General features: G+C 36.8%; 2 protein-coding genes and 1 long non-coding RNA gene across 5 annotated transcripts; 1 reads left to right on the top strand and 2 right to left on the bottom strand.

The window, feature by feature from the left end:
• The first annotated feature begins 11,797 nt into the window (after window positions 1-11,797).
• Window positions 11,798-14,123, top strand: LOC131146349 (pentatricopeptide repeat-containing protein At2g03880, mitochondrial). Its single transcript, XM_058095916.1, has one exon. It carries the CDS (start codon window positions 11,904-11,906, stop codon window positions 13,806-13,808), a length of 1,905 nt encoding a protein of 634 aa, XP_057951899.1. The 5' UTR covers window positions 11,798-11,903; the 3' UTR covers window positions 13,809-14,123.
• Window positions 14,124-42,236: 28,113 nt separating this feature from the next.
• Window positions 42,237-53,604, bottom strand: LOC131146374 (uncharacterized). The gene is made up of 4 exons (XR_009134358.1): window positions 53,476-53,604; window positions 53,085-53,252; window positions 49,513-49,579; window positions 42,237-42,469 (listed from the first exon to the last, which is right to left on the bottom strand). It is a non-coding gene; the product is annotated as an uncharacterized LOC131146374 (long non-coding RNA).
• Window positions 53,605-72,293: 18,689 nt separating this feature from the next.
• Window positions 72,294-124,793, bottom strand: LOC131146736 (MADS-box protein AGL42-like). Of its 3 annotated transcripts, none has more exons than XM_058096499.1 (9): window positions 124,663-124,793; window positions 123,857-124,524; window positions 123,581-123,765; window positions 73,860-73,941; window positions 73,555-73,616; window positions 73,368-73,467; window positions 73,141-73,182; window positions 72,992-73,033; window positions 72,294-72,653 (listed from the first exon to the last, which is right to left on the bottom strand). In XM_058096499.1, exons 3-9 carry the CDS (start codon window positions 123,760-123,762, stop codon window positions 72,522-72,524), a joined length of 642 nt encoding a protein of 213 aa, XP_057952482.1. In that variant the 5' UTR covers window positions 123,763-123,765; window positions 123,857-124,524; window positions 124,663-124,793; the 3' UTR covers window positions 72,294-72,521. The 3 variants fall into 3 exon arrangements, with proteins under 3 accessions (XP_057952482.1, XP_057952483.1, XP_057952481.1); XM_058096500.1 differs by having other exon boundaries at window positions 124,637-124,783; XM_058096498.1 differs by having other exon boundaries at window positions 123,857-124,787.
• Window positions 124,794-144,179: the final 19,386 nt, after the last annotated feature.

Genomic DNA, 144,179 nt, shown 5'->3' with positions numbered 1-144,179 from the left:
GAAACTAGTAAAGAGATGATTTGACTTCAATGTTTGTTAACAGAGCTCAGAATAAAGCATGGGAAAAATTTTTTGTGTAGCGACAGTTAGAGTGCGATACATCTGGTAAAGAATTCTGCATTTCATTCTAGAACCAAATACACTGGATTATGTTATCATTTTGTTAGATCTCTATTTGAGGATGGAGTGTTAACATTGGAAAAAAAAAAATCCAAGGTAGCAAGAATCCGACAGATATGTTGACAAAGGTGGTGACTACAGAGAAGCTAAAGTTGAGCTCAACTTCAGTTGGTCGTCATACTTGAAGACAGATTTGGGCACATCATTATCTATATATTGGTTAAGATAGTATCTCTGTCTCCAAGTGGGAGATTGTTAACCTAAAATGGAAACCAAAAAAAATATGGAAATAGAGAAAATGGAAACGCCTTAAAGAGGATGAGCTGCAGCTGCGTGCCAAATTCATTCCATCAAAAACATAATTATCATGTGCTAAAATAATCCATTAAATACCACGTGCTCATTATTCCATTAGAATGCAATAACTCCTTTCCTTCTATATCTATCCTATGTATCTATAAATAAAAACATTTGTTTTGTGTGAAGTGTGCAAGTGAAGTGAGTGAGCGAGGAGTTTGAGAGTGCTGAAGGTGAGAGAGAGAAAAGTGTGAGAAGGGTTGAGTTGAGTGTGTGTCTTCTCCTCTTATTTTTCTCCCAAATTATAGTATATTCGGTGTGCTCCGTGGATGTAGGTCAAATTAGACCTAACCACGTAAATCTGGTGTTCTTATTTTGTGTGCTTATTTTGCCTGTATGTGTGATTATTGTTCCTAGATCCCTAACACTTTCCTGGTCTCAAATCCCCCTATGGTTAATCGTTACCTCTTGATTTGGGCATTTTACTCTTTACACTCTTTATTAACAAAGGGATAAATAACTAATGGTCTTTTCACTGAATTACTCTTGACCTTGTGATGCTTGGATGTGATTTTGTCCCTATCAAATGCCCTCACTCTTAAGCCTCAAAAGATTTTTCAGCTTTGGGAAAATGTTTGATTGCATCAATGTTTGATTTTTCTTCCTACACTTCTAATCAATAGGAAAGCTTGGTCTCTTTAAGTATCCTCATGATGAGCCATTCTCTCCTAAGTTGTGATAATCCTTAACCCATTAAGTTGTGGGATCTTTCATTATTATTTTTGTAAGAACCCGACCTGAGAATTTTGAATTAAATAAATGAGAAAAGGGAAGGAAATTTAAAAAGAAAAAATCAGTAAGGCTCGTCGACGAGGCTCCTTTTCTTGTCGACAAAGTCCTTTCTATAACTCGGCAACAAAATTCAGAGGTTTATCGCTGAGGGGATGCCGAGAGATTTTGGGAATTCAGAAATCTCAGGCTCATCGACGAAGTCACTCTATTGTCGACAAACTCCCTTCTTATGCTCATCGACGAGGATGCCGTCTCGTCAATGAGGTTGGTCGGGTCAACCAAGTTATAAATATTTATTCATTGCTTAGTTGAGAAGAAAACTAAGATTCTCTCACTCTCTCTAGAATTCGAAAGGGACTCTCTCTATCTCTCTCTAAGATTGTGAGCCGTCTGTTACTCGAATCAACAATCTAACGTTACCACGTGGATCAGGAGGAGAATCTCTACAGCTATAGTGGATCGGAATTTCATTTCAAGGATTTTCGGGTTTTGTTCCAAAATCGAGGTAAGGGTCTAATTTCAGTTTCATTTCGGTAGATCTGTAGAGGTTGGGATTATATTGAAGTATTGTTCTTCGATTCTTAGGTTTTGGGAACTTGGTCCACTGTTTTGGAGCCGTTTTGTTCGTGTTTTGGTTTTCGAGAAGAGGAAGGGGTTTCTATTTATATTAGTTAATTTTGTAATCTGAATTAGTAAAACTGTGGTTTACGATATTACGAATGTTTTGGCTACTTATTTAGGAAAATCTATCGGGTGAAATTATGGGATTTTTAGGTTTATAGTTTTTGGGAAAATTGGGGGTTTCGGGTATCATCTCTATTTCTGTTTGAAAACTATATATTTGGTTAAACTATAATATAGAGATGACCATACCTTTGATTATTTTAAATTGAATTTTTGGAATACCTTATATGAGATTGTTTGTTTGCCCAAATAAGTGTGGAATGAGCTGATATATATATTGAATGATATGTTTTGTGGAAAAGTGTGTCGATTAACTACCGTAAGCTATGTGTAATTGAAATGAATATAGGAACGTGAGTTCCAAAATGTTCCAGGTTTTGTGAAAATTCCGAATTAGGATAAAACCAAAGGCCTAGGAGAATCGAAGCATGCGGTTAACAACCGAAGGTTGAGATATGAGGCGTGCCGGAATAATACTGTAGGCGGCGATATCCGGCTTGAGGCCGAGGGTGAGCAATACCACCTATGATTCTGATTGGTCACAGAAGGGTATGATTTTGTACTATGTTTGCACCAGTTGAACGTTGTGGGGCTTAGGCTATGCCAGGTTATTGGGGGAGCCGTGTCGTGCGGTCAGCTTAGGCCAAAGAGTGTGACAATACTAGACTATGGTGTTTTGTGAGATGTATACTAGAACTATTTTGTGAAAATACTGGAATTGTGAAATGCTTATGTTTTACTATTGAAATAACACTTATGTGCCACACACTGATATAACCAGTTTCTCCCTTACTGAGAGGTATCTCAGCCCTATCATACAAATATTTTTTAAGTCCTTCGAGTAGCCGACACTAGCATCCTAGCTTTTCAGGAGCCTGGTTGTTGGTTAGTTGTCTACGTATTTGTGTAAGTACTGTACTATGGTTGGGTTGTTGTTTTGGGTTATATGGATACTCGAGGATTATGTTTTGTATTATGGAACTAGATCCTGATGTTGTATAGACTCTCATATAGTTTTATGAATGTACTAGGTTGAATTTTTCGCTGTGTATATATTGTGTATGTGATGATGGATAGGGTATACATAATTCCTATGGGGTCAGACCCTTATATTGTGTAGTATCATGGATGTTGTATGATACAGGGACAAGTTAGGTAACTAAATAACACCCTGGGTCCCATTTCCAGGTTCAGGGCGTGACAGTTTTTATCTTAATAAAGGATGACTTCAATCTTCTAGGCCACCCATCTAAACCATTACTCCCTTATCTTGTTTTTGACCGGTGCTACCTAGTTTATTGCAAATATGTTTGGTCTTAATTTATATTTTAATGTTATATCACTCATGCATCTTAACATTTACATTTCAATGACTTCTATTTTTGTATATGTTATTTCTTAATTACCCAAAATTTTGATTGCTAGAGTTTGGCTAGCCTTATAGCCATATTATAGAACGTTTCTTTTAATTTAAAAGTATTCTATGATTACACCACACATTCTAAGGCACTCTTCAGTTTTATCCAACATGATTTAACTATATGTATTAAATCTTCATCAATTTCTCTTTTCACTTGCATAATAGATCCAAGGTATCCAAATGTGTTAGTACTATTAATTTTTTTATTATCAACTTTAATCTTCCCCCTAGCACACCTCTTTACATTATTGAAATTACATTTCATATATAATATTATCATATTTCTACTTATCCTAAACATCTTTAGATTTTAAAATGGTTCTCTAAAGTACTAATTTAGATTCCACCCTACTTCTACTTTCACCAATCAAGACAATATCATTTGCAAATAACATATACTAATGGGGTCTTATTTTACATATTCATGATAGTTCATCAATCATTAAAGCAAAAAGATAAGAGCTCAAGGTAGAACCTTAATGTAAACCTATTGTGATTGGAAATTCCTTTGACACTCCTCCTACTACTTTAACACTAGTCATTACTCTATCATATATATTCTTAATGACCCCAATATGTCTACTACAAAAACTCTCTTCTAAGCCACCAAAGAACTTCTTATCTACTTTATTATAGGCTTTTTGTAAGTCGATACAAACTATTATGCAAGTCTTTTTCTTTTTTCTACACTTTTTCATATATCCTTCTTATGCATGAATAATGCCCTACTTAGAAAATGCTTTAGGGATTCTATTTAGAAAAAGGAAGGATGTGGTGCAAGATGATTTGCCTAAAATATATGCATAACAATCATAACTGGATCCCCAAGGATCCAAGGTGCATGCATAGAGTTGGTCTTTGGAAAGGAAAAATGTCATCAAAGTTGGTTTACTAGAGATATCTTCACATTAAAGTCATGTTAGGTTCCTTGATCTCCTTCTAAATGAATACACTTCACTTGAATGACTATTCCCAAGGTTTACAACATATACTTTTCTAAAGGGATGGAAGTAGCTAAGGATCGGCTCTGGCTCTTAGTATCAAAAGATCGTGTGAGACCTACAATTGACAAGAAACTCGAAAGGAGGAAACCTTGAAGAGGTAATCAATTGTTCTATGTCTCGTACTGTTGTGTGTATAACCAACTGATTGCTAATTCCAATTTTCAGATTTTAATTAATTATAAGCAAGCCACAATAATAATCTGAACTTGTCCAAGCATCAACCACAATTACACCTAAACTTAAACCTGTTTATTTTGACGCATGTGTGCTAAGCCTGATCAAGAAAAAAATATGTTCACCAAATATATTCAGCAACACATAAACATGCCAATCACACAATCACAATCCACAAGAACACATTTACGTGGTTCAGCCCAAATATTGGCCTACATAAAGAACAACCTAAGAAACCCCTCTTTGCACCTGCGAATAACCATAGGTTTCTTCCTATTGTTCCTCCTTGATTTCCCTACAAGAAATCCTCCCAAGAAACCAAATCTAAGCTTACCTTGCCTTACCCTTGCGTGCACATCCGTTGGAGATATCCAGCGCCGAACGCCCTCCTGCTGTCTCCTTCTCTCCCGTGTTCAAACAAAGGATCTCTCTCTGCTGCAAGTGCTCTCTCTCGGGTCGCAAGTGTCTCTCACGCAGCTGGTGGAGGAAGACCTCCTTCTGCGCTCAGGTGCGGCTGCCCTCTGAAGCTGCAAACAGAATGTGAAGTCCAGAAGCCCCTCTCCTGTACTGAAGTTGCCCCCAGCGAAAATCAAACCCCTCACCCCTCAGCTATTTGTCTTTTCATTTACAATTAATGAAGGCCAATTACATCCATGCCCCTCCACTAACCAAAAAAAAAAAATACATACAGCCACTGGATCTCCCATAGAATGGACGGCTCGGGTTAATTTAAGTTTGACACTCCAACAATTCTCCACCTTGGCAAGCTTTTGATCCTTGCACCTCTTTAACATCTTCTATGGCGGTTCCTGCAAAACAAATACTAGAAACTTCCAAGGTTAACCAAGTTCGAACAATGTTCAAACTTGGATTTAGGTACTGCTTTAGTCATCATATCCGAAGGATTATCCTCCGTTGGAATTTTTCTTACTTCTATTTCTCCACTAGAAATAATATCTCTCACAAAATGCAGCCTAACATCTATATGTTTGGATCTATCATGATAAACATGATTCCTAACCAAATGAATAGTGTTTTGATTGTCATAATAAATTATAACGGATCCACTATACATTCCTAACTCTAGCATAGTCCTTTTATCCATATAGCCTCCTTAAAGCCTTCAGTCATGGCAATATATTCAGTCTCCGTGGTAGACAAGGCTACCACCAACTGCATGTGAGATTTCCAACTAATAGCACTACCTAAAAAACAAAAGACCATACCAGACAAAGATTTCCTAGTATCTAGATTTCCAGCATAGTCAGAATCTACATATCCTTTCAACCCTATTTCATAATGCATATCCTTTTTACCAAATATTAATCCTTACTATTTTGTTCCAGACAAGTATTGAAAAATTTGTTTCAAAGCATGCTAATGTGGTTTTCCAGGTTTGTTCATAAATCTACTCACTTGACTTACAGCATAATCAGGTCTAGAACATACCATAGCATACATTATACTACCAACCATACTAGCATAAGGTATTCTATTCATAAACAGTGACTCATCTTCTGTTTCAGGACATTGTTTGCTAGAAAACTTAACATGCTATGCAATAGGATTAGAAGTAGATTTAACATGACTCATTCCAAATCTTTTTAATACTTTTGAAATATAAGACTTTTGAGACAAGAAGAGAAACTTTTAATTCATTTCTCTAGTTATTTCCATACCAAGTATTCTTTTAACAGGTCCTAAGTCTTTCATTTCAAATTCAGATTTGAGCATGCACTTAACTTGATTTAACATATCCATGTCTTGACAAGCAACCAATATGTCATAAACATATAATAGCAAATATAAATGACATTTATCACATGGTTTAAAATAAACACAACCATCATAATTGCTTCTACAGAAATCATTTTGAATCATGTAAGAATCAAATCGTTTATACCATTGTCTAGGTGATTGTTTCAACCCATATAAAGATTTCTTTAATAAACATATATGATTTTTATTCATTTCCGTATCAAAGCCCTCGGGAGGTTGCATATAAATTGTTTCTTCTAAAGTACCATGCAAGAAAGCAGTTTTAACATCAAGTTGTTCCAAATGCAAGTCATGTATAGCAACAAAAGATAATAGAATTCTAATAGAACTATGCCTCACAACAGGGAAAAATATTTCATTATAGTCTACCCCTTCCCTTTGTGTAAATCCCTTAGCCACTAACCTAACTTTATACCTAGGTGGTCAACTCCAGGGATTCTCTCTTTCCTCTTAAAAATCCACTTGGATCTTATGAGTTTTTGTTTTTCCAGTCTAGGTACCATCACTCATGTCTCATTCTTGTTTAGAGACTCCATTTCTTCTTGTATTGCAAGAATCCATTTTTCAGCCTCTTTACTATCCATGGCCTCCCTAAAATTCCTCGGCTCCACTTTAATTTCTATTTCAGCAACAGAAAGAGCAAAAGCTGTCATATCAGATTCCCCATACCTTTGAGGAGGTTTGATGACCCTCCTCTCCCTATCCCGTGCTAGAATGTAAGTTTTACTTAATTCAGAGGTTTCCGTTTCTGAGTTTTGCTCCTCAAAAATTGCAGCATCTGTTTCTAAATGACTATAAGAAGTGGAGGGTTGCTCCACCTCAAGCTGTGGGTCACTGGTATCAGAGTGCCTAACACTTTCATTTGAATTTTCTAGTTTTCCCCCCATTGTAGTTTCATTAAAAACTACATCGCTGCTAATAATACATTTTTATTTTCCAGGTTCTACTACCCAGAGCTTATAGCCTTTAACCCCCTCTGGGTATCCCACAAAAATACATTTCATAGCCCTAGGCTCTAATTTATCAGTTCTAATGTGGGCATAGGCTATACACCCAAAAACTTTTAAACCTTAATAATCAGCAGGCTTACCCAACCAAATTTCTTGAGGGGTTTTATAATTTAAAGCTGTGGAAGGACACCTATTAATAAGGTATACAACAGTGGTCACTGCCTTTGCCCAAAAGGTCTTGAGCAGACCTGAAGTGGCTAACATGCATCTTACCCCTTCCAAAATAGTCTTATTCATCCTTTCAGCTAATCCATTCTGTTGGGGAGTATCCTTAACAGTCCTATGTCTAGCTATGCCCTTGGCTTTACAAAATTCAGAAAATTCATTTGACAAGTATCCTAATCCATTATCTGTTCTCAATGTTTGAACTTTTCTACCAACTTGATTTTCAACTAAGGTTTTCCATTCTTTAAACTTTCCAAAAGTATCACTTTTATGTTTTAGAATATAAACTCATACTTTCCTAGGAAAGTCATCTATAATTGACAGAAAATACCTAGAACCACCATAAGAACTAACCGTAGCAGGCCCCCATGAGTCTGAATGTATGTAATCAAGAGTCTGTTTCGTGGTGTGAGTGGACTTCTTAAAACTAACCCTAGTAGACTTACCCAAGACACACTCCTCACAGAATGACAATTCCTCAAGTTTCCTATCTCCAAGGAGCCCCTGTTTCTCCAACTCCTTTAGGCCCAGTTGGCTAACATGTCCTAGCCTCCTATGCCACAAAGAAACCTAATTTTCTACCCTGTGATTGATAGGTGAAGCTTCACCAATCACTGTCTTTCCTACCAAGGTGTACAACCCATTCTTTAGAAACCCTTTCATCACTACCAGTGAACCTCTACAAACTCTTAGGCTACCTCCTTCAAACTTAAACGTGTACCCTATCTTATCTAAGCTACCCAGAGAAATCAAGTTTCTCTTCAGCTCAGGTATGTACCTCACATCTCTTAGCACTCTCTCCATCCCATCATGCATTAGAAGTCTCATAGTCCCTATACCCTGTATTTTACATGACTTATTGTTTCCTAGGATAACATGACCTCCTTCTAAGCATGTAAAGGACTTAAACTAGTTTTTCAATGGACACATGTGGAAGGAACATCCTGAATCTAATATCCATTCTTTTCCCAAATCTTTATCAGAGACATTCAACACTTATGCACTATCATACCCATCTAAAACTACAGCTGCCTTACCCTTTGATTCAGAGGTGGTGACATTTGCACCATTTTTCCTCTCAGGGCAACCCCTCCTAAAATGTCCTTCCTTGTGAAATGCAAAACATTTTAGTACCTTACTCTTAGACTTTGACCTAGACCTCTTGTATTTTCCTTTCTTGTCCCTCTTTTCAGACCTACCTCTCACATTTAACCCTTCCCTTGACCCTGATTTAGACTCAAACTTAGTGTGCGATTCCCTAGAGTGCAAAATGGCTTGCACATCTTCTAAAGTCGGCCTCTCTCTCCCATACATCATAGTTTCTTTAATATGGTCATATGTGGAATCAAGAGAACTCAATAAAAGAATTATCTGGTCTTCTTCATCTATACTAATATCAATATTAGCAAGATCCAAAATAATTTTATTAAATTCATCCAAATGTTCATCAATCGATGTTCCAGGGGTCATTCTAAAGGTGTAGAGTCTAGTCTTCTTATGGAGTCTATTTGCTAGGAATTTTGTCATGTACAAACTCTCTAGTTTTGACCACACTCCAACTACAGTATCCTCATTGGCAACTTCCCTAAGCACTTTGTCTCCTAAAGACAAGATAATGGCACTATGTGCCTTTTGGAGGATTTCAGGCTTCACTTTATCGATGGAGGGAAAACTTGGTTTCCCCTCTTGTGAAGTGGAACCCCTTTCTTTTCTTCAAGAAGAGCCTCCTCAAGCCCCTGATGTACCAAGATGGCACGCATCTTAATCCTCCATAAACCAAAGTCATTTTTTTCGATGAATTTTTCTATTTCAAACCTAGCGGTCCCCATCACATAGTCAGGCTCTGATACCACTTGTTGTGTGTATAACCAGTTGATTGCTAAATTCAATTTTCAGAATTTAATTAATTATAAGCAAGCCACAATAATAATCTGAATTTGTCCAAGCATCAACCACCATTACACCTAAACTTAAACCTGTTTATTTTGACACGTGTGTGCTAAGCCTGATCAAGAAAAATATATGTTCACCAAATATATTCAGCAACACATAAACATGGCAATCACACAATCACAATCCACAATAACACATTTACGTGGTTCGGCCCAAAAATTTGGCCAACATAAAGAACAACCCAAGAAACCCCCTCTTCGTACCTACGAATAACCCTAGGTTTCTTCCTATTGTTCCTCCCTGATTTCCCTACAAGAAATCCTCCCAAGAAACCAAATCTGAGCTTACCTTGTCTTACCCTTGCGCGCACATCCGTTGGAGATACCCAGTGCCGACCGCCCTCCTACCGTCTCCTTCTCTCCCATGCGCAGGCGAAGGATCTCTCTCGGCTGCAGGTGCTCTCTCTCGGGTCGCAGGTGTCTCTCACGCGGCTAGTGGAGGAAGACCTCCTTCTGCGCTCGGGTGCGGCTGCCCTCTGAAGCTGCAAACAGAATGTGAAGTCCAGAAGCCCCTCTCCTGTATTGAAGTCGCCCACAGCGAAAATCAAATCCCCCGCCCCTCAGCTGTTTGTCTTTTCATTTACAATTAATGAAGACCAATTACATCCATGCCCCTCCACTAACAAAAAGAAAAAAAAAATACATACAGCCATTGGATCTCCCATAGAATGGACGGCTCAGATTAATTTAAGCTTGACACTCCAACACATACCCTATTAATGTTTGGTTGTGTTGATTCGATTTATTGGTCGTATGACCTTTACGGTGTTTTTTGATTAAAAGTGAATGTAAGTTTATAAACAAAGAAAGTCCAACTCTTAACCCAAACTTCAAACCTAATTTTCCTACAAAATGATGTGGTATTCCTTATCCACTCCCAAGATTAACTTCCTTCTTTGGCTTCCATCGCTTAGGGAAAATATTTGCTTGGTATAACCTAATAAAAAGGCTAACTTCTTACTAACGAGTGCCCATTATATATCTTAAGCATTATATATCTCAATCCCTTAAAAGAAATTTTGAGGAGCATTTTTTTATTGCTCTTCTAACTACTCTATTCTTAGAAATTTGGTTGGAACGCGATTAGAGAGTTTCTCAAGGTTCAATAATGGTTCATTGCTCAAACTTTTTCACCTCCTTGAGAATAATGTTTTTTCTTAAGCTTTTTAAAAGAAACTCTTTAAAAGTAGTTGGTGAAAATGAGCTAAGTCAAATAATTGCAATAGTTATTTTTGCCTTTTATGAAAATGGAATTGATAAGAAGAAAAGGTTACAAGATAATTAAAATGTTTGAAATAATTAAAATGATATGTTAGCTTATGAGTGTCTTTTGTTAAATTATTGATTGAAAACTAAATTTAATTTAATAATATTAATCACATAACTTTTAGAAATTAACATATATGAAACATTTTGATTTGGTATTATGGAAAAGAAGGAAAAATATATATAGACAAGAGAAGGTGTGAAAGTTAAGTGGGTAATTTTATAATATTAAAAAATTACTTAGTACATTCATAAAATATAAATTTCTTTCAATAAAAAAGTTATCTTTTTTACTTTCAAAAAGCTTTACATTCTTAATTTTTTAAAAATTAAGATTTAACTTTTTAATGTAAAAACAAATTATTTTTCAAACATACTTTACGTAATTTTTACTTTTAAAAAGGAGTAGTTGGATAAAAGAAATAGGATTGATCTCACTCTTAGGCTTAGTTTGACCTTCTTAATGACTTTTCAAAAGGAAATTTTTTAAAAGAAGTTGAGGAAAATGAACTTTTCAAATAATTGAAAAATTATATGTCAAAAAAGAGTTATTGAAACGAAAAAGTTGATGTTGAGTGTTTGGGTAAAAAGTTATAAGGTGACCGAAATGTTTAATATTACTAAAATAAGTATGTTAATTTATGTGTTTTTGTTTAGTTATTTATTAAAAACTAAATTTAATATTTATAATATAAATTTTAGAAATTAATATATATGAATAATATGATTTAAAATGGTTATTAAATTATTTATAAAAAAATATTTGAATAAAAAAATATTGTTACCATATGAGCCCTAAGTTTTTTTTATTTGAGTTATGAATAAAGAAGGAAAAAAATATGAGCAAGGGAGGGCATTAGAGGTGGGTGGATAATTTTATAATATTAAAAAGTTATTAAGGATATTTATGAAAAAAGAATTATCTTCCAATAAAAAAGTCAATTTTTGCTTTTAAAAATTTCATATATTTTTTTTAAAATTTAGAAGTTCTTCAAAAAAAATAAAAGCTAAATTTTAAAAATTAAAAAAAAAATTTACTAAAAGCGGTATATTCAATTTTTATTTAAAAAAAAAAAAAAGAAACTGACTGTTGCTTTGTTAGTCAAGACCCCTTCAAACAACCATCCTTCACAAAACTAGCTCCCAAAATTTCTCTGCGTGTCAGCTCTGATTCTCTGAACACTAGCTCCCAAATTGTACGGATTTAATCTTCGAGCAAATGCCATGATCTTCAAAGCCAATGCAAAATTTGAAACGCGTCGCGGCGTCGTCCGGCCAGCAACTGTTACGTTCGTATGCTCTGAAAGCCGTCGATTTGCCGCTGGACCGCTCCCATCTAATCGACGAATTCACCGGATCCTGCTGCCAACGAGACCTCCCCCGAGCCATGAAAACAATGCATTCCATGCAAAACCACGGTATTTGGGCCGATTCCATCACCTACTCGGAACTCATAAAATGCTGTTTAGCGCGCGGAGCCATTGACGAAGCTAAGCTCGTCCACAATCACATTTTCTCTAATGGGCACCAGCCCAAAACGTTTCTCATCAACATTCTCATCGGCATGTACGTTAAATTTAATCTCCTGGATAAGGCACGGGAACTGTTCGACCAAATGCCCGAGAGAAACGTTGTTTCTTGGACAACCATGATATCTGCTTTCTCTAACGCTCAGCTCAACGAGGAGGCTTTGAGGTTTCTGATCCTAATGCAAAGAGAAGGCGTGAGGCCTAACATGTTTACTTTTTCTTCCGTTTTGAGAGCTTGCAATGAGTTGCCGAACCTTAGGCAGCTTCACTGTAGCATAATAAAGACTGGGTTAGATTCTGATGTCTTTGTAAGGAGTGCTTTAATCGATATCTACTCGAAGTGGGGTGAATTGAAAAATGCGCTGCGTGTTTTCGATGAGATGGTGACTGGCGATTTGGTAGTTTGGAACTCCATAATTGGTGGGTTTGCTCAGAACAGTGACGGCGATGAAGCTTTAAATCTTTTCAAGAGAATGAAGAGAGCTGGGTTTCCTGCTGATCAGGCAACGCTGACAAGTGTGTTAAGAGCCTGTACCAGTGTCGCACTTTTAGAACTGGGAAGGCAAGTTCATGTTCATGTACTGAAGTTCAATAAAGATCTTATCCTTAACAATGCTCTTCTTGATATGTATTGCAAGTGCGGCAGTTTGATGGATGCAAATACTGTTTTCACACGGATGGCAGAGAGGGACGTAATCTCTTGGAGCACCATGATTGCTGGTTTGGCCCAGAATGGTTACAGTCAAGAAGCACTTGCATTGTTTGAGTCGATGAAATCATCGGGGACCAAACCAAACTACATTACAGTTCTTGGGGTTCTTTTTGCCTGCAGCCATGCTGGGCTGCTTGAAGACGGCTGGTACTATTTTCGATCAATGAATAGGCTTTTTGGTATCAATCCTGGGAGAGAGCATTACGGCTGCATGATTGACCTACTTGGAAGAGCTGGCAGGCTTAATGAAGCAGTTGATTTGATTAATGAAATGGATTGTGAACCAGATGCAGTTACATGGAGAACTTTGCTTGGTGCATGTAGGGTTCACAAGAATGTATGCTTGGCCATACATGCTGCAAAACAAATTCTTAGATTGGACCCTGGAGATGCAGGAACCTACATACTCTTATCTAACATTTATGCAAATTCACAAAAGTGGGAAGATGTTGCAGAAGTGAGGAGGACCATGAGAGACACAGGAATTAGGAAAGAACCAGGTTGTAGCTGGATTGAAGTCAATAAACAAATCCATGCTTTTATTTTAGGAGACAGGTCACACCCGCAAATAGATGAGATTGGTAAAGAAATGAACCTATTGATTCGAAGATTAATGGAAGTGGGCTATGTTCCTGATACAAATTTTGTGCTGCAAGACCTTGAAGGAGAACAGAAGGAAGACTCACTTCAATGTCATAGTGAGAAACTGGCAATTGTGTTTGGTATGATGAGCTTACCGAGGGACAAGACTGTTAGGATAAAAAAAAACATCAGAATTTGCGGAGATTGTCATGTCTTTGCAAAGCTTGTAGCAAAGATGGAGCGTCGGTATATTGTGATCAGAGATCCCATTCGCTACCATCATTTTGTGGATGGCACTTGCTCCTGTGGGGATTATTGGTAGCATAAAAAGAGTGTGTGTGTGTGCGCGCGCTCGAGCTTCAGAATATGCAAGAAATCAGAAACTAGCTGCCCATCCTTGTGTTCCACAACTTTAGGAACTCATTAGCCAAGTGACAGCAAAAGCGAAATTCTCTTCTTGGTGTGGATAACTAAAAAGAAAACTTGCAAATTACTTTGACACAGAGGATGATCGCTGCATGCATACGACTAAGGTTGGCTTTGGCTGTAGGGGACCAAATATGTAACTTATTCATAAAAAGATCAAATTGCATTTTTCCCCACTCTTTAAAAAAAATAAAAATAACATTCCTTCCTATTTGCCAAGGGTTTTGCACTTTTGCACACTCCACTACACATTGCTTTCTTGCACATTCTTCACCCTTTTTTTCTCTTGTGCATTCTTCTTTGTTCAATAAAATCTTTATCTTTCCCCCCAAAAATATATAAAAAAAATTTATCCTTTTTATATTGCAATACATCATATTAGATAAAATTAAAGGTGTCTAAAATGTTATCGGTAGTAAATATATTTTTATTTTAAAATTTTATAAGAAAGTTTTGACTAGTTCTTATAATTTTTTATTTTAATTTGCAAGTATCAAAATTTATCATTGGAATTGTACATGTCATAAAGAGAGTGTTGTTCTCTTCATGGAAAGCTCCTTCAAGTAGAATTGTGCACATAATTGAACTCTTAATGATAGAACCTGAGACCATTACATTTGGTATTAGAGTCCCTCTAGGGTATCATGTGGGTATCCTACATAGAGGTATGAGCCTAATGAGGGTGTCAGAGTTTGTATAGGACAATTCCTTATGGTCCCACACTAGACATGTATTAAGAAAATCTTAGGCTTATAAGATTAGTTCAAACTCCAATTATCTAGTGCACATTTTACAAGACAAAATCATGAAACTAGTGGATCAAAGCAGACTACACCTCATCAGAGTTGGGTTGAGACTATTATATTTGGTATCAAAGTGACGCAAAGGTACTATCATGTGAGTGGATCCTACGAAGAGTTGTGGGATACTCTGATGAGAGCACCAAAGATCAAATGAGAAAGCATGTCGCGAATATGTACTAGGTGTAGTAACCCAAACTTAGGACATAAAAGAAAAATAAATAAAATAAGAAGAAAGAAAATTTGAAAGGGCAGCATAGTAGGGACTCGTCGACGAGTGCCTTGTGCTCGTCGACGAGGAGATCCCGAGAGCAGGAAATCTCGGACTTAAGGATTCGTCGATGAACCTGTAATGCCCCAAACCCAAAACTAGGGTCCGGAGTGTTAGTTGAAATAAATCTCTGATACCGCCTCGTAACGCCCCGAACCCGCCAAATGGGGACCGAATGCCACGTTTTCCATTTACCTGAACCTGGCTCTATATCAATTACACAACGGAAGTAATAACAACTCCTCAATAAAATATACTAGAGTTTTTACATTGATATACAACTCAAAAACATAAACAAGCCCAAAAGGGAATATATTAAATCAATGTGTGACAATCATGATGTTTAAGTACTATATCTATGTATATTCATTATTTTCAAATAAACCACAATTATGAAATCATTCTCTATTCCTACTCATACACATGTAAGGTATTTTACCAATGAAAGTTCCCAAGGATAGGGGTGATTACCCGCCTATACAAGTAGCACCCCTCTTCTCTAATGCCTTAACCAACCTACGGTTATAACTGAAGCATATCAGGACACTTACCTTACTCAGTAAGCCTTCAGGTGGTTAGTTTATCTCGTACTCAAGCATTCACACAAAGGTTTATTGGCAAAAGTTCCCGAGAATAAGGAAAATTACCAGCTCATACAAGTAGTTTCTCTCTGCCCTACTATGTTATGCAGCCTAATATAGTTACATCTGATACCTATCAGGGCACTTGCCTTTCTCAGCAAGCCCTCGGGCGAAGAGTATACATCGCCCTAAATACATGTAATGCTACTATATTTAATACTGATAATACTTTACTACATTACTCTTTATGTTATTATCTCTGTGTCACTCATTACACTCACATTCATATTCTACATTTCTCATTTCTGTATTCATGTCTGCTTTCACATATTATGTTTTCATATCATTTCCGTCTGCTATTCTTATATATGTTGTTCCCATATCTGTTTTTCTCATATTATCCGTGGTTAAACTTACAATTATGCGTTTAGAACCCTTTATACCAGTGAAAAATCATAGTCATGCTTCCGCTCCATGATGGGTTGTGCGACCCGAAGGCTGAACTTAACTCTAGTTGGCCTTCTAGAGTTGAATCAACTACATTCTACAATCTGTAGGTTCGATTGGTTGTTCCCATACTGGTCTAGACTCTAGTGGGACACTACCCTTCCCAGCACAATCGATCATCCCATCTCTACACTCTATCTAAGACGTGTGGGTGCACTAGCGTTACCATGCATATCCACAACAATATTGTGCCCTTTTCTGGTCCACCGGAGTTCTCAAACCATATATTGTAATTTAACATTATCAAACACGTGCAAAATAAACCACATCACATTTATATTTTCAATACATTTCCAGTATTTCCTACATCTCATACATATATCATAGTTCAACACAGAAACTTCGTTTTACTCATGCCACACAATTTAACAACATATTTCATGATGATGATCAAGACTAGGACCCCGTGGTGGTGCTCGATTGTCGATTTAGCTGAAGATTTAAGGAGAAATTAAAGAAAGAGAGGGAGTATACCTTCCCCCAAGAGTGGTGCTTACGTCGTTCCGGATTACGTGCTTAAACTGTGTAATTAGGTGGTTTAATTCATACATTGAGACTTATATTTTTAATTAAATACCTAATTACTCTCAGTATTTTAACACAATGTCTTATTTATAATAATTGGGTTTTATTGAGCAATTTATGAATTTTTAGAATTTTTTATTACAGGAAAATTATCGGGAGCTAAAACTGGTACCTATTTGTAATTTGCTCATAATTTTCTCGTCCAAGCTCTAATTGGGATGTTTTAAAATTCTAGAGAAATACGAAAATATTATCTACAACTTCCATGTTTTGAGCTTTGAGAGAGATGGGCTCTAGAAGGGTCAAGCTGACCCTTGTTCGCCGGGAAAAAAAAAAGAAGGGAAGAAAATATATATATATTACCTTGATGTGACCTGGCCATTCAGCCGGGTCTAGATCCCCCATCCGAGGGCATAGGGTCTCTCCCCCTTCCCCTATTTATTTTTCCTTTTCTTCCTCAGCCGAGAATGGCCCCTCTTCATTATTCTCTCCTTTTTGGTTCGTTGTAAAATACCCCTATGGTTTCAAATCCCAAATTCCTAACTGGTGAAAATGTTCACAAAGTCAAGTACTTTAATCTAAAAATATCATATTTGAATTTAATTGGTTGGTTTTGAAAATAAAATCGGTTAACCTAACCCTAGGCTCCGAAATCCTAGAAAAGCCGTAATTTTACACATATAAACATTTCCAACATTTTAAATTGGTAAAATCCGTAAGATTACCTGACATAATAAAATCTCCTTACCTGTTTTCTTGAAAAATGCCCCAAAAGGCCAAAACCCTAACTTTTTGGAGTGGAGTCTGAAATGCCCAGATAAAAGATCCACTCTACTAGACTTGTAGAGAAATACTCCTAGATCTTAGTGATAACTTCCGATTGTTGAATAAGGCGACAATCGGTGAGAAAATTGAGGATAGATAGAGTATAGTTTGTAGGTTTGAGAGAGAGAAAGAGAGAAAAGATATTTATTTTCAAAATATCTTATGTTTCTTCTCCTTTAAGTCTTTGACTTGGCCGCCCTAGTCGACGAAGTGGAGCATTTGTCGATGAGCCACAGAAGGTCATTCGTCAACGACCACAAGGCTTAGTCGATGAGCTTGAAGCTAGAAATTATTCCAAACTTTCGATATCTCTTCATCATCAAGGACTTGAACTTCATCGACGATCCCTAGAAAGACACTCGCGACGAAAATTGAGATTCGTCGATGAGGCCATGTTGTCCCTGTTTATGAATTTTCCATCCCTTTCTTTTATTTATTTATTTCTTTATTTCCTAGTTTGGATTACTATAATCTCCCCTCCTTATAAAACTTTCGTCCTCGAAATTTGCTACTGGTTGCTATCACATCATCTGAACTATCAATGCTCTGACTCTAGGAAGAGTCAGCGATCACCCACATTGCAGCCTCGTCCCAAATTTATTACCTGCGCTTACTTATGGCAGAGGAATACTGTGGTTACACATAATGTCTCAAGAAAATGCAATATCCATACAAAACTCTCGTGAAGACCAAACATACTCTAAACCATAAACAAACTTACTCTAACTATGATACATACACACCACTTACTTACCGTTCCGTTTACCTACCTAGCTTTGAGCGTTTCTGAATAACTGTGGGTACTTCTGACGTATCTCTGACTCTAATTCTCATGAAGCTTCCTCTATTGCGTGATTACGCCACAGTACCTTCACTAATGGAATCCTCTTCGTACATAGCTCATGCTCCTTACAATCTAGGATTTAAACAAGTATCTTCTTGTCACGCACCGAACTCGGAAATGGGACCCAGGGGTGAAAATGTAAACCAACCAGTCCCTGTACCATACAAAACATACAAAGATACAGGACAATGGATGAGGGTCCGACCCTGTGGGCTTCCTAGGCATCCTATATATATCCAAACATAACAAAATATACGCAGCGAAAAAAGTCATACTATATACATACTGTACCATACCAGAGTCTATACAAGGACAGAATCAAGGTTCCATCAAATAATGTATAACCGGGTGCCTAACACATCTCAAAATGGCAACCCAAAAAAACACAAGTCCTAGCACTTACCCAAGCGCTACGCGCAGTACACCGGCCACTACGCTCTCGACACCAGGACGCTAGTTCCGGTTACTCGAAAAAACCTGTAAAAATGTATGTACAGTAGGGGTAAGACACTTCTCAGTAAGGAAGAATATAGGTTATATCGGTGTGTGGCATTTGAGTGTTATCATGATGCAACATACATACAGTTAAATGCAGTTCCAGTACTAATTTCACAATAATGCATACACGCACACACACATGATCAACAATCCCGGTGTCATCACACCCTTCGTCGTGAAGCCGGCCAGTGACACACGGCGTTGGCCCGTAGCCAACCCGCAAAACACGATGCCACCGGCACATGGCTAGTCCCCAACTCGCATGGCATCGTACCAGCGCTAACTGGTATATCCACACCCTTCGGCCTGATCTTCCGAAATAGACTCACGCCCTTGGATATAGAGTCGGACACTCTACCAACTTATGGTCAGCGATTTTATACTCCCTCGGATATAGAGTCAGACACTTTTAGTACTTGGAACAAATTCGGAACCACGTTCCTACTAGCATTTAAACAAATCACACACACATGCATGCTCATATAACCAAACAAACCACACCCATTTGGTAATTTAAAATCATGGTTTTCCAAACACATACAGTTTAAACAAGTCAAGGCATGACCATCCCTATAATAGAGTATAAATCAACATATACATTTGGTTTTCAACAAAACCAGGGATGCAGCCCGTCGTCCCCTTTTTCCCAAAACTTTAATCATGAAAAACTCATAGTTTTTCCCGTTAGATCCCCCAAAATGAGTAGCTAAAACACACACAAAACCATGGACCACAGTTCTACCAAGTTTGATTTCAAAAATAATCGATATAAACATAATTCCCCTTACCTTTTCCCTGATAGAAATTCCTGAACTCTAAGGCCCCTAAATAGCAAATCGAGTTCCAAAACCTACAAATCACAGTACAAAAAATACTCACAACTCCGTCCTCTACCAAACTACCAGATCAGAAAAGAAAATCAAACATTACCTCAATTTTAAGTCGAAACCCGAAAATCTCTGAAACGGGATTCCGATCCGTAGGTTTTGTAGAGAATCCTTTCACGATCCTCGTGGTAACTTCAGATTAACGATTATCGTAATGAACGGCGAAGAAATCTAGAGAGATGGAGAGTAAGGAGAGTTCTAAAGAGAGAGAGAAAAGATTTTTAGATTTCTTAGCTTGGTAGTAAAGAGAAATGATATTTATAGCCCTTTTACTCGAGCGCCTAGTCAACGAAATGGTGTCCTTCTCGACGAGGGCATATAGTCAGCTCGTCGACGAGACGATGGATTCGTCGACGAATCCTAATATCCCCGGTTTCCCAAAACCTCTAAGCTTTTCCTCGTCAACAAGCCTCTGAACTTCGTCGACGAGACTTACATAGACTTCGTCAACGAACTCTAGCTTCGTCGACGAATCCTACTAAATTCCCAATTTGCCCCTCTCTTATTTAATTAAACCCATATATCACGGTTCGGGTTCTTACAGTCTCCCCTCCTTACAAAAATTTTTTCCTCGAAATTTTCCATCTCTCATTCACAACTCATACATACAATTAAACACTCACATATACTCAACTCTAGAGAAAACTGGCGACTACTACAACGTAGCCCCATCATAACACATATATACACACCCTCACTTATGGCGGAGGAATACCGTGGTTACAACATATAAACTATCTCAAGAGTTCACAATATACACACTCCCGATGACTAACCACCTATCCCAACCCAAAGTAGGATAACATACAAGTACTCAAAACAACTTTGGATACTTCCGGTGTATTTCCGTTTCTAGTTCCCTAGAAGCTTTCTCAACCTCGTGGTTCTGCCACAATACCTTCACTAACACTAATTCTTTAGTACAAAGCTTCTGAACATTAGGGTCTAGAAGCTAAATAGGTATCTCCTCATACACTAAAGTATCCCCAATTTCCAACTCATCATAGTTGATAACATGTGAAGGATCCAACACGTATCTCCTCAACATGGACACATGAAACACATGATGGACCTTCGAGAGTGCTGGAGGTTGTGCAATTCTGTAGGCTACCGGACCCACTCGCTCAAGAACCTCGAATGGTCCGATATACCTCAGGCTCAACTTGTCCTTCCTCCCAAATCTTATCACCCCTTTCATCAGAGCGATACGCAGAAACACCTTACCCCCCACCTCGAACTCTAACTCATGGTGGCGAACATCTATGTAACTCTTCTGCCGACTCTGAGCTGATTTAATCCTCTCTCGAATCAAACCCACCTTCTCAGATGCCTGCTGCACAAGTTCAGATCCTAACACCTAACGTTCACCAACCTCATCCCAACATAAAGGAGATCGACACCTCTGACCATACAAAGCCTTGAACTATACCATCCCGATACTAGTATGGAAGCTGTTATTATAAGCGAACTCTACTAGTGGCATAAACTGTATCCAGCTACCACCAAAGTCTAACACACAGGCTCGCAACATATCTTCCAAGATCTGTATCGTCCTCTCCGATGGTTCATCCGTCTGGGGGGTGGAACGCTGTACTGAAAGTAAGCTTTGTCCCCAGTGCCTCCTACAAACTCGTCCAGAATAGAGAAGTAAACCTCGGATCTCAATCTGACACAATGGATACCAGTACACGTACATATTAGCTAGCCTACTCAAAGGATAGCCAACCTTCATCGGTATGAAATGAGCAAATTTCATCAATCTATCCACAATCACCCAAATAGCATTCTACTTATGAAGTGCTGGCGGCAATCCAGTCACAAAATCCATGGAAATATGCTCCCATTTCCACACTGAAATAGGCAAAGGCTGCAACGGCCCTACTGGCCTCTGATATTCAGTTTTCACCTGCTGACATGTCAGACACTACTCCACAAACTGAGCAATCTACCTCTTCATACCAGACCACCAGAAGGTTTCACACAAGTCACGATACATCTTCATACAACCAGGATGTACCATATATAATAAACGATGCGCTTCCTCTAGAATCGTCCTTTTGATCTCATCATTGTTCGGAACACATAGCCTAGTCCCAAACCTCAATACACCTCCTTCAGAGATTTTAAATCCGCAGCCAAACCCTGCCGCACATTTTCCACAACCTCTGCCAACTCTATATCACTAGCCTGTGTGGCTTTAATACGCTCAAACAAAGTCGGTTGGACCATCAAACTATCAAAGAAAGCCTGATGATCACCAAACACCAACTCTATACCCGAGCTATCCAAATCTCGTCTAATATAATGCTGAGTTACAACCGCAGATATAGTCGCAAGTCCCGACTTCCAACTCAACGCATCAACCACCACATTAGCTTTTCTCGGGTGATAACTGATGGTGCAATCGTAGTCCTTAATCAACTCAAGCCACCGTCTCTGTCTCATATTCAACTCCTTCTGCGTGAAGAAATACATGAGGCTCTTATGATTAGTGAAGATCTCACACTGCACACCATACAAGTATTGTCTCTAGATCTTCAGTGCATATACAACAGCAGCCAACTCTAGATCATGCATAGGATAATTCTTATCATATTCTTTCAATTTTTGAGAAGCATACGCTACTACCTTACCCTGCTGCATAAGCACACATCCCAAACCCTTTAGAGACGCGTTGCTATAAATCACAAACCCACTATCCCCCGAAGGAATGGTCAAAACTGGAGCAGTAACCAGTCGGTGCTTCAACTCCTGAAAGCACTGCTCGTAATCACTGGTCCACTCAAACTGCACTCCCTTCCTGGTTAATTAAGTCAGAGGCCCAGACAGTTTAGAGAAACCTTCCAAGAACCGACGATAGTAACCCGCCAGTCTTAGAAAACTCTGAACCTCCTGCACATTCTTCAGCCTCACCTAATTGACCACAATTTCGATCTTGCTAGGATCAACTGATATACCATCACCAGTAACCACATGGCCTAAGAATGCAATCTGACTCAACCAGAATTCACACTTCTTTAGTTTAACATACAACTTCTTCTCCCACAGAATCTGTAATACTAACCTCAGATGGTCCTCATGCTCTTTCGAACTCCTCGAGTATACCAGAATATCGTCGATGAATACCACCACAAATCGATCCAGGTACTCATGGAAAACTCTGTTCATCAGATCCATGAACACCGCCGAAACATTCGTCAACCCAAAAGGCATGACCAAAAACTCGTAGTGACCATATCTGGTTCGGCTGTCTTCGCCACATCTTCCAATATGACCCTCACCTGATGATATCCTGACTACAAGTCGATCTTCGAAAATACCTGCGTCCCCTACAACTGGTCAAAGAGATCATCTATATGAGGTAAAAGATAGCAATTCTTCATAGTTACCTTATTAATCTCACGGTAATCAATGCACGTCCGCATCGACCCCTCCTTCTTCTTCACAAACAATACTGGAGCTCCCTAGTGCAAAACACTAGGTCGAATGAAACCCCTGTCCATTAATTCCTGCAACTGCTCCTTCAACTCCCGAAGTTCTGCTGGAGCCATCTGGTACGTAGTTTTAGAGATCGGTGCCTTGCCAGGCAGCAACTCAATGGCAAACTCCACCTCACAATCTGGAGGTAAACCAGGTAAATCATCTGGAAACACATCCGGGAACTCGCTAACTACCCGAATATCCTCAAGTCTCAACTCATCCCGCGGCGATTCCTTTACACAAGCTAGGCACCCCTGAAATCCGTCCAATAGTAGCCCCCTCACCTGCAATGCTGATAGAATCTGTGGTGTCGAACACACACACGATCCCACAAATTCATACCCCTACTCCCTAGGAGGTCTAAACACTACTACCTTCCTACGACAATCGATCACAACAAAACTGAAGAACAACCAATCCATCCCCAAAATGACATCGAACCCCGACATGTCGTATACCACAAGATTCGCCAGTAGCAGTTTCCCCTGAATTACCACTGGGCAGTCTACCAACATCTTCCTACAAAAAGATACACTCCCCGATGGCATAGTCATCGATAACACCTTGCTCATGTCCTGGGTCTCAACCACACCGTCCAACAAAATTCACAGATATAAACGAATGGGTTGCACCCAAATCAAACAAAACAGAAGCCTTATTTAAAAATAATAATAAGGTACCTATCACTACATACCCTGCATGCTCAGCGTCCGCTGGAGTAAGAGAGTATACTTTGGCCAGAGCTGTATTCGTCTGAATGGTTCCCCGGGGTATCTGATTGCTCCCCCGATTCACACTAGATGCAGGCATATCTCTCTTCGGTGCATGATAGGCACGAAACATGTGACCTGGCTGGCCACAGTTGTAACAGTTACCCCAAATGACCGATACTCACTCTTGTGCCATTTGTGACATCTGGTACAACGTCCTTTAGTCTAGCTCCCCTGAGAACTCTGGCGCTCAGTATTCTGATGATAACCCGAGCCCTTGTTCCTCTTCTTCCACGATCCCTAACGAGACCCAGACTAAGAACCAAGAGGTACTGGTCTCTTCTTCCACTCCTGATCCACCTCATCCTCTTAGATACCGGTGTCAATCACTGTGGCTTTATCCACCAACACCGAGAACTCACAGATCTGCATACCCACTAATCTGCGAATATCCTTCCTCAATCCCTTTTCAAATCTCTGAGTCTTCTCACACTCACTCGAGATCAAACACAGCGTGAATCGGGACAGCTCTATGTACCGAGCAGCATACTGCTGCACCGTCATACTCCCCTAGATCAGAGCAGAAAACTTATACGCCTTCGCATCATGTACAGAAATCGAGAAGTATCTGTCAAAGAACACCTCCTTAAAATGGCTCCATGACATCTCCTCAAGACCAACTCTCTACTTATCCAACAAACTCACCTTAGTCCACCATCAACTAGCCTCCTCAGATAGCTGGAAGGGAGCATAGAGGACTCGTTGCCTATCCGTGCAATGCAGGACCTCCAAGATCCTCTCAGTCTTCTCTACCCAGTCCTCTACTATCGTTGGGTCAGTCCTCTAGAGAACGTCGGAGGATGTATGAGTGTGAACCTCTCAATGGCGCACCCCGCAGCAGTAGGAGAGCACTCACGTCTCCTCACACTCCGTACGATCTCCCGTAACACCTGCCTCGTCAACCCTTAAGGCATAGAAGGGGACTCATCACTCGCAGTCTCCTCGGAGCCACTTCCCAGGTCATTATCCTTGGGCTCCATTCTAAAACACAATAGGAATCTATTAATATCCCTACAACACATACAATTAACACAATGATCCATAACTAATCATGTTAACTACTCCCGGCTAGGTCCAGGTCTGTCTTATCACACTGACACGAAAATCATCAATGGTCTCCCCCGCTTTTACTGAAATCGTCATTCCAGGAAAAACACGAGATACCACCGATAACTCCTGGTCTAGCAACAGAACAACCCTCAACCAACTCTACCTATATCCAACATCCTATACTCAGGTATGTACTCACAGCTAAGCCTAACCAAGTCTACAAGACTTAACAACCTAATTAGCTCTAATACCAAGTTGTCACGCCCTAAACTCAAAAATGTGACCCAGGGTTGAAAATGTAAACCAACAAGTCCCTGTACCATACAAAACATCCAAAGGTACAGGACAATGGATGAGGGTCCAACCCCGTGGGGTTCCCAGGCATCCTATACACATCCAAACATAACAGAATATATGCAGCAGAAAAGGTCATACTATATACATATAGTACCATACCAGAGTCTATACAAGGATAGAAGCAAGGTTCCATCAAATAAGGTACAATCGGGTGCCCAACACATCTTAAAATGGCAACTCACAAAAACACAAGTCCTAACACTTACCCAAGCGCTACCCGCAGTTTATCGGCCACTACGCTCCCGACACCAGGACACTAGTTCTAGTTACTCGAAAGACCTATAAAAATGTACGTAAAGTAGGGGTGAGACACCTCTCAGTAAGGAAGAATACATGTTATATTGGTGTGTGACATTTGAGTGTTATCATGATGCAACATACATGTAGTTAAATGCAGTTCCAGTACTAATTTCACAATAGTGCATACACGCACGCACACACGCATGATCAACAATCTCGGTGTCGTCATATCCTTCAACTTGAAGCCGGCCCACAACATATGGCGTTGGCTCGTAGCCAACCCGTGAAACACAGCGCCACCGGCACATGGCTAGTCACGACTCCCATGGCATCGTACCGGCGCTAACTCGTGGATCCACACCCTTCAGCCTAATCTCCTGGAATAGGCTCAAGCCTCGGATATAGAGCCAGACACTCTGGGAACCTATGGCCAGTGATTTCAAATGCCCTCGGATATAGAGTCGGACACTCTCAGTACCTAGAGCAAATTCAAAACCACGCTCCTACTAGCATTTGAAAAAATCACACACACATGCATGCTCAACCAAACAAACCACACCCATTTGGTAATCAAAAATCATGGTTTTCCAAACACATACAGTTTAAACAAGTCAAGGCATGATCATCCCTATAACACAGTATAAATCAACATATACATTTGGTTTTCAACAAAAGCAGGGATGCAGCCGGTTAGCCCTTTTTTCCCAAAATTGTAATCATGAAAAACCCATAGTTTTTCCCATTAGATCCCCCCAAATGAGTAGCCAAAACACACACATGACCATGGACCACAGTTCCACCAAGTCTGATTTCAAAAATAACCGATATAAACACAATTCCCCTTACCTTTTCCCCAAATAGAAATTCCTGAACTTTAAGGCCCCTAAACAGCGAACCGAATTCCAAAACCTACAAATCACAGTACAGAAGATACTCACAACTCCATCCTTTACCAAACTATCGAATCAAAAAAGAAAACTAGCCTTACCTCGATTTTTAGCTTAAATTTGAAAATCTCCGAAATGAGATTCCAATCCATAGATTTTGCAGAGAATCCTTCCACGATCCTCGTGGTAACTTCAGATTAACAATTATCGCAACGAACGACGAAGAAATCTAAAGAGATGGAGAGTAGGGAGAGAGAGAGAGAGAGAGAGAGAGAGAGAGAGAGAGAGAGAGAGAGAGAGAGAGAGAGAAAAAAGATTTTTAAATTTCTTAGCTTGGAAGTAAAAAGAAATGATATTTATAGCCCTTTGACTCGAGCGTCCTCGTCGACGAAATGGTGTCCTTGTCAACTAGGGCATATAGTCAGCTCGTCGACAAGACGATGGACTCGTCGACGAATCCTAATATCACCGATTTCCCGAAACCTCTCAGCTTTTCCTCGTCGACAAGCCTCTGAACTTCGTCGACGAGACTTACATGGACTTAATCGATGAACTTTGGCTTCGTCAACAAATCCTGCTAAATTCTCAATTTGCCCCTTTCTTATTTAAATAAACCCATATATCACATTTCGGGTTCTTACACTTCTCATATGCTAACGTGTTTCCAAGCTCCAAAGACTCGTAACCGATCACGTGCAAAGGATTTGGAACATACCTCCTAAGCATAGATATGTGGAACACATTGTTAATCCTAGACAGTACTAGAGGTAATTCTCTCATGTACGCCACCAAACCGACTCTCTCCAAAATCTCGAAAGGTCCGACGTACCTAGGGCTCAGCTTGCCCTTCCTACCAAACCTCATTACCCCTTTCATCGGAACAATCCTAAAAAATATAACATCACCTACCTCAAAATCCAACTCTCACCAGTGTATATCTGCGTAGCTCTTTTGCCAACTCTGAGCCTTTTTAATCCATTCTCTGATGAGCTTGACCTTCTATGAGATTTGCTTGACAAACTCTGATCCCAAAATCTGTCACTCACCAACCTTATCCCAGTATAACAGTGATCAACATCTTCGACCATACAATGCCTCATACAATGCTATCTTGACACTGGCTTGATAACTGTTATTGTAGGCAAACTCAACCAACGACAGATATTTGATCCAACTGCCCCCAAAATCCAGTACACATGCCCTCAGCATATCCTTTAGAATCTGGATGGTCCTCTCTAATTGACCATCGGTATGTGGGTAAAACGCAGTACTGAATGTGAGTTGAGATCTCAATGCTTCCTATAGACTCTTCCAAAATCAAGAAGTAAACTGTGGATCCCTATCTGAAATAATAGACACCAGTACTCCATGCAATAATTGACTTTAATCGAGATGAAATAGGTTGTCTTCGACAATTTGTCAACCACAACCCAAATCGCATTCTGCCCATGAAGTGCTGATGGCAATCCCGTGACAAAATCCATAGAAATGTGCCCCCACTTCCACTTAGGAATGAGAAGTGGTTGCAACTAACCTACTGGCCTCTAGTGCTTGGCCTTCACCTACTGACATGTTAGCCACTACTCTATAAAACGGGTGACCTCTCTTTTCATGTTAAACCACTAGAAAGACTCTCGCAGATCCCTGTATATCTTCATACCTCCTGGATGTACTATATAGAGCGAACAATGTGCCTCTTCTAGAATGGCCCGGTTGATCTCGGTGTCATTCGGTATGCATATCCTGGTATGGAATCTCAATACTCCATCGTCGAAAATATTGAAATTTGGCTTTAAACCATCTTAAACCCCTTCCAGAACCTCTACCAACTCTGTGTCTTCCGTTTGAGTTGTTAAGATCCTTTCCCATAAGGTTGGTTGCACAACCAGGTTAGTAATGAAAACCTGATGATTTCCTTCAACTAACTCCATGCCTAACCTTTCCAAGTCCATACTAATCTGATGCTAAACACCCACTGCTGAGACTAACATATCCACTAACTTCTGACTCAGAGCATTAACTATCATATTACCTTTTCTTAGGTGGTAACTAATGGTACAATCGTAGTCCTTTATTAGCTCAAGCAACCTCCGCTGCCTCATATTCAACCCCTTCTGAGCGAAAAAGTACTTAAGACTTTTATGATCAGTAAAAATCTTGAACCTTACACCGTATAGGTAGTGTCTCCAAATCTTTAATGCATAGACTACCACTACCAACTCCATATCGTGGGTCGAGTAGTTCTTCTCGTACTCCTTGAGTTGACAAGACGCGTAGGCAATCACCTTTCCCAGCTACATTAAAACACACCCGAGTCTCTTTTTAGAGGCTTCACTGTAGATAACAAATCCATCATATCTTGATGGAATGGTTAACACTGGAGCAGTAACCAGGCACTGCTTCAGTTCCTAAAAACTCTGCTCACACTCATTGGTCCACTCAAACTTCATGTTCTTCCTCGTGAGTCGTGTCAACAAACTTGATAGCCTAGAAAACCCTACTACAAACCTGCGGTAATATCCTGCAAGACCTAGAAAACTCCTAAGCTCCTGCACATTCTTCGATTTTGCCCAATCCACTACCACTTCTATCTTCTTCGGGTCCACTGATACCCTTTCTCTAGACGCAACATGCCACAAAAATGCCACTTGCTCTAACTAGAACTCGCATTTATTAAACTTTGCAAACAACTTCTTCTCCCTAAGAACTTGAAGTACCAACCTCAACTGAGCTTTATGCTCCTTAGGATTCCTCAAATAGACCAGGATGTTGTCAATGAAAATGACTACGAATTGATCTAGATACTCGTGGAACACCCTGTTCATCAAGTCCATAAATGCTACAGGAGCATTGGTCAATCGGAAAGGCATAACTTGAAATTCATAGTGGCCATACCTAGTACAGAATGCAGTCTTTGGTATGTCTTCCGATTTCACCTTCGGTTGATGATACCCAAATCGCAGATCGATCTTGGAGAAGACGTGTGTGCCCTGTAACTGGTCAAATAGATCATCAATCCTAGGTAACGGGTATTTATTCTTCACTGTCAGCTTATTAATCTCTCTATAGTCGATGCACATTCTCATCAATCCATCCTTCTTCTTCACAAACAAAACCAATGCTCCCTAGGGTGAAACACTCGGTTGGATGTAGCCCTTATCAAGTAACTTTTGTAGCTGCTCCTTCAACTCCCTCAGTCCTACTGGATTCATTCCATATGGAGCTTTCGATATCGGTGTTGTCCCTGGAGTCAACTCAATAGCGAACTCCACATCGCAGTCAGGAGGCAATCTCGGTAAGTCCTCTGGGAACACATCTAAGAACTCCCTTACTACAGGAATATCCTCCAATTTAAGCTCTTCCCTTGCTATTTCTTTCACAAAAGCAAGGTAACCCTAGTGTAGAGATCCAAAAATATGAATAATGAGAAAATAAAAGAAAAAGAGGTTTTGGTCGGATGAAGACCAAAACCAGCGACGATTTTGTGGGAAGCCGGAAAATCGGCGCTGGTTTGCTTTTTACCGTTGGGCGGTTACGGGTTAAACAGTTGAAAATGGTGGGTTAAAAATCAAAACCGACAACGGTTTTGTTTGAGGCACAAAAAACCGTCAACGGTTTTACATGCAAAGGCTATTTCAAAAAGGAACTTGAGAGCAAATGTTTTAAATCATTTTAATAATCTCTCTCTCTATTTCTCTCATGGAAACCTCAGTCCTCTTTCCTTCTCTCTAGATTTCTAGCTCCAGTAAAGCCCAATTTGACAATTAGATTGTACCACGGTGCTCGTGGGAAGATTCTTTGCATCATAGTTGGAGCAAAATTTCAATTTGGTGTTATGTGGCAACATCCTAAAACTAGGGTAAGTTGAGTATTTTGGAGTTCAATGATTTATTTGGATTATTGGGAACCTAGGAAGTGTTTAATAAAAAATTATTTTGAGGTTTTGTTGAATGTTCTGGAAAATGGAAATTTCAGGCTATTGAGCTATGAATGTCACGGGCGTAGGTATTGGTTGTTTGTAAGCATCTCGGTAAACCAGGTAAAGGGAATAAATTATAGCAGTCTTTTTTATGGAAAATATGGGTTGAAAAATATGTGAAAATGGTGTATGATATTTTACTTGAAATTTATTTATGATTAAAATATTGATGAAATTTGTGTGGCATATGATTTATATTGAAATGTGTACATGGAAATGTGATTACTGAATTGATGAAATGAATTGTGAAAGTTGAAATGAGATTATTGAACATATGAATTGAGATATGAGATTTGAAATGGGGGAAAATGTTGAAAGTGAAATGTACTGAAAAATGAACTTCTTCTGAGAAATGATGAATATGTGATATATAGAAAGGTTTTATTGAGAAATGTGAATTTCATGAAATGAAATATGTATATGTATTTATGAGATGAAATGAGTTGTGAATACTAAAAATATGAACATTGCAATGTTAATACTGCAATGAGATTTGAAATGTGAATATGAGAAATGTGAATATTGCAATGTAAAATTCTGCAATACTGATATTGAAATGTGAATATATAAAATAAAAATATTTCATGGTTAATTCTACAATATGAAAATGAGAAATGTGAATACGAGGAATATGAACATGGGAAATGTGAATATGTGAAATGAAAATATTGCAATGTTAATTCTGCGATATGAAAATGTGAAGTATGATTATGGGAAATGTGAATATGTGAAATGTGAATATTGCACCGTTAATTCTGCAATATGAATATTAAATTGTGAGTAATGAAATGTGAAATTTCGAAAGGGGAATATAGACATGTGATTGATGAAATGCCAATACCACATAATGATTGCTAGTATATGGCAGTGATAACCCTGATGGATGGATGTGGAACCCCTAATGATGGGTTATGATATTGAGAGCACGGTACCATTGCTAGTGGTGTTAGTGCAACCACATAGACTCGTGAAGCATGTGGCGTGACAGTTTACTGAGTTGTATAGTAGATTTTTTATGCCCCTAAGTCCAGATCAGGGCTTTTGGCTAGCCAGTCATACTAGAGATACGAGATATGTGATGATATTTTGCCTAACCGGGTCGACCAACCGCAGTTAGGTCCAGCCTTTGGGCCGCACAACCTTGACCATGGGGGAAAGCATGACACAGTGAATATCCTCAGGGTAGCCATGAGTACAAACATAGATGTATCGGTTATGGTGACACTCATGAGCTTGATATGGAAATGAAATGAAAATGAAAATGAAATGGGAATGAAAATAAGAAAGAAAATGGGGAAATGAAATAGCATGAGTTAATAAATAACTAAAGCAAAGTAAAACACACTGCCTAAGGGCTTACTGAGTAAGGTGAGTGCTCTAATGAGTATTAGTTGTAGCTAAACCTGAGTTAATCAGGTTAGGCTACAAACGATATCAGGGTAGAGGGAAGCTGCTTGTATGGGCGGGTAAGTTTCCCTATTCTTAGAAACTTTGTCGATAAACTTGGAATACCAATAAATGATTTTGGAAATGGAAGAAAAAGCTTATGAGAGCTTATGCTGTATATCTATATGATATGATTATAGAAATGTTATATTTTCTCAGAAGATACTAACACTAATATGTTTATATGCTATGATATAATGAATCTCATATTGCCACACACTATAGATATATTATTCCGCCTTACTGAGATGTGTCTCACTCAATTATTTAAATATTTTAGGAAACCGAGATAGACTCGGTGATAGAGCTCCGAGATAGAAGGGAGCAGATACCCTATGTGGTTAGGGTGAGTATTTTAAGCTAGGGAGGTTTGATTCCCCTAGAGATTTATGTATTAGACTTGTATATATGGATGGTATAGTACTCTAGTAAGTATGTTCGTTGTGGTATGTATATGTTTATGAAATGTCTTCCGCTGTTAGGATTATGTATATGAGTATGATTGTATACTCGCTACCCACTTTCGAGTCGGGGTATGTATTATGGTATCAGTGATTGACATGACCGATATGTGGTGTATGTATTATTTGTATTTAAAAAAAAATGGTATGAAAAATCGAGGCGTCACACTTGGCATCCCTCTAAAAGTAACCTCCCCGCCTGAATGGCTAAAAGGATCCGTGGTGCATAACCCCACATACTTGAATTCCTACTCCTCGAGAGGCTTGAATACTACCTCCTTCCTACGACAATCGATACTTGCATAACTGGCTCCTAGCCAGTCCATTCCTAGAATGATATCGAAGTCATGCATATCAAACACAATTAAATTAACTGGTAGTAGACTCCCCTAAATCTCTACTATAAAATCCCGAATCACCCTACTACATATGACTACTAACCATGACGGTGTAACCACTGCTAATTCATCATCTAATAGTTGTTCCTCTAACCCACATAGTTTGACGAATCATCGAAAAATGAAGGAATGTGTCGCTTCTGAATCAAATAGTACAACAGCTTTATTTGAAAACATATAAATATTACCTATCACAACATCTCCTGCGTTCTCAGCGTCACTAGGAGTTAAGGAATACACCCTTACTTGAGTCGTTCCCCTCTGATATCCACCTCGCGATGCCTAATAGCCTCCCCGATATGGCTATTATAAGTGTTACACCCTGACCCTCTAGGTAAACCCGGAGTGCTACTATACCGACATAATATGCATATCTCTGATACCAACTGTAATGCCCCAACCCTCTAGGTGGGCCCGAAGTGCTACTATACCTACATAACATGCATATCTCTAATATCATACATATACTACCCGCCCAAATAAGGGAAATCGAGTGTTTCAAACTAAACTTCACATTCATGCACAGTGGAAAACATAAACATACATCATCTAATAAAACTTACTAGAGTTTCTAACTGTTTCCTCACATACATCCATACATAACTAAAATGATAACCTGCTATTACAAACCCCAAAAGATATCCTGAACAAAGCCCAGTACATAAACAAGAACTTACATAAACTAACAAAAACACTACGTTTCAGAATCCCTCTAGAAGTCTAGGACTGGTTTCCCATAGGACCTGAAATGAGATTTGTATATTGGGGTGAGACACTTCTCAGTAAGGTAGATCATATTATATCAGTGTGTGACTACATGAGTTTATTCCAGTAGAAATCAATTACACATTTAAATCATTCACAAAGCTATAATATAGAAGATAGATAGATAGATAGACACATACATACATATATATATATATATATATATATATATATATATATATATATCCCGCATAAGATAATTCAACTCATTACAAGCGAAAGTCCCCTGAGGTTGGGGTAGGGTACAGGCCCATACACTGTACGATCTCTTGGCTCGGTACTCAAAGCTGTAACTTTGCCCATTTTATTTTTAAATCATGTATATGCATAATGAACTCATCACAGATTTGAAACATCATAACTACACCATTTACTTCCCCCATGGCACAGGTTATGCGTTTATAATGCTTTGATCTAGACCTGGGGTCGCCAGGCTAGTCACACTACTTTCTCTAGTTCGACTTGGCCCACACCACCCTGATCCGTGATCAACTAGTGGCCCTTCTTACCAAGTCGACTAGTTCGATAGCCACACTCAAGAATAACATGTGGTTGCACTGTACCTCATGCTAGCAACGGTATCGTGCTTTCCTGGTAACAATCTTTCTCAAGCGGTTCATATATCATATATACAATTTATATCAAAAGCACAGTAACCTGTTTTCATTCAAAAAGCATTTAAGCAATTCCAGTATTTTTCAAAATTCATTCATTCATTCATTCTTCCATTCATTGGTATAAACCGGCACACACAGCTCTCAATTTAACCTTGGTACATACATATCTCAGTATTTAACTGGCATCTCATTTCTACATTTCCTGATAACAATTTGGAGCTCCAATTCCCATATCTCAAAATCATATTTCTTAGTTCAGTATATTTCCATTCAACATCTCATGCCACACTCATTTGGTTTAAAAAAAAAACATTAGTATAGCATATGGTTCATAAAATTTAGTTTAAATAGAAAACAAAGGTTTCAAGCACCTCCTACTTTAGATTTAATTCAAAGAAATGAGTTTTGAAATAATGGAGGTCATACCCCAAAACCCTAGTTTTTACCAAAACCGTAAAATCGAAAAAAATTAGCAATTCCACCAGGTGAAATTTTCCAAATAAGCAGTCATATCGTACATAGTATCATAACCTATAGTTCTACTAGTTTAGATTTCAAAAATGACTGATGTAAACAAATCTCCTTACCTTTTTACGGAAAAATGAACCCGAACAAAAATTCCTTCTTTTCATTTTATTTTCCTTTATTTCTATCTTTTATATTCATTGTCTTTTATTTTTCGGGTTCGGGTTCCTATAGTGGGGGTATCTTGCTCCCTGACGTGCCACAATCTCGTGCCAGATGCCTTGGCTTACCACACCGGTAACAAACACCTGAACCCATCATGCACTTCCTTACATGCCACTTGCCACAAGTAGGACAAGTAGAGGAAGATGTGATACCCTGAGATGTACGACCACCCGTCTCTCGCCGCTGGCCTCCGCCACCACTATATTTCTTCCTAGGACCTTACCTCGCACCTAAGTAAGAACTGGAAGGTGTCAGCCTCTTCTTAGGGTTCTGGACCATTGTATCTCCCTGCAGGCTCTCCTCTGCCATAGTGGCTTTATCCATTAGAGTAGCAAAGTCTTGTACTTGCAGTATCGCCACCTGCTTTAGGATTTCCTTCGTTAAACCCCTCTCAAATTTCCAGCTTTCCTCACCTCATATGGTACCATAAAAGAAGCAAAGCGGACAGTTCCATGAATCGGGCAGCGTACTACTGAACTGTCAGCTGCCCTTGAGCCAGGCTCATGAGCTCCTCCATTCCTCACAAAGGCTGGAAAGTACCACTCATAGAATTCCCCCCACCTCTCGTCTTCTCCAGCCAACTTAAACGTCGTGTAGAGCACTTTCTGCTCATTCGTACAACGTAGAATAGCCATTATATTCTCAATCTCCCGAATCCAATTCTCAGCACGTATCGGGTCGGTACTCCCTACGAAGGTAAGGGGTTTTAGTCGGGTGAACTGTTCAATAAAACCTCCCAACTCAATCGTGGGACGATCATGCCCCTTAAAATTCTGCATAACCTCAGCCATAAATTGCTGGGTGAAGTCCTAAAGTACCACCGTAGTGTCACTACTAGCCTCATGGCCAGCTCCCTCACTACTACTTCCTCCGGCATTAGCAATGTTATCCCTAGACTCCATCCTGAAGAAATAATCAAGAAATTTGTTTAGAATCTAGGCACCCTATATATCTGCTACAACTACATTACCATAAGACTTACTTTAATAACTTATCGTCCCTAATGACGACACACTCTACCAAATTATGACTCCCATTCTAGCTCAATTTTCGTCTCTCCACTCGGAAAAAAAAAAACCATCAATAGATTGTCGTGATTTTCTGAACCCATCGACTAATCTAGAAAAACACGGAAGTTCACCAATGAATTTTTGTCTCTAGGCTTATGAAGCCAAACTTGAAAGTCCTATCATACCCATTCCTATTCTTGTCCTATTCTGACTCCTATACTCTGGTAAAACCATCTGACTTAATCTACAGAACCTAGCAACCTAAGGCTCTGATACCACCTGTCACTACAAAAAATAAGGTTATTAGTGAAGGATCAAAACCATCCCTAATAATCACAAAACTGTCACTAATAGTATTAGTGACAAATTTATAAGTATTAGTGACAGTTTTAAATTAGTTGTTATATCTGTCGTTACTACTAACTATTAGCGATGAATTTTGAATTTTTCACTAATAATATAGTATTAGTGATGAATTATAACCGTCACTAAAACTCCAATACGGTCACTATAAATTCTATATTGGCTTGGCACAAAATCATCACTAATAGTAGGGTATCAATGACGAATTTCAAAACCGTCACTAATAGTGTTGTATTAGTGAATGATCAAAACTATCACTAATACTGGACTATTAGTGACGAATCCCGAAACAATCACTAATAGTAGAGTATTAGTGAAGGATCAAAATCGTCATTAATACTTAGCCTTTAGTGAAGGATCAAAATTCGTCACTAATAGTTGGGCTTTAGTGAAGGATCAAAACCGTGACTAATACTTGACCTTTAGTGAAAGATCAAAATTTGTGATTAATAGTATAGTATTAGTGACGGTTTTGATCTTTCACTAATATCTATAGACAATTATTAGTAATTAATATTTTTTTATTCATTAATTCTTATGAAAATCCGTAATTACATTTTTGCATAGATTGTTAAACCATAATTATTAAAAAGATTCGTAAATTATTAAAAATTCTAATTCAAAATCAAATACAAATACATTAAACAAATTCCGAATGTTTTATACATGAATCACATATGTTCATATAACAAAAAAAAAAAAGACAAAAAAAAAAATCAAAAGTTGCATTCGACTATAGTGTATGGTATCGTGTTGATGTTGTGACAATCACAAACCCTACAAATTGAGAATTATAAATAAATAAAAAAATTAGTATACGATTTTTGACCATATACGTATTATAAGTATCAATGATTTGATATAAAAATAATCGAACATTCGGACAAAGTTAAAAAAAAAATGATACTATTTTTAAATAGCTAAGTTTTATTAGTTTTGAGAAATTTTGGCAGCATTTCCCCTATAAATAGGACATTTTCCATAAATATATGTTCGAAACCTACGTGTTTACATTAAACAGTTCACAATAATCCAACCAGTAATTAATTAATTTTATGAGTGCACAAGATATTCATGTAATCAGCAATAAATAATGTAATGTGTTTATGCATCCCACAAATAATCTATATCAGACTTTAGTTCTATGAAAAATATTGAATGTGATGTTAATAATGGTTTACATGACTTCTTTAGGACTCAAAAACAACTATAATAATCAAATAATGCAAATGAGTCCTTTATTGATAGAATTTTCACTTAACATATGCAAAAGTAAACTTAGAGATGAAGTTCAAATTTCATTTAAACTTCACTCATCCTTTCAAAAATGTTTTAACATTCAGCACACTATAATCATTCTCACAAGTATTGTATATGACTTTGATTATTTTGGGAGAAATTTGACAAATTTTTGGCAGCATACCGTCTGTAAATAAAATATTTTCTAAACTTGCAAGTCACAAAAGCATGCAATTCAAAAGATTTTTGCATCATGCAGATGCTCAATGTGCTCAAGACAACCGTATGACTCAAAAATAAAGACAATGATATGCATGAAACTCTATAGGATTATGTTTTCCAAAATTATAGAAGTTTTGAAAAATTTTGGCTGCATTTCCCCTATAAATAGGACATTTTCCATAGAGATATGTTCCAAACCTAGGTGTTTACACTAAACAGTTCAGAATAATCCAACCAGTAATGACTACATCTGTAACGACCCAAAAATTCATACCATTTTTTTTTAAATACTGTAAAATCATACTGCTCTAAAAATCTACTATAACATATTGGTCCCAAAGTGGGCACCGAGGAATACCTGTTCTTAAGATAACACACCTATGCAGCGGAAAACATAAAATCACATAACCATAATTACAATACCATAATTCAGTATTTTCCCAAAACATATATATACACATCTCTCCCGTATTCTCCACTAAATCATCTAGAATCTACACAAAAGTACATCTTCCAGCATTCACTTACCCTACGGACAGAGCAGTACAAGATCCTCTCTATCTCCAAACCTGATCTACTCGTCTAGCTAGATTACCTGAAATGTGTTAAATTACTGGGATAAGACAACTCTCAATAAGACGAAATATGTTATTACCAATGTGTGACATCTGAGTTTACATGAACAATATACTTTTAATCAAATGAAACTAAGATAACATATAAAATAAAATACAATATAACTCACACCTATGTGGCTTAAAATACAACTGTTCCTGAACTTTCTATTTAATCATACTTTAAGTATCGATAGGTATATCTGATGTTTTCTGTAAATCTATATATGTATATATACATAACTGTGAAAACTTCCTTGGATGGATAACTGTAAGTCATGATTTAACCCCTCATGACAGGGTTGTGCGGCCCATGGGCAGAACTTAACACTGGTTGGCCTACCAGGATAAGTCAACTGAAACCTCTATCATCATATCAGCTGCCTCAACCTGAACTACCAGGGAACCTGCAATCTTTCCCAAGGCATGATCAACTACTCATAAATTCCACACACTATCTGAGATATGTGATTGCACTCTAAACTGAAATAGTTACGGTACCATGCTCTGAGATCGAATCTGGTCCATTAGGGTCTGATACTAAAAAATACTATTTTATATATATATCTTACTATTTTACCATGATTCTATTTCAACTGAATTAACCATAACACTGTAATAACTTATCTAAATAAACTATAATATCTAAGTAAATTGTAATATCTGAATAAACTGTAATATCTGAATGTTATGGTTCTGTAATCTGTATATCATGATATTCTGTAAATGCTGTAAAACATCTTTTTGTGTGTATACTGTAAATCATGATTTTATAAATTCTATAAAACATCTTTCTATCGATATACTATAAATCATGGTACTTTGAAAGCTGTGTAAATTATGTATTGAACTGATATTTACTTATGCCACAAAATTAAATAAATAAAACCCATGTACTATAACCTATATTTTCTGATAATAAAGATAATTTATAATCTATAGAATTCCCTTGAAAACACATAATTTCATACCTTAAAACATCCACAATTCATATCCCAAAAAACATATATTTTATTGGTAAAAATTCCTAAAATCACTAGCATAGCATATTTCCCTTACCTCACTGACTCGGAGGCCTAACTCCAACTTTATTCTTACGCCTGCAGTATGCCCAAGTCCAAAACCCTGAAATAATGTACATTTCCTTATTCAATCAACCCAAACTCAGAATAATACCTATACTTGCCTTTTCCCCAGACTCACATATCTCTTTTATCCATAGAATTCTAAACTACTAATTATTTATCAATGTTACCTGAGTTCCTGAGAAAACACCCGCTGGGGTCCTCAACCCATGCATGTGGTGTTTGGAAACCCAAACCCTAAAATCACAACACCCTAGTTTAATCAACTTAAACTTCAGTATATTTTCATCTAACACAAGATTTGGGTTCAAAAAAACCTCCTAACCATATATACCCTAAAATAACCCATTTACCTTGATTTTGGGATGGTGTCTAAACTTCTCAAACCAAAATTCTACTCCAACTAAGTTGTAAAGAATCACCCCAGGATCATCATGGTAGCTTCTGATTGTCGAAACGGGGTGAATTGGAGCCAAAATCATAGAGAGAAGGTAGAGAAACCGTAGGTAGAGAGAGAAAAAGAGAGAGGAACAGAAGAAAGGAGTTGTCGACGAACCCATGAACCTTGTCACCAAACCTGAATGTTTAGAAACCCTACTCTGAGTATCTCTTCGTCAACGAGACACATGTCCCCATCAACGAGTCAAAGAAGGCAGTTCGTCGACGAGCTCAGGGCACTCGTCGACGAAACCCTATAGATTCCCTTTTAAAATTTCTTTTTCTTTCTTTCCTCCATTCTTTTCTTTCTTTTACTCTTTTCCTTCATTAATTTCATAATTTAAATTTTCTGCGTCTCTACAGCATCTTATAAGTGGTACCAAAAAAAAAGAGTAAGCTTTGAAACACTTTGATCTATTTAAATTTATATACACACACATACAAACATACACACATACATATATACATACATACATACATACATAAAGATATTTATTTTGACTAGATTTTATGCATGCTTTTGATCTTCGTTTTCCTAATTGGGTCTTAAGTTGGGAGTCTAATGTTGTTAGATCTTCAATTAAGGAGTTGGGAAGCTCTTGTATTACTTGTAGGCTATAGTGTTTGGAAGATTTATTTGAGAGGAAGTTAAGAAAGCTTTGGAATTTAGCAAATCTTCGACAGCATGCCGTCTATAAATAAAACATTTCCCAAACCTACAAGTCACAAAAGCCCAAAATAGAAAAGCCCAAGTTGCATTACCAATAGATTAACAAGCTTTGAGGATCTCTTGTCCCCTTCGCTTTATACTTTTCTCTATTCTCATTCTTAATGTATTTCTTTCACTATCAAAATAATAATAAAAATTTAAACTAATGTTAGGATTTAATTTACACAAATCAAGCAAAGCTTGCCAAATCATTAGAACCAATAAACATGCGAATAAATTGTTTTTGTTGTGATTCATGGTTTGTTGATGACAGCTCATTAAATGGTGAAAACTATCTAGCAAGGTCGATAACCTTGAGTAACTTAGAGAGCTCAAAAAATTGCAAATGGAAAAGAGAGATGACATAGATTTTTTTTTTTTTTTTTTTGGATTCCATTATGAACAAGGGAAAGTTGGTAAGGTTCTTGCAAGTGTGGACACTATTGGTACTACTGAAAATGGAGTTTTTTATCACACCTAGGTAAAAATCTTGTAATATATTCTTAAAATGGTAATTTAGTTAGATAGACATTAATTTAATATTTTTCTTAATTTAATTCATAAACCAAGTAAGCTAATAACTTTTTTTTTTTTTTCTAGGAAACACCATCTGACTAGAAAGTAGCTGAATGAATCTTCAAATTAGTTCACTTCTCAAACATTAGGCCTACGACTTAAACTATGTGGAGTATAATCCAGACAATATGGAACTTTTTATCTTTTTTCCATATAATTGATCCCCATAAACCCTTGTACTGGTCATTAGTGAAAGTTCAACCCCTAAAATAAAATTTTAGTTAAAAGTTTATCAGTTGAAATAAAAAAACCAAAAATATCCAGCATAGATGAGTGTGAATTGATTAGGCTTAAAACCTTTAGCTGCAACACCCAAATAAAGAACATTTGGGCTTTCTCCATTACTGGGTAGGTTTTCAGAACCTAATTGATTGTGTAGGGCTCTTATTTCATAGAGAGCCTTTCCAGCTATTCTTGAGCTGAATATTTTGCAAATGGCATCTCTTGTCTAAACTTTTGGACACCAATCATCCACTTCAGTCGGTTTCCATGTTTCCTCATCTTTCTATTAAATTGGTTCAGTTTGAATTAATTGATAAAGGAACAAACACCTTTTAATGAAATTTTTAAAAGCCCAAAACACCAATCACAATAGGATGGCCAAGAAAAGCTTGGCATTTTCACCTACACTATTACACAATCTGTTGTTTAAGGTTCATAGTTTAAATTGTAGTGGTAGTAGCAACAACAATGGCATGAAAGATCAACAGCAACAGTAACATGAAGTATTCAACCCAAACCACCAACTACCCTCAGCAAGAACATCACAAAAAAATATAAAGAATCAATATTTTCATTGTGAAAATAAAAAATGATTTTTATGATTGAAAAAAGCATTCAAAAGAAAACTTTCGAGGCATACAATCAGTAACTTCCTATCAAAACTACATTTTGCCCAAATATATGAAGGGAAGCGATGCAAGAAACAAAAGCAAAATAAAACTACTTAAGGTCAATTGAATGATGATGAAATTTTGAAACATCAACATCTATAGGACATTGGACATCTTCAAATCCCTTGATGGAATATAATGGAACTATTTATGTGATGACCTGCTTAATTTCCACATATATATATATATATATATATATATATATATATTCCATAATATAATAAAACCAATATCACAAAACTCAGTAGATCATAACCCATTTGAACCCGTAGATACCAGGGACACAACAGAAACACAAACGGAAGCCTAAGCAGCAAGAAACATACAATCATAATATCATAAATACAAAATCATCCTTCACAATACCAGAGTTACTATATCTACGGTATTTAAGTATATACATCCCAAAAGCAAGACCTAGGGACATTTTCCACAAAATTCAACCGTCCCTACCAAAACTTACCCTTCAAAGAGGGCAGATCAACAGTACTAAATCAGCGGAGCTTTACCCGCTCTCCTATCACAGGCTCCTGAAATGTTTATAAAATTTTGGGGTGAGACACCTCTCAGTAAAGGAAATAAATTAATACTAGTGTGTGGCAACATAAGTATTTCTATGGTATACATATACTCATAAATATAACAAATAAAACTATATATATATATATATATATATATCATTTCTGGGAAAAACATATATAATCAAAACATGGCAGAACATAATAGTTTACATAGCATAATTCATCTCATATAAATAATAATATAAAACAATCCTGGTAGGTTAGCTGGCTAATGTCATGTACTACCCCCACATGACTAGGTTGTGTGGCCCGAAGGCGGGACCTGACAATGATTGGCTGACCACTGTCAAGTCAAGAGTACAGTCTGTAAGTTCGATGGGTATGCCAGACCTGGCCCGTACACCAAGGGGGCTCACACACTTCTTAAAAACCACATTGACCATCAAATCTCACATCACTCCGTACAACAGTGTTAACACAAATATCATGATAAATCATGAACACATAGCAACGGTACCGTGCAAATGTTAGCTTAGATCAAGCCAATCAGGTTCTGATAACATATAGCATATACTGAAATTGTGATACATGGATATTTCATACCATTAATTATCATATCAATCATATCATTTTGTATATATACATATATCATGAAAATCATCAGTCCGTACGCCGGTATTTCATATTTTACCATAGATCAGCCCGTACGCTGACAAATCATATCCATAACTTAGCCCGTACGCTAGCAAATCATACACATAGCTCGACCCGTATGCCGGCAAAGATATCCATAGCTCAACCCATAAGCCAGAAAACATATAAAAATCTCGGTTTGTACGCTGATTTTTCATAATATAAAAATCCATATCTTATTCATATTCCCAGAAAAACAGTATTTCATTATAATTTCCACTCATGCCATATGAAACAGGTTTTTCGTATATTTAACATATCATCATTTCAGCAGTATTTCCCAAATATAAAATATATATAAATATATTTATTTTCCTGAAATCAAATGTTGTAATAATATACATACTTTTCATAAAATACTAGCTTAATTTATCCCCTTACCTGATTCTTGAAAAGCCCCCTAAAACAAACAGTCCCGCGCCCGCAAGGTTCCCTGTTCAATACCCTAAAAACAACATTCCTCAAAACTAAAGTTCAGTATTTCTACGCGTATTACACTTCCTATAACTATCAAGAAACCAAATACTGAGTAGAAAGTCTTACCCTGGATTTGGGATGGTTTCCAACTCAGCTCCACCGACGATCCGCTCTGGCAGACTTGTAGAGAACTTTTCCAGGAGCGTCGTGGTGGCTTCGAATCGTCGATCCAACGGCAAACGGACCTGAAAATTGAAAGAAAATGAAGGAGAACCGAAGGGAAGGAGAGAGACTTTTGTTTGCGTGAAATCTGCCAAAAATCCACATTTAGAACTATTTATATTGCAGCCTTTGTCGACGAGCCATGTCATCTCGTCGACGAGGTCATGAAGAAAACTCATCGACGAGCCCTCTCTCTTCGTCAACGAAATTCAGAATCCCCAAACCCTCGCTCTGTATTTTCTCGTCGACGAATCTTGTCCTCGTCAATGAGCTCCTCTTATACCATTGTCGACGAATCCCCTATGTTCGTCAACGAGGAGCGAAAAATTCCTCGGGTTATTACATTCTCCCCTCCTTATAAAAATTTCGTCCTCGAAATTTACTATTCATATAACTCTTCATGCCTTAAAGGTAAAACGGTCTACTTATTTTATTACTTACCCTCACTTATGGCGGAAGAATATAGTGATTGCATTCCGAGTCCTAGGAGATTACATATACAAAAGAAAATTCTCCCAAAACTAAAAGGTCACTTACTAAACTTTTACATGTACCTACAAAGGAAATACTACCTAACTACTTACATTTTACCTTATTAGACTTCTTGGAATAAGTGCGGATACTTGTGCTTCATCTGCTCCTCAAATTCCCAAGAAGCCTCTTCAACTGTATGATTCCTCCACAAAACTTTTACCTGAGGAATTTCCTTGTTACGTAACTCCTACACTTTCCTATCCAGAATCTGTATTGGTAGCTCCTCATTCACTAGTGAATTACTGAACTCTAATTCACCATAACTGATGATATGAGAAGGATCTGGGACGCATTTTCTTAACATAGTAACATGGAATACATCGTGGATCCTGGACAACACGGGTGGCAAAGCTAGCCTGTAGGCTACCGGCCCCACTTTATCTAGAATCTTAAATGGACCGATAAACCTAGGACTAAGTTTACCCTTCTTGTTGAACCTCATAACCCCTTTTAACGAAATTATCTTCAAAAACACATGATTACCCACATCAAATTCCAGATTCCTGTGACGATTATCAACATAACTTTTCTGTCGGCTCTGAGCTGCACTGATTCTATTTCTGATAAGTCAAACTTTATCACACACTTGTTGTACTAGCCCTGGCCCCTCAACTCGCCGCTCACCCATCTCATCCCAAATAAAGGAGAACGAAATCTCCTATCATATAGAGCCTCAAATGGTGTCATGTCAATGCTGGTCTGATAACTGTTATTATACGCAAACTCTACTAATGGCATAAACTGAGTCCAACTACCCCCAAAATCTAATACGCATGCTCGGAGCATATTTTCCAATATCTGTATCGTCCTCTCAGTTTGTCCGTCCGACTGAGGATGGAATGTCGTGCTAAAAGACAACTGAGACCCTAGTGCTTCCTGCAAACTCTTCCAAAAACGTGATGTAATGTGTGGGTCTCGATCTAACACAATAGATACTGGCACCCCAGGTGAACGAACTATCTCCTGAATGTAGATCTTCACTAAACGGTTGAGGGAGTAGTTGATCTTGATAGGGAGGAAATGGGCTGTATTAGTCAATTGGTCAACAATCACCCAGATGACTGTCTTAGTCAATCGGTCAACAATCACCCATATGATATTCTGGTTGTCCAATGCCATCAGCAAACTTGACACGAAGTTCATGGATATATGATCCAACTTCCATTCTGGGATAAATAACGGCTGCAACTAACCTACTAGCCTCTAGTGCTCAACTTTTACCTACTGGCATGTCAAACATTGCGCTACATACTCGACAATCTCTCTCTTCAGACCACTCCACCAGTACGACTCTCGCAGATCCCTATACATCTTCGTACTACGGGGATGAACTATATACAAAGATCTGTGGGCTTCCTCTAAAATAGTCTCCCTGATCTCAGTATTGGCAGGAACGCATAACTTAGAATGAAACCGCAAAGCTCTGTCGCCTGCAATACTAAATTCCTCCCCCTGATCACTCTGCACTTTGTTCATCACCTCTGCTAATTCTGGGTCTTCATTCTAAGCAGCTTTTATCCTCTCCTGTAGAGTAGGTTGCACTACTAAACTAGCGATACACACCTGAGAGTCACTTCCAACTAATTCAATGTCAAGTCTCTCCAGATTCATCATGGTCGAATACTGGATCTTCATAGCCGCCAACTTTGATTCCCTGGACTTTCTACTCAACGCATTAGCTACCACGTTTGCTTTCCCTAGGTGATAACTGATGGTATAATCAAAATTCTTAATTAGCTCCAACCACCTTCTCTGCCTCATATTCAATTCCTTCTGCATGAAAAAGTACTTTAAACTCTTATGGTCGGAAAAGATCGCACACTGCTCGCCATACAAGTAATGCCTCCAAATCTTCAATACGTGTACAACTGCGGCCAATTCAAGATCATGGGTAGGGTAGTTCTTTTCATATTCTTTCAACTGCTTGGAAGCATACGCCACCACCCTGCCATGCTGCATCAATACACAGCCAAGTCCCTTCAAGGACGCATCACTGTAAATGACATACCCCTCACCCCCTCACAAGATGACCAATACCGGCGCTGTGACTAGCCTTTGCTTCAATTCCTAGAAACTCTGCTCACAGCTGTCATCCCAATCAAATCTAACATTCTTCTTAGTCAGTCGTGTCAAAGGCCCCAATAACGCTGAGAATCCCTCTACAAAACGACGGTAATACCCACCTAGCCCCAAGAAACTCCTAATCTCCTGGACATTCTTCGGTCTAGCCCAATTCACTACGGCCTCAACTTTACTAGAATCCACAAAAATATTGTCTCCAGATATAGCAAGCCTCAAGAACACAACTTTCTCAAGCCAGAATTCACATTTATTGAACTTCGCGTACAACTTCTTTTCTCGAAGCGTCTGCAAAACCTGCCTCAAGTGCGTCTCATGCAACTCATGGCTCCTCGAATAGACCAGTACATCATCAATAAAAACAACAATGAACTGATCTAAGTATTGGTGGAAGACTCTGTTCATCAAGTCCATAAATACCGTAGGAGCATTCGTCAATCCAAATGGCATATCAAGAAACTCGTAATGTCCGTACTTGATCCTAAAGGTCGTCTTCGAGACATCTTCTACTTTCACTTTCACTTGATGATAGTCGGATCTGAGGTCAATCTTCGAATACACCGATATACCCTGGAGCTGGTCAAACAAATCATCTATACGGGGTAGAGGATATTTATTCTTGATTGTTACTTTGTTAATCTCCTTATAATCTATACACATCCTCATAGACCCGTCTTTCTTCTTCACAAATAGAATTGGAGCTCCCCACGGGGATACACTGGGTTGTATAAAGCCCTTATCGAGTAAATCTTGCAAATGATCCTTTAATTCTGCCAATTCTGCTAGCACCATTTGATAAGGTACTTTGAAAATCGATGTTATGCTTGGAAGTAGATCAATAGGAAAATCTACCTCACGATTAGGTAGCAAGCCTGGTAACTCATCTAGGAAAACATTTGTAAATTCTTTTACTATAGGCATGCTAGCAAGTTTCATTTCATCCTCTGACATCTCCTTTACAATAGCCACAAACCCCTAGCAACCACTCATCAATAGTCTCCTCTCCTAAATAGCTGAAACTAGCTGGGGTGGGATCACACTCACGACCCTACGAACTTGAATTCTACTCGCCCCAGAGGTCTGAATATCATTTCTCGTGAATGGCAATCTATGCTGGCAAAATTAACTGCTAGTCAATCCATGCCGAAGATCATATTGAATCCATGCATATCTAGCATTATCAGTTCAACAAACAGAATTTAACCTTGAATATCAACTGAGCAACCCCGGAGTACCCTACTACACCTCATTGCCGACCAAGTCGGTGTAGATACCAACAATTCAGTATTCAACAACTGTGTTTCTACCCCACATAGTCTAGCACACCCCAAGGACACAAACGAGTTTGTAACTCTTGAATCAAATAATGCAATAACCTTAAAAGAAAGCATAATAATCATACCTGTCACCACGTCACCTAACGTCTCAGCCTCACTCAACGTCAGAGTAAACACCTTGGCTGGAGCCATATTCCTCTATTGGTCCCCACGTGGAGCCTGATAACCTCCACAGTATGGTCTGGGAGCTAGAACTGCATCTGGTGGGATAGGATAGTCTCGCACTATGTGCCCCAATATACCGCAGCAATAGTAAACAGCTCCACCTGCTCAACACTCTCCCCAGCGTCTTCTACCACAAGTCTGACAGATTGGAGGACCCTGTACTGCCTGAACCTTGCATCCTCCAATCTCCTGTCTCCACCCTCTACCATGGTTTCCTCTCCTCCACTGACCCAGTCTAGGACCCTGCTGGTAGCCTGAAGATGCAGATCTCTTCCTTTGTCTCTGCTCCTCTGCATCCAAACGCTCACCAACCTCCACCAAAGCTGCTCTATCGACTAGTTCAGCAAAGTCCTGAATTCGTAGCACCACCACTTGCTTAAATATACTCTGCCTCAAGCCTCTCTCAAACTGTCTCGCTTTCTTCACCTCATTAGGGATAATGCACAAGGTGAAATGAGAGTACTCGATGAAACGCGCTGCATACTGCTGGATGGATAACTGTCCCTGCTTCAGACTCAGGAACTCTTCTACTTTAGCATTTTTAACAGTAGCTGGGAAATATTTGTCAAAGAATAACTCTTTAAACGGATCCCAAGTCATGACTATTGGCCTCACAGCAGTCCACCACCTCTCAGCCTCTCCTGTTAGTCTATAGGTGGCAAAGAGGACCCTCTGCTCTTTTGTGCACTGCCACGGCCAGAACCTTCTCGATCTCCTGCATCTAGTTCTCAGGGGCTGCAGGATCGACTCCTCCTAAAAAGGCCAGAGGATTCATCTTCGTAAACTTTTCTATAGTGCACCCATGGCCTGCCGACGGACCACCCTGCTCTCTAGAGCTCCTAGCGATCTCAGCCATAACCTGCTAAGCCACGCTACGTAATACTGCTTTAGAGTTGGTCCCAGTTACACCAGATGGCCCTGCTCCATCACTGCCACTCGCATGGGCACTACTTCCTCCTAGATCCATCTTGAAAATAACAAACGCAACTTAGAAATCCCATCCTTATAAGTTACCTGCTTAACCTAGCCTCTTATCTCAACACTCACAACTTATTTCTAATCCTCAGTCCTATATTCTAGGAACATAACCTGACAATAGTTCACTATGATTTTCCTGAAATCGTCACCCCAAAAAAAGTACAGAAACCACCACAGAAGTCCTGCTTCTAGACTATAGAACTAAACCTTAAATCATTCCCTATACTCTGGTATTATTTCTGTTACTTTCTAAAGTCTATAGAACTTAGCAACCTAAGCTCTGACACCAAACTATGACGACCTGCTTAATTTCCACACACACACACACACACACACACACACACACACACATATATATATATATATATATATATCCATAATATAATAAAATCAATATCACAAAACTCAGCAAATCATAATCCACCTGGACCCGTGGGTACCACGGACACAACATAAACACAAATAGAAGCCTAAGCAGCAAAAAACATACAATCATAATATCATAAATATAAAACCATCAATCAGAATACCAGAGTTACTATATCCATTGTCTTTAAGTATATCCATCCCAAAAGCAAAACCTAGGGACATTTTCCACAAAATCCAACTGTCCCTACCAAAACTTACCCTTTAGAGAGGGCAGATCAACAGTACTAAATCAGCGGAACTTTACCCGCTCTCCTATCAGGGGCCCCTGAAATGTTTATAAAATTTTGGGATGAGACACACCTCAGTAAGAGAAATAAACTAACACTAGGAACATGAGCATTTATGTGGTATACATATAGTCATAAATATAACAAATAAAACTATATATATACATATATATATATATATATCATTTATAGGAAAAACATATATAATCAAAACATGGTAGAACATAATGGTTTTCATAACATATTCATCTCATATAAATAATAATACAAAACAATCCTGGTAGGTTAGCTGGCTAATGTCATGTACTACCCCTACATGACTGGGTTGTGTGGCCCGAAGGCGGGACCTGATAATGGCTGGTCGACCTCTGTCAAGTCAAGAGTACAGTATGTAAGTCTGATGGGTCTACCAAACCGGGTTCGTACACCAGGGGTGCTCACACACTTCTTAAAAACCACATCGATCATCCAATCTCACACCACTTCGTACAGCGGTGTTAACAGAAATATCATGATAAATCATAAACACATAGCATCGGTACTGTGCAAGTGCTAGCCTAGACCAAGTCAACCAGGTTCTGATAACATATAGCATATACTAAAACTATGATACATGGATATTTCATACCATTAATTATCATATCAATCATATCATTTAGCATATATACGTATATCACGAAAATCATCGGCCCGTATGCCGATATTTCATATTTTACCATAACTCAACTCGTACGCCAGCAAATCATATTCATAACTCTGTCCGTACGCCAGTAAACATATCCAAAGCTCGGCCTATACGCCGATAAACATATCCATAGTTCGACTCGTACGCTGGCAAACATATCCATAGCTCGGCCCATACGGCAGCAAACATATAAAAATCTCGGCCCGTACGCCAATTTTTCACAATATAAAAATCCATATCTTATTCATATTCCTAGAAAATAATATTTCATTATAATTTCCACTCATGCCACATAAAACAAGTTTTTCATATATTTAACATACCATCATTTCAGCAATATTTTCCAAATATAAAATAAATACAAATATATTTATTTTCATAAAATCAAATGCTGTAATAATATATATACTTTTCATAAAATACTAGTGTAATTTATCCCCTTACCTGATTCTTGAAAAGCCCCCTAAAACAAACAGCCCCGCACCCGTAGGGTTCCCATTCAATACCCTGAAAACAACATTCCTCAGAACTAAAGTTCTGTATTTCTACGCATATTACACTTCCTACAACTTTCAAGAAACCAAATACTGAGTAGAAAGTCTTACCCTAGATTTGGGATAGTTTCTAACTCAGTCCCACCAACGATCCGCTCCGGCAGACTTGCAAAGAACTTTCCCTGGACTTTCGTGGTGGCTTTGGATCATCGATCTGATGGCAAACAGACCCGAAAATTGAAAGAAAAGGAAGGATAACTGAAGAGAGGGAGAAAGAGAGTTTTGTTTGCGTGAAATCTACCAAAAATCCACGTTTAGAACTATTTATACTGCGGCCTTCGTCAACAAGCCACGTCATCTTGTCAACGAGGTCATGAAGACAACTCATCGACGAGCCCTCTCTCTTCGTCAATGAAATTCAAAATCCCCAAACCCCCGCTCGCTATTTTCTCTAAGACGAATCCTGTCCTCATCGACGAATCCCCTATGTTTGTCGACGAGGAGCTGAAAAATTCCTCTTGTTATTATAATTTAATTTTATGGGATAAGCTAATATGCTTTAAATATTTTCCCCCTTTTTATAATTGAATTGCCATGTCATATTTATGTTATTATTTTTAAAATCTGAAAAGCAAAATGAGTTTTTTGAACATCTAGAACTAAATTTCTGTAACTGTTGGGACCATGTAGGACAATGTCAGTAATTTCCTTGAAGCATAAGCCTAGAGCATTTTATAAGATTACCAATGTTAAAATATTTTCTTTAATAAGTAAACCATATTTAAAATGTAACTGTATTCATTTTTATTTTTCTTAGCTAGCAGTTATTTCTATTGTGAACAACGTAAAATTTTAATGCATATATTTAGGCTTCATAAATAGCTATCTACTCCATGTTTGGTTTATAGAAAGGAAGATAGTGAGAATGGAATATAGGGCTGCTGAATTAAAAGATGCTATCATTACCACCACCCTGGGATAGTTTAGGAATAGATGCTCCCTTGGGGAGATTAAGAATGGTTATCCCCGTATAGAACGTAGGAACATAACTAATTTTCATGTCCACTTATCTCAAAACAGCACCATTTTTTTGTGAAGCTAACCCCTTCAAACTCTATTCAATACTATGAACCAAATGTGAACTCAGTGCTAAGCAATGTATGAAAAAAGTTAAAGGTGTAATTTATATTAATGTCAATTTGATATTAAGAGTATATGCAAGCCAGCATTTTAGTCGACTGTTCAATCAATGCAACTTTTGATATTGATACAGTATTGTACATGGTAAATAATTGCAAGATACCTATGGGAATTATTATTATGCATGCATTCACGTGTTTTCTTGGCTAGAAATTCAGCCAAAGCACCCATTAGATAAATATTAGAGTTAAGTTGCTCAAGATTTTTGCTTTCAACAATATCATGTTAAGTAGCCAATGGTTCACAACACAGAAAGTGTAAACTTTGATGATGCAACCAACTCCACAACACACAATATACCAAATCAATTAAGCTAATCAAAAAAAGGTACAGTTCCAATGACCTTGACTCAGAAGCCGGCTGCGGTGTGGCAGAACATGCACAAGAGGTCCCAGTTTTTGCCTCTGTGCCAGTAACTCGGCCAAATACCTTCCATGCTTACACTAGTTAATTCCCATATTTCACAACCATTCCCAGACGAATAATAGCTTAAGTACAAGCACAATCTGAGCAATAATTTGCTAATGAATTTAATCAAATTCATATATGTCAAAACAATTTTAAAAATTAAGCATACAAGTAAAAAAATAATGGGGAAAAGTAATAAATGAACAAACAACTAATTACCTCAGGATAAAAATTAACACTGGGCATTTTTAAATGGCCCATTAGCAGAATATCAAAGTTAGTTGGGTATATTATAAAACAAGTAAATTGCGTAAAGTCGGTATGTGATGGATATAAATACCTAAAAACCAAAACCACTAACAGAAAGAGAAAAACCCTATCGTTAGGTTTCATATGTGAAAGAAGAAATTGCACTACCCTTGGCTTGGTTGCCAAGAAAACAAACAACAGGAAAATAATATTGCACATAATTAAGATCTCTGTTTCTCATACTGCCATGAAAAAAAAAAAAAAAAAAAACCTGCTTCTCGAACGGAAATTCAGCTCAACTAAGTAAAATACTTGAACAAGGCTCAACAGAGTCAAGCTTTCAGTTTTCCAAAAGGAAAAGAGAAAAGAAACAAGAATTGCTCAATTTTGATTTTCTACTTTTCTTTTTCCTCCGTTTTCCCAGAAACTGAGCAAAGCAATGGTTAAATTATAAAAAAAAAAAAATCCATAATTAAAAAGGAATGTCGAGCAAAGAAATAAACCAACCTCTCTCGATCTGTAGGGAGAGAAGAAGACCTGTGAGGAAAGTCATGGACTCCGGAAGGAGAGTACTAGATGTAACTCCTTGCTATGATTCTATCGTCCATCACGCAAAACCTCTGTTTTAGCAATCAAGCAACTTCCTCTTCTTTGCTCTGCCCTGCTCAACATTGGCTACCCAAAAAACAACCCAGTAAGAGAGGGAAAAAAATCAATACATACAAACATATTGAGAGAGAGAGAGAGAGAGAGAGAGAGAGAGAGAGAGAGAGAGGGATATTTTGGGAGATTTTAGATGGGAGCATCTATTCCTAAACGCGCATAGTCACACAGGCACAAACGCATACAACACACACACTAGTTTGCAAAAGAAGATCAAGAAGAAGAAGAAGAAAACCTGGGAGGAGCTTTACGACAATGGCAGCGGCAGCAGTAGGAGGAGCGAACGGCGATGGGCAAGGGTGAGAAGCTGGCGCTGCGACAAAGAGAGGGATTAGGGAAAGGAGGGAAATGAGGGAGAGATTGCAGGAAACGTGGGAAAAGTGTGTGAAATAAATTTTTTTTATTTTTTTAAATAAAAAAAATATTAATGGCAGTTTACATATTCGTCACTAATATTGTGAAATAATTTTTAAAAAAATTTTTTAAATAAAAGAAATATTAGTAACAGTTCTCAAATCCGTCAATAATAAAGGGCTAATAGTGACAATTTTCAAATTCGTCACTAATATTGTGAAATAAATTTTTTTTAATTTTTTTAAATAAACGAAGTATTAGTGACGATTCCTAACTCCGTCACTAATAAGGGGCTAATAGTGACGAATCTTCAAATTTATCACTAATATTGCGAAATCATTTTTTTTTATTTTTTTAAAATAAAAGAAGTATTAGTGATGGTTCTCAAATCCGTCACTAATAAGGGGCTAATAGTGACGAATCTTTAAATTCGTCACTAATATTGTGAAATAATTTTTTTTTAATTTTTTTAAATAAAAGAAGTATTAGTGATAGTTCCTAAATCCGTCGCTAATAAGGAGTTAATAGTAATGAATCTTCAAATTCATCACTAATATTGGGAAATAATTTGTTTTACTTTTTTAAATAAAAAAAGTATTAGTGACGATTTCCAAATCCATCACTAATAAGGGGCTAATAGTGACAAATCTTCAAATTCGTCACTAATATTATAAAATAAATTTTTCTTATTTTTTTCAAATAAAAGAAATATTAGTGACGGTTCTCAAATCCGTCATTAATAAGAGGCTAATAGTAACGAATTTTCAAATTTGTCACCAATATTGTGAAATAAATTTTTTATTTTTTTAAATAAAATGTATTAATGACGGTTCCCAATTCGTCACTAATAAGGGGTTAATAGTGACAAATCTCCAAATTCGTCACTAATATTGTGAAATAAATTTTTCTTATTTTTTTTTAATAAAAGAATATTAGTGACGATTCCCAAATTCGTCATTAATAAAGGGTTAATAGTGATGAATCTTCAAATTCGCCACTAATATTATGAAATAAATTTTTTTATTATTTTTTTTTAAATAATAGTAGTGACGGTTATTTAGTCGTCCCTAATAAGTGTCTTTTAGTGACGGACTTAATTCATCACTAATACCGCAGAAATCGTCGCAAATATTTTCACGAAATAATTTCTATGCGAAAAATATTTTCCCGCGATATTTTTCGATTTTTAGTGACGAAACTATTAGTGACGGTTTCAAAACCTTTACTAATAGTGTCCTATTAGTAACAATTGCTAAAACAATCACTAATACCCACTTTTAGTAATGAAATTGAATCTGTCACTAATAATTTCATCACTAAAAGCCAATTTTTTTTTTTGTAGTGTGTAACACCCTGACCCTTTAGGTGGGCTCGGAGTGCTACTAAACATACATAGTGTAACACCCCAACCTCGAGGGGTTTGGGATATTAACTTTTTACCATTAATTTACAATGGAAGCAAATAAACTCAATTATTATTATATCAGAGGAGTAATTATCCATATTACAATCATTTATTTCAAAAGAAGAAAAATTACATAAGCATAAATATCTGGCATCATACTAAGATTTCTAAATAATCTTTATTTTTCTATTCCCACCCGCATGCTTACTAAGCCCGATTTCCAACATGCTCTTCAAAGTTATCTAAAATAAAAATATGATTGGAGTGACCAAAATGAGCTTTTAAAAAATTTCATAAAACAATATTTAACACTATAATTTCAAAACTGCTTTTAGAATAAATATAAATTTAAAATTTACTACATAAAACTGTTATCATCAATTACAACAGTAAAATTTTATAATCATATATTATAACTATTAAATTAAACTTTTAACTTTAAAACTGTAAAAATATTTAATGATAAACATATATATACTTTTCCTTATACGTTTTCCTTAGATCATCATTTAAGTATCAGAATAATCATTTTCATGTAAACTTACATTTTTCCTTCAAATCATCAGTAACTTTGTACACGTAATTAAATATGTATAAACATATATTGTAAAAACCACCCTTAGGCCCATTTACCGTAAGTCATGTTTACCCCCATGACTGGGTTGTGCGGTCCGAAGACTGGACTTAACTGGTTGACCGACCAAACTAAATCAACGTATGTAAACATTAAGTAAGATTTTCCTTATTAAGTCCTGATCCGGAATTAGGTGTGCACTCAGGAGAAATCCACTAACATAAATAACCACTCTGTAAATAGTGTGGGTGCACTTTGATCCATTTAAACTTTAAGTTGCGGTACCAAACATTTGTAACTTTGAACTTTCGTTGCCATAAGGGGTTTTAAAATCATCTTATTATAATTTATACAATTTAAAATAATATCATGAAAATCTCATCTTTACTCATTTCATAAAAAAAATATAACGTAACAATAAACTCATGCCACATAATTTTTGTGTTAAATATATATAAAATTTTATTTTTGAATAGAAAGAAATGCTGAAAATTTACCCGAGGGGATTAAAACATTTCTTAACCTAAAAATAAATGCAAGTATATTAAAGATAGAACTGGTATAATTAAATAAGCGTAAAAATAAACTCATGAAAATTTTGTGGAACTAATTAATATAATTGAAATTTACTTATAAAATAAACTCGAGTATGAATTTAAAAAAAAAAAAATAATAATAACATAATCAAAATTTATTTACAAATAAATTCGGGTATAAATTTTGAATAAAAATACTAACATAATCAAATTTACTTACCTTCTTCTTTTACAGTATGCTACGAATACAATAACTATCTTTAAGAAATGAGATCGGAAAAAGTGGATGAGTGAGAACTTACTCAAAATTCTCTCTCCACCATAAATTCTTTTACTCACTAATCTTTCTCTTCCTTGGAAAAATTATTGTGAAAAATGAAGGTTGAGAGCTTCCTATTTATAGGAAAATTTTGGGGAAGAAATGGAATTTATAAAAGTGTGGAGAGATGAGTGAAATTATAATTTTTTAAAAAATTAAAGAATGGGTAAGGGATGGGCAAGGTATGAGTTGAGTATGGGATGGGGATGGAAGCCATGTGGGAATGCATGCCACCATTCCCATTAAATAAAATTTTAATTAACTACTTACCTAATTAATTAATCAATTAGTTAATTATTTATTTTATTATTTTTATTAATCATTATTATCATTATTATTATCATTGTTATTACTTTTAAACTATTTTTAGTATTTATTTATTTTATTATTTATTTTTTAACAACAATTAAATTTAAATTTTGAAAACTCATGTGGGCCCCACAGAACTTCGAGACCCAAATGGATCCTACGTAACTCCAATAATTTTCATACGATTTTATGAGCCCTACACAGTTTCGAGACTCGTGTAAACCTCCACACGACTTCGAGACTCATGTGGACCCCACACAGTCTTGTGGGCCCCGTATAGGATACTTATATTATTATTATTTTATCATCTATTTCTACAAATTATGTCAGTCAAAATATTATTATATGTATTTATTTACATGTATATAAACAGTGTCTACCCTGTTTTATCTTATGAAATTCCATTTTGATCAGGCCGACCTCCAGGGAGCGACTGAGCCACAATGGTCTCTGAGCATTCGCTTAGACAAGGTCTTTCTTAGGCATCAAACATAGAATCAAGGATCCTAACAGAGAAACATTTTCGTTTTGATACTAACTAAATTACCATCATTATTATTCATTCATTTTTTTATTTTATTTTCTTTTTGGGTTATTACACATAACATATATTTCTCTGATACCATACATATACAACCCGCCCAAATAAAGGGAACAGATGTTCTATACTGATCTGTATAAACATACACAGCAGAAAAACATACATCCTCTAAAACTTACCAAAGTTTCTAACTAGTTCTCAACATACATACATACATACTACATCCATACTCTACTTTTGCAACCCCCACTCACATGCTCTGACAAAACAAACAACGATAAAAAATCATCCCGGTGGTGCGCTAAACTTGATCCCTCGAAGGACCTAAACTATGAATTGTATGATAGCGTGAGACACCTCTCAGTAAGACGGATTATATTATCATCAGTGTGTGGTTAACATGAGATTTTGTGTGTACATATTAGTGTTAACTTTTAAATCATTTAACTGGAATTTTAAAACTATGTTGAACTATATATCTGAAAATACATATTGTTGGCTCAATATAGTCCTTTCTATAGTAAATATGCCCATATATGCCTAAAAGATACAACATGTACTGCTGACTTAGCATCGTCACGCTAAACATAACATATGACATGCTTCTCCCCATAATGGGTTGTGCGGTCCGAAGGCTGAACTTAGCATATAGTCGGCCGCCAATAGCTAAGTCAAATATAAAGTAGTATGATGGTGCCTATCCTATGCCCCAAGGTAGGGTCATCCGGAATTACTGCATCGGATGGAGCCCCAGAATTTCTACATTGGAGAGTACTTTACCCAGGCCATCAGCTACCTTTCCCATATCCACACTCTATCTAAGACGTGTGGTTGCACCCCTACAATATATATATATATATATATATATATATATATATATATATATATATATATATATAACACTACGGTATCATGCTTATAACATAACATCATATCAACAGGGCTCTACAGTCATATATGGTAATTTACATTGTATAAAACTGAAATCATAATTCATTTTCATGAAACTACATAAAACAATAGTTGTTCGTAGTTCTATAAAAATATATGTTGTATACTGTCTCAGTAAAAATTGACATATCATAAACTCGGCATCTAGTCGTCATATTACATATCGGCATATAGCCGTCGTATCATAACTCAGCATATAGTCGTCGTATCATATCAGTATTACACAAAACTTGCTCATTTATGTCAATTAAAATTGTACTCATGCCACACAATTTTTCATCAGATAATTCATAAATACACAACTGCTTGAGAAAATAAATACTGTACTGAAAATAGGGGTATGAGTATCTCCAAGTTGCTATTTTACTAAAAATATAGATATATAACTAAATACAAGAAAAATGGAGATAATCAATCCTACCGCCTTTGGTTCGTTGTAAAATACCCTTATAGTTTCAAATCCCAAATTCTCAACCGGTGAAAACGTTCAGAAAGTCGAGTACTTTAATCTAAAAATATCATATTTGAATTTAATTAGTTGGTTTTGAAAATAAAGTCGGTTAAATGAACCCTAGGCTTGGAAACCCTAGAAAAGCCGTAATTTTACCCATATAAACATTTCCAACATTTTAAATTGGTAAAATTCATAAGATTAGCTAACATAATATAATCCCCTTACCTGCTTTCCTGAAAAACGCCCCAAAAGACCCAAATCTAAGAGTATAGTTTGTAGGTTTGAGAGAGTGAAAAGATATTTATTTTCAAAAAATCTTATGTTTCTTCCCCTTTAAGTCTTTGACCCAGCCGCCCTCGTCGACGAAGTGGAGAATTCGTCGAAAAGTCGCAAAAGGTCGTTCGTCAACGACCACAAGGCTTCGTTGATGAACCTGAAGCTCAAAATTATTCTAGACTCTCGGTATCTCTTTGTCGACGAGGACCTAAACTTTGTCAACGATCCCTAGAAAGGCACTCGTCGATGAAAATTGGGATTTGTCGACGAGGCCATGCTATCCCCGTTTCTGAATTTTCCATCCCTCTCTTTTATTTATTTATTTCTTTATTTCTTGAGTCGAGTTACTACACTATAGATAGTACAAAAATTATATTTTCAGTATATTATGATATTCGGTCAGAGTAGATGTTGTGATTACTCAGCCGACATAGATGTCATGATTATTCAACCAGCACAAATGTCGTGATTATTCAGCTAGCCCAGATGCCGTGATATTTCAATTGGCCTAGATGCCGTAATATTTCAGCTGGCACAGATGTCGTGAATAGATTTATATGTATATAACAATTTAATCAGAAATATTATTATGTAATATTTTACACTGGATCATGAAATAGTATATAACGCCCAGAAAATAATATACATGGAAGTGTGAAAAATAATAATAACAAGATAAAATAAATAATAATTAAATTGAATAAATTAATTAATTAAATTAATTAAATTAAAATTTAAAAAAAATAATTGAAATAAATATATATATATATATATATATATATATATATATATATATATATATATATACACACACACATACATAAGTATATAATATAATAATGTTTGATAGTTAAAGTTTTATCATCTCCTGGAGCTAGGAGAAATTGGATTTGAAATGTTGAAGTCGTCCCTCATCTCTCTCTACATCTCCTTCAGCGTCTCTCCAGCTCCGTCTCTCTCTTCATTCTTTCTCCCACGTCCTTCAATTTTTTGACTGATTTTCACCCAATTGAAAATCAGAAAATACTGTTGGACTCCATTCTCCACCACCGTTATTTCTACTATAGCGGATTTGTCATAAGAGCGGTGTATTCATATCTCCTGAAGTAAGCTCAATTCTCACTTTTACCTCAATTTCTTGTAAATCTTAAGTCCAATTGACGATCGGACACCACCACGAGAATCTAGGGATGATTCTTTACAAGTCTAGAGAAATGGATTTCTCATGGGGTCATCGTAGGCATAATCCCAAAATTAGGCTAAGGGGGTTATTAAGGGGCTAATTATTATTTAATTATTGTAGATTTGAAAATGTTAAATATTAGGCATTCTGAGGTTGAATTAGGGTCATTGAATTTAGGGTTCAGGTAAGCGCCGCGGGTGTAATTTCAAGACCCTACAAGCACAGTTCAGGGAAACCAAGGTAATTTGATTATTTTGGAGTTTAACAATTTATTTAGGTTATTGGGAACCTAGAAAATGTTTTTTGGAAATTATGTTGGAATTATGTTGAATGTTCAGGGAAAATGGAAATTGTAGGTTTTGTGTTGGAAATGCCACGGGCTCAAGATTGAACTGTGTGGGCATCTCAGTAAGTTAGGTAAGAGAATAAATTAAGCTAGTATTTTTCATAGAAATATTTACTATTTTAGAACATTTTATTCCAGGAAATTATGTATAGCATAGAATTATGTTTGGGAAATTTACTGCCGTTAACAAGAGATTGTTTTAATACATTTACTCAAGGAAAATGATTTCAGTGCAGATTTTATGAGTTGAACATGATTTACTTTTGTATGGCATGAGTATAGAATCTTATGATTTTATGTAATGACAAAATGCTATGTTTTCAAAATTAGCATGCTATCACTATTTCAAGAAATTATTAAAAACAATACAGAAATATGTTTTAAGTATATTATAATGTAACGGCGCAAGGGCCATAATTTATATGATACTGAGCAAGGGCCGTAATTTATATGAAATGGCTCAAGGGCCATAATTTATATGATATGATATGCTGGCGCAAGGGTCATGATGTATAATATGTTATTTTCATGAAATTAACATTATATCAGATATTATGATGAAACGGTTATGTTCAACATATGAAACATAGTATATGATATCGGAACCCGAATAGCTCAGTTTAGTTTAGTTTTCAGGAGCACAATACCATAACTATATATATTCAGATTGTGATAGTGCAGCCACACGATCAGAGTGTGGTATGGTGGCAATCTATGTGGCTTCAATGTAGTTTGGAGATGTTCCCCTAGTAGTCCAGACCAGGTGGGGCAAGCCCATCGTACTTACAGATCAGAGTTTTTGATCTAGCATGGTCGGCCAGCCTTTGCTAGGTCCCACCTTCGGGCCGCACAACCTAGTCATGTGGGGGTAATACATGACACCAACTACCTATCCATCTTGGGATTTATTTCATGTATTATACAATTTTATAAGATGATTTACACGTATAGAGATATAACATGACATGTATGTTACTTTTAAATATGTTTACTTAGTAAATTATCAAACAGTTTTCACAGATACGATTTATATGCAGTATATGCATGACACATGAAAATACATATGTTACCACACACTAATATTAGTTTATTTCCCTTACTAAGAGGTGTCTCACCCCAGCTCTAAAAAATTTCAGAAAATCCAGGTAGAGGAGCAGATAGAGCTCCGCAGCGTTAGTGGTCGCCCAATCTACCCTGCTAGAAAGGTAAGTCACTATGCTAGGGTCAGATGGGTTTTTGGGTAGTGACCCTAGGAAACTTTATGATCATTTTGGGATGTGTGTATATTTATATGAAGTGAAAAGAAAGGTATAGTCCTAAGAGGGGGGGTGAATTAGATTTTAAAATTTTCTTTTAATTCCTTTTAAGAATCCTTTAGACTTCTTTTATTTCTTTTAACCAATTCTTGACTTGTTTGTTTAATTTGTCAATCATACAAGAACTTAGTTTCCTTTATCCAATCAACAACACAATTAAACAACCAATCAATTAAGTATAATCTCCAAACCAAACAACTAATTTATTTGCGAAGTTTGAGTTAACTACAACACTATTAGTTTAATGAACGTATGCAAGATTCAACACTCTTTGGAATATAAACACATTCAAACTTTAAACCATTCAACCATAATATATCAATATATTAAATTCAACTTTAAGCTTTTGTTGTCAGCCCTGGTTATAAATTTGAATCAAGCCTTGTAGTAATGGATTTGCTTCTTTAATATGATGTGTAATATGAAATCCAATCAATACAATATCCACACTCTTCCCAATATTCAGAATTCAAATAAACTCTCAGTTAATTTATCTTTGGGATGTTAACCAAGTAATGTACTCCCGTATGGTTTTCGCAAGATATGGTTTAACCAACGTACTCCCTTTCGGTTTCCACAACCTAAATCAAAATTAAACTTTAAGTTTACTTGATTCCCAAATATACGTAGTATATATGATTTTCAATTTAAACCATCTACGCAATTTAAATATGTACTGAAAATAAAGAGTAGGGAAAGAAAGAGTGAGATGAAAATTTTTACAAGGTTCGACTCATACCCAGCCTACGTCCTCGCCTTTGGCAAACCACCAAAGGATTCACTAAACCTGTTCCTTTGATGAGCGGAACAATACCTCTACATCACTCCTTAGTTAAGGTTAGAGTCTGCCTTCTCCTAACGATATCCCCTCGTCCGGTCACTCCTTAACTAGGCTAGAGCCCGTTTCTCTAAGCAATATCCCCTTGCTTAGCCAACGATCCAAACAATCCTTAGAATCGTCAATTTACAAGAAATAAATCAAATATTTGTGTACAAAGAATTGCTCACACAAAGAGCTGATTAGTACAAAAATTTAGAACTATAATATTGTAACGACCCGAAGAATAATGGTATTTAAAAATAATAAAAGAAAGGGAAATGGAGACCGAAAACAGAAGGAGGTAGTCAACGCGTTCGTCGACGAAAATATAATTGGGCTCGTCGATGAGGAAATACCAAGAGGATGATTTTGGGGCTTCTGAATTTTGTCTACGAAGGGGAGATTTTGTCAACGAATTTTGTACTGACCTTGTTGACGAAGACCACAGTTTAAATAGGCCTAAAGTTCATTTTTGAACGAATTTTTCTGCGCCAATCCCTTCTCTCTTTAGATTTTCGGTCCCTCCTCCTCCTCTCTTTGATTTCGGGCCGGATTTTCGCCAGTTCGACGATCTGAAACCACCACGACGCTCTTGGGAAAGTTCTCTACAAGTCTGTCGGAGAGGATCATCAGTGGGGCTGAAGTGGAAACCATTCCAAATCCAGGGTAAGGGTTTCTACTCAATATTTGGATGTTTGGTGGTTGAAGAAAGTGTTATACGCTTAGAGATATTGAACTTTAAATCTGGAAAATTCCGTTTTCAGGGTGTTAAATGGGGAAACCCTGCGGATGCAAGACAGATTTTCTTAGGGGCTTTTCAGAGATCAAGTAAGGGGATAAACTAAGCTAGTATTTTATGAAAAAATATGTATATTGTTATAGCATTTGGTTTCAGGAAAATAAATATATTTATATATGATTTATATTTGGAAAAATACTATTGAAAATGATAGTATGTTGAATATATGAAAAACCTATTAGTGTGGTGTAACACCCCGACCCCGAGGGGCTTGGGATATTAACTTTTTACTACTGATTTACAGCGAAAGCAAAATAAACTCAATTTTTATTAAACCAGAGCGCTAATTATTCATATTACAATCACTTATTTCAAAAGAAGAAAATTACACAAACGTAAATATCTGAAATCATACTAATGTTTCTAATTAATCTTTATTTTTCTAATCCCCACCCGCATGCTTGCTAAGCCTGATTTCCGACATGTCCTTCAGAGTTATCTGAAATAAAATATGATTGGGGTGAGACGACGCTTAGTAAGTAAATAAGATTATTATTAGTGTGTGGCCAAAATGAGCTTTTAAAGAATTTCGTAAAACAATATTTAATACTATAACTTCAAAACTACTTTTAGAATAAACATAAATTTAAAAATTCCTGCATAAAACTTTTTCATCAATTTTAACAGTAAATTTTTATAATCATATACTATAACTGTTAAATTAAACTTTTAACTTTAAAACTGTAAAAATATTTAATGATAAGCATACATATACTTTTCCTTGTACGTGTTCCTTAGATCGTCATTTAAGCACCAAAATGATCCTTTTCACGTAAACTTACATTTTTCCTTCAAATCATCAGTAACTTTGTACACGTAATTAAATATGTATAAACATATATTGTAAAAACCACCCTTAGGCCTGTTTGTCGTAAGTCATGTTTACCCCCATGACTGGGTTGTGCGGTCCGAAGACTGGACTTAGCTGGCTGGCCGACCAAACTAAATCAACGTACGTAAACTTTAAGTGAGATTTTCCTTATTAAGTCCTGGTCCGGAACCAGGTGTGCACTCAGGAGAAATCCACTAACATAAATAACCACTCTGTAAACAGTGTGGGTGCACTCTGATCCGTATAAATTTTAAGCTGCGGTACCGAGCATCTGTAACTTTGAACTTTCGTTGCCATAAGGGATTTTAAAATCATCTTATTATAATTTATGCAATTTAAAATAATATCGTAAAAATCTCATCTTTACTCATATTTTCATAAAAAAATGCAACGTAGAAATAAACTCATGCCACACAATTTTTGTGTTAAAAATATATATAATTTTATTTTTGAATAGAAAGAAATGTTGAAAATTTACCCGAGGGGATTAGAACATTTCTTAACCCAAATATAGATGCAAGTATATTATAGATAGAGCTGGTATAATTAAATATGCGTAAAAATAAACTCATAAAAATTTTGTGGAACTAAGTAACATAATTAAAATTTACGTACAAAATAAACTCGAGTATAAATTTAAAATAAAAAGAAACTAACATAATCAAAATTTACTTACCTTCTTCTTTTACCGTGTGTTACAAACACAATAACTATCTTTAAGATATGAGATCGGAAAGAGTGGGTGAGTGAGAACTTACTCAAAATTCTCACTCCACCACAAATTCTTTCACTCACTAATCCTTCTCTTCCTTAGAAAATTGTTGTGAAAAATGAAGGTTGAGAGCTCCCTATTTATAGGAAAATTTTGGGGAAGAAATGAAATTTATAAAAGTGTGGGGAGATGGGTGAAATTATAATTTTTAAAAATTAAAGAATGGGCAAGGAATGGGCAAGGTATGGGTTGAGTATGGGATAGGGATGGAGGCCATGTGGGAGTGCTTGCCACCATTCCCACTAAATAATTTTTTTTTTATTAATTACTTACCTAATTAATTAATCAATAACTTAATTAATTATTCTATTATTTTATTATTATTTTTTTCTAATCATTATTATCATTGTTATTAATTTTAAACTACTTTTAGTATTTATTTATTTTATTATTTATTTTTGAACAAGAATTAAATTTAAATTTTAAAAACTCATGTGGGCCCCACATGGTCTTGTGGGCCCCACACAACTTCGAGACCCGAATGGATCCTACGTAACTCGAATAACTCTTATACGATTTTATGCATCCTACATAGCTTTGAGACTTGTGAAAACCTCCATACGGCTTCGGGACTCATGTGGGCCCCACATAGTCTTGTGGGCCCCGCATAGGATACCTATATTATTATTATTTTATCATATATTTCTACAAATTATATCAGTTAAAACATTATTTTATGTACTTATTTACGTATATAAACAGTGTCTTGTGGCTCCGGGACTCATGTGGACCCCACATAGTCTTGTGGGCCCCACATATGATACCTATATTATTATTATCTTATTATGTATTTCGACAAATTATGTCTGTCAAAACACTATTTTATGTATATATACTTATTTACGTGTACAAATAGTGTCTATCCTGTTTATCCTATGAAATTCCATTTTGACCAGGCCGACCTCCAGGGAGCGACTGAGCCGCAATGGTCTCTGAGCACTCGCTAAGACAAGGTCTTTCTTAGGCATCAAACATGGAATCAAGGATCCTACAGAAAAACACTTCTGTATTGATATTAACTTAATGACTATTTTTATTATTTTATTATTATTGTACTTTAATCATATATATATATTTTTGGGTCATCACATGTGGCATGAGTAAAAACTATTATGAAATACTATTTTCTGGGAATGTGAATGATACGGATTTTTATAATGAAAAACCGACGTATGGTCCGAGATTTTTATATATATATTTTTCGGCGTATGGGCCGAGCTATGGATGTGATTTGCCAATGTACGGGTTGTGCTATGATATGAATTGCCGGCATACGGGCCGAGCTATGGATGTGATTCTCCAGCGTATGGGATGTGCTATGATTTGCCGGCGTACGGGCCTATGATTTTCATGATATACGTATATATGCAAAATGATATAATTGATCTGATAATTAATGATATGAGATATCCATGTATCACAATTTCAATATATATTATATGATATCAGAACCTGATTGGCTTAGTCTAGGCTAGCACTTACACAATATCGTTGCTATGTGTCCACGGTCTTCATGATCATGATATCTATGTTAACGCTACTGTACGGAGTGGTGTGAGATTGGATGGTCGATGTGGTTTTTAAGAAGTGTGTGAGCGCCCTTGGTGTACGGACCAAGTCAGGCAAACCCATCAAACTTACTGACTGTACATTTGACTTGACAGTGATCGGCCAACCATTGTTAGGTCCTGCCTTCGAGCCACACAACCCAGTCATGTGGGGGTAATACATGACAACAGTCAACTAATCTACCAGGAATGTTTTTGTATTATTATTATTATATGAGATGAAATATGTTCATGAAAATGTCGTATGTTCTACCATGTTTTAATGATACATATGTTTTCCCAAATTTGACATAATAGCTTACTGGATATATTTTGTATGGTATATGTATAACACGGAATACTCATGTTGCCACACACTAGTATTAGTTTATTTCTCTTATTGAGAGGTGTCTCACCCCGAATTTTATAAACTTTTCAGGAGCCCCAAATAGGAGAGTAAGAAAAGCCCCACTGATATAGAGCTGTTTGTCTGCCCTCTTTGAAGGATAAGTTTTAGTATGGACAGTTGGATTATGTGGGAAATGTCCCTAGATTTTTTATTTTTTGGATGTTTATACTGAAATACAGTGGATATAGTGACTCTGGTATATATGGTAATGTGATGGTTGTTTTCGTATTTATAGTACTATGATTGTATGTTTCCTGCTGCTTAGGCTTCTGTTTTATGTTCTGATGTATCTCTGGTACCCACGGGTCCAGGTGGATTATGATCTACTGAGTTAGGATTTATGATATTGATTTTATTAAAAAAAAATGTGAAAATTAAGTAGGTCGTCACAAATATACTTCAAAATAAATAATAATATGGAATTTAACTTGAAGCTCAATGAAGTATATCACCGATTAATTCTTTCAATGATTGAAAGATTTAGAATTTGTAGTACATTTCCGATGGAGGAAGATTAGCAAAAACTCAGTTGAATTCGTGCAAGTTGAGAGCAAGAGAGAGCCTTGAGAATTAGAGAGCAATTGAGAGAGATTTTAAATTTTCACTGAATTGAATTCTTAGTGCATTGATTCAATGATTTTGAGGCTTATTTATAGACTTTAAAAAGTATGTAACTTGATCCCCAAGTGACTTGGAGTATTCCCCAAGTTTTCACAAATTTTGAGCCCCAAGCAACCTCATTTAAAAATTTGATCATTATGAAAAAATTCAAAACAGCTGCGTGACAGATAACTGTCCATTTTTGGCAGTCATTTGTCCAATTAAACCAAAGGGACAGTAAGGTGGTAGTTGGCTGTCCAAACACGAACAGACGCCTCAAAGTGCACTGGTAGTCAGCTGTCCAGTTCTTGACAATCGTCTGTCAGGCTATCAGCTTCGAGTACATTTTAGTCGTTTGATCATAACTTTTTCTATGTAACTCCAAATTTGACTTTCTTGGTGTCAAATGAAATCTAAGAGAAAATCCTAAAACTTTCATGTTGAATATATTTTAAAATAAATATTTTTTGATGAAGAAAAATGTACATCAATGCGGATGTAAAAAAATTGACAACATTTGAGAAATCCTCTTTTTGGTGCTTTTCATTCCAAAAATGATTCTAATCTTTTTGAAACAATATTTGACCTTATAAAAATATTTTCCAAGTATGTTCAAAGGTATCTAAGTCCAAGAAATTAACCTAAGAGTTTCATGCATTCATATTGAAATTCTTTAAAGTACTTACATGAAATTTCCTAGACTCTTTCAAATTTTCAATCCATGAATTTCTTGAGGTCTTTATGCTTGCTTCATATTTCTTTGAGTTTTCCATGTTGATAACTTGGGCTTTCATTCTTGAAGCTTTTTCTTTAATATCAATGCTCTCATGATCTTCAAGTTTTAATCCATGCCTTAAGCTTTGATATAATCATCCTTTTTTGAAGAGCTTTCATGAATTCTTTAACCTTGCATTCATCATTGAGTTCTGAAAATACATCACTTAAAACAAAGCATGTTAAGTTCTACTTATTTGTTAGCATCAAAACAAGATGTTAAGCCTTGTAAAGGCTAACATGACGGGTTTGTAAAACTCTGATATTGTATTTGCACTGTTGGTTTGTTATGTATATGATGTATGTTTTCCGCTGCTAGGGTGTTAGTGATATATGACAGGTTTATTCCCCAGTACCCATGGGTCTGGGTGGATTATGTTTATGATTATCATGATTATAGGCATGCTATTATGTGAAAAAAAAATATATGGTAAATTAGGCAGGTCGTTACACAGTATATATAGTATTTATGATATTTACTATATGATAATAGAACTCTAATGGCTTAGTTTAGTTTCAAAATATGGTACCGTGGCTATTCAAATCAAGTAGTGTTACCACACGTCTCAGATAGAGTGTGGGAGATGGGTAGTCAATTGAGCCTAGAGAAGAGTAGTGTGCCCCCTGGCAGTTCGGACCAGGTTGGGCAGGCCAATCATACTTACGGACTAATCAACTTTGGCTTAGCGCGGTAAGCCAACCATTGCTAGGTCCCGACTACGGGCCACACAACTCAGTCATGTCAAGGTAATACCTGACGTCAGCTAGTTATCCATCCAGGGTATAATTCCAATAAAACACAGATATAACATATGATTTGTATGTATACATAAATTTAGTACGTTATGTTGTATTATGTTTTATTCATATTTTATACAGAACATTTTTACCAAATTTTTCAAATGCAAGTTCAACTATGTACAAAGTTTCCTTACTTATCAGATACAGATTAGCATGTACAATATATGTTTATAACACAATAATACTCATGTTGTCACACACTGATATTAGTCTATTTTCCTTACTGAGAGGTGTCTCACTCCAACATTACAAACATTTCAGAAAACCCCGATAAACGAGTGAAGCGAGCTTGAGGTAGAGGAGTTCGTTGGTACCACCCCTATTGCAGGGTAAGTAGTCGAGTCAGGATCATGATGATTTTTGGGTTTGACTCTAGGATTTGTCGTCCTTTCGGCATATATGTGTATATATGGAAACAATAAAACTCCAGTATTGTGTATAAGTTTAAGTATAACATGGTTTCTACTGCTTAGTTGATAGGTATGCATAAACAGGTGAATTCCTCGTAACTATAGGTTTGGGTTGACTTTGTTTACGTTTTATGGTATCAGGCTATGGTTATTATTATTATTATTATTATTATTATTATTATTATTATTATTATTATTATTATTATTATTATTATGTGGAAAAAAAAATATAACAAAAATTTGGGGTCGTGACAAACAATCTTCTCCGCCATAAGTTATAGAACAAGAAGTAGCTCTTAAGGAGGGGGAGCAACAATCCCCTCTGCCAGAAGCTACAGAACCAGAGGTAGCTCCATTAGTTGAAGAGCCTCAGCCAAGACGATCACAGAGAAATCACACATTGTTTTCGTCGAAGTAATATCCAGAGTCTAAGTATATTCTCCTTACTAATGAGGGAGAGCCATAGAGTTTTTGAGAAACTCATAATCATCCAGAAAAAGGTAAATGGTTGCAGGCTATGCAGGAAGAGATGAACTCTTTACAAAAGAACCAGACATATAAATTGGTAAAACTTCCTAAAGGAAAGAAAGCACTGAGTAATAAATGGGTGTACAAGTTGAAGAAAGTTGGTAATGGAAAAATCATTAAACATAAAGCTCGTTTGGTCGTCAAAGGTTTTCAGCAGAAGAAGGGTATTGAATTTGACGAGATTTTCTCACTAGTCGTGAAGATGACTTCAATATGAGTGATACTCGAGTTGACAACAAGTTTAAATTTGGAGCTTCAACAGTTGGATGTTAAGTTAGCCTTTCTCCATGGAGATTTACATGAAGAAATCTACCTGGAACAACTTGAAGGTTTTGAAGTTTCAAGGAATGAGCATATGGTCTGCAAGGTGGAAAATAGTCTATATAGCCTCAAGCAAGCGCTAAGACAGTGGTATAAAAAGTTTGACTCATTCATGGTGGGTCATGGTTACAAGATAACTACAGCAGATCAATGCATCTACATTCAAAAATTCTCTAATGGTAATTTCATTATATTGACGCTTTATGTTGATGACATGTTGATTGTTGAATAGGAAGTAGGTATGATTACCAAACTAAAGCAAGAACTGTCCAAGTTCTTTGACATGAAAGACCTAGGCCCAGCTCAGCAGATATTAGGTATGAAAATTGTTCGTGACAGAAAAGCCAAGAAATTATGGTTGTCACAGGAAAATTATGTTGAATGTGTGCTTGAAAAGTTCAACATGAAGTATGCAAATTCAACCCCTACTCCATTGGCAAATCACTTCAAGTTGAGTAAAAGATCGTGTCCTTCGAGGAAGAAGTCGAAGAAATGGAAGAAGTTGCATACTCGTCAATAGTTGGTAGTCTGATGTATGCAATGGTTTGCACAAGATCGGATATTGCCCACGCGGTAGGTGTTGTGAGCAAGTTTCTTTCAAATCCATGAAAAGACCATTGGGAAGCAGTTAAGTGGATTTTTAGATATTTGAAGTATACATCAAAGATGTGCTTGTGTTTTAGGAGAGTTGAACCAATCTTGGAAGGATATATTGATTCTGATATGACAGGTGATCTTGATAGTAGGAAATCTACATAGGGTTTCTTTTCGCATTCGCAGAGGGAGCAGTCTCATGGTAATCCAGGTTGTAGAAGTGTGTTGTTTTATCTACAATAGAGACAGAATACATTGCCGCAATGGAAGCTAGTAAAGAAATGTTGTGGTTAAAGCAGTTTATCCAAGAACTAGGTGTCACACAGAAAGAATACAAAGTACATTATTATTGTCAGAGTACTCTGGGACTTGAGTAAGAATTCAATGTATCATTCCCAAATAAAGCATATCGTCATTCATTATCATTGGATACGCAAAGTGATGGAACAACAGCTGTGAAAGCTAGTGAAGATTCACATAGACAAGAACCCTACAAATATGTTGACAAAAGTAGTGACTTGTGAGAAGTTTAATCTATGCAGAGACATAGCTAAGATAGATACCAATTGAAAAATGGTTGCATGCATTCTCTTCTGATAGGTATGGATGGAGGGAATTGATAGATCCATACCCAGATTAATGCTGGAATTAAGGTAAACATTCTTCAAGAGTTGCGGTTTCTCTTCAGTTATTTAGTTGTGGGTGGTTCTCCACAAAATTAGGAAAAAATTCAAATATGATTATGAAGTAAATTGAATTGTGATTGTAAGAGTTTTCTTGAGTAATTAATCCTCCTCACAGTATAAATAGGTGAGTTGAGAATGTAAAGATTAGCAAAAATGGAGTTGAGAGATGAGAGTGGGAAGGCACTCTGTGAGAGTTGAGAGAGTTTTGAGTGAGTATTTTATCTCTTCCTTCTTAGTATTTTTCAAAATATACTAGCTATCTCTCCCGTGGACTTGGGCTGAATTTGGCCGAACTACATATATCTTGGTGTTGCTTTTGTATGTGTTTTATCTTTTGTTTTTGTTCAAATTTCCCAACACCATTATCCACTCAAAATTTTCAATATACAAGAAGTTAATCTCACATGTAGAATCCACATAGGTGGTGTCCATCCCTATGACTTTCCCATAAAACTTCCTTGAAAATTTTCAGAATAAAGCTTCCCAAAAAGCTAGCAAACCCCTATACTCAAATAGGGTGAGAACGTGTTTGTAGTGTAATCTTCCATTACTTCACACAAACTAGGACTGCATAATATTGAGGCAAAGACAAAACGTGGGGGAATGAAAATCATTATATACTAAAAAAGTAACACTTCATCATTTTATTTTATTTATTATTACAGGCTCGCATCTGTAATCTATTGCAACTGCAATTATTTGATGCTGAAATTTAAAGTAGATGATGAGCTCCAAAATGAAAATCACACGGCGGAGTAGTTGGAAGGCACTGCCCAGGCTACAACCTTGAACTCCCAACAGCGGGCTAGGGACAGCACAAAGGTTTAGCTGCAGCGCCTTTCTGGCAGTCCAATGAACAACTCCGTCTCCACACCTGAACTCTGAGTACTCTGGCTGTGGCTGCAGGTTACTATTTCCCCGTGCTCAACCCGCTGCCCCGACGGCCTCATTCCACACTGATGAGTAATTATGTTAGAATATTTTCTAAATCGATTAGTTTCACAACTGATGTAATACCAAATGAAAGCTTTGAAAATTATAATTGTGTTTGTCCACTCATCTGTGCTTTGCCAGGATTTATGAGAAAGCCTTCTGTGAAACCATTTTCCAAGAGGATATTGCATGAGATTGACAATGCTAATGCTAGCACACAGATGGATGGCAGCATATAACATTTATATTGAATTTGAATGTTCAGGTGACGACAGATTCATTTGCAAAAATGTACTGATCTGTTCGACCTCAAGGCAATATTTGGTTGTTTGTGACATAAGACTCTAAGCAAAGGAATCACCTTTTCAGACAACCTTGCATTTTCTTCCCACAGGAGTCTCTCCTGAATTTGAGAACAAAGGGGGGTCAGCTAAAAACCATTAATTGAAATCCTTCTGATCTACAAAGAAGCGTCAAATGCAAAACGTATAAAAATCTTAATTGAATCACCTTGGCCTTGAGTTCCTCTATCTGCTCTCTGAATAATTGTGCCTGCAGTTTCAGCAAGTAGGTCATATATATTTCCCTCTAATTTGGTTGCCGAGAAAAGATAGAAAAAGCATAAGAAGCAACTTCTCAACAACCAAACAATGTTAATTGTATCCCTTATTTGTTTATTTGGGTTTTGAGTTCTGGGTTTGGGAATATGTCAGTGTGCGGGTGTTCTGTTGTTTAACCTTTCTTGCTCTGATGTTGCGTAAGCTTCGCTCCAGCTGGCTGTCAATCTCTTGAAGCTCATCCGTGGAACAAGACCCCAAACCTTGCCCCAAAAGCTTCCTATTTCATCCCAAAACAAAAAAAAAATCACATGCCAGTATTAAATAATGAACAGAAAGTTGGAAGATAAGTGTCAAAGCCTTGAACCGTTGAGAAGCTTCAATGAGCTCAATCTTCATAGCCATGTTTGCTGTTTCACTCTTCAAATGCTGCATGTAGAGTCAATTACTGTCTGAAAGTCAGGAAGTGTGTAAATAATGGGAAAAACAGACAATTTTCAAGCCTTCTGCCAGAAATTACAACTTAGAAGCTATGACAAGAATTTGTGACCATCAACCAATTGCCAATGAATTTGCGCCATCCAATGTTTTTACATTATTATCCCACTTTTTTTTCCCTCAACAAGTACGGAAGACAACTTGTAAAAACAAACTTAAGAAGGGGAGTCTGACCTGCATATACTGTTCCATTTCCCCACTCATAGTTTGTACTTCCTTCGCACATTTCCGGTATCTTTCGATTGTTTTTTGCATGCTGAAGCATCCGAAACATGGAAGCATCACTTATAATTGACCACATGTGACAATGCAAGATGAATTTAAACTTTAAAATAGATTGAACACAATCTATCAACTTAAAAGATTCTACCTCTATTATTCAGTTTTTAGATAAGATAGAATCTATCTTAGTTTCATGATCAAATCATAAGAGTTGTGAAGCATTTGAACATTCAAGCAAGAATTCAAACCTACCAATCATGTTCTCCGTTGAATTTGAACTCAGCACTTTATGATTATGTACAATATAACTTCCGGGAATTAAAAAATGTGCACTTTTATCAGGTCATTCATCAAGTTGACTTCATTAACTCTAGTTATTTTTCCTAGTCCATTTTTTGGTGTGAATGTTAGCTTGGAAAGTAAAACGATGGGATAAGTTCTATAAAGAATGATAAAGCAGAACGTTTGACTATTACATTCACAACTATTGAGAATTCAAATGCAACTAACTATTGCCAAAAATTGACTCCTTCAGCATTATATTTTCATGACACCAAATTGAGTTCCATTGTATGCTTTTAGAATTGGAGGCTTCAATTCCTTTGTCTGTTCTCTTCAAAATAGATGATTCCAGACTTCAATGAAGACCCAGAGTTACATTTGTTGACTAATCAAGGCACCTACTCGGGAATTGGGCTGCAAATCTTGCCTTTACATTAAGAAAGCCATTTTAATGAAATGGTTATGGAAGTTTTGGAAGCTAAAATGGCAGTCACTGAAGGCAGCTCATATGCTGCAAATATGGTTATGAAGTAAGCTCTAGAATACCAAATGAGACATATCTTGCTCTCCTGCTAAAAGAGAGAATTTTGCGGGTGTGTGTAACACAAACATTGGCCAGAAGTTCTAGTATCTTTTTGGAAGGACAACTGGGTAGGCTGCTTCTCAAGGATAAATTAAAAGAATTGTTCTGTGTTGCTTCATATGAAAAAGCCAAGATTGATGATGTCTATACATAGCTCAGAAGGAGGGTCCAAGGGTGCAATGAAGCATGGAATCCTTCTTTAAAAAAATATGCTTGCGTAAGAATGGAAAAAAATTGATCTAACTATTTTCACAGGTTGGTCATACAATTTTTTATTTTACTTCTAATTAATTTTATTCTTTGTACTTAACTGTGCAAGAACATACTGAGGACACCCAGCACCAATCAGATCAAATAGAAGCTATGGACCCAGGCCTACAAGAGTTGTATTTTCCAGGACTGCCAGACACGAGTCATAGCTAAGACTCAGAAGCTAGTTACTCAGAACAACCGCTATCTTCTCTAAGTGTAGACACATGACCCTCCCAGGCTTTAGCATTGTATTTCTTCACATTCCTCAATGGACCGAAATTCAGGATGAAGGGAGGTGCTCCCGGACCAATGGAGATGACAGAATCCAATTCAACCATTGACTTCCTAAAACACATTTAACATAAATCTGCAGGCGCTGCGAAATTGGCCAATGTTCTTATTTGCCGTTGATGCAAAACGGTCTCCCATGGATTGTGTTTGTTAGAATACAAAGAAAATGGGAGTAGGCTTTGGTACAAGCTTTAGGCTTTGGGGCACCTTTCAAAACCTCATCAAAGGGTGATAGTCCCCGTTCTAAAGGAACATGCTAGTGTTCTAGTAAGCTATTTTGGCACAATGTGTAGAGTGCAAGTATGATCAAGAATGAAGTAGGGACAATGAAAGATTTTGCAGATTCATGAAATCTGCAAAATTTAACCCCACTGAAAAAAGGCAAACCCCTCTCTTATCATAATCAACAGTCAAAATTTAAGTGCAATCTAGTGTGGCCATTTACAAAAAATAATACTAATCACGATGATTTCTAAAATATGATTATGATCATATTTATAACCATCTGCTTCATCCCAAGTTTCCAAGTGCCAAATGCTGCCACTACAGCCTACTCTTGCCCATCCTATTGAAAGACGTATCTTTCTATTATATTGCAACACATAAACAAATTAAAGGGAATCTTAGCTATGTTTGCATTAATCATTTAAAGAAAAAAAATGAAAAGAATGGTACATCTAGGATATTCTCCTTTATGACGATCGGTGCATCAATCAATTGATTGCATATGAAGGTCAATGTGCAACAAGAACTTTATGTTGTGTTATAAAGAGCTGCACCTTAAATATAGACCTGATAGTTTCTTCACCATTTATTTTGTACATATATAAAACGGATTCTCTCATTTTTGTGTCTACTTTTTTTTTCCTAAAATTCCCTACTAAAGCATTAATTGAATAAGAAAACTAATGGCAATACTAGATAATTTTATGCATCCAATAACTATTTAATAACTATACTTGCAAGTTACATCTAACATTAAATATATCTATAACTAATTCAGAAATAATGACCTCTAACTCTTCTGTTTGTGTATAGCATCTTAAATATTACAAAAATAATATATATATCTTGATACAGTTATTCTTAATTTTTAAAAATATATAAAATATAAAATATAAAACATTGAAAGCTTTTAATTAAATTATAAAAATAGGCGAAATAAAAAGTAAAAAATTAGTTAATTTTAACAAACTGATGGACATTAATGCACGATTTTACCTAATGACTAGTACTAAATAACACGTCCCATTGCCTGCATTCTACCATAGGTTTAACTTAAAAATCCAACTCAATACTTTCCCCATTAAGCATGCGAAAAAAAACACACACACATACAAAAGATATGTTCAATGTACGGAAAACTCAGCAACATGTGACTATACATCAGCAAAACACTGAAGATTCTTAAAGGAGGGCGATAACATGAGTCAAAATGTAATTCTCAACCTCTTGCATCCAAAACCAGCACATTCCACCTTTGAAAAAATTTAGCTTTTTTTAAAAAAGGCAGCACAATCACCAACATTGAAGAACTGAAGAAGTTATGAATAGATTATGTTAGGATTGGGGGAATCTTCACAGGGAAACTTGACATATATGTTTGAGCACAAATTTGACCTAAAAATTTTAGCTTATTGCAGCTTGGGATTAATCTTGTAATAATTTAAGCCTACTGAACTTAAAAATTAGTTTCATACCTTGACTTTATGATGTTTCTCGCACAGAGTACAAACCATCAACTCTGATACCACCCATTAGAACTGGGAGTACTTGCACGGACTTTCTATACATGGGTATGCACCAACTTGATTCAAAATTTTAACCTTATTGGACCTTGGAAGCAACTATGTATATAAGCATCCATCCTTCACTCAATTCTTCTAATGTGGGTCAAAATCGCAAGTAAAAATTTCAACAATCTTTCCCTCACTTGTGAGTTAGAGTTCCCCATTCACTCCCTCTCCAACCGAAGCCATTCTTTATAATTTGGAGTCATTCCACAAACTAGGAGTTAAGAGTCATTATTCAATCATGGAAAAGACAAAATCATAGAGTCCACTCATCTTCACTTCTCATCCACATGTATATATTCACTAGAAGACATGCATAAACACTCAAACCCAATTCAAATTCTCCCACCATATCTCTTGTTGTTCAACAAAAAATCACAAAAAACTTCTATTCGGAATGTAGCATAATTAGCATTTTAATCATTCATAATCTGATATATTTGAATTTGAAGTTATCTGCTTGTTAAGTCATTTTACAAAATCCATCCAGCTTAAGCCCATCATCCAACATCAAAAGTGGAAAAAATCATTGAAGGTACACTTGAATTTCAGCCTAGGTATTTCTAAAGACAGCTAGTTTTTAGCTAGGATACTGGACAGCAATCTACATGGGGCAGCGGTTCATCAGATCCTTACATGAAATCAATGTTATTGAAATATCAGTAAGGGACAACATGAAGTGAATCCAAGTTGAATCATTTGCACCTCCTACGCCTCGAAACTTTCAAAGGATATGTCCTAAATCAAGCAAAAAGGCAGAAAAGAAATTTTAAATGAACATGACCCAAGTTTTATTTTTAGCTCATAATTAATTTTGTTTACTATAAAATTTAAGAAATGACTCATTCAAGGATTTGATGTGGTTAATTAATAACCAAGAAGCTTCAGTGGTATGTTATGGGCTAACAATGTGCTTGCAGATCTAGGTGTTTAGACCCGGTTTGTTGATTTCTTGAAGCTTTTGTGCTTATTTTCACTAGTTCATCAAGCTTCTCGCTTATATGACTGATTTATTTTAATAAAATTTTTTATTATCTATTAAAAAAATAATGTACATCAAGCTCTAATAGGCCACTATTCACGCAGCTCAATTACACATAGGGAGGTAAGGGAACAAACTAAATATTTTTTTAATAAATAATTAACAAACATGGAGAACAAGAATAAAAGGCAAGGGCTTTGCATAACCGCAAAGTCTAATACTTTATTAAGGAAACCACTTGATCTAAAAGATTAAACTCTTGTATTTTAGACCAATAATCTTTTCATATTTAAATTACAATTAAGGAAAGGCTTACATGAAGTCTTCTTTGTCTACGTTTGAGAGAATTGACATCAATGCTAAATTGAAACCCTGATTGAATTTTTATAAAAAAATAAATTCAAAAAAAATAATAATTACGAGAAAATAAGGATCATAATCAAAAGCAAAATCAAAGAATTCTGATCTTTAAAAGTTCTTTCATTCCTATCGAGTTAAAGAATCCACAAAATAGAAAATATTGTGCTATTCCGAAAAAAATCCTCCCTTGTCTACTATTCTTAAAGCCCCAAAATTTTATTATAAAAGAATCATGTACATTTCACAAAGCTACCCAAAACAAGCAATCAAAGCATTCCATGCATACCTAGCCAGCCTACAATGATAGTTGCCTCACTACACAACATACAACATATAAATTGAAATTTTTATGAGGTCTCCTCATTTGTAGCAAGTCAATCGCAGTATTTCTGTTGAAATGAGAGTGTGGATGAACAATTTGGATTGAAAAGAAATTTTCTTTCTTGCTATTCAAATGAAAACAACTAGGATTGAAGATTTTGTAAGATGAATGAGAAATGATTTTGCGGAGAAAAACCTCAAAGAATCCCCATTTCAAAGCTATGCATCTGCCTCCATAGTAGAGGGGGAAAAAATCCAACACAAATAAGTAAACTCAGACATCTCTTTTATTAAGACTCCTAACAAAATGAAAATTTCAAAATGAAAATTTCAAAATGAAAAAAGGCCCCCTCTGAAAAGTAGAAAGCTAAAATTTGTGTGCTATAAACAAATGATAGTCTGGATAAACATGACACCAATAGTTCCTATACTCTCTCACTCACCCAAACATTCTTCCAGAATCGAATTCATCCACCCTCACCCACTTTAAGAGAAAAAGTGGAAAGGGAAAAAAATAAAAAATAAAAAAGGTAATCTAGGAAACAAATTTCCAAGGGCTCAGCTCACATGGTTAACATTGCCACTTCCCTATTATTCCACTCATTCCAATGAATTTCATGCTTGCTCCTAATAACTTGATGTCATGAGGAGTTGGAGTCCAAGGGAAACCTCGCAGTCTCTTACTAAAGAGATGTTTCCAAAAACCACATTGCCAAACCCCAGCCCTCCCTAGATTTCGGTATATTAACTATTTCCCAATTAAAGGTGATACCCTTTATCTCTAAAAAACAAACCACAAGTTTCTTATAATATTTTCCAATGTTCCAACAACCTAAGTAGGCGTTTTAAAAAGGATAAAAAAAATCAATAAAAGTATTAGAAAGGGAAAGCACAAATGAAAGTGATCCCACCCGTTCTTCAATGAAAGGTAAGCCCTCTTCCAATGCACTAATCTCCTCCAAAGTCTCTCAATCACAAGATCCTAAAAAGCAAAAAGCATTTGACATCAGATTAACCTCCAAAAAAAGACTAAGATACAAGATCAGCCAAACCAAAGATTTGCAACCTACTAGAAATCTGAAATCATCTAACTCCTTGCTGCTCAAATTGATCTCTCTTGGACAAATTTGTCTTTAGCGCATAAAAATCTTCTAAAAATGCTCAACAAAATAAGGACTTCGTTGAATTTCCTAGCATTACTCTCAAGGAAAAAAAAAGAGGTGTCTGAACTAAAGACGAAATCTCCACCTTAAAATAAGGACTTCGTTGAATTTCCTAGCATTACTTTCAAGGAAAAAAAAAGAGGTGTCTGAACTAAAGACGAAATCTCCACCTTCTCCCTTCCAATTAAATACCCTTAATCACCCTTAGATCCTGTACACGAAGAACCTGCCTACTCAAACAATCTCCCAGTAGAGTCTACAAAACAAAGGTGATAATAGATCCCCTAGTCTCAACCATGGACAAACCATCGACTACTCAAAAGGTGGACCATTAACAATCATTGACATATAGGCAGAGTTATGACACACTCTAATCCATTTCTGCCATATAGTAACATAATCCTTCTTTTACAACACTTTATCAAAGGAACCCCAATTAGCCATGTTAGAGGCTCTTTTAAAATCCAATTTAAAAACCACACCCTTTCTACGAATCCTTATATCCACCATGGCCTCATTAGCTTCCAAAACTACATCTAAGACTTTCTTCCATGATTGAAATCTTACCTTTGTTTTTTCGCCTTTTTGTTTTCCATTCAATTTTTTTTTTTTTTTTTATTTCTTTTCTTTCTTTCTGTCAATCAATTTTGCATTAAGACTTAGAAGTCTTTCGTTTAGTCATTGTTGCACCTTTAGTTATATGCCCAAACTTTGTTCCATTATTATTTAAATACCAATTATAGCTTATGAAGGTTCATGTTTATATAAATGCATCCCTTCTCAAATAATTATATTATTTAAAAATGAATATGTTCATTGCCTTAGCAATAATGCTATATCGAGTATGTCTTGAATTCTTATGCCTCGGTTCACTAATATTGAACCTTTCTCGAGGGGTGGAGCCCTTCAACCAACTTGATGATCCATCTTGTATTGGTGGGTCATGTAGATTTGCTATGTTCATGTTGAAATAGTAAACTTGACGGTAGACGGTGGCAGCAATGGTTGACGACGGCTGCCGACCAGCCGCTTCCGTTGAACGACGGTCACCAACCTCACCTGCCAGCAGTTTATGTTGATTATTGTGGTTTTGTATCTGCTATAAATAGTTGTGTGTGTGCAATGTAAATGTGTGGTGTGATGAGAGTGAAAAACCAGTGAGTGTGAGAGAGTTTTATTTTTGAAGTTTTCTGTATCCATTTTGAGATTGAAATACATTGTTATTGCATTTATTTTCCCTGAGTTTCAGTCACAACTAGTGACTGAATATTCCTCTCCACCCATCAGTGGTATCAGAGCGTCCAGGTACGCCAGCATTCGCCAAACAGAGGCGAACAGAGGAGAAATTCAATTTTCTTCCCAGTTTTGAAGTTGCTCAAAATCCAAAATTGAGCCTACCATTGTGCAATTCAACTCGAGACGATTCTAACAGTGGAAACCACATCGCAAACGGACTTCGGGAGGCTTCGCAAGCGCTCACACTCGCCTCAAACGGTTTCAGCGCCTTTCCCAAGCATTGCACGCGCCGACGAAGACTCCGGCTGCCTGCGACACTCGCTCCGCACGCGTTTTCCTAGCCCGCTTGGTGAGATCCGACCCAGCCAGCAACCCGCGACCCAGATCCGCGACCCGGATCCATACCCGAGACCCGACCCGCTTCTGACTCACGTCCCATCTGCCGACACGCGGCACACACAGACACTGCCACATGGACTAACGATAAGCATAACGCCGTTAAACGGCCGTTAAGTTGAACCGGCCAGTTTAAAAACCACCCGAAAATCCCTGTAGCTAGTTCAGTGACTTTTGGACCGGTTCTTTGCAACCCAAAACCGGTTCCTAAGGTTTTTCGACCTTCTAAACACATTAGTGACATCAGATTTGCCAAAATCAACCCCCATCTCTCTGTTTTTATATATTAAATTAAATGACGAACGATGCTGCCCAAGCGGTCATTCCAAAATTGACCCGGGAGAATTATGACAACTAGTCTATTCAAATGAGAGCCCTACTAAGTACTCAAGATGTCATGGACATCGTTGAAGATGAGTACAGAGAAAGCCTATCAAAAGAAGCCGAAGCAGTTATGTCCGATGCTCAAAGAACGATCCTGCGAGCCGATAGAAAGAAGGATTGCAAGGCGAAGTCCATAATCTACCAAGGTCTTGGTAAGGCCACGTTTGAAATCATCGCCTCCGCCAAGACGTCCAAAGAAGTTTGGGACACTCTCCATCGAACACACAAAGGTGCAGACAAAGTGAAGAAGATTCGTCTTCAAACATTGCGAGGTGAGTTCGAATCACTAAAAATGAAGTCTACTAAACATATTGCTGACTACTATACACGAGTAATGGTAGTATAAAATCAATTGAGAAGAAATGGAGAGACTCTCAATGACGAGAGAATTTGTGAGAAAATTTTACGATCTTTAGATCCAAAATATGATTATATAGCTGTGACCCTAGAAGAAACAAAAGATTTGGAAACAATATCCGTAGAAGAACTTGTGGGCTCACTCCAAGCCCATGAGCAGAAAGTCAACAAAAGAAGTGATGATAAAGCACTGGAGCAAGCTCTCCAAACAAAGTTTTCCCTCACTGCAGATAGAAACGACAAAGGGGGGACGTCACAGCAAAGAAGAGGACGAGGCCGAGAATCTTGTGGAAGAAATTCTGAAAACTCTGACTCCAGAGGAGGTAGCAGAGGCGGAAGAGGTTCCACTGGAGGAGGACGAAATCAACAGAACTATGTCCCACGAGACAGAGGACAAGGAAGTAAAGGAGGATACAATCACCACTCAAATGTAGACAAAAGAAACATTCAATGCTACAATTGTCATAAGTACGGACACTATAGCAATGAGTGTTGGGAACGACAACAAGAAAAGGTTAGCGAGGAGGCTAACCTTGCTGAAACTGAACATGCAGATGGAGAGTCGTTGATGCTAATGGTACACAATTCAACTCCCCAGGACCAAAGTGTTTGGTACCTTGATTCTGGAGCTAGCAACCATATGACTAGCAGAGAGAACCTATTTCTTTGAACTTGATGAGAAAGTTCAGGGGGAGATCTCTTTTGGCGATAACTCTAAAATCCCAGTCCGAGGGAGAGGAGATGTTTTGATCAAACAGAAGTCCGGAGATCATGCTTACATCTCCAACGTCTATTACGTGCCAGATATGAAGACTAACATACTTAGTCTTGGATAGCTCGTGGAGAGAGGCTACCGAATTAGCTTTAGTAATAAACAGATGGTGATTACAGACACTCGAGGAAAGCTTGTTACTCCAGTTCAAATGGCAAAGAATCGAATGTTTCCGCTCGCCATCCAACATGATACGCCAAGGTGTTTGAGCGCTATCATCAGAGACAAAGACTGGCTATGGCATCTAAGGTATGAACATCTTAATTTTGAAAGTTTGAAACAATTGGGAAGCAAGAAGATGGAGAAAGGCTTACCCAATATCAACCATCCAAATGTGATATGTGAAAGCTGTATTCTGAGCAAGCAACATAGAAATAGCTTTGGAAAGCAAGCCGACTCGAGATCAACCATGCCACTCCAGCTAATACACACAGACGTGTGTGGTCCACTAAGACTAATTTCAAATGGACAAAATCAATACTTCCTAACCTTCATCAATGACTACAGCAGGAAGACCTACGTCTACTTCCTAAAAAGGAAGTCAGAGGTATTCGACAAGTTCAAAGAGTTCAAAGCTCTTGTGAAGAAACAGAGAAGCTACCACATCAAGTCACTTCGGTCAGACCAAGGAGGAGAATATAGAAACGAAGCTTTCCTGAAATTCCTTAGGCATCAAGGGATTCAAACACAGTTCCCACCGACCTACACTCCCCAGTTGAATGGTGTAGCCGAAAGGAAGAACCGCACAATCCTTAACATGGCCAGAAGCATGTTAAAGGATAAGAATGTGCCCAAGAGTTTTTGGGCAGAAGAAGTGCCATGTGCAATCTATCTGCTCGATCGGTGTCCTACAAAGAGTCTTCATTCAAAGACACCATATGAAGCCTGGAATACTCACAAGCTCAATGTGAGTCATCTTAGGGTGTTTGGTTCCATAGCATACGCCAAGATCCCAGAAGCAAGAAGGATAAAGCTGGATGATAAAGGAGAGAAGTGTATCCTTGTAGGATACGGCGATAGCACCATGGGATATCAACTCTACAATCCTATCAACAAGAAAGTCTTTCACAGTTGGGATGTCACCTTTGAAGAAAATGAATACTGAAAATGGGATCAGGCTGAATGTTCAAAAGATGCGAAATTGACACTTGAAGGAGAAGAACTTACACAGACAAGAGAAGTGGTTATCGAACCACAAGTTCCCAAACTGCAGACACCTCCACATGGGTCATCACAGAGGAATGAAGCTCCATCACCAATAGAGCATGAAATATCAGACATGAGACCTAGAGGAGCTCGAAATCTGGCTGACCAGTATGAAATTACAGAACCAATAAAAGAGTATGTTACTCTATATTGTCTGTTGTTGACCAGCAACCCAGTTAGCTTTGAGGAAGCTAACGAATAAGACAAATGGAGAAAAGTGATGGATGAGGAGATTCAATCCCTCGAGAAGAACAAGACTTGGGAGTTGACAAATCTTCCGAAGGGCCGCAAAACTATTGGAGTGAAATGGGTCTACAAGACCAAGAAGAGTGCTCAAGGAGAAGTTCAAAGATACAAAACAAGACTTGTCGCCAAAGGCTACAAGCAAAAGTAAGGGATTGATTATGGAGAAATCTTTGCCCCAGTTGCCAGACTTGAAACCATCAGATTACTAATTTCACTTTCAGCACAAAATGGATGGAAGATTTACCAATTGGATGTGAAATCAGCATTTCTGAACGATTTCTGGAAGAAGAGATTTATATCGATCAACCACCTGGATATGTGAAGAAGGGCAAAGAAGATAGTGTACAACTTGAAGAAAGCACTTTATGACTTGAAGCAGGCACCACGTGCGTGGAACATGAGGATTGATGACAACTTCCAGAAAAATGGATTTGAGAAGTGTCCCTACTAGCATGCGCTATGAAGATGGAGACAAATGGAAGCATGCTGATAGCCTGCCTATATGTTGATGATCTGATCTTTACCGGCAACAATCCAAAGATGTTTGCCACTTTCAAGAGGAACATGGTCAGAGAATTTAAAATGACAGATATTGGCCAGATGGCTCACTTCCTTGGCATAGAAGTCGTGCAAAGTGAGAAAGGAATCTTCATCTCCCAGAGCCACTATGCAAAAGAAGTACTGAAGAAGTTTGGGATGGACAAATGCAATCCTATGACAACTTCGGTTGAAACTGGATTTGAATTAAGGAAGAATGAGGAAGGAGATGTTGACCCCACATATTTCAAGAGTTTGGTTGGAAGCTTGAGATATTTGAAGTGCACCAGACCAGATATACTCTATGGAGTTTGACTTGTTAGCAGGTACATGGAGACTCCTGGCCAGTCCCACCTGAATGCAGCGAAAAGGATACTCCGATATGTCAAGGGTACCATCACCGATGGTATGTTCTATTCATCAAGAGGTGATTGCAAACTTATTGGCTATTCAGATAGCGATTGGGGAAGAGATCTTGATGAAAAAAAAAAGCACGACGGGATTCACATTTTTCATGGGAGATACAGCATTTACATGGTCTTCGAAGAAGCAACCCATTGTAACGTTGTCATCATGTGAAGCTGAGTATGTTGCTGCCAGCTCAACTGTTTGTCATGGTATATAGATTAGGAATGTACTGAAGTATCTGGGATTTCTTTAAGATAACTCCACAGAAGTCTACATCGAAAACCGATCAGCGATTGCACTTGCGAAAAATCCAGTTTACCATGAAAGAAGCAAACATATTGATACTTGGTATCATTTTATCAAGGAACATGTGAAGCATAAAGAAGTAGAGTCGATATCTTGCAGAACGTATGATCAAATGGCTGACATTTTCACGAAACCACTCAGGCATGATATTTTTGCGAGACTGAAGACAATGCTCAGAATGACAAAGTTAGGAGAGTCAAGTTTAAGGGGGGATGTTGAAATAGTAAACTTGACGGTGGACGGTGGCAGCAATGGTTAACGACGGCTGCCGACTAGCCGCTTCTGTTGAACGACGGTAAGCAACCTCACCTGCCAGCAGCTTATGTTGATTATTGTGGTTTTGTATCTGTCATAAATAGTTGTGTGTGTGCAATGTAAATGTGTGGTGTGTTGAGAGTGAAAAACCAGTGAGTGTGTGTGAGAGTTTTATTTTTGAAGTTCTCTGTATCCATTTTGAGATTGAAATACATTGTTGTTGTATTTATTTTCATTGAGTTTCAGTCACAACCATAGTAGTCAGAGGCGCGAGGCGAGCCGAGGCGCAAAGGGTCTTTGAAGCCGAGGCGCGAGGCGAAGGCGCGCGCCTCACGAAGGTGAGGTGCACAATTATTAAAATGGTGTAAATTATCTATTTGGGGTAATTTATATATGAACATATGAATATCTAGTGATATTAGAATTTAAAATGTCAAAACATTCAATAAAAAAATTGGAAATTTAATAAAATTGCCAAGACGAAGCCCAAAAGCATCAACAATTCAACATAGTTCAACATCAAAAGAAAAGAGTACAATAAAAGATATAAAATCTAAAAATCCTCCTCAATCATCACTCATCACTCATCATCAACTAAGTCGGTGAAGATATCATCATCTTCCTCTTCATCATTAGAACTGTTTTCTCCAACATCTTTTTCCTCTTCCGTCTCCTCTGCACTATCCACTTGGATTTCATCCTCATCTACAAGTTCCAACATTGTGGTCCGACCCCTAGCACTGGTTGCACTACTAGATGAAGCCCTTCCTCTTCCTTTAGACGATGATGGCATATTTGTACTTATTCTTGATCTAGTGTGATGCGGGGGGTTATTTAGTCCAGCAGCTCTAGCAACAAAATCCCAAGTCAAATTATCATCTTCCAACACAAGTTCATCATCCTCATCAGAATCACCATCCATCCTACCAATCAACCACTCATTACTATCATCAATGTCCTTTAGGAGGATGGGATCAATGGTGTCACGTTTGTCGTATCGACGCCTCAGAGTTCAATTATATTTCACAAATACCAAATCATTCAAGCGTTGCTGGGATAGCCTATTTCTCCTTTTGCTATGAAGCTGCAAAAAGTTTAAAGTAATATGGTTAATAATGATTCTAAAAAGCAGTAGATTGGTAGTTCTTGTTCTTTAATAATTAATCCATGATATACTAATGACTTACATGTTGGAATATGCTCCAATTTCTTTCGCAGCCAGTAGCACTACACGTGAGACTAAGAATTTTCACAGCAAACTTTTGCAAGTTTGGAGTTGTTGATCCATATGCCATCCACCATTGCGCTGTTATAAAATAAATTTTAAATGAATACCTATTAGGTAAATAGCAAAAATAATTTTCAAAAATGAAGAGGTAGTACAAATGCCACTTTACCTGGTGCTTTTGTCTTCCTTTGCCTCACTGCCAAACTAATTCCAAAGACACCACTAGCGGCATTGTATTTTTCCAACTCATTTGAAACTTTATCTTACATTTCAATAGTTGGCAGTAACCTTCCAATACATTTGTACAAACCCGTCATAATTTCTTCATCTTGCAAAATGTTGGGGTTTGAATAGAAAAATTCTAGATTCAAGTAGTGTGCAGCTGCATGCAACGGTTGATGGAGTTGGCATCCCCACCTCGTATCAATAATTTCAAATGCCTCCTTGAATTTATCCTCTCTCTCACCAAAAGCCTTAGCTATGGCTTCCTTAGCCCTATCCATTGCTTCATAAATATATCCCATTGCAAGCTTCTTTTCCCCATCAACCAAACGGAGTACACGAACAAGTGGACCTGTTAACTTAAGAGCATAGACGATGGTACTCCCAAAAGTAGGCATCAAAACAATAGTAGCTGCTCTTTTGCCAGTCGCCTCCTTTGCCCATTTAGTAGTATTCCAATCTTCAGAAGTAAACATCTTCCTCAAGTTGTTCTTTTGAAGATGGATTGAACGAAGGGTGATGAAGGCAGTTGCAAATCTTGTAACTGCAGGTCTTAATAACTCCTTTCCTCCAGTGAACTGTCTAATCAAGTTGACAACGCCAACACGATTATAGATATAGCCATTCAAAAAAATTGCCCTTTTCAAAGTTGCATGAATTGATGGCATCTTCCCAATATCCTCCAAAATTAAATCAATGCAATGAGTAGCACACGGTGTCCAATATAAATGTGGCCTCTTTGCTTCCAACAATCTCCCTGTTGAAAAATCAAGGAATGAAGCCATTAAAATATTAAAATAAACAATATATACACTATAGAAAGTAGTTCTAAAAATAAGTTCTTACCTGCTGCAACATAGTTTGACGCATTGTCAGTTACCACTTGAATCACATTTGATTCTCCAATTTCTTCGACCATCTCATCAAGTAATCTATACATTCTATCTGCATTCTTGACAATATTAGAAGCATCAATAGACTTGATGAATACTGATCCCCTTGGAGAGTTCACTAAAAAGTTGATTATGTCCTTATTAGCAACTGAATCTCTCCAACCATCAGACATAATTGAGCAGCCATATTTTGTCCATTCCTCCTTATGGACCTTCAACAACTCTTTCATTCGACTGACTTCCTCCTTTAGGTAAGGAACTCTCACTTCATGATAGCTAAGTGGCTTTATTCCAGGACCATATTGTCCAATCGATTCAAGTGCCACTGCAAAGCTGCTCAAACGTACAGCATTAAATGGTATCCCAGCATCATACATCCACCTAGCAAAATCTCCCATTGCCTTTTTTCTAAGTTCTTTTTTGCACGCTTCATTTATTGATGTTTGCTTCATCTTCCCTTCTTTCCTAGCTTGAACTGCTTTCTTTGGATCGGGAGTAAAAAACAAGTCTATAGGCCCCTTCTGTTTTGGTTTCTTCAAGTTGGATTGGTACGATCTTTTACTTCCATCACTAGTAAACACTCTTTTGCCACGAATGTCAATTTCTTGAACTTCATCTTCTTCATCTTCACCGTAATGATCTATATCATCAAAGTCGGGCAATAACTCATTTTCCTCCTTTTCCATATCTTTCTTCAACATATACTCTTTAATCTCCTCACGTACATGAGCAGGGCATTTAGAGCATTCTTTCACATTTTGAAATCCTCCGACAATGTGTTGTTTTGCCCGAAATATTCCTCCCCTTGTGACTTTAGCACAAAAATTGCAAGTCAAATTATTTCTATTTTTTTGATCCTCCAAATGTGCATACTTCCATGCGGGATCTTTCTTTGACGACCTCACATCCAGAACTAGAATCCATTTAAGATTTTAGACTTGGTATCCCGTATCCTAACTGAAAAAACAATGCATCATATATTTAAATTTTAAGACTTACATAATGCATTTCCTAACAAATTAAAAAACAGTAGCTAAATTTCAATAAAAAGAATAAATATTATGTATTAGTTATAATATATAAACTTACATTAATTAAACTAAATATTATAAATTAAAAAACAGTAGCTAAATTTTTGTAAAAAAAATAAATATTATGTATTAGTTATAATTGGTAAGCTTACATTAATTAAACTTAATATTATAAATTAAAAAACAGAGCTAAATTTCTGTAAAAAAAATAAATATTATGTTATTAGTTATAATTTATAAGCTTACATTAATTAAACTAAATATTATAAATTAAGAAACAGTAAGCTTACATATAAAGAAGAAGAAGAAGAAGAAGAAAAGAGCAGCAGTTAGCAGTCAGCAGCACGCAGCAAGCATGCAGCAGGAAGAAGAAGAAGAAGAAGAAGAAGAAGAAGAGAAGCAGCAGGCAGCAAGAGCAGCAGCAGAAGAAGAAGAAGAAGAAGAAGAAGAGAAGAGAAGCAACAGGCAGCGGGATGCAAGCAGCAGCAGCAGCAGCAGAAGAAGAAGAAGACTTACAAAGGTTCGAAGGCTTAAAGACGATCTCCAGCTAGTTCGAAATGTCGAAGGCGATGTGACGAACTCACGTCGTGCTCGAAGGCAGTTAGACGAACTCACGACTGCTTCGAAGGCAAGCAGACGAACTCGCGAGGGCTCTGGCTGGTTCGAAACGAAGTTGCGCAGGTCGTGCTTCTTCAAAATGTCGAAGATGAACTCACGATCCTAGTCGAAGCTCGAAGACGAAGTCGCTAAGGCTTCCGGCTGGTTCAAAGGCTCACAAATGAACTCACGAAGGGCTTCGAAGGGTCGAAAGGGGCTAGGGCTCTGTTCGTTTTGAGTCGAATGAGGGATACGAGTCTGGCTTGGGCTATTAAATGGCTTAAAAATACACAAGGCGCGCCTCACTGCGCCTCGTCTCGCCTGGGGTCGCCTCTTGCAGGTCGCCTCGCCCCACCTGGTATGAGGCGGCAGACTCATCGCCTCACTGCGCCTTGCGCCTAGGCACGCCTTTAACTACTATGGTCACAACCAGTGACTGAGCGTTCCTCTCCACCTATTAGTTCATAGGATTCAAATGATATGTTTTTGTTGTCCATTGACGTGATGTCAATGCATAAGTAACAAGGGTTTAAACATTGTGCGAATTTGATATTTGTTGCATTTTGTTTTGATTCTTAATGAAATTTGTCTCCTCCCTAACCTATGGACATAGATTTTAAAGTTGAACCATGTAAATCATAGCATTTCTTTGGTTTTATTTTTTGTCTAGTTTGTTTATGCATGTGCTTTACAATTGCTTGTTTTTTGAAGTTTGATCGCGACATAGTACTATCATGAGCTTTTTTGAGTCGGGCAAAATTCGTTCTAAGATCAATTTGATATTGATAAATTGTAAAAAAAATAATTTTTCTTGATTGCTCTTCAATACTTGACCTCTTTTTCTTGATAGAAATGGAAACTTTATTTATAGATAAAAGAATATGCGAGCATAACAAATCCTCTTAAAAAATCAATAGGATCATAAAAAAGAAGCAAAAAAGAAAAAATAAATAAAAAGTGGATCAAGCTAGAACTGCCAACGAATCATATTCTAGACTAAAGAAACTAAGAAACAAATACTCCCAAAGCATCCAAAAGAGATGGTCCAACATGATGCAGAAAAAGTAATCCTTCATGTTTTAATATTGATAATTGATATTTAACTCAAACTAACAACCAGGTTGCTATGCCATCCCTGACTCTTAAAATAGGCATACAAAATATGAATCTACTCTACAAAGTCATGACAAAAACGTTGCAAAATAATAGGACTTGCCCCTTTAAGCTCTAGAAAAGTCACAACTACTCCAAGTCTAACAACTCTTTTCTTGCGAGAGTTGCCACAACCTTGTTCTTACTATCTCAATGTAATTTTTGTCACCTAGGGTTCAAATTAGAGTTACTTTGTAGCTTAAACAGGCCAAAATTAATTATACAATCCTAAAGGCCAAAAATTAATTTATAAGATCTTAAACACAAGTTTGTCAAGTCAGGTTAATATTTGTTAGTCAATTTTGATGGTCAAATATTTATATTACAGTTTGGTTGGAAGTCCAAGGAGTGAAAAGTCAAAATTAAAACATTAAGGATTTGAGTTAAAACATAGTAAAACTTCAAAGACTAACCACTCATTTGGCCTTCAAATTTCATGTAGCATTTAAAGATGCGAAGCAAAATAGGAAGTCCACATCCTGAATTCTCTATTTGATAAATAAGAATGGGTTCGAAAATTCTATGAGAATTGAGAAAAAAATTCTTTTCTTCAAATTCCTATTTAATGGGCCATTTGTAAATCTCATTCATGAGGAAATGAGTACACATCATTTTGCCTTTCTTCAAAAATCAACACATCCAAAGCCTATCACCGAGAAAGTGATGGGTCCATACCCTAATTAAGATAGATATTATGGGAGTGGATATTCTGGTGTTCTCCATCCCCAGCAGATTTCTCTCCAATAAATTAGGAGATATTTTTTGGCATTATTTTTGGCTGATTTCGAGTGATTGTTCTATCCTCCATGTATAAGATGTGTGTTGTGAATGTAAATCATATCAGTGAAAAACGAGTTGAGGGAAGTGAGTCTAGTGTAGGCAGAGAGGGCTGTGAGACTTAAGAGAGTTTTGAGTGAGAATTTTGTCTCCTCCTCCTCCTCTATAGTTTTTAAATACATACAGTAACTATCTCTCCCATGGACGTAGGCTGGAATCGGCCAAACCACGTATATCTTGGTGTTGTTCTGTGTATGATTTTATCTCTAATTTCTGATCCGGTTATCCCAACAAGTGGCATCAGAGCAATGTTGGGAGGTTTCCAACAAGTTTTCTCGAGTTGCTCAAAACCTCAATTCGGTCATACCATCGTGTAGTTCATGTCGAGACAATCCCAACAGTGAAAACAGCATCAAAAATTGACTCTGAACGAAGCCACACGGGCCGCTGCAAAATACAATTTCTTCACCTATTTTTCAAATTAAGCATGTGCAACTGCAAATCATATTTGCTTAAGGTTGAAGAAACGCCACGTCATTGTGCCACATCAACCCTCGCCAAGTCATTGGTGGGCCCCACCGCCACACCATCAGTGAGCCCCTCTACCACATCATCGTTGAGTTCCACTATCACGTCATCACGAGGACCCATTATCACGGCATCATCGGAGCCCACAGCCACATTAGCATCAGGTCCCATTGCCACATCATCACTGGGTCTCAGTACCACATCAGTAGCAGTCCCCATTACTACCACTTCATCATCACCACGCCAGCATAAACAGTGTTATAACGGCCAAAGAATATTTCGTCAGTGAGGTAATATTCTGTTACTGAGTCAACTCACTTCAGAACGGGTTTTTGGGTCGAGTCAACCCATTTCAAACTTATTTTTTACCGAGTCGGACTTGTTTCTAAGGCTTTGGGCAATTCTGGACACAACCATACAACCGATTTTGTGTCCAGTAATATCGTTTGAGTAACTAGGAACCAAAAACCCAAGTCCATTACATGGAGGATTCAGGATTTAGAGCCATGGTCAAACTGACAACATCAAATTATACTCTATGGAGACCGAGGATGGAGGATCTCTTGAATTGCAAGGATCTGGCAGAACCATTGGAAGATGAAGGTAAGAGACCCAAGTCAATTTCTAAGCAAAATTGGGATAAAATGAATAAGAAAATCGTTAGTTATATTAGACAATGGATAGACCACAGTGCATTCCATCATGTTGCCCAGGAGACCAAAGCCTATGCCCTCTGGAAACAGTTGAAGGACATGTATCACACCAAGATGGCTAGAAATAAAACCCTCCTTATGAGATGACTAACAAGCATGAAGCTGAAAAGCGAAACCTCTATAGCCAAGCACACCAGTGAGTTTCAAAACCTGGTGCACCAGCTCGTCAACGTAGAGTTGAAGCTTGATGATTGAGTTCAAACCTTATTACTGCTTAGTCCTCTGCCAGACAGTTAAGAGACGCTAGTAGTATCTCTAAAGCTCCTAGAGGCAAACTTACCCTGTCATTGGTAAGGATGCTTTACTCAATGAAGAAGCCAGATGAAAGGAAGCAGTCATGGATCAGGCGCATGCTCTCGTCACTGAAAACAGAGGAAGACCTCAAGCAAATGGGAGAGGTAGAAGTAGAGGCAAGCGCAGAGGCAAAAGTAGATGACGGTCTCAGACACGTGATGGCAAAAATCAACAAGGTAAATATACTTGTTATTATTGTGGCATTGCAAGACATTTTAAAAGGAATTGCCATAAAGTTAAAAAAGATCAAGGTTAAAGCAACAACCAGCCGAAGAAGGGGGTGGAACTCTGGTCACCCATACAGGGGACATATCACTTCTCCAAGTTGATGAAGAGACATGCCTTCACGTAGCAAGTCAAGATACCAAGTGGGTGGTAGACACAACAGCTTCATACCAAGCCACTCCCCACGGTAATTTCTTCACTTCAAACAAAGCGGGAAGCTTTGGTGCTGTGGGGATGACAAATACCAGTTTTTCAAAGATCGTGGGTATTGGAGATATTCAAATCAAGACGAATGTTGGCTGCACGATGACTCTAAAGGATGTTCAGCATGTCCCAAACCTTCGACTCAATCTTATTTTCGGAGTAGTCCTCGATCAACAAGGCTACACCAACCATTTCGGAAATGACAATTGGAAGCTAGAAAAGGGAATCATGGTTGTCACTTGGAGACACATATGCGGTATCCTATACAAGACCCATGTGAAAGTAATGATAGACAGCCTCAATTCAACTGAAGACAGGGCATCACCAAATCTATGGCACAAAAGACTTGGACACATGGGAGAGAATGGTTGTTCACATTGGCAAATAAGGCACTCATCACTGTGTCTAAAAGTACACTATTAAACACTGATCATTGTTTATTTGGAAAACAGCATGGAGTCTCATTTAAATCCTCTACAAATAGAAGATCAAAGTTGCTGAGTTTGGTACACTCTGATGTTTGTGGTCTTATGGAGGTAGAAACTTTAGCCGATAACAAATATTTTTTGACATTTATTGATGATGTTTTGCAAAGTGTGGGTATATTTTTTGAGAACAAAAGACGAGGTACTTGACAACTTCAAGATGTTTCATGCCATGGTGGAAAGAGAAATAGGAAAGAAGTTGAAGTGCCTAAGACAACAAAGGCGAGTACACTTCCAAAGGGTTCAAAGCATGCTATGCTATTCACAGTATCCGACATGAGAAGACGGTCCCATGAATCCCACAACAAAATGGTGTAGTCAAGAGGATGAACCAGACCATCATGGAAAGAGTCAAAAGTATGCTCAGTTTGGCTAAACTACCTAAGCCATTATGGGGTGAAGCAGTTTGTGCCGCCTGCTACCTCATTAACAATCAACTTCTATTCCAATGCAGTTTGAAATTCTAAAGAAAGTGTAGTCTGACAAGGAACCTTTCTACTCTCATCTGAGATTTGGGTGCAAAGCATTTGCATATGTATCCAAGGATCAGAGACAAAAACTTGATGCGAAGTCAACTCCATACATCTTTGTTGGCTATGGAGATGCAGAGTTTGGATACAGGCTATGGGATACAGTAGAAAAGAAGCTGATAAGAAGTAGAGATGTCATATTTCAAGAAAACTATATGTATAAAGATTTTGGAAAGTCCACAGAGTTTACTAGTTCCAATCCCAATGCTCAGAATTTCATTCTTGATCCTGCACTAGTACCGTTGTCCATAGCAAACGAAGATGTACAGGATGAAATTTTAGAATCAGAACAGGAAGCAGATACCGAGGGTGTTGAGCAGGGGAAGCAACAATCCCCTCTGCCAGAAGCTACAGAACCAGAAATAGCTCCAATAGTTAAAAAGCCTCAGCCAAGATGATCACAGAGAAATCCCACATTAATTATGCGAAGAGATATCCAAAATATATTCTCCTTATTGATGAGGGAGAGCAGAGAGTTTTCAAGAAGCTCAGAATCATCCAGACAAAGGTAAATGGTTGCAGGCTATACCGGAAGAGATGAGTTCTTTATAGATGAACCAGACACATGAATTAGTAAGACTTCCTAAAGGAAAGAAAGCGCTGAGAAACAAATAGATGTACGAGTTGAAGAAAGATGGCAGTGGAAAGATCATCAAACATAAAGTTCGGTTGGTAGTCAAAGCTTTTCAGCAGAAGAAGGGTATCAACTTCGACGAGATTCTCTCACCGGTGGTGAAGATGACTTCAATACGAGTGAAACTCGGATTGACAGCAAGTATAAACTTGGAGTTTGAACAATTGGATGTTAAGACAACCTTTCTTCATGGAGATTTACAAAAAGAAATCTACATGAAACAACTCGAAAGTTTTGAAGTTTCAGGGAAGGAGCATTTGGTCTACAAGTTGAGAAAGAGTTTATACGACCTCAAACAAGTGTCAAGATAGTGGTATAAAAAGTTTGACTCATTCATGGTGGGTCATGGTTACATGAGAACTGCAGTGGATTAAGGCGTCTATTTTTTACGCTTCATGTTGACGTCATGTAAATTGTTGGACAAGATGTAGGTATGATTACCAAACTAAAGGAAGAATTGTCTAAGTTCTTTGACATGAAGGACCTAGGCCCAGCTCAGTAGATAGTGGGCATAAAAATTGTTCGTGACAAGAAAGCCAAGAAATTATGGTTGTCACTGAAAAATAATGTTGAACAGGTGCTTAAAATGTTCAACATGAAGAATGCAAAGCCAGTCACTACTCCATTGGAAAATCACTTCAACTTGAGTAAAAGATTGTGTCCCTCTTCGAGGAAATAAGTAGAAGAAATGGAAGTAGTTCGATACTCGTCAGCAGTTGGTAGTTTGATGTATGCAATGGTTTGCACAAAGCTGGATATTGCCCACCCGATCAATGTTGTGAGCAAATTTCTTTCAAATCCAAGCAAAGACCATTGGGAAGCTGTTAAGTGAATTTTTAGGTACCTGAAGAATACATCAAAGATGTTTTGTGTTTTAGGGGAGCTGAACCAGTCTTGGAAAGGATATACTGATTTCGATATGGTAGTTGATCTTGATAGTAGGAAATCTACATTAGGACTTCTTTTCACTTTTGCAGAGGGAGCAGTCTCATGGCAATCCAAGTTGCAGAAGTGTGTTACTTTATCTACAACAAAGGCAGAGTACATTGCCGCAATAGAAGCTAATAAAGAAATGTTGTGGCTGAAGCAATTTATCCAAAAATTGGGTGTCACACAGAAAGAGTATTAAGTACATTGTGATAGTCAGAGTACTGTGGACTTAAGCAAGAATTCAATGTATATACCATTCCCGAACGAAGCATATTGACATTCGCTATCATTGGATACGCGAAGTGATGGAATAACAGTTGTTAAAGCTAGTGAAGATCCACATAGACAAGAACCCTACAGGCATGTTGACCAAAGTAGTGACTCGTGGGAAGTTTGAGCTATGCAGAGATATAGCCAAGATGGATACCAATTGAAGAATGGTTGCATGCATTCTCCTCTGATGGTTTTGGAGGGAGAAAATTGATGGGTTCATACCATAATTAAGGCAGAAATTATGGGAGCAGATATTCAAATGTTCTCCATCCCCTGCGGATTTCTCTCCACTAAATTAGGAGAGTCTCTTGGGCATGATTTTTGGCAGATTTCAAGTGATTGTTTGAGTGATTGTTCCCTCCTCCATGTATAAATAGGTGTGTGTTGTAAATGTAAATCATATCAATGAAAAAAGAGTTAGGGAAGTGAGTCTAGTGTAAGCAGAGAGAGCTGTGAGAGTTGAAAATGATGACCACAAAAATGTTAATATATATTATAAAGCTGAATTGTGCTAAAGCAAAATTAGTGTGCCTTCAATCATTCCCACAATTTTAATTTCAATGAGAAATATAAGGAGAGAAAGAAGCTATCAAGAAAAGCCCTAGGAATTTCAAGAAGAATGACACGTAAGTTTAGCTTAAGTCATTCTAAGATCCCCACTACTGTAAATTAGCATGTAGATGTAAACAGCCGGTAAACTTTAACCAAACTTAAAAGTCAAGTAATTCAAAAATTATGAGATCAGTGTTACTTACTAATTGATACAGATTATTGTAGTGTGGAATAGAATGCAAAAATTTTCAAAAACAAGGGTAAATGTCAAATTTCATTTCCTGCAGTCAACACTGACCCCTTTTAGAAATATGGTTATAACTTTTTCCTTTAGAGCTCTAAATTGTACAACATTTGGAAAGAAAACTCATAGACAATTTCTAATAACATCTAATTTGTATAGACACGACCCCCAAATTAAATCAGTTTTTCTTATAGATTTGGTAGATTCTGTATTCAGAGAATAGTTGTACTTTCTTAAATTTGGTAGGTTGTGTTGTTGACTATTGGTGTATGCTATTATGGTTGTAGGTAGTTTAAATAGTAATTATATTTTAGAAGCCTATATAAGCAGGTTTGTAGTGGTATTTTCAGTTGTAATATTCTCTCCTATCAACGAATTAGCCAGCAACGTTTCTATTCTTTTCTCCTTCTCTCCATTGTGATTTTGAATTTTTTTTTTTTTTTTTTTCACTTTTTCTGCTTCTTCCCTATCACATCATTTAGCATGTTATGCTCTTGGAAAACTTTGTTTACCTTCTTTCATAGCGTGCTCTAAGAAAAAAGTTGAAGTCAGTGCAAAAACCCATTGATGAGGGACGCAAGATGAAAGAGATGACAAAATTCAAGTACTTCTAACATAATTCAAACAACTTGGGCAGATTTCACATTAAAAACCTTCGAGTGAATTGAGCCATGGTTTCTCTAGTGATGATCCCAAAGGCGTGAATTCCCTTGCTTTTTGAGCTCGGAAACATTGGTGGGAAGGTATTTTTGTTTGACAGAAACTATTTGAAACCATCTCCCTAAATTTTATGGCAATTTTCTAGGTGAGGAGTTTCATGAATAGATTAGAATCATTGAAGATTTCTTTTGACTATAAAAAAATTTCGAAAAATCAATGTGCTAAATTGGTGGCAACAACGTCGCATGGATTTGACTCAACATCGTGGTATAAGGTCCAAGAGAAGAATCTCTGTAAGAAAAAGCCAAAATGAAAATGAAAACATAATAAACTATAGAAGAAGTTTTACCAATTGCTAACACTAAAGGTATATTCAAATCAAGTCAAGTCGATACAGTAAAATACTCTAATTCAACTAGACTCAAAAATATTAAGCTCGAAACTCGGTCAATTTCATAATTGGTAATCTCAAGCTCTACCTAGGAACAAGTTCATAAAACTCGAGCTCGACTTGATTATAAATTAATATTAAATATATATAATGTACATATAATATTTAATATCTTTATAAAATATGCATTATATGACATATATAATATAAAAATAATAAAATTAATAATCTCGATTAGGCTCAAAACTTGACTGAAATACTATTACTGAGTTCAAACTCAACTCATTAAAATACTCGTGTAGCTTGAATTTGAGTAGTTCACGAGTAAGCCTGATTCACTTACACCCCTAACTAACACTCAATAATATTCATGAAAGTGAAGCATAACCTATAACCATATGTCAATAGGATGAGATTCCCCATCTCAAATAAAGTCAAGGGACAACTTTTGAAGACAATAAATGATGCTTATCAATTACCTATAAACTTGGAAGTTAACTTTGTCTACATTGAAGAGAATGTTAAAGAAGTTGAACAAGACCCAAAAAAAGAAAAAGTCATTATTTCATGATTTATAAATTATTTGCAACTTCAAAAGAAGAAAAAAAATATAATTTTATTTTCTAGTTTTCATCCATTTAGGTGTGAACAAAAAAATTAAATAACCATTTGTCTTTTTTTTTTTTGATTGGTGAATTGAAATTTTTATTAGTTAGGCATCAAAGGGATACCACCCCATGCTACAGAATGGCAACCACTCTATAGAGTGTACCAAACATCAAGAACTACATTATGATCATTCAATATTTACACACTATGCTAGCTAGAAACAATAGCAATCAATTGCTCTTTGCAAACCTGAAGTGGTATAATTGTATCTTAGAAAGCTCTTTTATTTCTTTCTTTCCAAGCACACCAAAATATGGAGAAAGGGACAAGATTCAAAGACTTCCACTTTTCCTTGGGGGCTCTGATGCCACCTTTCTAAGCCTAAATCTCCCCTCCCATGAAATTTTTAATAACCCACTAATATCTAGTCAAGGACAAAGCCATGTTCCACAAATTCTTGTCCAAAGACAGTAAAGAAGAATGCAGTTAACCAAACATCAACCATACAAAGTAAACATCTATTTGTGACTATTAGGCCCCTTTTCTATAGATTGTCTAGGGTTAAAATATTTCCATAAATAGATTCTCAACAAAAAGGCAACCTTTGAAGGGGTTGCTAACCTCCAAATATGAATTCAAGGAGAGTTGTTGCAATTTGTTCCCATCAGAAAGAGCTTCTTGTAGAAAGATCTAATAAGGAAAACACCATTTTTGTTCAAAGCCCATTTTGGTTTGTTGGGGATGCTTTGGTATCGAAAACTATAGTTGTTGCAAAAGTCAAGGTGCATGATTCCCAATCTACCATATGCCTAGTAAAACGAACATTCCCCACTTGAAATCTCACATACTGGAAAAAATCATTCCATCCTTTACTAATGAATTTCCAAACTCCCACTTTGGTAGGGTCCCTTACTATTGTGTGTTATCCAATTGTTATGCTCAAGCCCATATTTTGAAGCTATAATTTTCCATCAAAAGTGGTCTTTCTCCTTCATGAACCTCCACAATCATTTCTTGAGGAGGGATGTATTGAAAGTGATGAGGGATTTCAGCCCCAAACCTTCTAACCATATGGGTTTTTCAACCACTCTATAAAGATATGTAAACTCCTTCCCTAAGCTTCCTCAAAGAAATCTTTTTTGTATTCCCTCCAATCTCTTAAGAACTGAGGCCAATGAGGGATCGAGGGACATGAAATAGACTGGAAGGTTCATCAATGTGCTCCTAATAAGGGTGAATATGCCACCTTTTGATAAGAGGTTTCTTTTCCAGCTTGCCATCTCCTTTCAAACATCTTGATAATGGGTTCCCAAACCCTTTTGTCTTTGAATTTAGCTCCAAGAGAGAGACAAAGGTAACTAATATGGAAGGTGTTGAAGATTAAACTTGAGAACAGTGGGACGGTGGCAGCAAAAATTTGACTGCAGCAGCTTCATCAACCGGCAGCCCACCTCCATTGAAGTTAAGCGAGATTTGGCCACCAACCTTACCAAACCAGCCACAATCATTGAAGTTTAAATTCCCACCATTGTTGATTATTTGGTTTCTGTAATTGCTATAAATAGGTGAGTGTGTGTGCATTGTAAGTGTGGTGTGTTGAGAGTGTAAAGCCAGTGAGAGAGAAAGAAATGAGAGTTGCTTCCTCTGTGTATTGTTTCTGATTGAAATAAATTGTTCTTGAATTTATCCTCATTAAGTTTCAGTCACAACCAGTGACTGAGTGTTCCTCTTCACCCATCAGTGGTATCAGAGCGTCTAGGTACGCCGGAATTCGCCAAACAGAGGCGAACAGAGGAGAAATTCAATTTTCTTCTCAGTTTTGAAGTTGCTCCAAATCCCAAATTGAGCCTGCCATTGTGCAATTAGACTCGAGACGATTCCAACGGTGGAAACTAAGTCTCAAAAGGACACCCGGAGAGTCTACACGCGCTCCCACGCGCCTCCCACGAAGACAGAGCTCTCCCCACACGTCGCACGCGCCGACGAAGACTCCGACAGCCGGTGACACGCGCCTCACGCTCCCGCACGCGTCTTCTTCGCCCGATTGGCGAGATCCGACCCGGACATAGACCAGCAACCCGGCCCAGCGACCAGCAACCCGGATCCGTGCCCGAGACTTGACCCGCATCCGACCCGCCTCCCAGCAGCGGACACGCGGCACTCGCAGAGAACGCCACGTGGTGTAACGGGATCATTAACGCCGTTAAACGGCCGTTAAGTTAAACCGGTTAGTTAAAAATTCACCAGAATTGCCTATAGCCGGTTCAGTGATTTTTAGACCGGTTCTTTGCAAACCAAAACCGGTTCCTAAGGTTTTTCAATCTTTTGAATTTATTGGTGGCATTAGATTTACCAAAATCAGTCCCCATCTCTCTGTTTTTTATATATTAAATTTGATGGCTAACGGTACTATCCAATCGGTCATTCCAAAATTGACCCGAGAGAATTATGACAACTGGTCGATTCAAATGAGAGCCCTTTTAGGTTCTCAGGATGTCATGGACATCGTTGAAGATGGGTACAGAGAAAGCCCATCAAAAGAAGTCGAAGCAGCTATGCCCGAAGCTCAAAGAACGACCTTGCGAGCCGATCGAAAGAAAGATTGCAAGGCAAAATCCATAATCTACCAAGGCCTTGATGAGGCCACGTTCGAAATCATCGCCTCCGCAAAGACATCTAAAGAAGTTTGGGACTCTCTCCATCGAACACACAAAGGTGCAGATAAAGTAAAAAAGATTCGTCTTCAGACATTGCGAGGTGAGTTCGAATCTCTCAAAATGAAGTCTACTGAATCCATTACAGACTACTATACACAAGTAATGGTAGTATCAAATCAATTAAGAAGAAATGAAGAAATTCTCAATGACGAGAGAATTTGTGAAAAAATTTTGCGATCTTTAGATCCAAAATATGATTATATAGCTGTGACCCTAGAAGAAACAAAAGACTTGGAAACAATGTCTGTAGAAGAACTTGTGGGCTCACTCCAAGCCCATGAGCAAAAAGTCAATAGAAGAAGTGATGATAAAGCACTGGAGCAAGCTCTCCAAACAAAGTTGTCCCTCACTACAGATAGATACGACAAAGGGGGGACGTCACAACAAGGAAGAGGACGAGACCGAGGATCTCGTGGAAGAAATTCTGGAAATTTTAACTCCAGAGAAGGTGGCAGAGGCAGAAGAGGTCCCACTAGAGGAGGACAAAATCAACAGAGCTATGTCCCACAAGGCAGAGGACAAGGAAGAAGAGGAGGATATAATAATCGCTCGAATGTAGACAAAAGAAACATTCAATGCTACAATTGTCACAAGTATGGACACTATAGCAATGAATGTTGGGGGCGACAACAAGAAAAGGTTAGCGAGGAGGTCAACCTTGCCGAAACTGATCATGCAGATGGAGAGTCGTTGATGCTGATGGCACACAATCCAACTCCTCAGGACCAGAGTGTTTGGTACCTTGATTCTGGAGCCAGCAACCATATGACTGGCAGAAAGAACCTATTCTTTGAACTTGATGAGAAAGTTCAGGAGGAGATATCTTTCGGCAATAATTCTAAAATCCCAGTCCAAGGGAGAGGAGATGTTTTGATCAAACAGAAGTCTGGAGATCATGCTTACATCTCCAACGTCTACTATGTGCCAGCCATGAAGACTAATATACTTAGTCTCGGACAGCTCGTGGAGAGAGGCTATCGAATTAGCCTTAGTGATAAGCAGATGGTGATAATAGATGCTCGAGGAAAGCTTGTTACTCGAGTTCAAATGGCAAAGAATCGAATGTTTCCGCTTGCCATTCAACATGATACGCCAAGGTCTTTGAGCGCTATCATCAAAGACAAAGACTGGCTATGGCATCTAAGGTATGGGCATCTAAACTTTGAAAGTTTGAAACAATTGGGAAGCAAGAAGATGGTGAAGGGCTTACCCAATATCCATCATTCAAATGTGATATGTGAAAACTGTATTTTGAGCAAGCAACATAGAAACAGCTTTGGAAAGCAAACCGACTGGAGATCAACTATGCCGCTCCAACTAATACACACAGATGTGTGTGGTCCACTAAGACCATTTTCAAATGGACAAAATCGATACTTCCTCACCTTCATCAACGACTACAGCAGGAAGACCTGGGTCTACTTCTTGAAAAGGAAGTCAGAGGTGTTTGACAAGTTCAAAGAGTTCAAAACTCTTGTGGAGAAACAGAGTGGCTTCCGCATCAAGTCACTCCGGTCAGATCAAGGAGGACAGTACAAAGACGAAGCTTTCCTGGAATTCCTTAGACAACAAGGGATTCAGAAACAGTTCACACCATCATACACTCCCCAGTTGAATGGTGTAGCCGAAAGGAAGAACCGCACAATCCTTAACATGGCTAGAAGCATGTTAAAGGATAAAAATGTGCCCAAGAGTTTTTGGGCAGAAGCAGTGTTATGTGCAGTCTATCTGCTCAATAGGTGTCCGACGAAGAGTCTTGATACAAAGACACCATATGAAGCCTGGAGTACTCACAAGCCCAGTGTGAGTCATCTTAGGGTGTTTGGCTCCATAGCCTACGCCAAGATCCCAGAAGCAAGAAGGACAAAGCTGTATGATAAAGGAGAGAAGTGTATCCTTGTAGGATACGGTGACAGCACCATGGGATATCGACTTTACAATCCCATCAACAAGAAAGTCTTTCACAGTCGGGATGTCATCTTTGAAGAAAATGAATCCTAGAAATGGGACCAGGCTGAATGTTTCAAAGATACGGAATTGACACTTGAAGGAGAAGAACCTACACAGACAAGAGAAGTGGCTATCGAGCCACAAATTCCTGAGCTGCAGACACCTCCACATGGTTCACCACAGACAAATGAAGCTCCATCACCAATAGAGCGTGAAATCTCAGACATGAGACCTAGAGGAGCTCAAAATCTAGCCGACCTGTATGAAACTACAGAACCAATTGAAGAGTATGTTACTCTTTACTGTCTATTGTTAACCAGCGACCCGGTTAGCTTTGAGGAAGCTAACGAAGAAGACAAATGGAGAAAAGCGATGGATGAGGAGATTCAATCCATCGAGAAGAACAAAACTTGGGAGTTGACAGATCTCCCGAAGGGCCGTAAAACCATTGGTGTGAAATGGGTCTACAAGACCAAAAAGAATGCTCAAGGAGAAGTTCAGAGATATAAAGCAAGACTTGTCGCCAAAGGCTACAAGCAAAAAGAAGGGATTGATTATGGAGAAATCTTTGCCCCGGTTGCCAGACTTGAAACCATCAGATTACTTATTTCACTTTCAGCACAAAATGGATGGAAGATTTACCAGCTGGATATGAAATCAGCTTTTCTGAATGGTTTTCTGGAAGAAGAGATTTATATCGATCAACCACCTGGATATGTAAAGAAGGGCAAAGAAGATAGAGTGTACAAGTTGAAGAAAGCACTCTATGGCTTGAAGCAGGCACCTCGTGCGTGGAACATAAGGATTGACGACTACTTCCAGAAGAATGGATTTGAGAAGTGTCCCTACGAGCATGCGCTATACATAAAGATGGAGACAGATGGAAGCATACTGATAGCTTGCCTATATGTTGATGATCTGATCTTCACCGGCAACAATCCAGAGATGTTTGCCGTTTTCAAGAGGAGCATGGTCAAAGAATTTGAAATGACGGATATTGGCCAGATGGCTCACTTCCTTAGCATAGAAGTCGTGCAAAGCGAGAAAGGAATTTTCATCTCCCAGAGCCACTATGCAAAAGAAGTATTGAAGAAGTTTGGGATGGACAAATGCAACCCAGTGACAACTCCAGTTGAAACAGGATTGGAGTTGAGCAAGAATGAGCGAGGAGATGTTGACCCCACATATTTTAAGAGTCTGGTTGGAAGCTTGAGGTATTTGACGTGTACCAGACCAGATATACTCTATGGAGTTGGACTTGTTAGCAGGTACATGGAGACTCCTGACCAGTCCCACCTGAATGCAGCGAAAAGGATACTCCGATATGTCAAGGGTACCATCACCGATGGTATGTTTTATTCATCAAGAGGTGATTGCAAACTTATCGGCTATTCAGATAGCGATTGGGAAAGAGATCTTGATGAAAGAAAAAGTACGACGGGATTCACATTTTTTATGGGAGATACATCGTTTACATGGTCTTCGAAGAAGCAACCCATCGTAACGCTATTATCATGTGAAGCTGAGTATGTTGCTGCCAGCTCAGCTGTTTGTCATGGTATATGGATTAGGAATGTAATGAAGTATCTGGGATTTCTTCAAGATAACCCCACAGAAGTCTACATCGACAATCGATCAGCGATTGCCCTTGCGAAAAATCCAGTTTATCATGAAAGAAGCAAACATATTGATACTCGGTATCATTTTATTAGGGAGCATGTCAAAAATAAAGAAGTGGAATTGATATCTTGCAGAACGTATGATCAGATTGCTGACATTTTCACAAAACCACTCAGGCATGATATTTTTGCAAGATTGAAGACAATGCTCGGAATGAAAAAGTTAGGAGAGTCAAGTTTAAGGGGGGATGTTGAAGATTAAACTTGAGAACAGTGGGACGGTGGCAGCAAAAATTTGACTGCAGCAGCTTCATCAACCGGTAGCCCACCTACATTGAAGTTAAGCGAGATTTGGCCACCAACCTTACCAAACCAGCCACAATCGTTGAAGTTTAAATTCCCACCATTGTTGATTATTTGGTTTCTGTAATTGCTATAAATAGGTGAGTGTGTGTGCATTGTAAGTGTGGTGTGTTGAGAGTGTAAAGCCAGTGAGAGAGAAAGAAATGAGAGTTGCTTCCTCTGTGTATTGTTTCTGATTGAAATAAATTGTTCTTGAATTTATCCTCATTGAGTTTCAGTCACAACCAGTGACTGAGTGTTCCTCTCCACCCATCAGAAGGATCCCTTCTTACAACCCAGAAGACTAGTAAGGAAGGTCCTCCGCATGTTCTCTCTGATTGGGATGAGCTCACTCTTACCAAGGTTCACTTTCAAACCTAAGATAGCCTCAAACCCAAACAAAATGTATCAGAGATTAAGGATATGAAGGGGATCATCTTCACAATAAATGATAGTATCATCTACAAATAGGAGATGAGAAATTTTGTAATCCTTTTATTTTTGCCTACCTTGAGACCTCTAAAGATCCCTCAAGCTTTCACTAGCACAAGAGCACCCCCATTACCAAAATGAAAAAAAGGGGACAAGGGATCCCCTTGTCTCAAGCTTGTCAAGGAGTGAAAGAAATTAAAAGGGCAACCATTTACGAGCACTGAGAAGTTTGGAGTTTTAACATATTGTACAATCTAACTACCCCAAAGCCCCTTTTTCTAAGAAGATAAAGAATGTACTTCTAGTTGACATGACTGAATGCTTTCAGCATATCCAATTTGCACACTACTCTCCCAACAACCATTTGTTATTGAGTTATGTTGCCAATATATGATGATTATTTCAAAGACAGCATAATTGCTTTTGGTAAAAACTTATGCTTTCTAGAGCAATTAAAAAAACAAACAGTTACAAAGATTAATTAAAACCTACTCATCATTAGAGAGAACAAAAGCAAAATCTCATGGAGTAATTATTAACCACTAGCAAAGAGCGAATTACATCTCCATGTGCAAAACTAGGGCATCAAGTTAGGTAATGTTATATTTAATTTTGATACCTTAATAGGGCAAGAAAGAATTGAAAAAGAAGGGGATTAATGATAGGATTAATATTGTTCTCTCTCATGGTCCATTGAATATAAGCTCTTTGATGTGTTTGGAAACCTTGGGTTTGCACAAAAACATTGGAAATTTATTTCTTCAAATTTTTAAGGACTTAGGTTCTCAAAATTATTGTGGAGTGTTCTACTTTCGCCATTGTGTGCAGTATTTGGTTGTAGCTTAATTTTAGAAATTTCTAGGGAGGATGACAAATCTTCAAGTGGTGGAGTAGGGTTCTTATTTTGTCTCTTTTTGGTCTTTTGCATTAGGAGGGCTCTCAAGGGTTCGACTCATTAATTTGCAATGTAATTGAACAACTTCTCTATTAAAGTTTTGTTTTTATAGTTTTACAATTATTTTTAAGAGAATTCATTTTCCTTTGATATACTTTAATTTATTTTTTTATTTTTTTTTTAAATCCCTCTTTCTCTATTTTAAAAAAAATAAAACACTCTTCTGCTAACACAAATAGGGTTGAGGCCATTTATTTAAGTCAAGACTCATGATGATGCCGAGAGAGAGAAATTAGGATGATTGGGAAGAGTCAATTATGAGCAATAAACAATATTTTTCAAAGTATTTAGTAAAATTCATGTGCTTGAATGTGTTTTCTTTGTGGATTATGAAGCCAAAGAAACTTTATAACTACAGATATAATTTTCTTTCTTGAAATGGCAGGTTGAAAATCATCCATAATCAATTTTTGATCATCATTCCTTGATGACCCCATTAATCTTCCAGCTTCATTATAGTTAATAAAAAATTTACAACTTGTTTTAATTGGACGGACATCATTATGAAAGTCGGCAAATTAAAGAGCCAAGCAATCTAAATCAGTGAAGTTGTTAACTTCATTGAGAAATTCTAGCAAAAAAATTTTTTAAAAACAACTAGATGTCATGTGGATTACTAAATTTTTTTATTTTCACTTGACAAGTTTTCTTTCACTTGGGAAGTCTAATGTGGTGCAGAATCTAGATTATTATTTTCAACAGTAAGAATAAATGCTAAATTCCATCTTCTATTATCAACAGTAACCAGTTTTGTGGAAACTGTTTTAATTTTTCTAAAACTTTAAATCACACATCATTTGATGCATTAGAAAGAATGCTAATAAATCTTTCCAATGGCGCCTGCCTAAGTTTTCAAGAAAGATTCCCTTAACTAAACCACTTTTGCCTATAGAGAATCAATTCGATTTTCGTCTCCATAGAATATTTGTAACTTCTTAAGTTCAGTATGTTGTTTTGTTGATTACCTTATATATGTTACAATTTTAGCTGGTTAAAGTAATAGTTGTATATTTTTTTATTATTATTTTGAAAAGTAAAGCAGTATGTATTAAGGGACTATACTACGACTCATGTAATTATTAGTAGTTGTCGTTAAAATAATAGTTATATATTAAAAGCCTGTACAAGAAGATATCTTTGGTTATAACCATCTCTTTTATAACTGAAATTAGGCAAGAAATGCTCCTATATCTTTTTCTTTATTTTTGTTGTGCTTTTGAGTTTTTTTATATTTTCCCTCTTCTATTCCCTATCACCTCACAAACCAAAATATACATTTATAAAACCAAAAAAAAAATAAGCTTATATACAAGCATATCCATTATCCAATTCAACCTAAAAGCTAAAATGATGTCTTACAATTCAAAGAAATTTTTAAAAAATTAAGAACTTAGAAGTACTTAAATTTTCAATTTATGCTACAAAAGAAGAGGTAATTTATCTCTCATCTATATAATTTTTTAATCAATTTCAAGACTCAAACTTGTAAGCTCGCAAGTAGAAGTCTCAACTTTTAATCATTAGGATGCCCCCAAATACACTTAAAGTACTTTAATTTTAACTTTGGCCAGTAATATAACAACCTTGACCGTTCATGGTTTTTTAATTTGTCCCAAACCATTAATAGGTATGCTAAAATTTAACCAATTTCAAGAAAATTTTCTATCTTCTTTTTGTGATTTTCCCCTTTGTCCCTTCCAAATTTATATCACTTGATCAAAATCACATCTTTCTCTGATTCCAACTCATCAATTCAATGTCAACTTCATCATACAACATATTTGACATATTTTTATTTTATAATTTGGGTCTTAAATATAAACCCCCATTGGGTTGTTAATGTATTCTATAAAAATAATAATAATAAAATCCATTTGAAAATGCTAGGTTAAAACATATATACAAGCAGAGGGGGGAGAGGGAAAGAGAGACTAAGCCAAGAAAGATCACTGGTGAGAGAGAGAGAGGGAGAGAGAGACAGAGAGAGAGAGAGAGCTTTCCAAAGCACTACAACAATTCTTTTCCTATCTTAAGCTGTCTCCTTCCTCAGCTCTCAAGTCTCTTGCTTGTGAGTTGGTCCTCGGCTGAACAAATTTATTTGACCAAAAAAATCTTACCTTTCATAAGCTTAACATAAGCCATTATATAAGCTTATTCTTTAATATGGGTATAAGTGAGACTAGTCAACTCAAGAGCTACTTAAGTTGGACAAATTGCACAACTTAATTCGACTCCATACTTCAAATCGAATGCGAGCTACTAGAGCATCTTCATGAATTGAATTTGATTTTTGATACGCTATTCATAAATCTAATTGAGCTTAATTAAATTTTATTTTTTTCATTTAATATATAAATCATATGTTTTATATTTTACACATACATTTAATATTGTGTTGAAGATTAAACTTCATAGTGGGACGGTGGCAGCAAAATTTGACGACGGCAACTCCACCAACCCCAGCCCACTGTTGTTGAATTTGCACTGGAGTCGGCAGCAGCCTCACCAACCAGCCCATCATTGTTGATTATAATCTTCACTTATCGTCGGATGCTTTGCTATAAATAGATGTGTGCGTGTGTATAATGTAACATGTGATGCATAGAGGGACATTAACCAGTGAGGAGAGATTTGCATTTTGAATTCCTTTATATATTGTTTCAGATTATTTATTGAAATCAATTAAGTGTACTTGTGTGCAATCCTCACTAAGTTTCAATCACAACTAGTGATTGAGTGAGTCTCCTCCACCCATCAGTAGTATTAGAGTGCCCAGGTTTGTTGAAATCCGCCGAATAGAGGCGAACAAAGAGAAATTCAAATTTTCTCCCAGATTTCAAGTTGCTCAAAATTAATTTTTGAGTACACCATTGTAGAATTCGCGTCGAGGCGAGTCCACAGTTGAAAACCACGTCTCAAAAAGAGTCTAGCTGCTTCGACACGCACCACCACGTGACACAATGTCATTCAGACACGCTGCACGCCCCAGCAAGAGTGCCGACCAACGAAGTCACGCGTAGCACACGCCTTCATGCATCATCTTTGTTCGATTGACGTGATCCGACCCACGAACCAGATCTGCAATCCGCTTCAGAAACCCAATCTATAACCCTGCCCAGCAACCCCGAACCGGTGACCCGCAACCACCACCTGACCCGAAAGACCGACCCGTGTCCAGTCGCCGACACACGGCACACCCAGAATCCGCCACGTGCTCCTAGCGACGTTCATTGACGTCGTCTACCGGCCGTTAGGTTAAATCAGCCTGCCAAACCGGTCCAGAATTTCTTTTAGCCGGTTCAATAATTTTTAAACCGGTTCGTTGTAACCCATAATCGGTTCCTAAGATTTTTTGACCTTCTGAAGACACTGGTGGCATCATATCTGCCAAACTCAACCTCCATCACTCCATTTTTTGATATATTAAACCCGATGGCAAACAATACTACACAAGCGGTGATTCCAAAGCTGACACGAGAGAACTATGACAACTGATCTATTCAAATGAGAGCCCTCTTAGGTGCTCAGTATGTCATGGCGGATATCGTTGAAGATGGGTACAGAGAAGCCTAATCAAAAGAAGCCGAAGCATTTATGTCTGATGCTCAAAGAACGATCTTACGAGCTGATCGAAAGAAGGATTGCAAGGCGAAGTCCATAATCTACCAAGGCTTTGATGAGGCCACGTTCGAAATAATAGTCTCAGCCAAGACATCCAAAGAAGTTTGAGACTCTCTCCATCGAACACACAAAGGTGCTGTCAAAGTGAAGAAGATTCGTCTTCTAACATTGCAAGGTGATTTTGAATATTTAAGAATGAAATCTACTGAATCTATTTCTGAATACTATACACGAGTTATGGTAGTTTCAAATCAATTGAGAAGAAATGGAGAGACTCTCAACAACGAGAGAATTTGTGATAAAATTTTGCGATCTTTCGACCAAAATATGATTATATAGCTGTGACCATGGAAGAAACAAAATATTTGGAAACCATGTCCGTTAGAAGAACTTGTGGGCTCACTCCAAGCCCATGAGCAGAAAGTCAACAAAAGGAGTGATAATAAAAAACTGGGGCAAGCCTCCAAACGAAGTTGTCCTTCACTAGAGATAGATACAACAAAGGAGGGACGTCATAGCAAGGAAAAGGAAGAGGCCGAGGATCTTGTGGAAGAAATTATGGAAATTTTGAATCCAAAGAAGGTGGCAGAGGCGGAAGAGGTCCCACTAGAGAAGCACCCAATCAACAAAACTATGTCCCACGAGGTAGAGGACAAGGAAGAAAAGGGGGATACAATAACCATCCGAATGTAGACAAAAGAAATGTTCAGTGCTACAACTACCACAAGTACGGAGAGAGGTAATCCCCAAAATCACAAAGTAAATAAAAATGCTAACTTTGCAGAAAAAGAGAAAGCCGAAGGAGAATCGTTGATGCTGATGGCACACAATTCAACCCACCAGGACGAAAGTCTTTGGTACCTTGACTCTGGAGCCAACAATGACATGACTAGTAGAAAGAACTCGTTTACTAAACTTGATGAGAAAGTTCTGGGAGAGATATCCTTTGGTGATCTCTTTAAAGTCCCAATTCGAGGAAGAGAAAAAGTCCTAATCAAGAGGAAGGATGGAGACCATGCTTTTATCTCCAACGTGTATTATATGCTAGACATGAAGACAAACATCTTGAGTTTCAGACAACTTGTGGAGAAAGGCTACCAAATTAGCTTTAGAGATAAGCAGATGGTGATAACAGATGCTCGAGGTAAGCTTGTTACTCGAGTACAAATGGCAAAGAATCGAATGTTTCTGTTGGCCATTCAATATGATATGTCAAGGTGTTTAAGCACTATCATCAAAGATAAAGACTGGCTATGGCATCTTAGGTACGGACATCTGAACTTTGAAAGTTTGAAACAGTTAGGAAGCAATAAGATGGTGAAAGGCTTACCCAACATCCACCACCCAAATATAATATGCGAAAGCTGTGTTTTGAGCAAGCAACACAGAAACAGCTTTGGAAAGCAAGCTGACTAAAGATCTACCATGCCACTCCAGCTTGTACACACAGATGTGTGTGGTCCATTAAGACCGTTTTCAAATGGACACAACCGATACTTCCTCACTTTCATTGACAATTATAGTAGGAAGACTTGGGTCTACTTCCTGAAAGGGAAGACAGAGGTGTTTGACAAGTTCAAAGAGTTCAAAGCTCTTATGGAAAAACAGAGTGGCTATTGAATCAAGTCACTCCAATCAGACCAAGAAGGTAAGCACAAGGATAAAGCTTTCCTGGATTTCCTTAGGCAACAAGGGATTCAAAAACAGTTCACACCATCATACACTCCCTAGTTGAACGGTGAAGCTGAGAGAAAGAACCGCACGATCCTTAACATGGTCAAGAGCATGTGCCAAAAATTTTTTGGGTAGAAACAGTATCATGTGCAGTCTATCTACTCAACAGGTGTCCTACAAAGAGCCTTAATACAAAGACGCCACATGAAGCCTGGAGCACTCACAAGCCCAGTGTGAGTCATCTTAAGAGTGTTTGGCTCCATACCCTACGCCAAGATCCTAGAGGCAAAAAATACAAAGTTGGAAGATAAAGGAGAAAAGTATATCCTTGTAGGATACAGCAATAGTACCATGGGATATCGACTCTACAATCTCATTAACAAGAAAGTCATTCACAGTCGAAATGTCATTTTTGAAGAAAATGAATCTTGAAAGTGGGACCAGGCTGAATCTTTAAAAGATGCAGAATTAACGCTTGAAGGAGAAGACCCACACAGACAAAAGAAGTGGTTATTGAGTCACAAGTTCCCGAGCTGAAGACACCTCCACATGGTTCACCACAGAGGAATGAAGATTCATCACCAATTGAGCATGACATCTCAGACATGAGGCCTAGAGGAGCCCGTAATCTAGCTGATCTATATGAAACTACAGAACCAATAGAAGAATATGTTACACTATATTGTCTATTGTTGACTAGTGACCCGGTTAGCTTTGAAGAGGCTAACGAAGAAGAAAAATGGAGAAAGGCGATGGATGAGAAGATTCAATCCATTGAGAAGAACAAGACTTGGGAGCTAACAAATCTCTCGAAGGATCGTAAAACTATTGGTGTGAAATGGGTCTATAAAACCAAGAAGAACGCTCAAGGAGAAGTCCAAAGATATAAAGTAAAACTTGTCGCCAAGGGCTACAGGCAGAAAGAAGGGATTGATTATGGAGAAATCTTTACTCCAATTGCTAGGCTTAAAATCATCATATTATAAATTTCATTATCAGCACAAAATGGATGGAAGATTTACCAGATGAATGTGAAATCAGCATTTCTGGACGGTTTTCTAGAAGAATATATCTATATCGATCAGCCACCTGGATATGTGAAGAAGGGCAAAGAGGATAGAGTGTACAAGCTAAAGAAACTCTATGGCTTGAAGCAAGCACCTCATGCGTGGAACATGAGGATTGATGCCTATTTCCAGAAGAATGGATTTGAGAAGTATCCCTACGAGCATGCGCTATACATGAAGATGGAGACAGATGGAAGCATGCTGATTGCCTGCCTATATGTTGATAATCTGATCTTCACCGATAATAATTCAGAAATGTTTGCCGCTTTGAAGATGAGCATGGTCAAAGAATTCGAAATGACAGATATTGGCCAGATGGCTCATTTTCTTAACATAGAAATCGTGCAAAGCGAGAAGAGAATCTTTATCTCCCAGAGCTACTATGCAAAAGAAGTATTGAAGAAGTATGGAATTGACAAATGCAATCTTGCGACAACTCCGGTTGAAACGGCATTGGAGTTGAGAAAGAATGAGCAAAGAGATGTTGACCCCACATATTTCAAGAGTCTAGTTGGAAGCTTGAGGTATTTGATGTGCACCATACCAAACATACTCTATAGAATTAAACTTGTCAGCAGGTACATGGAGACTCCCCACCAACTCCATCTTAATGCAGCAAAGAGGATACTCCACTATGTCAAGGGTACCATCACTGATGGTATGTTTTATTCACCAAGAGGTGACTGCAAACTTGTCGGCTATTCAGATAGTGATTGGGTAAGAGATCTTGATGAAAGAAAAAACACGACTAGATTCACATTCTTCAAGGGAGATACAGCGTTTACATGGTCATCAAAGAAGTAACCTATCATAATGTTGTCATCATGTGAAGCTGAGTATGTTGCTGCCAGTTCAGCTGTTTGTCATGGTATATGGATAAGAAATGTACTAAAGTATCTGGGATTTCTTCAAGATAACCCCACAGAAGTTTACATAGACAACCGATCAGCGATTGCACTTGCAAAGAATCCAGTTTACCATAAAAAAAGCAAAAATTTTGATACTCGGTATCATTTTATCAGGAGCATGTCAAGAAAAAAGAAGTGGAACTGATATCCTACAGAACGTTTGATCAGATTGTTGACATTTTCACAAAACCACTCAAGCATGATATTTTTGTAAGACTGAAGACAATGCTCGGAATGACAAAGTTAGGAGAGTTAAGTTTAAGGAGGGATGTTGAAGATTAAACTTGACGGTGGAACGGTGGTGGCAAAATTTGACGGTGGCAGCTCCACCAATCCCAGCCCACTGTTGTTGAATTTGCACTGGAGTCAGTAGCAACCTCACCAACCAGCCTACCATTGTTGATTATAATCTTCACTTATCGTCAGATGCTTTGCTATAAATAGATACGTGTGTGTGTGTGTGTGTGTAATGTAATATGTGGTGCAGAGAGGGACATTAACTAGTAAAAAGAGAGATTTGTATTTTGAATTCCTTTATATTTTGTTTTAGATTATTTATTGAAATCAATTGAGTGTATTTGTGTGCAATTCTCATTGAGTTTCAATCACAACCAGTGATTGAGTGAGTCTCCTCCACCCATCACATTGTATACATTTTATACACTATTTTATGATCAAATCAAGCTTAATTGAGCAAAGCTCGAAGTTTAAGAATTTGAAGTAGAGTAAAGCTCTAATTCAATAATGCAAGATTGAAATTTGAGTATATGTTTAAACTTCAATATGTTGAGTTAAGTTGAGCTTAAATATTTCACTGATTTTATTAATTGTGCCGACCAACTTGACTCAAATATCTAGTCTTCAACCCAACACAATAAAATATGTCTAACCCCATAGTATATACATGGTTAAGAATCAAAATAGAAACATTTTTTGCAACTTAGAACACCAGATTTTTAGGACTCATTCTTAGCCTCTTTTAAGAAAATAAATTAGTCACAAAAATGTTTTAAAAGTTAAAATTTTGATTAGATGTGTTATTTTTGAAACTTTTTTTTTTTAAAAGAATTCTCTTGAAAAAAAAAAAGTCATTTTTGTAAATAACTAAGAATCAAGAAGGACCGGAAAACATTGTGTTTTCCAAATTTCTATTTTCTTATGATTTTTAAACTGAATGGCCTTTGGCCTTTGGCCTTTGTGGAAATTGTCATAAAAATATTGAGAAATTAAAAACTAAAACAAATAAATCCAAAACAATTCCATTCCAAATTATGGGCACAATAGTGTATCATTATGCATAAAGAAAGCTTGATCCTAGTTTTCTTGTAAGTCATGCAATCATCTATCTACAAGATAAGATATTATAGAATTTAACTTTGTAAAGAAAGAAGTGCATGAAGCAACTCAACTAAATCACTTATCACCACCTTTTTAATAAGCAATTGATCTTGAGAATGTGAGGTAAGTAGAGTCCACCACCAATTTGTAGACCCCACGAAAAAAGAATAATAAGGAAAAGAGAAGAGAAGATTGAAGAAGGCGGTAGATGGTGTAAATTTGGTCAAAAAGGGGTGGTAGTTGTTATTACTACTGCAGTGTTGCACAGTACTACTATAGTACCGAGTATTGCACAATACAACTACAGTACTCGTATTTTGATTATAAATAAGTTCATTCCATCTCATTTCAATCATCCCCAAAAACTTAGTATTCGTTATATTTTGAAGGCTTGTTGTCCAATTTTGTATTTGAGTGTGTAGAGAGAATTTGAGAGTTTTTTTTTTTTTTTCCCCTCTATATTGTTGTATTCTCCCCTCATTTGAATTTGCGAATTGCTTCTAACTGCTCCGTGGTTTTTCTCTCTAAATTGGATAGTTTTCTATGTAAAATTCTTGGTGTTATATTTGTATGGCTTGCTCTTCATTGCTTTTCCTATATCAATTTGATCTTGAATTGGGTATAAAATAAGCGGCATAAGATAAAGTTGAATTTTGTATACATTACTATTTACATATATGTTACTATTCACATATAGGGATATTGTTCAACCACGCTCTAAACAATTGGTGTCAAAGCAATATAATTAATTTAGAGAAAGGTGGCAAGCAATGACAAAAGTACAAGCAGTTCTAAAGCTACAGCCGTTGCAGTTTCAAACACAGAGTTTGAATCCGAAAAATTTGATAGAAGTAATAGCTTTGGAATTGGCAATGTGAAGGTGTGGATGTCCTTAATCAACAAGGACTACACATTATGTTGGAAGATAAGTCCAATGACATGAAGGAGGTAGACTGGAAGAGACTGACTATTCCTTGTGAAAGATGTCAAGTACACTGTCATGAGAGAAAACATAGCCCAAGCCGCTATGGCAGAAGCTGGAAGACATGATGAAGAGCATCCAAAATAGGCTGCATTTGAAAAAGAAGCTTTTTCGATTTCAATACAAGGAAGGTATGTCTATGATCAATCATGTGAATGTTATGAACAAACCGCTAGCTGACTTGTTAAATTTAGATGAAGATAAAGCTATAATTTTGCTAAACTCCTTGCCTAATCCTTATGAGCATTTTGTAACCACCATAATGTATGGGAAAGATACTCTTTATTTTAAGGATGTCTCAGATGCATTGATGAATCATGAAGTTTGTAAAAAGGATAAAGAAGTTAAAAGTAATGCATCAAAAACTATAGTGCCACGGGGGAGGTCCAAAAGCCGCAAAACATCCAAAAGGAACAACTCTCACTCCAAAGTGAGAGTAGTTTCTTCAATTAATAGAAGAAAATCCCTTACTAAAGATGAATGTAGATTTTGTCACAACAAAGGCCATTGGAAGAAGGACTGCCCTAAATTGAAGCACAAAGAGAAGCAGAATGCAAGCGCTAGCGCAAGTGCTAATGTAGCTGATGAATCTGATGAGGATATAGACATAACACTTATCTCCACAAAAAAATGTCAACCTGATGAATGGATCCTAGATTCGGGATGCACCCACCATATGACGTACAATAAAAGCTATTTCACTAGTCTTGAAATAGTATATGGTGGAAAAGTACTCATGGGAGATGACCATCCATACCAAAATAAAGAAATTGGTATTGTCCGATTGGAGCTACATAATGGAACAATTCTAAAGCTGATAAATATCTCGTATGTACCTTATTTGAAAAAAGAATTTGATATCAGTAGGTTATTTAGATTCCAAAGGATTCAAAATCACAATTGAAAATGGGGTTATGAAGGTGATCAAAGGTGCTTTTGTTGTTCTAAAGGACGCAAGGAGAAATAACCTATATTTTTTGCAAGGACATATAGTTGTAGGTGGAGCCAATACTATAAGGCTTTGGCACATGCAACTTGGACATGCCATTGAAAAAGTTATGTAAGGGCTGGCAAAACAAAGCTTGTTGAAAGGTGCCAAAACATGTAAATTAGAATTTTTTGAACATTGCGTACTTGGAAAACAAACAAGAGTGAAGTTTGGTACTGCCATCCACTGAACAAAAGGCATTCTTGACACCATCCACTAAACAAAAGGCATTCTTGACTATGTACATACTGATGTGTAGGGTCCCACTAAAACTCCATCATTAGGCAAAAAATATTGGTTGGTCACTTTGTAGATGACTTCTTTACAAGACTTTGGGTGTATACCATGAATATTGGTTTGAAATTTGGAAAAGATCCTAGTATTTTAGATAACTTTCTTGTGGGAGGTCTACTTTGCAACCCACAATTGCATTATTTATTACGAAAGCAGAATATATGGCAGTTGAAGATGATATAAAAGAAGCCATTTGGATTCATGGTTTGATTGCGGAATTGGGAATTCACCTAGAAAAGGTGATAGTGTACTGTGATAATCAAAGTGTAATCCATTTAGAAAAGAATCAAGTCTATTATACTAGAACTAAGCACATTAATGTTAGGTACCACTTTCTTCGTGATATAATGAATAATGGACAGTTTCGACTCCATAAAATAGACACGAAGGAGATTCCCACCGATATGTTGACCAAGGTAGTAAATGGAACTAGTTCAACCATTTCCTAAATTTAGCTAATATTGTAAATGTCTGAAAACAAATGAAGAGCCACGAGAGGCTTGAGCTGGTGGGGGAGAAACACATAAGTTAGAATTTGTTAAAGGAAATCTTAAAGTTTAGAAGCATCCCTAAATTGGTAGTGAGGGGGCCACCATCAATTTTGTGAACCCCACAACAAAATAATAATGAGAAAAAGAGAAGAGAAGATTGAAGAAGATGGTAGATGATGTAAATTTGGTCAAAAAGGGGTTGCAGTTGTTATTACTACAGGACCTCACAGTGCTCTACTACAGTGCCACATAATACCACTACAATACTCATATTTTGATTATAAATAGGTTCATCCCATCTCATTTCAATCATCCCCAAAAAACATAGTATTTCTTGTATTTTGAAGGTTTGTTAGCCAATTTTGCATTTGAGTGTGGAGAGAGAATCTGAGAGTTTTTTTTTTTTTTTTTTGGTATTGATGTATTCTCCTTATCTGAATTAGTGAATTGCTTCTAGCTACTCCGTGATTTTCTCTCCAAATTGGAGAGTTTTTCACGTAAAATTCTCGGTGTTGTATTTGTATGCCTTGTTCTTCATTGCCTTTCTTTATACCAATTCGATCTTGAATTGGGCATAAAACAAGTGGTATCAAATAAAGCTGAATTTTGTATACGTTAGCGTTTATGTATATGTTACTATTCACATATACAGATACTATTCAACCACACTCCCAACAAAGAATATGTCTTCGAAATGAGAATCTTGATAGAATCATCCATGAGTTTAAAACTAAGATTATAAAATTAACTTGAATGGGTAACCCTATTTCTTGATCAGTAAGATTTGAACATTAGACTTTTCCTACTCACCTCAGACCTTTTATCATAATCTTTTAAAATTGAACTCCTTGGGTACAAATTAGGTTTCTATCTTTATTTGAATCTAGATTATTATCTAACTTTATTTTGTCAAATTGACAATTACCGTACATATTTCCTTTCCTTCCTCAACTCACAACTTTACTAAGGAAATATGGCAATATCTCATCAGAGCAAAGCCATGCAAAACTTGATTATAAAAAAAAAATTCCAATTTAATATTTAGTAGACCAAATTTTGTAATTTAAAAAAAAAAAATCCTTACTACCCAACATTGGTCATTGGTTTGAGTAGTAGTACACTAAATAAGATGAAAATCCCCCAAGCTAGGTGAAACTAGCAAGTAGAGCCATCAGGGAAGTACTATGAGATTCCTCCTCCCGATGATTTTCTTCATGGTACGTGAAAAAATAATGTTCACTCTTTTCCTGAGATTTCGGATCCCCTCCATTCATTTCAGCATCTCCTCCTTCTCCTTCACCACCAATCCTTGCATTTTGGTTATTCATGTAATTGGAAGCAATTTCCAACTAGATTTATAATAATAATTTGATTGGTAGAAAATAGTAGAATAGAATTGGTCTTTACAATTTTCTTAGCTGATATGGTCTTTATAATTATATATATTTGCCATATAATTTTTCATTCAATTTCACTTCCAACCCATTTAGTTTCAAGTCCCAAACAAGGGGTAAGTACACTGGCTTAAGAGGTTCAAGCTAGATCATGCTGAGATCCAAACCATAAATTTAATCCTAAACATTCCCCTTCTTAATTTTTTTTTTCTTTTTTTTTTACGGGCTGGGAGTTACTTGTTCTTTCTTCCACCTGCTCAAGGCTAAAATTATGATACTCATTATTTCTCCGGTTATTAGCACAATATTTTTATTTGATGTATTATAGCACTTTACATTTAAATCAATCTAATTTGCTTCTTTTAAGAAATAGTATTCTTCATTATTTTCTTTTCTTGAGATTGTCTTAGTTTATGCTGGTGCATAAACATTGAACTTGTTACAACTAACTCCACATGCTAGCTTTTCCATCCCATTTTATAATTAAACAACTTTTTAATCACAAAAACTAATAAAAAATTCCTGCATAGAGAAGATAAGCAAGAAATGCTTATATATTAATCACATGTGTGCACAAAGCAATGTGTAGAAAACAGTCTTCACTATTGCTGGAGAGATGGGGCAATGGAGAAATATCACAATTCCAAACATGTCCAACAAATAAAACATTTACTGCTTAACAATTCTTCCCTAACATATCATAATTCCCAGTATAATTCCCAATATAAGCTAGCTACTACTCCAGGGTGGCGCAAACAGTACTCTCAAAATTAAACAAAAACATAATACTACCTATTTATTACTTACTAGCCACAACTAAAGTCTTGGGACTTTCAACAAAATTTAGCAAAAACCTGCTATTACTTTATAAAAGTTAATATGGCAATGACATGATAATGATAACCTACTAAGGTAGTTTTAATGTCAATTAGAATTCTAATATAAGAGCCTCTGGAGATCCAGAAGCACTTCAAAGGCCCTTAAACATATTGAATCGGTAGAGAGTCCATTTATCAGCAATCAACATAAAGGATGATGGATCCTAGAGGGTAATTATGCAAGAAAGTGGAGGAATTTAAAAGATTTATTGTGGCCTCCCATAATATAATGTTCTTATGGAAATCTTTTAAATTGTAGCTAATCAAAAGCTTAGAGGACTTAAAAAAAAAAAGTAGGCCGATGCACAAAATTCCCACATATACGGAGAAGGAACGGACCACGATGGGTCTATAGTATACTTTACATTTTTGCAAGAGGTGCCTTGAAACTAAAGGAAATTTTTATACTATAAAAAACTGATGTGGTTGCTACAAAAACTAATGCATTGTGATTTCAGAAAACCATTGAGTACTGGTGTGATCTTGTGCTGTAAAATCAATGACAACATTTCTAGGGGAAAGAAAAAAAGAAAGAAAGAAGGAAAAAGAAAAGAGCTTATATCTCAATTAATTGGTTGCTCACAATGTGAAATATGGGCTGGAGAGACTGTTGCCCAAAAAATTATAGAAACACAGATACGGCCCTTCTAGCTCTTGCTTTGCCAGGATTCAAGCTTCTTGCTTGATTTCCTGCCTTTTCTAATACTATTTCTTATCTCTTACCTTACAAAAAAAAATTAAGTTTCAGGAGGCGTTTTAAAGTACTTAAATGCAAGTCAGCGCAAAAAAATTATGATGCATGAGTACTTAACACTTCAAAACATGTAAAGAAATTATTCGAGTGCAAGATAGGAATCTATGAAGGAAAGAAATTTTATCGCTTCTAGAATATAGCAAGAAATGAATATAAAAATTCTGCAGCAGAATTTGAAGGACCTTAACTTATTGCTGGTCCAGTGCATTGCAAGAGTTTAAAGACACATCCTTTGGTTTTTTTATATCTGGGCTAGGTTCCTCTTAATGTTGCTAAACCCTTCTATATAATCACTTCTTTGCTTTTTAGCTGATGTTCACCAGCTGCCTGTGTGCATTCAGGCTTTTGTCTATACTCCTTTTTTTTCAATTGATTTTCCTGTTCTCACTCCTCTCCCCAAAGAAAAGTTATGAAACAACACTATTAGAGCATTTAAAACATTAAGGGTTTGTTTAGATGAAGGATTTTGGTTGGAAAAAGGAAAGGAAAGAAAAATGAGAAGGAGGCTCATTTTTCATTGCCTTTTTTTTTTATATTAAATACTACTAAAAATAAAAATTTTCTCTAAAATGATTAAAAATTAAGAAAAATTAAATGTTAATAGTGTACAAAATTAAATTCTTACTTATTGATTTGATATATTTTTCTATTTTTTTCTTACTTTCCTTGATAATCAATCATAAAAAAATTTTAAAAAAAATTATTTGTTTCTTAACTTTTTCTCATATTTTTCAAGAAATGCAAGAAAGACAATTCTTCACACACTAGTGGTGTTGGCAAATGATCCTCACATAAATAATCCTCTTTGCAAGCACGGATTTCTTTACGTGTGTGTGTGAGAGAGAGAGAATTCTGCATGAGAAAAATATAAAAGTAAATAATGCATTCTTGAGGAAGATGGACACTGCACACAACTTTAAGAGAAAGGGATGGCACCTGCTCAATTTTTGCTATCTATGCAGAAATAATGAGGAAAGTATTCACCATCTTCTATTACATTTCTTATATGTTGAAGAATTATGGATTTCTTTTATTACGTTCATGAATCTTCATTGAGCAATGCCTGGATCGGCCGAAGAATATTCATTCAGCTGGAGGAGGAAAGATAAAGCATCTGCCATTTTTGAGAAGCTTGGAAAGAGAAATTAAAGGGTGTCTACAAACGAATAAATGGCAATATGGGTAAGGAAAGGAGTGTCCTCAACAAAGTTTTCTGGTGAATCAGATGCTCAAAGGAGCTCTTTAACATATACTATGATGATTTTATTTGTGTCTTAAAATCTTCCTCGCTGAATTTTTTTTTTTTTCAAAAAAAAAAAAAAATTACTCCTTCCAAGCTTTTGTAAGCCCCCATCAGATCACATCCCCTATTCAAAAGGACTGCACAACGTATGCCCCATCAAATCTCATCAACTGCACAAAGTGTACTACACAAACCAGTGCATATAATTCTATACCAGAGAAGGAACTGTAAAGATATCACCTAGAAGAGATATGAAGTAGGTGAGAGAGAGAGAGAGAGAGAGAGAGAGAGAGAGATCATAGTGTGAGAGAGGAAATATATATTAAACGGAGGGTAGAGATCATCGTACACTATGTGTCAAGAAGTCTCTCAAGTGTCAAATGGAGAAAATCAGATATCATCGTACACTACCTATCTTTAACTGCACCAAACCTTAACTAGTTGCTGTGGGTGTATAATACTGGATGCGGCTGTTGGTCCGCGGCGGTACGGACTCGACCCGCTCCTACCCACCCCGGGGCACCATAGCATGTCGGGAATATATATGTATATATAAGCACCAAAATTCATAAAACTAAATAATGCACTAGAAGTATAAGCACTGGATTTTAATAACTCCAACAAAGTGCATAAACCTTATGATAAAAACCAAGAACTATTTTAATAATTGATTAAAAAAAAAATGGTATTACATGAAACCAAGTTTGTGGTTAAGAAAACGTACTCGGAACTTGAGAACTCATAGAGCCTTCCTTTCTGGGAGAAGATGATCAGAGCAACTTGGGCATCGCAGAGAACCGATAGCTCATACGCCTTCTTCAACAACCCATTTCGACGTTTTGAAAAGGTTACTTGCCTACTTGTTGCATTCTCAATTCGCTTCATCTGAATCTTCCCTCTCACCATTTCCTACAAATTTACACAAAAGTAGGTTACATCAAATCAAGCATGGTAACCCTAAAAATGATTGATGCCGTGAAATGCAGAAGTAGAATCTCACCAAATATCAGAGAGAAGTTCTGTTCAAGCTCTTCGGTAAACAGGAAAGGATAAAGATCTTGCTAGAGCCCAGAAACCCCAGAAAAATTTGCATACAGGATGATGAGAGGAAACCCAGAACCCCAGATAGATTTTGAGAACAGAAATGGAGGAAGATGCAATACTTTTAACCCCCAAAAAAAAAATCTCAATACAAAGAACCCACAGCAGGATTTTTTTTCCCCCACCTTACCTTCCCAAAAAAAATTGAAAAAAAAGATTATTTTTCCTTACATCTCATAATTTTTTTTTTGAAAAAAAAAAAAAAAATTGCTAGAGATATTTAGACTACAAAACTAGAGATAGGTGTCAAACCCAGAAATAAGTTTTTTTTTTTTTTTTAATCCAACAAGAAAAGAAAATTTGCAGAGCGAGAAGGGAGGAAGAGATTTCAGAACATATCACATAAAACAACAACAGCTAGTCACAACCCAGAAAAGGATATGCAGAAAGAAGACAAAGGCCACAGTTCAAAGAGCCCAGAAACTAGCGAGGGTTCGCAACCACAGAAGATCTCCCTCAAGGTCTGATTTTTCTCACTGCCTTCTCTTCAAGAAACCACACCAGCCAGAAGCCTAGAACCCTATATTTTCAAATCCATCCACACCCACCTCACTGTCCTTTGCCACTCTTCATTCAACCCCAAAGAAAAAAAATAAGTAAACAGAAGCGTCAACAAAAAGAAACATAAAATAGAACAATAGCAAAAGAAGAGAAAACTATAATATAAACTACGACATACAAATAGCTTAAAATATTGAAGAGTACCCCATGAGTGCTTATCTCGTTTTGGTAAACTTAAGAAAAAGGAAGATAAAAGAAGGGAGGACTGGTGAAGGCAAAAATGGCAAGCACTAAGCAGAGGGAAAAGGGGGCAGTACAGTATATAAATGGAGAATGGGCGTGGAGTAGGGGGTGGCTGCAATATTGTTGAACAGGCAAGATTTCAACATCATCGTACGAGTACGTGGGGAATAGGCGAATCATTGGGTGACAGCACAGTAGGTGCATCATACGCCCCTCGTCACCTTCACCCGTAGGGGCAGACCGTGTCACGTGGCTCCACTTGTTTGGCGAGTCAGCTCATTTCTGTTCTCTTCTGCCCCTTATCTTCTATATATATATATATATATATATATATATATATATATATATATGGGTCTGCGTCCTGGTTGGATTGGTTTGGTTCTTTCTTTATTTTAGTGCTTTGGTTTTTTTCAACGAATTTATGATTGGGAGGAATGCTGTCATTGATGAGTTTCGGCTTTTTAATTTATTACCGTTACATCACGGTGAGAGAAATACATGCAATGTTCTTTCATACTGTTTCCAAAAAAATAAAATATTATTTATTGTATGAATTTTAATACTTAGATTTAAATGTATGTGAATTTATAATACATTTAATATAATTTATATTAACATGGAAATGGTAAGTTAGGTGTAGTTTTTATAGAAAATAAAATAAGAGAAGGACGTGTCAGACATTGGCCTTATAGTGTACGTGTAAAGAATAATAACTTAGTTACTGTGGGGAGCAGTAAAAGGGGTAGGGATATACTTAAAATAATTTGATAGAATATAGTGAGTAAGAATTTAATATCCTTAAATCTATAAAAAAAAATAATTCATGATCGTATAAATTGATGGAAAATGATTCATATAGCCAACATCATTTAATGGGACTAAGGTTTAATTTTGTTATTGTTGTATATTAAATTTTATTTAAATCTGTATAAATTCAAATTTAAAACTTAAAATCTATATCTACATTAGAAAATTTAGAGAGTTATTGAAATTAATGATTTTATATTACAATTTTAAGTTTGAATAGTCACAAGAAAGGAAAAAAAAAAAGTACATGACATGAAATGACTTATCTGCTATTTCATAATTCAAATTCCTCAAAAATTTTAAATTAACCTAAAAGATTCACAAGTTATAACTTACTTAAATAGCAAAAGATACACATAAATATATTACTCAAATTGAATCATGCTGACTACTTAACATGTTTAGGTTTTAATAGGACATCATATTATTAGCATATTTAAAATTTTACGTGCAAAGACTATTTTTTACAAGTAATTTTTATGAACTAGGCGTGACCTATATTTTGGCTTCTTGGCCTCCACTGGGCTTAATTGGGTGGATGGGTTTTTCCACCCCCCAGAAATTAGGCTTTTTGGTTTGGGTGTTGGGACCAATTGATCTATCTCCCTCGTGCTTTTCAATCCTAGTCTCCTTCTTTTGGGCACTCTCCTCGGGGCCCCCACTTATTCTTTGTCCACTTATGTTAGAATTTTATTTTTTGAACAAAAAAAAAGGGAAACAAAGTGGTCCTTAAGTCAGGTCACATTGCATCACAAAAAAGTTGACCATGACACATTGTAATTTTTGATATTTTGCTTTTTAGTGGCATTGCCTGGTGACATTATATTGTTCGTCCAAACTAAAAATAAGATTTTTTTAAAAAAAAAATATCACAATCAAATATGAGTAATGTGATTAAATTTATCTTCACCTGCATGCATGTGTTATAATATTGATTATAAAGTAATTTATTTGCTCAGACCAAATATGGATACAATGACAAACTACTAATAAATTACTTCAATCCTCCTAAATTATAGACTTATTATACTTCAAATTTACTTGGGATGAGGTGTTTCAATGCCCTTCTTTTAAATATATCATTTTCTCTCGTAGCATGTCGAATTACGGTTCAGTCTTTTCAATTACTTAGTGATAAAAAATTTCAAAGGCATTACACTACTAGATCCACAATGCCACACTTTCATTAAAAGCCAAAGTGGTCAACCACTCGAGCAATGAATCTATACCAATGTGAGATTGTACTTTCCATTGTTTAAGGCTATCATTTGTGTTGTGAATTATGTCTCACATTCTAAGGGAAAGTATGAAGGAAATTAGAGCGCAACAGGGGCAGGATTTCTATTCTGTCTAAAACTGTCGACGGTTTGCCTGAAATTGTCAACGGTTTGACTCGAAACAACATATTTTTGAATTTTGAATATTTGGACTTTACTTTGGTTAGGTTTTAGGGGAAAACCTCTGAGGACGCTTATATATATATAAAATACATTGTATATTGTGTGCCAAGAGTGCCAAGTGTGGTTGACGAAGAGAACAAATTCATCGACGAACCTTGCTTAATTTCTTTTAAATTTATCCTTCTTCTCAAATTTAATTATTAAAATTTCTAGGTCTTTACACAACTTCTGTACCTTCTGAGTCATAATCTAAACTGGTACCTCCTCGTATGCTAATGCATCAGCGATCTCCAGAGGTTCATAACCTAACACATGCGAAAGGTCTGGCACGTACTTCCTCATCACTGCTACGTAAAACACGTCATGAACTCTGGATAGTGTTGGGGGTAAGGTCACTCAATAAAAAAGATCAAATGTCTCAAGTGCAGGCTATAGAAGGGAAATGATCATGGTTACATGCATAATGCGAACTATTTGCCGCATGAATTTGACAATCTGGAAAGTTGTGGAACTGTCCAGTTGATACGTCATCCATAAAAAGAGCCATTGTTGGTCCTACCAACATCTCTCTTACACAGATTTAAGTTCAAACCCAAAATTATCAGAATGCGGGAAATAGGTTTTAATTGCCATGATCCAAAAAAAGGGAAATGAATGTGTTTAACATATAAACGAACCAGTTGTCACAGGCTTCTTCCGTCCACCAGAAATTCCTCTTCTCATTTCGTCACTAACCAGAACCAGCACAAATATCCAATCCAAGTATCATTTGTGTTGTGAATTATGTCTCACGTTCTAAGGGAAAGTATGAAGGAAATTAGAGTGCAACAGGGGGCAGGATTTCTATTCTGTCTAAAACTGTCGACGATTTGCCTAAAACTGTCGGCGATTTGACTCGAAATAGCATATTTTTGAATTTTGAATATTTGGACTTTATTTTGTTTGGGTTTTAGGGAGAAACCTCAGAGGACGCTTATATATAAGACATTGTATATTGTGTGCCAAGAGTGCCAAGTGTGGTTGACAGAGAATTGAGAGGATTCTTGTATTCTTCTTGTAATTTCCACAAAAAGATAGTGAATCTTTATCGTTTACTCCCGTGGATGTAGGCATTGACAAACCACGTAATTCCTGATGTCATTATTATTCTTATTTCTTTCATTTACTTGCTGTGGTTGTGGAATTATTCTGTATTCATCATTAGAATGCTGCAAAGTGTGTGTTTGAACCTTTGCATATAAATATACATTTTGTTATGCATATTTGAGGGTTTTTCACAACAATTTTTATTAGAGCATTGTTGTAATGCTCTGCATTTTCAGGTACAAAATTTGATACTGTCAAGTTTGATGGAACTGGGAGTTTCAGTTTGTGGCAGATAAGGGTGAAGGATCTTTTGGTGTAGCAAGGCATGGTAAAGGTCTTATACAAAATTTAACAGGATGGCATGGATAAACCGACTTGGAATGAATTGGGGGCAACGATAGTATGAACCATACATCTATATTTGGCTGATGACATGTTATATCACGTCATGGATGAGGATTCTCCGGTACTAGTTTGGAAAAAACTAAAAAGTCGATATATGGCTAAGGGTCTGTCAAAATCTGCAAGTGTAGTGAAGGAAGATTGAGAATGTAGTGATGGGGATATGCTATCTGTTTCATTGGGTTCAGAATGCCTCACGGCTGATTATTGGATCCTAAATATCGGATGCTCTTATCACATGGCAACAAATAGAAAATGGTTCAACACCTATAGGTTAGTTAATGTTGGTTGTATTTTGCTGGGAAATGATATTTCATGCAAAATACTTAGTATTAGAAATGTCAAAATCAAAATGTATGATGGTTTTGTGAGAACCATATGTGATCTAAGGCATGTCTTGGGTCTAAGGAAGAATGTAGTTTCATTAGGCACTTTAGATTGTAACAAAATATAGTTACAAGTCTGAAGGTAGGGAAATGAAAGTGTGTGAAGGTGACTCGATAGTAATGAAAGGAGAAAAGTTAGCGGGAAATATCTATGCACTGCAGGGTGTTACAGTTGTTGTAAGTGGAGCTGCAGTTGTAGAATTTAAGTTAGATAATTTGTGGCATGTGCGGTTAAGGCATATTGGTGACTACATGTATTCAAATGTTTGGGGACCGGTGAGGATAACATCACAGGGAATGTAGAGACTCAGTGAATTATATTAATTAAATAATAAGGGAAATGAGAGAGAAAGGTAAATTGTAATTTGCAATTCAAATAGGGTCTTATTGACGAACACAGCACGTTTGTCGATGAACATGCTTGATGGGATCGTCAACAGGGACACGTGTCTTGTCAACGAGAAGTTACCGAGAGGCTATTTTCAATTCTGAATTTCGTAGATGAGGAATAAGCGTTTGTCGACGAATTCTCTTTGTGGCCTCGTCGACGAGGTGGCGTGTCTCATCGATGAGTGCAGGTGTATAAATAGTCCTGAACTTGGATTTCAACGCAGATTATTCAAATAAACCAGACTCTCTCTCTCATGTTCATCCCCTTTGCCTTCTCTCTAAGATTCTAGGTCCATTCTTTACAGGATCAACAATCTGAGGTCGCCACGACACTCCTGGGAAGTTTCTCTTGAAGTCTGCTGGAGTGGATCGTTGGCTGGACTAACTTGGACTTCATCCCAAGTTTAGGATAAGGTTTTTTATTTATTATTTGGCTTTCCTACAGTTGTAGAAAATGTAGTATTTGAAGAAATACTGAAGTTTTGTTCAGAGCAATGTTATTTTCAGGGTGTTGAATGGGGAACCCTACGGGTGTAGGACTAGTGGTTTTAGGGGCTTTTCAGTAGTTAAGTAAGGGAGTAAACTAAAGTAGTAATTTTCTACGAAAATTATTATTATTTAATAGCAAGTTTATGTTCAGAAAACATGTATTATATATTAGTATATTTGAGAAAATGTATGTTTGGAAAAATACTGCTGTTACACAGGAATATATATTTTTAGTATGAAATATCAGGAAATGTGATTTCAGAATAGAATTCATGATTTTATTCAGCTTGTGTGGCATGAATATTATTTTACGAATATTATATTATGTTAAGTTAGATTTACAGGGAAAAGCATGTTTATAGTTATTTTCAGGAATAACATGATAATACAGGAAATTATGATTTCAGAATATATGATAAACAGTATATATGCTCAGTTCAGTATTTATGAAATATTCAGCGTAAGGTTGTGATTGATAGTCGGCGCAAAGCCACAGTTATGCATGTTTTTTGGTGCAAGGCCGCAGTTATAAATGTATTCGGCGTAAGGCCGTAATTATTTATGTTATTGCAGAATTCAAAAAATTGTTATCAATCTATTTATGTTCAAACAGTATATTATCATATACTATAAGTTATCAGAACCCAGTGGATAGTTCAAATCAGTTATTAGGAGCACGGTACCGTAGCTATACAGTTCAGTTCAATTCAGACTTGTGCTAACTGCCCCTACCAATAGAGGGGGTGGGAGATGGATAGTCGATGTGGCTTTTAGTGTAGAGTTGTAGACGTCCACCTAACAATCCGAACTAGGGTGTGGCAGGCCCTTCGTACTTATAGACATTCTTGACTCATCAGTGGTCGGCCAGCCATTGTTGGGTCCCACTTTCGGGTTGCATAACCCATCATAGGGGGTAATACATGATATCAGCTAACTATTCATCTTGGGTAAATTTCAGAATTATTAGTTATATCAGATGATTTTATGAACAGTAAAATACAGTATGATTTAGTATATTTATGAAATGGTATATTTATTTGGCTATGATATTATCAGTGTTTTCAAACATGTGATATGTAATGTATATCTATTATAGCACGCAAATATTCATGTTGTCACACAACTACATTTAGTTTATTTCCCTTACTGAGAAGTGTCTCACCCCAGTTTAAACCATTTCAGGGAACCCAGAAAGACAGGCGGACCGAGCCCGCCATTGAGGCAATTTTTACTACCCCGCTAAGACCGTGAGTTTTGAGCTAGGATTAGCTGGTTTTTGGTATTAGATCCTAGTTTTATCTTTTGATGTTTTGAGGATTGTATATATAGTATATGGTGGAATGTAGGTAACTCTAGTATATTGTATTCTATGGTTAGATGAATGAAATTTATGTTTACTGCTGCTTAAGTTTCCGCTGTGTATGATAGGTGTGTCCCCGTTACCCACGGGTTCGGGTTGACTTTGCTATGTTTTAAGTTAATGATATTTAAAATGGTTAATTATGTAGCAAATTAGGCAGGTCGTTACAGGGCAGACATATGTTTTTCGTGGGAATATCACGAAAGGTCTTAGTTTAGCTCATATGGCACAAGACTAATGTTGATGTATTTACCAAGTTAAACTTATGGTTAAGGTGGAAAACCAGAAAGGGAGAGAGATCCTTAAGTCAGACATTGGGACTAAGTACGTTGGTTTTGTGCAAGAAGTTTTGTGAGCAGGGCAAGTTACATGCAAGGTACTTCTTGGTGAAGTCAGTGAGTATGGCGCATTTCTCGTGTGACTGATCGCCAAAGGTATTGCTAGATGGGAGAGTTGTAGGTGAATTGTGGGAAGATTTTGTGATAAACTACTCGATTATAAGTGGATGTCCACTGGTGCACAATTCTAGTGATAGAGGATCTAGGCTTGGTGTTATTCCCGAACAGTACATTTTTGTTGGGTATAAGAAAAGTGGGTTTAAGCTAGGTGATCCTATGGCAAACAAATGGGTGATCAAGGACATGACTTTTGGTGAGAAAGTCATGGGGCAGCGTTCTCAGGTAAAGGAAGACAAACAGATGCCAGAAAACTACGGCAACAACAAACATGTAATTCAGCTGGAGTTAGATACTTAAGGTAGAAATACATGGAGTTCTATCTCAAGTCAACAGTATCATAGTATGAATAGGCATGTGATGCAGGTGGAACTACAAACTTAGGGCAGAGATGATGTTGTTCATATTGGAGGGAGTTTTAGCTTGATCACAGTGAGCCTATGTGCACTATTAGACCACAACTCAGGTTTAAATTTAGTATTCTAAAGTTTTATGCATTCATTACTAACAGCAGTAAGGTTCCTACTAATTTTCAAGTTATCGTGCACGACAAAGGGAAAAATAAAAGGATAAGTGTTATGGTGGAGGAAAGGAAGGTATTGCATATGTACTAGGTGTGTAAGTTGGTGAGGCTTCCAGTATGAAATAAGGTGATAGGATGTAGTGGAGTGATGTATTTGTTTTGTGTGAATGACGTGTTATTAACTGGGAATGCTTTGATTGAGGCTTATTAGTTGGGAACTCCATTGAAAGTTTTTGACATAAATGTGTTGGGTACGACCAAGATGGGTCTTGGTTTGCTAATTCTCATGGACAGAACTGCAGGGAGATTGGTGTTATCTTAGGGTGGCTTTGTAGATGGAACCACAAGGAGACTTCATTTGCCATCTCAAAGAGGTTTTGTGGAGAATCGATATGAAATGTCTACCGCTCGGTACTCAAGGACAGGCTGTGATGTTTGGATATGTCAGAGGTCCCTTATGATGTTGTAATATGGTGTTTTAGGAGGCAACAAAGTGGACCATCAGTTATAAGATTTGTTGATGACTATGAAAGGGGTTTTGGTGACCAAAGTCTTGCAACAACTTTTGTGTTTACTGTTGTGGGAAGACCTTATTGGAAGCCTTGGGTGAAATCTTCAAGTGTTGTATCTACAACTATATTGGAGTTGACGGCAGAAGCTAAAGTTGCCATCAACAAGTTCAAGTGACAATGCTTGGACTTGGTGTTTGTCTCCAGATTTTAGATGGCAGACGGTCTAAACCTAACGTCTTAAGTTCAAGGTGGAGCAACGGGTTCATATTTTTGGTTTCTCCTAAGGGGCGTATGTTCGCCAAGGTGGAGTTTGTTATGAATTATGTCTCACATTCTAAGGTAAAGAATGAAGGAAATCAGAGTGCAACAAGGGTAGGATTTCTATTTTCCTGAAATCGTCGACGGTTTAGCTTGGAACAGCCCATGCACATTTTTGAATTTTGAAATGTGGATGTTATTTTGTTTGGGTTTAGGGAGGGAAACCTCCAAGGAGGTTTATATATACATAGAATATGTTGTATATTGTGCGCCAAGAGTGACAAGTGTGGTTGAGAGAGAATTAAGAGGATTCTTGTATTATTCTTGTAATTTCCACAAGAAGATAGTGAATCTTTGCAGTTTGCTCCCATGGATGTAGACATTGCCGAACCGCGTAATTCCTAGTGTCATTATTATTCTTATTGCTTTTATTTACTTGATGTGGTTGTGAAATTATTTTGTATTCATCATTAGATTGATGTGGAGTGTGTGTTTGATCCTTTGCATATAAATATACATTTCATTGTACATATTTGGGGGATTTTCACAACAATTTGCAATGCCTTAAAGCAATTAATCAACATTCACTTTTGTTTTTTGACCGTCAAGTTGTTCCTTTAAAGACTTATTAAACCAAAATGAAAAGAGATAACACATCTTTCATCTCAATTCTCTGTCTCTCTCTCTCTTATACACACAAACATCTTGTTTTGAATTCTAATTTTTGAATCTATGAGTCCAATCCTATTTTGATAATGACAAATCACTTGGTATTTGACCTTTGCAATTGAGTTTGTGAACAGGATCATGATTTAGAATGCACGAATGGTAAGCATGATATGGAAGCCACGAGGAACACTGTTAGAATTGGTGTATTCCCAAGAGGGGGGGTGAATTGGAAATTTAAACTTTTTCTCCTAGGTTAATTTATCCAACAACAGTATATGCACAACCTAGGGCCTGTTTATGCAATTTTCAAATGCGTAAATAAATATAATGTGGAAATTAAGTCATACGCATCATTCACATAATAACATACACATATGGTAAATATAAAGTGCGAAAATATAAACAAACACACGATATGTTATCGGGGTTCGGCCAACAATGCCTACGTCCCCGCCTTTAGCTCACAAGCTAAAGGATTCCACTAAAGGCTCACTTAAGGGTGGAGCGACACCGTTTACAATCAGGTCAAATTAACACAGGGCTGACCTCAACCTTAACCAGGTCAATTAGCGGGGCTGACCTCAACCTACACGCCTTAACAAGACAACGCACCTAACTTTCCTAACCGGGTCTAAGCCAATCCGGGACTATTCCAAGGCTAGTCTCCCTCTTCAGGCCCGTGTCTGGAAATACAACAGTATTTGAAATACAATCAAATGGTACAATGAATAAGCTTTCAAGTAAAGCAGATGTGTACCCACATACGCGCAATATCACATACACCACAATATGATATAATATGTAAGCTCAATGTGGTCTAAGATGTCAACTCTCAAATAGATTTACTATCGTTGTAATGAGTGCATGAGAGTGCAAACCTAAATGATCTTTGTATCACAGGATATTCAATCTAAGTGCTCAAACAAAGATATTATCCAAACTTCATATATTTCAATCAACAAGTTTTCTCAATATGTATATGAAGCTCTAGCAATGTATAAGTTTGGTTTGCAAAAAGATATTCAATCTTTGTATTCAGCAAAGGATATATGAGTTAACGAGTATTGCAACAAAGACTTTATCACATAAGCAAATATCTCATCAAATATTTTCAAGATAAAAACACAGTAGATATTTGAGAATGTTTCTGCAACCAAAATACAAATACAAACTTCTTAAGACATTGCAATAAATATGCAATACTCAGAAGTTCTATATAAGTCTTCTTAGGAGAGACTTATTAATAAAGTCCCCTAAGAATACTTAAGGTTTAGCTCTCAAAAAAATAAGTCAAACAATCCAAATATAGGAGAGCAAACCAATCAAGACAAGCACTCAAAACCAACTTACAAATGATGTAGACAATATGGGAAGGTAAGATTGAGTGTGTGGAGCTTGAAAATGAGTATTATAGGGTCTTGGGTTTTAAAAGAATTTTCCCTAATCAAAGTGGCTAATCTCTCTTAATCTTTGCAAATGAACATATATATATATATATATATAGCCATGGAAGGAAATATGACCGTTGGGGACCTTTTGGGTATTATTAGAAAAGTTTAATGAAGTTTAAGGCATTTTAATCCTGTTTAAAAATTGTTAACTGCGGTAAAAAAATTAGGGCAACCCGAGAGGTCCTGTCGACCAGAAATGGTTTGGTCGACCAGGATTCAAACGACTCGGTCGACCAGGGGTATTTTGAACTGAGTGGTCGATTTTCCAAAATTCCGAGGTTTGGTCGACCGGCCCTTTTTGAACTGTATGGTTTGGTCGACCATACCACTGGGAATTCTCCCGAGACCCTTCGGTCGACCAGGTTGTTGGAGTATAAAGTTGGTCGGTCGACTGGGAGGTCAAAATGTTGACTCCCAGGTGGTTTGGTCGACCGTGGTAAAATGAACTGTAAGGGCTCGATCGACTGGGCCTTGGTCAAATTGTTGACCCAGGGCTGGTTCAGTTGACCAGGACAAAGTGAACAGTGCTGGCCGGTCGACCGAAAGTGCACCAAGTGTGCATTTCGGTCCCGTATTGATACAATAAAGCCCTATGTAAGTGCCTACCACATATATGTGAAAGTGTGAGTGTCCTAGAGGCATTTGGAGTCCAATTTTGAAGACACCGAAAAATTCCGATGTCGGTCACCCTAAGGTCTTTTTACGGTCCTTTCTCATTCATGGTTCGGTTTGAGCTTACAAAATAAATCATGTATGTGATGTGTGTGCTTATTACAAATCGAATACCCTAATTACTATTACAGACAAATTTCACTTAAAGATATTACAAGTTGGAATATGAAATTGTCTTCAAGCTTTTGATCTGTTACGTGCCATTAATGATCTGCTAATATGGACCTGCATATGAATTAGATATTTATTAAATACAAGAGTATTTGTCATTATCAAAACCAGGGCGTAACCTATAAGGTCAACAAACATGAAATATATACCACTTGACTCAATCCATAAAACTAAAAGAGTAAAGGATGAAGAAGCAAGCTTCAAGTTTAAGATCTTTAATTGGAATGGGTATTTAGAATTGAATATATTTACATATGTCCTATGATATAATTCGAAACTCAAATATACCCTAGACTGACCTTAGGAATCATGCATTTCATGAAAGATTCATTTACATTAGTTCTAGGTTGAATGAATTTTTAGAGGCAAATTTTAGAGGCCTCGTCGACAAACTCATAAGGCCACTCGGCGACAAACAATGTGTTCTCGTCGATGAGAAAATACCGAGAACCCAAAATGTTCAGACAATTCTCTTGTCGACGAACTCAGGTTCTCATCGACGAATGCGTCCTCTCATCGATGAAGGTCGCGGCGCAAAATGGCGTCTCAGCGAGGATACGCACAGAAATTACTTAATCTAATTGATCCAATGGCCAAAACTTAATCTAGGGCTGAGAACACTTATAAAAATAATCTCTAAACCTTAGGGCAACACTTTTTCCTACCTCTTGAGAGATTTGAACATATTGCAACATCTTGTCTGTACTTCAATTCATTCACATCAAGTTTGGGCACTTTGTACGTTAATTATCAAGATCAAAGAGTGTTAACTCATATTCTTTGCATTCAACTTGGTATTGAGGTTTGGTAAACAAAAATATAGTTTTTGATATTTTGATTTTCATTCTCAAAGTTTTATTCTCTCACAAACTGATAATTGAATATTATTTTAGAGATTGATTTTGAGTTGTTATATTTATATATTTTGTAAAGATCATTCTTTGAGAAAAGTTTTTTTTTTTTTTTTTTTTTGCTAAAGTGTTGAATCTTTGAAAACTATTAATTTGATTATTTACCCAAAGATTTTAGCTCGGCTTTGTTAAAAATATCTTATTTAAGATTTTCAAGAAAACTCATTGATTAAATTTTTTTTACAAAGACTATACCTTTGATTTAGATCTTTACTGAAAATTTATTATTTGAATATTTTTGTATAAAGATCATAAATCTGATTAAGATCTTTGAGACATACTTGTTAATCTTAAACAAAGATCATATATTTGTTGATACACAAGAATCATTGAAAAAATCTACTTACTCATTGAGCTTCATGTTTTATCATATGAGTATATACTAGGATTTCTATTGTACTCACTAGCTTGGTTAGAAACATTTTGAGTTTTTCTGAAATTGTAATCTTTATATTGTATTCATGGTTCGGGTTGTGAACCGCGATTGAGGAGTAAGCTACGCCTCTTGTAAGCAACAGAATGTAAGGGAAGTTCTGTCCCGGTTAAAGGAGCAAGTATTAGTGGAATCCTTGAGTAAGTTGCTCAAGGCAAGGACGTAAGTTGGGGTAGGCCGAACCTTGTAAAAATCGAGTTTGCATCTCTCTTACCCTTAACTCCTTTTAATTTTCGCTTACATTTTATTATTGATGTATGTTGTTAAATATTATGAACACTTGAGAATTATTTGGGTATCATTGAATTTAGTATGGTATTAATTGGAATTAATTTCAAGCCCTTTGGATTATCATGTTAAATATTAAAATAGGGATTAAGTGGTAAAATATATTTAAATAATTTTTAAATGTCCAATTCACCCCCCCCCCTTTCTTGGGATAATACTGGAATTCACATTTGGTATCAGAGCGAGGTTACATAGACTTAACTTTTATTTTTTTAAAAGATCACAATGACACACATCGGTGTAATCCCTTTCTGTGAGGGACACTCGTCCACTAGATTACGAATTTTTTGCGGTGTAAATTTCACCTACTAGAAACGAAGGATGAGTATATATCTTTTAAATGTTGATTGGAGAGTGTGGAGAATAGTCTCTAACGTCAAGGATGTTCCTATGAAAGTAATTGATAAAGTAAATGTACCTAAGACTGAAGATGAGTATATAGAGGATGACTGGAAATCTATTCAAATAAATGCTACTGCAATAAACCTTCTATACCATGCACTAGACGTTAATGAGTTTAATAGAGGGATGGCTTGTAAAACTGCTAAAAAGATATGAGAAAAATTAGAAGTAACATATGAAGGCACTAAGGAAGTAAAAGATAGTAGGATAGATATGCTTTCTAGTGAATGTGAGACATTTAAAATGACTGCTGATGAATCTATTCAATCCATGTACACTAGATTCACAAACATCATGAATTCATTAAATGCTCTTGGTAAATCTTACCTTACTTATGAGTTGATCAAGAAAATACTTAGGGGACGACTGCCAATTTGGGAAGCTAAAGCTACAGCCATAGTTGAAGGAAGGAATCTGAAAGAAATGTCGGTAGATGAACAGATCGGTTCACTCATCATGTATGAACTAGCAATAAATAAGAGGAAAAATGAGCTGAATAAAGTAAAGAGAGTTACAGCATTTAAGGCATCGTCTAACAGCTCTAGTGAAGGAAGTGACTCATAATCAAAAGATGACATGGCCTTGTTAACAAAGAAGTTCGGAAAGTTTTTGAAAAAGAATAAGAAGTTTGACAAAAAATTTCGAAATTTGAAATCAAAAAGGGGAGAGTCAAGCAAGAAGAAACAGAAGGATGATCTGCCAACTTGCTATAGTTAGAGAGAGGTTGAACACATCAAACCTGAATGTCCTAAACTAAAGAAAGCCTCCAAGAAAAAAAAAGAAGGCTCTAAAAGTCAGTTAAGACACTCACAGCACAAGCAATTCAGACACTAAATCCAACGATGATCAGGTAGCCAATCTGTGTTTAATGGCACATGATGACCTTGAGGTACAATCATCTTTCTCAGTATATCTTTATTATTCCAATGATTCTGAAAATGAAAAAAAAAAAAAAAAGCATGCTTTCATATAATAAGTTGCAATAGGAATATTTGTACACTCTTAAAATTCTTGAGAAGAAAACTAAGAAAATTTCTGATTTGAAATGTAAAGTAAAGGAACTCTCAAAGCTTATTGAAAAACAAAATGAGTCCCGTGCCATTAACCTAGACATGAAACTCGACAATAGACTGTCCAGGTTCTTAACGCATTTGGTAAAACCTAGTTTCCAACTAAAACTCGAGAACAACATCACTACCACATTTTTATTGTTTTGCCAAAAAATCCCAAGCAAGTTTGGCATTACGAAACTTAGGAAGTAGACTCTGAATAGTAGGAACTGATGTATTAATAAATCAGGAAAGGATCTTATAGTGAGTACTTTCCCATACATCAAGAGCCTCATCAAATTCCTCTATTGATTGCGTGTCAGTTTTTATGGGTTTTTGTTTTGTTCTAGTGACAAAACGCCATAATCTCCGACTAATAAAAAAAACTGACATTTGTTGGGCCCAAGCATTGTTGTTGGAGCCATTCCAAGCAATCTCTATAGGGCGAGCAACATCAATTAAAGATGCCATAAAAAAAGGATAATATTGATCGATGTAGAGCAAAGAGCAATTTAACGGAATCTGAGAGACGAATCTGGGAGATACAAGCACTCTAGGAGACAAGTCTGAGAGATACCACGCCAAAAAATTGGTGCTTCTCCAGAGAAAGAATGCTGCCAGAGAGAGCCAAATACAAAATTGAGAGGTGAGGCTGCTCGCTGCGGAGAGCTATCTATATCCTGCACGTGGTGGTCATGTAGGAAAAAAAAAGAAAAAAAAGAGATGCAAGGACAATATATAAAATTTGAAGCACAATAAAAAATAATCAAGTCCCAAACGCCTTTATAAATCCAAGCAAGTGTGCTTGCAAAGTTTTTGATCAGAAACTCTAATTTTTGAATTGGTTGTTCTTTGTATGCTTCCAAAGAAAAATGCTGCTACTACTACTAGAGAGATGAAGCCGACACTGAGAGACAAAGCCAAGAGATGATGCTGAGAGACGAGAGAAACATAGTGGCAGAGCGAGCTGCGATCGGGTTCAGAGAGACTATGATGGTGTGCCTGAGGAGACTAGCTATGAGAGAAGATAACCAAAGTTATCGAAAGAGAGAGAAAAGCATACACTGGTGATTGAGAGAGCATCAAATGACTAGGAGATAGAGAGTGCCAGAACAAGAGAGCGCTAGATGACTGGGAGACAGAGACCGTCGGACGAGTGGGAGACAAAGAGCACTGGAACAATGAGCATGAAACGATGCCGGAGACAGAGAGCATCGGACGGAGGTTGTTGCGTGCGTTTAGAAACGGTGGGTGGTGGCAAGGAAGATTAGGGAAAAGAAGAAAAAAATTAGGTTTAGAGGGCTCTGATACCATGTTAAAACTAATAAACTCTGTATTATTCTCTTTCTATGTGTATAAAATTGTACAAGGGCCATCCTTATATAGGTAAAGGAGGTAGACAAGAAGGGTTACTCAGTAAGTACATAGATGTGCCCATATTAGGGAGATATATAATTAGAGAGATATGCTAACAATTCTAAACTACAGAATGGCATATTTCCCACATCATAATTATGTCTTTTATTGAGGTTCAAATTTAAAAGTAAAAGCATTTGGGGCCCATTGAGAAGTTGGAGGCCAAGTTGGCTTTATGGAAGTCCAATTTCATGTCTTTGTAAGGTAGACTTACCTTAATAAAAAAAAACTATGGCTAATTTGCTTATTTACTTTATGTTAATCCTTTTTATCCTTGTGTTCATTTCTAAAATGATAAAGAAATTGCAAAGAGATTTCTTCTAGAAAGGGGGCTTAATTAATGAAATTCAAATATACCTTGGTCAAATGGTCTCTATTATGTTCTCCAATTCATAAGGGAGGGCTAGGAATGAAAAGCATTTAGGATATGAATATGGCACTGCTATCCAAATGGTTTTGGAGGTTTAGTCTTGAAATAGCTAATATGGAGAGCTTTCATTTGTGCATAGTAATTCTAGGATGTCCTCTATTTGTAAAGACAACCATGGGTGGGGGGCTTCGGAAAGGGATTTCAAAAGCAAATGGTTTTTTTTGGAAATTTTCTAGCATCAGCATTAGAAAAGAAATCAATACTTAGTTCTAAGGGGACATTTGGCTGTGCAAGGAGCCACTAAAGCCTTTGTTCCCTACTCTTTTCTCATTAATTGTCAATCTGAAAAGATGCTAATGTCTTGGATTTTTTTATTTAGAACACAAGGCAACCTTCATTGGAATATTTCTATTAATAGACCTCTTAGAGGAGAAAACAAAGCCTCAGTAGTTGAACTATTCAAGAAATTGGAAAAAGTCCACTCCTTAGCATGAGATAAAGATACTTGTTGGTCTCTTGAGAGTAATGGGATATTCTCAGTTAAAAATTTGTACTCAAAGTTTATAGCAAACAAGTCTGACTCAAACAAAATTTATTATGTTAAGATTATTGGAAAAGCATCATCCCACTTGATTTTTTTTTGGTTGTTTTCTAAGAATAAGGTTCTAACTTGTGATAGTCTTTAGAAAAGGGGATGGTCTTTGTCTTCTTTTTGCATCCTATGTAAACAAGATAGGGAATTTGTAACGACCCCAAATCTCTGCTATTTATTTATTCATTTTTTATTTTTTTTACATACTAATAATACTCTGATGCCATAAAATGTAGTCAAAGTCAACCCGGACCCATAGGTACCAGGGATTTACCAATTTATATATACATGTCATCTAAGTAGCAGAACTATAACATACTTAACTTATATACAATACCAGAGATTCAGTGTTCTACATATGCACATATATACCCAAAAAATCCATCATGTCTCCGACACGATACTTACCCTGTAACTGGGGTAATACCAACGAACTCCTCTATCACGGAGCTCGCTCCACTCATTTGTCGGGATTTCCTGAAATATTTATAATGTTGGGGTAATACACCTCTCAGTAAAGGAAATAGACTAATATCAGCGTGTGACAATTATAAACATATACTGCAAATAATATAACTGTAATATATCTTAAGCTGTAACTGATAATTTCATGAAAATCTGTACTTTTAAACATAATCTTACTATATCATAATAAATTTTCGTATCATTTAAATCATCTATTAAATTTGTATATTACTGAAATCTTACCCTAGATGTGTAACTACAAATTATGAATTAACCCCGTATGACTTAGGTTGTGCGACCCGTAGGCTGGACTTAACGCTGGCTGGCCTATAAGGTTAAGTTAAACATGGCATGACTACGCACGATTGCCCACCCTACTTGGTTTGCCCATCCTACTCTCCGTCAAACCTCTAATAGGTCAGTACACAGTGGGTATCCTACTCACCGCCTACACTTCGGAGCTAATCGGCCTCCAACCCACACTTCCTCAATAGTGTGGTTGCACTGTTGGCTATACACCAATTCGGTCCGGCCATCCTACTCTCCAATTTGGCTAGCTAGCAACGGTACTACGCTCATAACATACATAACCATCCGAGTTCTGTTACTATATAATGCATTTCACGTAATATATTTCTGTTCGTAAATAACATTTTCATATTTCTGAAAAAAAAAATTGTTTTTTACATATTTCTAAATAAAAGCTATCATTTCATAATTTCTGAATAAATTTTCATATTAAAATTGATCGTGGCATCTATGCCAACTGTCATATCATGGCATCTGTGCTGGCTATCATTACACGGCATATGCGCTAGCTGTCATTACACAATATACTGCATATATCTTAGCTTCTGTACTATTTATGATCTTTCAAAATTACTGTAAAATCATACTTATTCTATGAAATAATAACATATTCTGACATGCTATTATAACATTAAACTTATACTCATGCCACACGAGTGAGTTCTACTTTATATTATAGTATTACATGCTATAAAATCTATTTTCTCTGTTTAACACCAGTATTCCCAAAAACTACATTAATTCATAAATAAATTTCTAAAACATATACTGTATAATAAATATTAAATTTTTCTGAAAATCATGACTTAATCTGCAACGACACGCTATTTGACTTAGGGTTTTATATATATATACACTATAACATTTAAAATGCCCTGATACCATACTAGATTAAACCCAATCATCAACCTAAGCATCGAGAAGGGGAAATCAAATAAACAAGACCATATATAATTATATACAATATCAGAGTGCTAAAATGTTTCCCAAAATATACAAGCACGACTGTTTCCCAAAATACCCTCAACGGGCTAGGGCTATACAAAAATTGTAACACCCCGACCCCGAGGGGCCTGGGATATTAACTTTTTACTACTCATTTACAGTGGAAGCAAAATAAACTCAATTTTATTCAAACCAGAGCGCTAATTATTCATGTTACAATCACTTATTTCAAAAGAAGGAAATTACACAAACGTAAATATCTGAAATCATACTAATGTTTCTAATAAATCTTTATTTTTCTAATCCCCACCCGCATGCTTGCTAAGCCTGATTTCCGACATGTCCTTCAGAGTTATCTGAAATAAAATATGATTGAGGTGAGACGACGCTCAGTAAGTAAATAAGATTATTATTAGTGTGTGGCCAAAATGAGCTTTTAAAGAATTTCGTAAAACAATATTTAATACTATAACTTCAAGACTGCTTTTAGAATAAACATAAATTTAAAAATTCCTGCATAAAACTTTTTCATCAATTTTAACAGTAAATTTTTAAATCATATACTATAACTGCTAAATTAAACTTTTAACTTTAAAACTGTAAAAATATTTAATGATAAACATACATATACTTTTCCTTATACGTTTTCCTTAGATCGTCATATAAGCACCAAAATGATCCTTTTCACGTAAACTTACACTTTTCCTTCAAATTATCAGTAACTTTGTACACGTAATTAAATATGTATAAACATATATTGTAAAAACCACCCTTAGGCCTGTTTGCCGTAAGTCATGTTTACCCCCATGACTGGGTTGTGCGGTCCGAAGACTGGACTTAGTTGGCTGGCCGACCAAACTAAATCAACGTACGTAAACTTTAAGTAAGATTTTCCTTATTAAGTCCTGGACTTAAACCAGGTGTGCACTCAGGAGAAATCCACTAACATAAATAACCACTCTGTAAACAGTGTGGGTGCACTCTGATCCGTATAAACTTTAAGCTGCGGTACCGAGCATCTGTAACTTTGAACTTTCGTTGCCATAAGGGGTTTTAAAATCATCTTATTATAATTTATGCAATTTAAAATAATATCGTGAAAATCTCATTTTTACTCATATTTTCATAAAAATGTAACGTAAAAATAAACTCATGCCACACAATTTTTGTGTTAAAAATATACATAATTTTATTTTTGAATAGAAATAAATGCTGAAAATTTACCCGAGGGGATTAGAACATTTCTTAACCCAAATATAGATGCAAG

Source organism: Malania oleifera, chromosome 13 (genome assembly GCF_029873635.1).
Source record: "Malania oleifera isolate guangnan ecotype guangnan chromosome 13, ASM2987363v1, whole genome shotgun sequence".
NCBI classification, from domain to species: Eukaryota; Viridiplantae; Streptophyta; class Magnoliopsida; order Santalales; family Ximeniaceae; genus Malania; species Malania oleifera.
This window is presented reverse-complemented; position numbering and strand designations above follow the sequence as displayed.

What these genes read in the sequence shown, in the direction of transcription:
- LOC131146349 (XM_058095916.1), top strand. Translation starts at nt 11,904, where the DNA reads ATGCAAAATTTGAAACGCGTCGCGGCGTCGTCCGGCCAGCAACTGTTA.
- LOC131146736 (XM_058096499.1), bottom strand. Translation starts at nt 123,762, where the DNA reads ATGGTGAGAGGGAAGATTCAGATGAAGCGAATTGAGAATGCAACAAGT. An exon ending in CTCATTGAAGCTTCTCAACG is followed by an intron (nt 73,468 to 73,554) that starts GTTCAAGGCTTT and finishes GGGATGAAATAG; the next exon opens with GAAGCTTTTGGGGCAAGGTT. An exon ending in ATGCAAGGTTGTCTGAAAAG is followed by an intron (nt 72,654 to 72,991) that starts GTGATTCCTTTG and finishes ATTACTCATCAG; the next exon opens with TGTGGAATGAGGCCGTCGGG.